General features: G+C 35.1%; 4 protein-coding genes across 7 annotated transcripts; 3 read left to right on the forward strand and 1 right to left on the reverse strand.

Moving 5' to 3' along the window:
* The first annotated feature begins 2,563 nt into the window (after positions 1-2,563).
* Positions 2,564-5,689, forward strand: LOC113391669 (esterase FE4-like). Its single transcript, XM_026627712.2, has 3 exons — positions 2,564-2,698; positions 2,884-4,169; positions 5,325-5,689. The coding sequence occupies exons 1-3, from the start codon at positions 2,570-2,572 to the stop codon at positions 5,482-5,484; spliced, it is 1,575 nt and encodes a 524-aa protein (XP_026483497.2). The 5' UTR covers positions 2,564-2,569; the 3' UTR covers positions 5,485-5,689.
* Positions 5,690-12,074: 6,385 nt separating this feature from the next.
* LOC113391665 (juvenile hormone esterase-like) lies at positions 12,075-46,243 on the reverse strand. 4 transcript variants are annotated; one of them, XM_026627704.2, is made up of 5 exons: positions 46,112-46,224; positions 25,706-25,757; positions 16,804-16,951; positions 13,491-14,755; positions 12,075-12,844 (listed from the first exon to the last, which is right to left on the reverse strand). In XM_026627704.2, the coding sequence occupies exons 2-5, from the start codon at positions 25,741-25,743 to the stop codon at positions 12,076-12,078; spliced, it is 2,220 nt and encodes a 739-aa protein (XP_026483489.2). In that variant the 5' UTR covers positions 25,744-25,757; positions 46,112-46,224; the 3' UTR covers position 12,075. The 4 variants fall into 4 exon arrangements, with proteins under 4 accessions (XP_026483489.2, XP_026483493.2, XP_026483491.2 ...); XM_026627708.2 differs by lacking the exon at positions 25,706-25,757 and having other exon boundaries at positions 46,112-46,243; XM_026627706.2 differs by lacking the exons at positions 25,706-25,757; positions 46,112-46,224 and adding an exon at positions 23,518-23,558.
* Positions 46,244-46,485: 242 nt separating this feature from the next.
* LOC113391667 (uncharacterized) lies at positions 46,486-54,672 on the forward strand. Its single transcript, XM_026627709.2, has 6 exons — positions 46,486-46,628; positions 47,478-47,559; positions 48,987-50,432; positions 50,760-50,930; positions 51,255-51,415; positions 54,245-54,672. Coding segments are annotated over exons 1-6 (2,031 nt in total). The 5' UTR covers positions 46,486-46,626; the 3' UTR covers positions 54,414-54,672.
* A 1,459-nt stretch (positions 54,673-56,131) lies between these two features.
* Positions 56,132-110,193, forward strand: LOC113391661 (probable multidrug resistance-associated protein lethal(2)03659). Its single transcript, XM_026627697.2, has 33 exons — positions 56,132-56,340; positions 83,456-83,586; positions 84,456-84,518; positions 85,682-85,758; positions 86,496-86,598; positions 87,687-87,791; positions 88,356-88,458; positions 89,538-89,769; positions 90,377-90,533; positions 91,639-91,995; positions 92,383-92,527; positions 93,979-94,140; positions 94,818-94,947; positions 95,605-95,714; positions 96,401-96,526; positions 96,958-97,083; positions 98,320-98,419; positions 99,085-99,235; positions 99,788-99,864; positions 100,954-101,122; positions 101,217-101,343; positions 101,904-102,054; positions 102,285-102,521; positions 102,907-103,016; positions 103,558-103,672; positions 104,709-104,907; positions 104,989-105,175; positions 105,268-105,440; positions 106,089-106,205; positions 106,950-107,055; positions 108,110-108,198; positions 108,391-108,493; positions 109,027-110,193. The coding sequence occupies exons 2-33, from the start codon at positions 83,507-83,509 to the stop codon at positions 109,060-109,062; spliced, it is 4,323 nt and encodes a 1,440-aa protein (XP_026483482.2). The 5' UTR covers positions 56,132-56,340; positions 83,456-83,506; the 3' UTR covers positions 109,063-110,193.
* Positions 110,194-122,708: the final 12,515 nt, after the last annotated feature.

The raw sequence follows: 122,708 nt of genomic DNA on the forward strand, positions 1-122,708 counted from the left end.
TTGAACACGGCACAATCGGTTCTCTGAACTGTTTGTTGGTGATTAAACCAGGTGAGCGTATCTTTGTACTAATTCTGTAATTAAACTCAATTATTCTATATATTATATCGAATTAATTGTAATTAGTGTTTAAGAATAAGTATAATTTATTGTTATCGTTTTAAATATACATTGTTTACTTATAAATTGGTTTTATTTTAGCTTTCGCCGACGGTTTTTCCGAACCGATACGACTTGGGAACCTTCAAGAAAAGAGCGTACTCTTTCCTGAAAGGCCGGCAACGCACCTGCAAGCCCCCCGGTGTTGCAGATGTCCATGGGCGGTGGTAGTCACTTTCCATCAGGTGAGCTCCTGCTCATTTGCCACCTATGACATAAAAAAAAAAAAAAACTATTTATTTTGTCACCCGTTCTCCGACATATAGATATTGATACAACATTATTTATAATTCTATAATAGGCATTAATATAAGTTAATAAAAACATCGCGATGGCCCCAGCGCGGCGATTTCACACGTATTCGTTGATTTTATGTCGATAATCGGTTAAAGCTGAAGGTTCCAATATCCTTCTATCTGTGGCCACCTTACTGTCTCTGGAGTTTGGACTTTGACTTTGACAATGTGTAAAAGACGAAAAATTCAAAACAGTCATATTAAAAATAAATATCGAAGAATATTGTCTGTTTTGATAAGTTATGGAAATAAGTGCACTATATTTCAAATATTTATTTATAAGCAATTCTTTCCCAGTTGTCTTTTAGTTAAAAATAATACTACATACTAATAAGTGTTGAAGCAGTTTTTTTAGTGGAACCTTTCTATTACGGTATGTAATAAGATAACGGGTCGTATAGACGGTTTTATTCTACATAATAAAAGTACATAGTTCTTAAGAGTGGCATATGACATAAGTTATAAAATGATATAAAAACAAGGAGGTTAAATAAACTTAATATGAGAACTTAAAAATACAATTTGTGCTTGCTTGGAAATATATCTTATCGTATATTTTTTTATCGTTGGTCTAGATATATAGCCGCAGGATCTCAGGTCATGAACTCAAACCCCGATCGGGCCGATAAAAAGTTATGGTTTTCTATCGAATAAATAGCAGACCGGAGTCTGGAAGTTTTGTATATTCCCGTGCTTCGTACGCACATAAATTCGTTGATCCTTTCCGAACTCGATCTGGTTGTGTCAGATTTGCCATTCCATCGAACTATAAGAGTGAGGGAATAGAGGGTATTTGTTTGCCCACTAAAATATGTCCTACGGATTGTCTTCATTTTGAGTGTCCTTTATATGTTGAGGAGACGTTCAGTGTGAATTTGTTATCAATCTAAATCCTTTTATCATTTAAAATATATATGTATGTTAATATTAATGAGAATTTCCAAAACCAACATTTTTCTATAAGTACCTTTTATGTCATTGAAACTGAGTTTAAACATACAGCATATTGATATACTTCTAGTGCCTGTATAATGTTTTCACCCAATATTGAACACAGAAAAAATTAAAGATTTCATTATATCCCATTTTTGCGTGTTAATATGGCGGTTTTAGGTATAACAAAAGTAGGATTGTGATTCAAGCTCGCTTCATTACAGAAATCATCAATATTGCTTCAGGGGTCTAGCCGTGACACAGACTGTAATATAAATATACTTTTGCATTTACAATATGTATAGTTTAGTACATATTACACTTATCAGAATAATTTTAACAGTATAATATTAATAAATTAGTTGAAAATATTTATGTATTCGTATGTTATTGTTACAGGGAAAAACTTGAATTGATTAATTTAGGGTCATTTTAATAAATACAATGACTGTGTTTAATTTGAATTTTTACCTAAAGTATAATACCTTATGAATCATTTAGCCCAGTATGATAGCCCAGTACGATAGCCCAGTATGATAGCCCAGTATGTAAAATTTAAATAAAAACTTTGTTTTATTGTTTATGTGGACGGTTCCCTAGGATTTTACGAGCAAATACAAGTTTTAATTTGTCCCAATAAAGTCCCAAGCATCACAATTTGACACATATTCAATTTCTCACTCAATAACCAATTTCCAATTCAGGAGGAGAAATTAATGTAGTTGAAAATGATGTAGTCATATAGTTATACTAGCTGGACTAGAGGGACTACCCGCGCGAATTAATAAAAAAAAAATAACACAAACCTTCACCGATTGTACCCCCTCGAGGGGCCAATTGAAAAAGTAACCTATGTCCTTCTCCGGCATGTTACCTAACTCCACACTAAACATCATCTAAATCGGTTCAAGGGTTTAAGCGTTAAGAGCTAATAGACAGACTATCACATTTATAATATTAGTTTAAGATGTAGATCTCTTCAGACATGTTGTTCGTTGTCTTGGGTCTTTTATATTGTATTTGTGTTTAAGTTATTTTTTATGTGCCTGTATGATTTATCTCCTGGTAACATAGCTTTTTGATTATTGCAGTTGGACTTTGAATTGATAGTACGATTTAATATTTGGCACTGCTTTTCATTATCTATTATATTTGGGCATATATTATTTTTTTGTTTTCAGATGCCTCAAGTCAAAATTCCTCAAGGTGTACTTAAAGGCAAGGTTTGCTCTACTTATAATGGCAAAAAGTTCTACAGTTTCGAAGGTATACCGTATGCGAAACCGCCTGTTGGTGATCTTCGCTTCAAGGTATAGTGCTGATAAATTGTATCCAAATATATAAATTAGTAATTTTTTAAAGCTTTTGAAATATTTTTTGTTAATTTTACCAAATTTTTGGGGTTTCGTTTCGTGTAATACTTGTAAAATCTTAGCAATAAGCTGTTCTTTGCAAATAAATAAAGAACTCATCAACAAAGCCTTCTAATTCCCAGGATCCACTAGAGCATGATGGCTGGTCAGGTATATGGGACGCTACTAAACCAGGCAATAAGTGCCCCCAAGTCAACCCCATGGGTAAGGGAACTATGGAGGGGTGTGAGGACTGTCTGTACTTAAACATTTACACTCCAATGATGCCAACTGAGGATATAAAAAAACTTCCGGTGTTATTTTTCATTCACGGTGGCAGGTTGACATTAGGCTACGGTGATTACTATAGACCGGATTATTTCATTCAAAACGACATTATATTAGTAACGATCAATTATAGATTAGGTATATTCGGTTTTTTGTGCCTCGAAACACCGGAAGTTCCGGGTAACGCTGGCTTAAAGGATACAGTCGTGGCTTTAAAATGGGTTAAGAGTAACATAAAAAACTTTAACGGCGATGACGATAACATTACTGTTTTCGGCGAAAGCGCGGGAGCGGCTATCGGTACGTCGTATTTGACGTGCAAAATGGCGGATGGGTTTTTTAATAAAGTGATCTCTCAATCTGGTTCGTCGATATCAGATTTGTATATTATAGGTGACGATCCGATACACAGAGCGAGTGTGGTTGCGTCGTTTTTAGGACAGAATACAAGAAATAAGAGTGAACTTTATGATCTCTTCTCAAAAGCATCGGCTGAGGATTTAGTTTACGCGACAATATCCGCAAAACTAACTGAACATCCCGCCGTTCTTAGTGCATTCCTCTTACCTGTGATAGAGAAGGAGTTCGACGAAGTTGTCAGATTTTTCGAAGAACCGCCAATAGTATCGATACGAGAAAATCGATTGAAAAAATTACCTGTCCTAGTATCGGTGCATTCGCACGAAGGTGCGTTATTTGTGGAGAAGGACGAACTCGGAAATGTGATTTACGTGGACAATTTCGAATATTTCATTCCGTCGTTTCTGTCTACAAAAATGAATACGCCGAACGCATCGACATTTGCGAGTAAATTGCGCCAATATTACATGGAAGGTAGAAATGCTGATGACACGACTAAAAATGAATATTTACATCTCATAAGCGATCATTACTTCCTTCGAGATATTATGTTAATGGTTGAGCTGTTCTCCAGTTCTCAAGAAATATATCTGTGTAGATTTGGTTACTTTGGTAATATGAATATTAGGACGATGAGAAGTTTAGGCGTTAAAGGTGCGACGCACGGGGATCTCATACAGTATATATTCTATCGAGAAACTAAAGTGAAATCGGCGTCGGAAAAGGATTTGTTTATTGCCCACAATCTCGTGGACGCTTGGTGTAGTTTTGCGAAAACTGGGTAAGTTTTTGATTTTATTTATAATAAGTAACAAGTTACCTCGTCTCGCTTCGTATTTCTGGAATAAGGGTCTTCATACACCATGTATATAGTTACACGTATAACTATTTTAGTTTAAGTTGTCCGCTCTAGCGAGCACCCGTTGGCATGATTTGTTCCGAAATCTTCATCAAATATCGTCATTTGCAAATTTCCCGTGAATCCCTCTCTCCAGATAAATATCGTATGAATATCCGTTTGGTAGTTGGATATTGTCTGTATGTCTGTTGGACTTTTGTAATATATGATATGCTGTGCTACAAACTGAATGTCCCGTGGCAATTTTATGACGCATCAACCCAACGCCCTCAAACTCAGTGGTTGGCCCAATTTTTTTTTTTTCAATAAAATAATTCTCACAAGAATTTTGCAAGCTTGGGACTTCATATTCTCTGTCTGATGAACTCAAATTTCTTTCCCATTAGATTATAATAGAGATTGTACTCTACGTCCTCTGCACTTGGTTAGATTCCTCTGAGAATGGCAACCGTGACCGAATTGTTCTGGAGAACATAATCACTCATAATTTTACTCTTGGTTATTGTTTGATTGAATTCTTTTTGACCACAATTCGTCACATAAGAACAGCCTGTTAATGACCCACTGCTGGACTAAAGCCTCCTCTCCCTTTTGAGAAGGGATTGGAGCTTATTCCACCTCATTGCTCTAATTTGACTAATTTGACACAAGCTGGATTCCTTAAGATGTTTTCCTTCATGTGTGTTTGCCTGGGTTTGAACCGTGTTATGGTGGTAGGGTGCCCGTTTGTATCGGTATCACTAACTCAAATTCATATATATTCTTCTGCCAATCAACTGTGCTCAGTATTGTCATGTTCCAGTTTAAAGGATGAGTGAACCAGTATAACTACAGGCACAAGGGGCATAACATCTTAGTTCCCAAGGTTGTCCGCGCATTGGCGATGTAAGGAGTGGTTAATATTTCTTATATCGCTATTGCCTATGGGCGATGGTGCCCACATACCATCAGGTGGCTCATTTGTACGCCTTACTATATCATTAATAAAAACTAGCCACTGGGCCATCTCCCATCACCAGTAGGTAGTTCACCATGAAAAATATTAAATAATAATAATATAATTCTATTTTTTTTCAGAAAACCAACATTCAAAAATCTGAGTTTAGACTGGCAACCCTACGATATAGATAAAAAAATATGTCTTAACATCGAAGATGATATAAAAGTCGAAACATTCCCTAAGTTTGATAGTGTGAAATTTTGGTTCGATTTAATAAAAGGAAGATCGAAACTGTGATTGTTTAACGCTTACTTATAGAGTAAAGATCATAGACAACTTTGACCTTGAATTGAGATGATATCATTGGTCGATATCTAAATTGTCTGTGGTATTCAATATTCGTAAAGAAAAGGTGTTTAAAACGTCGACAAAATTATTGGAACTTTTGGAAGTGGATATGAGTAGTTTATTCGAATAGTGTTGTGTTAGAAATAAAGGTATATTATTGGAACATATGATACAGGAAAGCTATTACCAAATCACATGTTTAATTCTAAAGTTGTTTATACTTACTCTTGACATTTAAAGTACCATATTACTTTAAAAATGTTGTATATGTTGTTATTAGTTGAATAATGCCAGAGTCGGATTAAAAGGTCTGGAGGCCCTGGGGCCACAATGGAGTGGAGGCTCTAGACCAACAGAGGCGTTGAAACTTAGTTAGAATATTTTAATTTCGATCAGTAAGCTATAGTTTATTTACTTGTATCGGTAACTTTTAAAACAGTTATTATAACCTGTACAAGAAATTTTTCTGATCGACATAACTTTGTAATGACGAACATATTATTTTCTTAATTTAATTATTTTGAAAATTGTAAAAATATTTTTAAAAATACATATAATACAATAGTTCCTAAAGATTCAAGCGTTATCCGAAAATGTAAAGACTTTTTCTATATATTATTGCTTCAAAGTAAAATTTAAATAAGAACACTGAAAATAATAGACGCTTGTACAATGTTACATCGGTCGGAATAGTTGGGACGCGAATAACAGGCAGTAACTGCTACAAATATCGATTACAAAAATCCTTATTAAAGATCATTGTTAAGTTATTGTTACAAACGGGGGTCCATTGGGCCTCTTTGGCTAGTGGTTGGGGTCTCTTTACCTGGTATAACTCTTTTTAGAAAAATAAGTTAATTTTTTTTAAATTCTAATTTGAATTACGCATTCCATCGTTCCATCGACTGTTATATATGTTATATGTCCTGTTTCTCATCACTAGCCCGTCTGTCAAAAAGATCAAGCTAACTTGAAAATTGTATAAAGTTATCATGTTATGCAAACATTTTTAATGTCTCAGATGGATCCTTAGTCAACAGAATAATTGCTTATATGCATTTTTTAAATGTTTAAGTTAGTTGTAGTAGTAGCAGAACAAACTATTTAATATTGAGGACGCTTTTTATACATACAGAAGAACCTCGATTATCCGAACGAATTGGGACCGAGACTAGTTCGGATAAGCGAAATAAAATACATTTTCTCATAAAACAGTGCAGTCTATAAATAATTGATATACATATTAAAATATAAACTATGTTAAACGTTGTAATATTAAACACGTACAAAAGTCAAATGATATTTTAATGTATTTTTTTTATAATATCGTCAGTGTTTAATTGACGAACGGGCGGAACGCGTCCGGATAATCGAGGTTCTACTGTAATACTAATATTATTTATAATCTGTTATAAAAAATAATTGTAGTAGAATAAGGAATATCACTTATTCGAACAATATAGTACATAATGCTTTTTATTTTATTATATGTTGGGAAGTTACAGCGTCATCATGATGTAATGGTAGCAGAAAAAACAGCATATTACTAATATCATCTTTTATTTAAGTATGTTAGAGTTATCGTAATTGTAATGGTAGCAGAAGCAATACAACACACTTGTGGACGTCCTGCGTAGTTGGTTGATCAGCAAGACATCATCATCAACATCAAAGAATAATTTTTATATAAACTGTATATAATATACATATCATATGGAGCTTTTACATAATATTGTTATGATTGTAATGGTAGCAGAACAAACAATGGAATTCTTACAAAGATTTTATGTTTTTTATATATTTATATTGTGTTCCAATATTATAAAGATATAAAAGCGAATTATAAATAAACTATAACAATATAAAATTTTAACGAACAATATAGTACAGTAGACGCTTTTTATTTCTTAATATTTTTCTGTGATTATTGATAATGTTAATGTTTATAAATACGAATAAATAACACTTTTATAGAAGTCGTTTAGTGGATGTTTAGTTTAACAGTGATTTATATTATGTCATCTTTTATTTGACGTTTGTTGAAGATAAAAACATTGCTTAACTAATTGCCTCTAAATAATATTTACAGGTATGGATTTCCACACATTAAGGATCCCTTTAGGTCAAATAAATATTTTTTTAATAAAATTTAATTCTTTATTCTTAGTGTAGTCGTCATCCTTTAATGCACGTCGGTATTAATTTCACCTGGGGGCTTTGGTGAGTGAATAGATCAATAAAGCCGAACAATATTTAATAATATTCCAAGCGCGGTCAACGGTAGGTGCACTTGGGAGGGAAAGGGAGAGTTAATAAAATACGAGTATAGTTTATTTACCTGAATTTATTCCAAAAATGTAACAAGTTAAGAGAACTATAATGTTGTTAGATAAATACTGTTTTTTTTTAAATTTTATGTAATAAAGTTTATTTTTAAATTATTATTTTAGTTTTTTTATCCCAATTATATAACAATAAACCAAGTATATATATATGTATATATATATGTATATATATATATATATATATATATATATATATATATATATATATATATATGTCGGAGGAAGATATAAGTTGGGTTGATTGATGTTTGCATGTATGTGTACAATATTATTTGTTTACATTTTAATATCTTTTAAAATTCTTGAGTTAATTATATTTGATTTGTTACATTGTTTTAAGAAGTTATAAACCATATTAATTTAATAAAAGTTATGAATATTGTATTTCTTGTAACGACAAATCAGAGCGAAGCATTTGCCTCCAGCGGGGTCGAGGCGCCACCTGGTTGACAGAGGTTGAGACAGTTTTGACGGATACATTTTGTTTGATTAAAAGGCAAAGGCAGAGACAACGCGCCCGTGTGTCAAAGAGAAACATTGCATAATGTCATTTTCTCTGGATAATTTCAAAACAAACCCGATAGATTTTTAAATCAAGGTATTTGATAGTTCCTAATTCACACTCAGGTTAGGTTACAAATTATGCAAGCGACAAATACGTCTATGGATTCTACAAAAAAAAAAACCCATAACAATCACTACTATAAAACTTACAAATTTAAACATTCGCAATTTTAAATTTTATAATAATAAAATAAGATGAGGCGTGAAGTTATCTATTTCGAGCGACCTTACACAAAATCGGCGGTTTAGCGAGCGACTTCAACATGTAACTTCATGTCATTCTGTGCGCGCCAAAAGAAGTATAACTTCAAAAACGAGATCATCTAAACTTTATTGAATTCCGGTAGTTCTTGATCACTTATCAATAGGCATGGGCGATATCTGAATTTTGTGACATCGGTTGTGTAACGGATATTTGGATTAAATATCGGTGTTGACATCAGATTTCAAATATCGCCCTGTCTTTGTTCAACTTAACATTATACGATATGTGAGAAAGAAATGAAACGGATGTGATATCGAAATCGGATTAACGTAGGTCCGGAATGAGTCCATACTTCGCCTCACGAGAATGTATCGATATATTCAAATAAAACAAATAACTCTGACAAGATTTATTTATTCATATTATATAAAAAAATACGCAATCTGTATTATGCGCAATAATAAAATGGAAATTATAACTAGAATCATTATTGGCACTGGTTATCTACATTAATTTTAATTTACAAATCGATAAATAATTTGACGAAAAAAATTCAAGTGACTACATTTTTATTTCTAGTGCGAATTTTCGTGCGTAATTATTACTTACAAAGGTATGATACAAACAAGTTCCGTCTTAATAGTTAAGGTAATAGGATTCATAATTCCATTTCTTTAAGCATTTAAGTTACTAATATTTATTTTACTAGTGCTTAGCTCCACTTGAGTTTTAGCGCGTAAATTAATGTCACTTTGACACTCTGTGTTGCCAGTTATAAAATAAACAGTGATAAATAATTTCAATGAAAATTATACTAAATAAATATTATAATTATGTAGTGAATTTAATATCCAATAATTTTCTTATCACATCATTGGCGCTATCACGCAATTGAAGCAGTAACGTTACATTAAAGATATATTTAAATGAAAGAAAATATTATTCAATAAAAAAAAAATGAAAATGCAATACAGCCTACGGAATGGCGAAGCAAAATCTATCTGACAAATAACTAAGAATACAAATGACATAATATCTTGTCGCACGTGTTGCTTTTTTATATTCGCATCTCGCTCACACATAATTACTAAAAGTTTATATAATTATCAGGGACTTCCTTATTTTTCCTTCCTTCAGTATAAACGAAGAATTTTCGGTTATTTCGATGAGATTATAGTTCCCATCGACGTGAGTTCTCAGAGCGATGTTGATAAGTCCGTAACTCAGCACTATTAAAATTTAATTTAAACCAGAATAAAACTATCAAATGACTGTATTTTTTTTTTTACTTTTCTGTTTCAATATTGAATTACTCTATAGGTAACATTTTTCAACCATCTAATAGGAAAAGGCCGGTTATACACATATTGACAACTGTTTATATTAATTTCATCACCATTAAATGGTACCACTAGCCAGACTGACTAGGCTACCACCTAGTATGTTCATGAATCGCTGAAGTCCCTGATAATTACAGACATAACCAACAATTATTTTTAATAAATATATATTTTTTAAAAGATATCGAATATAATGCCAAATTAAATTTAGCCTAAAAATAAGTACTAATAATATTATTATGTTTAAAGTAAACTCTCTTTTTAAATTGAATGTTACATCTTGATGCGATAATATCTTTTTTTACAATTGAAGAAATTGTCGCAAAATCATTTTTTTATTTTTGTTAATATATAATACAGTCAGATAAAATAAACTAAACGTTTAATATCTTAAAAATAACTCCTTAAAATATTTGACTAAGTTACTTTAATGTGCTTTTTTTAAATTACTATAAATGCAACGGAATGTAATCGGTCAAATGAATTAAAAAGTTTCCCGCCAAAAAAAACATACTATGCATTTTATAAACATAATGAAATATAATTAAAAAAAATAAAGAAAAAATAAAACGATTGTTTTTAAAGGCACTTGAAATCACACAATGAAATTAATATCACTTATGCAAAATGTAAATATTATGAAAAAAAATGTAAAATACTCTTTTATAGTAGACGCATGGATATGATTGATATTATAAAAAAATAATTATATATTTTTTTTATTACTTCGACACAAAGGAACATATGTTACAGCCAAAATTCTTAACCAGTAAAAATTCTATTTAACTGACTTTACGGTCAAAAGTACTTATAATAAATGACATGAGTTAAGTTACTTTTGCTTTTACTTCTGTTACAATAATCTTAGTGTGTCAGAATATATATATGTCCACATATTATTTGATAGCACACTTGCAGAAATAAAAATAAGTTTCTTGTCTTTACTCAATAGTACTTTTAAGCTAATTTTGTCAGTCCCAAGAATTTTTAACCAAGAGTTATGACAATAACATATATTTGATCAGTTTAACGATAATTGTACACACGTGGACCATAGAGCTGAATATGTAAACAAAACAATCAAAGTAAATAAAGATAATTTTTAAAATCTGCTGTACAGTGGCAAACAAGGGAAAACTGATCAGATTTATGAAGTCCAAATAATCATTTAAGATAAACTATTGTCCTATTTAAGTACATACAAAATATATCAAAGTATTACACATTCATATTTGAACAAATAAAAAATAATTTAGACTAAATTTTAGCTTCAAATCTGCCTCAGTGTTGCCAGTATTTCGAACATTATAAATTAGTTTTTTGAATGATCAATTGAATTAGAAATATTATGTTTAGCACTTAGGCCCACACGTGGGCATAATCAAAATGAATAAATAAATACATATATATCTATCTATATCTATACTTGTTAATTGGACTGTTTTGTGCAGAAATGTGCGAACCCACAGAAGTACTAAAGTTGTAAAGATTTAAATTGAAATAAACAAAAGTATCAAAGAAAAAAAAAGAATTACATTTTTAATTGAATAAATATATACTCGTAATGTATTGTCACTATAAGTATTTTTTTTCTTTCAAATCAAATAACTTTTATTATCTGTGGGTTCGGAGGTATCTGCAAAATGCGGCCCAATCATAAAATTCAATATTATTATGTATTTTTCCTTTTAAACAGTTTCAATTGACACTTATATCATAATAAATCGTTTTCCAATTAAAAAAAAATGCAAATTTAAATACAAACGCTGATTTTTTGGAATGTTCAATAATGACCAACTTATGTCACAGTTTCTATAAATTGTCAAGAAAACAAAAGATGCACGCTTTTAATTGAAAAGTTAAAATTGCAGCTAATATTTAAAATAGATGAATAAACATTATCCTTTCAGTAATAATGGACTTTAAAACAGTATATGTGAATATAAGAAAATCTATTTTAATAAAAATATAATAACTATTTCTTAAATATACGAATAAAACGTAGAAAATACGAAGGAATCAAGTAATACGATGTAAAAAATTGTGGCAAAATTAGACAAAATACAGAAACTAGTGAAGTTTAAGTTCACTTCTTCCCGCCCAGTGATTCGAAGAAGTTCACGAATTTGTTGACTCCGATGTTCTTGGGTAAATCGTCTTCCGGTGGATCGTTGGCTCTGATAACGTCTTTAGGATTCACGTTATTGCTTGGCACCATTTTAATTTCATTAGACGGCCTCGGTTTCTTTTCTGAGTTACCGTTGAATTTGATTTCTTCGACGCCATTCTGTGGCGTTTCGAATTTCTGTTGAATCTCAACGATATTTATGCCGAAGTCTTCTGAATGTTCAACAACTTGAACTTCAGTGGGTTCAACTTCTTCCTGTACAAGATTGTCGGGTGTGTGTGAATCAAGTACATTGTCTGGTACCGCGATTTCTTCAGTAGGAACATCGACTACATTATTTTGATGAACAGCTTCATTATCGTCGACTATTAAACCTTTTATTTCTTCGTTTAATTCGACAGTCTCTTGCACGTTAACTAAAACTTGTGTCTCTGTAGTTTCCACATTGTTAACGACTGTCGATGTCGTTATAATAGTTTCTTCGACGATTACTGGAGCCGTTGAAAATTCAATTCTTTCGCAAATTGGAACAATACTTTCGTTTGTTGCGGGATGATCCCAGATTTTGTAGTATTTTCCGTATAATTTATCCCAAAATTCCATTTTCTCTTGGTCTGGATTCGTAGCCAATGACAATTCATTGCCAATATTGAGATAACAAAGTTTGTCTTCGGTGACTGGCAACCATGTTACTGGAAGGTAGTGGTTTTCATCTGGCGTAGGGTTGCTGAAATTAAAAAAAAAAAATCATTAAGATTTACGACTAGATCTAGCCTTCTCCAATCACAGAAGGAGAAGAGACAAATAAAAAAACTTCGACACTGAATCAGAGTCGTATAATTGGATGTTGTCTTAACTAATTTATGGTATTGATTATCGAAACGTATCTTGTAAAAGTAATCAACACGACATGAACGTTCAAGACGTCGCTCAAAACAGTATTTTTTTTCACGTGCGTTTTATAATTATAATTGTTAATATTGTTGGGTGTTCTGAATTAATAAATAAACTCATAAGCATTTAAGTCTGTGTTTTTCCTGTATATAAATGAAAAAGTAAGGCTGTTAATATCCCACTCCTGGGCTTAATCCCCCACTTGTTCTCTACAAGTTTGGTGCTTATTTTACGACGCGCGCTCTAACGCAGGTACGTGAATATGTAGACGATACATGTAGTTTTTCTCACAATGTTACTTCACCACCGAGACATGAATTATACTCTCGAATTAAGCCCAAGAAAATTTAAAATTGAGTGATGCTTCCCAAGGTTTGAACCCGCAATCTTCGGCGTGGATTTACGTATTCTAACTACTGGACCGTATCGGCATTATATTTTAGCTAAAATGTATAAAATCTGAGATCGTATTAACTCACCCGCCCTTAGCGAAGTTCGTCCACAGCCTCAGCAAGCGTTCCCTCATCTTAACATCCTGCGGCTCAACTTCCTTCTCCAGGTCATTCTTGAATAGATACCCCACTTCATCCACATGTCCTGCGCGTTTCAGGTCCAAACTCTTCAAGAAATGGTTGCTCCAGTCCAATTCACCATTGTAATCAAATTTGTAGAAATAAATCGGCTTATTTGAGTTATTAACGAGGTACTTGATATAACGGTGCATATTAATATTGTATAGACAATCAGATACTAAATGAGCTCTATCGTTTAAGCTTTTATCGCTCGAAACATCACCTTTGAAGTATAATGCCTTTATTTTCTCAGCAATAGCTAAAGCTTCATCTGAATTCCTTTCAATGTTCAAGTCTTTTGGAATGTACGATTGTAAATCGTCTGTGTCGTGGACTAAAGCGACTTCTACGGCAGTCGAACCGATCATAACTGGTATATCAGCTACTCGACCAGATGTTAGAACATCTACGAATGGTTCAGTTAGGAAAGCTTCGACACCTGGAAATTCTTTTTCGACGACCGGTGCGAATGGATTCAATTTCTTATCCATTGTACCGACTAAAGGTGACATCCTCTCGTACGCCTCTACAATGTCTTTGACTGGTGTCGTCGATAGAAACTCATAGATTTCATCGATGGCTATCGATTCGCAGCCCAGCTCTTTAGCTAAAGCTGTTGCATTTTCTATTGGACTTCTTTGAATCGCCCAAGTATTCAACGCTGTGCCGGATTGAATAATAGCTTTGTTTATTAAATTCTTCGTCAATGGACTCGCTGTGAGGAGCGTGACCAAAGCACTACCACAACTTTTACCGAATACAGTTAGATTGCCGGAGTTACCTCCGAAATTCTTTATGTTCTCTTTTACCCATCGAAGAGCCTGTACGATGTCTTTAGCGCCTGCATTTCCTGGTACGTCGGGAGTGTTCAGACACAGGAAACCTAGAGGTCCGCATCTATAGTTAATAGTAACAATAACTACATCTTTTTCTACTAAATAATCTGCACCAAACAAGCTAGTACTGCTCGATCCCATACGAAAACCGCCACCATGAATGTAAACCATAACGGGCAGGAATTCCCCGTCCACACTTGGCGTGTAAACATTGAGGAAGAGACAATTTTCATCTCCCAAGTACTCTTTGTGGAAGAATGGTTCAATTTGAGCGCAGCTGTTCCCTTCTGAAGTGGCCTCGCGTACACCGTCCCATGGTTCTGGTGGCTGTGGGGCCTAGAAGTAAAAAATATTGCAAAATTAAATATCAAAATTAACTACAAGTATAATATAAATGTTACTACTTCTACCAAATTTTAATCATGTTAGAAGGCATTGAGGGTGTAATCCAGAAAATAATTTTATTATTACGTAAAATACCTACTAAAACAATAAATAAATCCAAACAGACATGGCTATGGCTATCTATCCTATGGCTTTGTACCCTGGTAAAAAGCTCGTGATACTACCTCTTTGAAGTAAGCCCGCGTTCATCTCTTGGCCAGCTCAGGCCAATGAAAAGTTATTCGGTTTTCTATAGAAAAATTCTCACTAAAACTCTGAATATTCGGAAAACACGCAAACCCGAACAGGATCAACGGCTTTCCTGAACTTTTTCGGTTGTGTCCGATTGGCCGTCTCATCGGATTATGAGAATGAGGAAATAGAGCATGCACCTGTGTTTACGTAGGTCCAAAATCAGTCAAAACATCATCATCGACCAAACGCAAGCTCTTAGGTCGTAGGAGTGTGAAAATATCCCTGATATTTGTTTAATTGTTTCGTGTCGAATTCCGAATTATTTTTGATATAAGTTATCAAAATATTATCACAGCTGAAGTGATAGCGAGATAAATAAGATCGATGACGGAATATAGTCTCAAGTGGTGTAAATTTAGTCACTTTAAGTCATGAACAGAGGTACTCTAACTCCAAGCTTTGTGTATCATACTTAAAGACGTATCACTTTGTATGTTACCCAAGTCAGATATTAACTTTAAGTGCTTAGTGATATGTTGATGGTGTAACTTTTCTAATAAATAATTAAAAAATTATGTATGTTATTGTATAATTTAATACTTTAAGTAATTAATTCCATTCTGGTAAAAAATATGAATATTAAATTAATTGAATATAAAGAAACTCGGTGGCCGTCTCGACTTCGGAGGAATTAAGAATGTTATTTGCTTATCAATCGCACCGCCCCCTACAGGATCCGATCTAAGGACCATGTAGGGAGCGCTGCGATCATAGACCCAATTACATATAAGAAATTTCATCGAAATCGGTCGAATCGTTTAGGAGGAGTCCGTTTTCATATACACGTCTAAAAGATTATATATATACATAACGGTAAATTCTTACAAATTCACAGACTTTTTACATGCGAAAACTTGTATTAGAAATAGCGAGTTATTCTTCAAATACTAGTTTAATTAGTAAATGTTCCACGGGTGGGCTAAGACTTCCTTTTCTTTTGAGGACATATTTATGGGCCCATTCCACAACTGCGTGTTCCTTCCTCAAGCTACTTTCCTTTAACGCTGAGCACGAAAAGAAATATAAACATGTATTAAGCATACAAAAATTCAGCGTTGCTTGTTAAAAGAAATAGCCTACAAAAGAAGTAAGTATATAGAACTAAAAAGTTATCAATTTTTTTTGGCAAATTTCTAAAATTACGTCTAAACTTATATAAGAGATGAGTTACGCCTTCACGGGAGATTTTATCGCTTATCACCGGCCGCGTTATCTTGTTTGTTGAGATCAATCCATATCTAGCATTTCACACACAGTTCTGCAGTTGTTTTTGAACTCTCTTTCAGATTAACTTTATCAAAATTAAATAAATTCTTACACTATCTCTTGGAGTAACTTTAAATGTTATAAAACTAAACAGCGAAATGTATGTTATGTACGTACAACTGAATCCACATTACGAACCGGTTTACGCTTTACGATTAATACAGTACTGTAAAGTGACGTTTCAAAAAAATAAAAGTCTACTTGAATAAAGTATACTTTGCCATCAAATAGTATAATTGAACCATGAAGACATGTTTCCCCACAGAAATATTTCGAACGCACAAATATCCTAGAATACCAAAACGAGCGTTGAAAACGCAGAAACAACTCCAACCCGTAAGAGACTTACGATTCTATTTCTTGGTAATTCTAGAGTCTAAATTGCAGAAGCCACCTGTTCCATTAACAGACACTTTCTATCAACTGAGCCAAATTTAAAATACGATGTATTACTAATAATTATTTATTTATGACCTCACCTTAAACCTCAAAGATCCAATGGGCGGTTTCGCGTATGGAATTCCTTGGAAACTGTAGAAGGCTTTGCCGCTGGGCGAGTTGACGAGCTTCCCTTGCAGTTCTCCCTCTTCCACCCTCACGATCGGTGACTCAGTCATTCTGCCGCCACTGTAATTTGAAATTGTAAAATTAATTAATATATAGCAACAATATAATCCATAAAAGCTGACAAAGTCAAAAAGTACACAGCTTACAAAATTTCCAAATGCCGGCAAAGAATTCCTCTAATGTTAAGGAATATATTTTGAGTTTATTCAAGCACACTGCTTCTGAGCGTGTTGGTTAGTTTAGTTGTCACCGAGCATGGCATGAATTAGGTTTAAACAATTAAGCAAGCAAAGCTTTAGCGTTGCCGAAATGTATGCACAGGATCAACTCGGCTGCATATATATAAACACCATAAGAGTTCATATTGGGAACATATACATCACACTGCAAACAATATCACTGTATGAAAAACTAACATTTCCAAAGTTTGAATTAAATGTGTAGCGATTCGTAAAGTAAATTCTACCGAGAAGAACCAGCAAGAAACTCAGTAGCTATTCTAGTCCACCATTTTAATTACAGAATACGTCAATACGTTAGTCTTTACTGACGAACTGTTTTATAAAGTCACTTAGTAACGAAAACAATTAAATTTAAAACACACAATTCATTACACGAACAGAACTCGAACAAATATTTGAGTCCACTTAACCGTTAGATAATAAATTATTTATTTATCTGTAAAGACAAACCAACAACTGACCGGCCAGTAATCTCTCAGGACTATTTAAATATTTGTCCAAGCCGAAATTACGGTAGTTAACGACCACGCCATTACCTATTTCTAGCAATACTATTAAAAGAGGATAAACTCTTCTTAGTAATACCTAACTGAATACACTACTAAAATCAAAATATATTTTATTCAAGTAGGCTTTTAAAGTACTTTTTATAAATATTACGAGAATCTACCAACGGTTCGGAATGTAGATTCTACCAAGAAGAACCGGCAACAACTCACTCAGTACATAGTTACCCTTTTTCAACATTTAAAATACAAAATTATTTTAGTTAAATACAATTATATATGTATATTATATATCCTGCCTGGAAGTCAAAAAGTATTAGCTCTACGTTTCTTTATCATCTTTTTTTAATCTTGTATCTTATATGTTTTTTTACGTGATGATTTCTGCCAATACACTCTACTGTAAGCCGCGTAAAAAAACTTCGTTCCAATTAGGCATCCGTGATTATATTGATGATAAAACAGCGTGGACTAAGTATTTGATGAATTCGTAAATATAACTGTTCTTTTCTTGTAGATATCTTAAAAATGTTTTTGGGATGTTAACCCCTTAACAGAACAACAAAACACTTTGCTCCGTTCTCTTCGTGTGCTTAAGAAGACGCCGCCAAAGTATCACACATTTAGAGGATGTCTGTACCCAGTAGTGGTATATTACCGAGCTCTTGTATTGTAGCTCGTTTATAAATAATTTTTGTGGCATTATGTTTTTATTGATAAAAAAAATTAACGATAATTCGCAACGAGACTTATCTAAAAAATTTAAACATAATTTCGTCTTATCTGTTCGATTAGAAGATATTAAAAATACATTACACTATATTAATTTGGTTTAATTTCATAAATATTGACTTCTATCGTTTGAAATAAAATACTGTCGTTATCTCTGTGCTATGTACGTTATTATTAACCAATTGTATTAAAATAAACACGTAGGTACGTGATATGTGGCCATCACGCGGTTACACATGGAACATCGAAATTAATACTTAGTAGAAGAATTTAAAAAAAAAAATCTTTATTCAAATGGGCTCATAAAAAATGACATAATTGTATTAAACGTTAAGCTACCACCGGTTTAGAATGTAGATTCTGACGAGACGAACCGGTATGAAACTCAGCAGTTACTCTTATCCAAAATATGTAACATATCCTGTCTGTGAGTCAACAGGTATTAGCTCCATGCATTTTTATCGTCTAAGTAGATTACTTTTACTTGGCATGACATCAATTTAGTTTGTTGAGATCATTTCAAGTATTCTATAACTTTGTACAGTATCCTAAAGATTGCCTGGAAGACATATCTTACTGAGATAAGTCTATGTACATTTTTAATGTTTTCATATTTATTTATTATTCGTCTGATCGTTTGTACACAATACAGCAATAAACAATAATAACAAACATACGTACAGATAAATACAACAGTTATTATAAACATATCTTTAAATCTCTTCAGTTTATAACATCAACAATTATTAACCTCCGCTTTCCGCTTGCATGCGGACTGCGGTACAGAGAACGTTTTTGGACAATGATAGATACATATTAAGATACCAAAAATGTTATCAATAAATTTTATTCATTAAAAGAACACTTTTTTGATAGAACCCTGGGTTATTTGGATCAGGCTCAGGTTTAAAACACAGGACTTATTAAGAACGATAATTGTGAATAACCATTGTAAATCTGGTTTATTTGAAAAGATAAACTATGCGAGTTTTTTGTAATGTTTTGTTGAAGTCTTTCCGATCCGATGGTAGAGTTGAAAGATTGACGATTCAAAAATGCTTCATTGTAATGTTTACTTGTCATACATTTGATTTGATTTAAATTACAAAACTAAACTGTTTTAACTAGTATCATTAAGGGAGTGTTTGTTATAGAAGCCAAGGGTCAATTCCACTAACGAATTATATTTAACGAAATCGAATCGAAATGTGTTCATTGCTGTCTAGTCGTTTTCCTATTTTATTAAAACAACGATCCATTTGCGATTCGGTTGAAGTTTGATCGGATTAAAATCGGGAACGTATTATGAATCAAGTGCAGTTCACTTTTGTGATGAATTAAATCAGTAATATATCGTGATCGTTATAAATTAGTAGAATTATCCTCAGCGTCGATTCTGTACTACCCACTCATCAGATATTCTACCACCAAACAACAATACTTACTATTGTTGTGTTCCGGTTTGAAGGGTGAGTGAGACAGTGTAAATAAAAAAAAATATACTTTAATCAAGTAGGCATAAAAACCCTATGTACTTTTCCTTGGAGTTCAAACTTGGTTTGTAACAAATTTCATAACTCGCAGAAGTTTGGCCGTGAAAGAGCAACAGATACACAGACAGACAGACCCTCAGAGCTTCATCAAATTCGGTTCAGAGCTTTAAGTCTAGAGGTGAAGGGCTGAGTTACTTTCGCATTTATAAGATTGGCATAGAATTAAAGTTATTGCTACTGTTACAACAGAGCCAAACTATTACCCCTTTAATTCTGTCGATGCGAATAGTAATCCTTGACTTTGACACTGGACCAGTCTATTGCCAGTGCTCTGCCAACCGTGAAAGCTGTTACGTAACTTATATCAAGTCTCAATCATCCAACGAGGCGTAACATAACATACTTACTCTGTATGTTATCTATACAAAATAGCTAAAATACGCTTCACTGATAAGAGTTCATACAAAGGAACGCACTCGAACTTAAGTCGTAATTTTCAAAAACCCGTACGGAGTAACTATACTAAATTACAAATAAATTGTTCCTATAGTTTCGAAGACCTCGTGACGAGTCAGTCAATGACATTTCGCTTATATTTAAACGATATATATAAATAAATTATATATTAGATATATATGAAGCAATATTATTTGTCGCGTCCGATAATTGTTCAAAGAGAATTTGAAGAGAAATTGCTAGAGGCATTGAAAAATGCTTAAACGAAGAAAGTACTAAACAAATATACTCTACGCCACGCCACTCAGGTCCCGGGTTTGATTCACGGCCGAGTCGATGAAGAAAAAGTTCATTAGTTTTCTATCTTGTCTCGGGTCTGGGTGTTTGTGGTACTGTCGTTACTTCTGATTTTCGATAACAAAAGTCCTTTAGGTACTTACATTGGGATCAGAGTAATGTAAGTGATGTTGTACAATATTAATTTAATTTATTTATTTTAATATACATAAAACTTACATCAGACGATGCAGCGTATTCTGGAGAAGGTTTAAGTATATAATATTATTATGTAAGTAGCTACATTTTTCAGTTTCACTCGCTTTCAATTGAGACTATTGACGTGAAGTTAATCTATATTGTTAACATGTCTGGAAATCGTAATTTCTTCAAAATGATTATTTTTCGAGATGTAGACTATATTCTAACACGTCTAACAGTTTTAAGGATAAATATGTTCTAGCATTATTATTGATAAATTGTCTATTTTATTTTTTCGTTGTTTCATTATATACGGACTTTTGTTACCTAAAATAAATATACATTACTAATATATATTGACTAAGTATTTTATATCTACATATGTATATATAAAAGCGAAATTTCACTCACTGACAAATCTCAGAAACTAGTAAACTGATCTGGTAAGAACAGATTTTACGAAACTTCACCCCTAAGGGGGAAAACGGGGGTTGGAAGATTGTGTTTTATAAATTTCGCGCGGATAAAGCCGAAGGTTCAGCTAGTATACTTTTAAGTCGTATATCCTGACGCACAGCTAAACCTACTGAGTGTAGAATTCTGAATTTTGTAACCTAGATTTATTAAACATAAGCATTCAGATATTGGAATCCGGATAATGGAAATATCAACTTTAAAAGTTGGGAAGCCTAACTTTAAAAGCAGTCAGTTTAAGACGAATAGTAACAATTCTGTTTCTTGCCGATTCTTCTCGGTAGAATCTACAATCCGAACCGGTGTTAGCTTTACATTTAATTCAATGCTGTAACGTGACGATTCTTCTTGAATTAAGTATATTTTTAATTGATTTATTTAAAATGGTGAGGAAAATATGTCTCACTATAACAAAGTACAGTGTACGGTTTGTTACACAATTACGCCGAAACAATGAACCGAGTTTGGCAAACGTCCTAAAAATAGAACCTTTTCATAATAAAACTCATTTAACTCGAACGCGAAAAGTTATTTTATATAACAAAAAAATATTCTCCGTGTATTGAAACGTGTCACGTAAACCACTAAACAGATTTCAACAAAACTCTACACAATTGTAATTATGAATGAAAAAAAAAACAAAAAGTCTTGGGATACTCCCAAGATTTTCGGGAAAACATTATCGATGACAAAATTTTTCTCATATGACTCACCAAATTTTAGGAGATACAACAAACACACAATTCGCAACAAGCACACACTCGACACTGAGTCGAATCACGAGTCGATACGGCGATAAGATTACCAAGTGTATAAAATTTCGTGGCGCAACCTCACATTGCTATCAAATTTAAGTAAATACTTGTACGTATTTTGGAAATTTCGTCTTTTATACTTGGACCGAACGTAATCCATTGAATCATTCATAAAAGGTAAAGTATCATTGCAGATTACATATCAATCCATACTTAAAAAATAACATATCCTGACTGACTGACTGATTCATCATCGCCGAGCGTAATCTACTGAAGTGAGGGTCATGAAATTTGGTGAGTAGGGTCGTTTTATTGAGAAGAAACCCACTAAGGAAGGAATTTAGGAAATTCTACCCCTAAGGGGTTGAAATAAGGGTCGAAAGTTTGTATGCAAGTCCGTCATTTTTCAGTTAGAAACATGAATCTTTAATTTTGGGATACTGATTAAAAATTAGTAGATACTTATTTAAACGATTCTGGATATTCTACCCCTAAGGGGTGAAATACACACCAATGTATAACACAAAAAGGGGTCTTCGATTAAAGTAATATTTTAAATTAATCTGTAAATATATTCAACTTCCACGCAAGCAAAGCCGCAGGCAATGGCTAGTTAGATACAAAATTCGACGGCATAACTTCTGTCAAAATCAATATATACTTTATTCAAGTCGACTTTTTAGACTCTTAAATCGTTTTACAGAATTATATTAATCGTAAGCTAATATCTTCTGAATGTAGATAGTACCGAGAAGAAACGGCAAGAAACTAAGTAGTTTATCTTTGATATACAAAGTAATTTCAATTAACTTATATATATATATAATATATCCTGCCTGAAAATCAACAAGTGTTGAATAATATGGCTCATTTTTTATTTTTTTAACAAACGATTTGAATTTATGAATCGGCAAAGTTAAAAATATCTGCGAAATTTGATTTGAATAATTACTCTTTACCAACAAAAAATAAAACAGAACACATAAACTGCATACCTTGTCAGCTATACTAATATCTATAATATTAGTAAAATTTGTTTGTATGTAGGGGGTAATATTCGAAAATAACGATACAATTGTAAAAAAAAAAACAATCGTGGAAAACATACATTGTTCCTGAATGCCTGAACCCGATAACCTCAAAACCCACCGACCAGGAACAGTGATCATGGGGAAGGTTTAGTTGTACAATCTATTAATAAGCCCAGGAAGTCGGATCTTGGGGGTGAAAGCACCAGAAACCGTTTTTTAATATTATCTATGCTTTCTTGCATTCATTTAGTATATTTTATGACACAAGAGACATAACTTCTTAGTTTCCAAGATTGGAAGCGCATTGACGATGTAACAAACGGCAGCCACTAACCATCAGATGACCCTTTTACTAGTGCGCCCACTTATTTAAAACTACTAAAAAAATGTTTCTTTTTTCCTGAATTGGTAAAAGAATTATATTATACAGCCAAAAAAATAAAAAAATATTTATTCTCACCAATATATCATTGTAAACCGCGCCATCGTGGCTGTAGAATCAGATCTTTGCTTTTATTATTATATAATAAATTTACCGCAATAATTACACAAAAGTTTTATTTTCCGTTACATAAAAAAAAACAGTTTTAATTATTTAAAATGAAACTTTCTTATCGCTTGAAAACTATACCTAATCACGTGTCTACAAGTAATGTAACTCTTATGTAATTTAAATACAACAACATATTATCCTTAAATCTTAGCTCAGACCACAAAACAATCGATTTAGAAAAAAAAAAAACGTCAAATCAAAAAAGCGCATACACTCAAATTCCAAAACGAGCTACACTTTTTGAAAATGGAACACAATTCGTAATGGCGTCTTACTTTTACGAGGTAAAAATCACACTGTCAACGTACTGAGATTATATCATGAAGATTCGAGTTTAATTATCACTGTAACAACCGTGACAAGATGGATGGTGTAAATTAGTTTAAAAATATTATATAGGCTCAATAAATAACAAACGTTTAATAAAAAAACGACCTTATCACGTACAAAATAGAAACGAAATTTGTGCAAAAATATTTGGGATGGTTTTTTTTCAGATATTACTAAGTAAGTGTTTTTATATATAATTATATTTAATACTAGAAGTTAAGTAAATAGACGCAATTGATAAATGACGGCACGTGGTCACTATAACTTGCTTCGATTGTAACGGTTCTGGGGTTTGATGATCACGTACGTCTAGTTTGTTGAAGAATAACCAATTTAATTATATATATTGATTAATAATAATGTCGGTTTGTATATATTGATTCAGATTGATAGACTTCGACTACGTTTGACAATTCACACCATACGTGTAGTAGTATGTATTTTCGCCGAAGATGTTCATGGGTTCCGGGTTATGATTATAGATTGTTTCATATTGCTCGTCACGTGCCGTTCTTCCCTTGAGACTTTTCGGAGCTCAATTCAGGGAGCATTAGAGATCTCTCCTCCCCGGACTCATCTCTAGTAGTGCATAGGCCATTACGAGATCATCCCGACTGCATGCCCTCAAAGCCCGCATAAAACAGGACATGCGAGACCTTAGAGTCACGGGCTCAAGGCTTAACCGTCATTCCCTTCGGGATCAGGATCCCGATGCCACTCCATCGTCTCGTTTTGGGATATGACAGTCTCACAGGAGACAACAGAGGCCCTATTCGCCGACATCTCGTTGAGCATCACGGACACGACTGCTCGCTGTGATCAGTCTCTCCTCTTCACATGAAATTATAACCACGCCAACCTAACCTAAATAATTATGATATACTAATGTCACAAAGAGCTATAACTTTGGCTTGTTTGAATGTACAGAGTAATGTCTGGAACTCAAGATCCAATTCTAAAAAAAAATTAATTGGAAGAAAGCTGCATTATTCTTGAGCGCTATAAATAAATAATACTTATATGAGATCGTTTTCTTTATTAAAAAATTGCATCCGTGCGAAGTCGGGGCGTGTTCGCGTTGTTAGTTTAATGCTACGTTCAAAATTTTCCGGCTAATTACATATTTTACTTGGTGGTAGGGCTTTGTGCAAGTGCGTCTGGGTATGTACCACCCACTGATCAGATATTCTACCGCCAAATAACATTACTCTGTATTGTTGTTTCGGTTAGAAGGGTGAGTGAGCCAGTGTGATCACAGGCACAAGGGACATAACATCTTAATTCCCAAGGTTGATGGCGCATAGGTGATGTAAGGAATGGTTAATATTTCTTACAGCGCCTTTGTCTATGGGCGGTGGTGACCACTTACCATCAGGTAGCTAATATGCTCGTCCGCCAACCTATGTCATAAAAAAACCTGTCTAGTTTTACTATATGCTTTCGCAATGGTCCATACAATTTAAGGAGACAAATATATTTTTGAAATCATTCTTTGTTTTGTCTCCTTTGCGTTGCTGAAACATTCATCCGTCAAGTTGAAACTATAAATAGTGATTCTGTAGAGAATAGCCCCATAGCGTTTCGGCATAGTACCATAAACGCACAATTAGAACAAAAGCCAGCGAAAGGCACGTCATTACGTTGTTAAAAAAAAAATAGCGCACTCAAAGCGTGGTTAGTAAAGTGCATCCAAACATTCCAATATGCAATATTAGTTCAAAATTATCATGGGTTAGATTACTATGTATCCAATATCCAAACTCACCGTAGGTCGTCTAAGAATTCGTTGACCACGCTTATCATTCTGATATTTCTTACTGAAAATAATAAATTAATTAACAAAATTTATATAACAACAATTTATCTTATCTATTTTATGATATGATGTCATTTTGTTTTCGCAAACCCGTCTGGGTAGGTACCACCCACTCATCGTAAATTCTACCGTCAAACAGGAATACTTAGTATTACTGTGATCCGGTTTGAAGAATAATTGGACCAGTGTAACCACAGGCACAAGGGATATAACATCTTAGCTCCCAAGGTCGTATTGGTGATGTAAGGAATGATGAATTTTTATGGCCCATATATCTATGAACTGTTGTGACTCGTCAGGTGGTCAACTTGCCTGTCCGTGTAACTACACTATAAAAATAAATATATATATGTACGTATTGATAAGAAATTAATTATTTATTTACAGATATTTCTTCAACTATTTTTGACTCAGCAAATCGAATCAGCTAATCGAAGTAAAGATGTGAATCATCATTAAAGTATTCCAATTCCATGACCTCATACTTGGCAATCTTTATATTTGCTTGTCAACAATTTAAGTATGTGCGACGGTGGAATACATGATCAGTGGGTGGTACATACCCAGGCGGACTTGCACAGCACCAAGTTACCCGTATACGTTATTCTGTCAATATATTTTAGGTATTTAAATCTGTAATATTAATAGCTGTACTACGCTATTTCATCTGCGATAAATTTTAATTAAACAAGCTGTAACCCGCGGCTTCGGTCATTTTAGGGGTCGGTCGACAGATATAATTCAAGTTTTCCATACCAAAATCCATAAATAAATTTTGATTGTGTGATTCGGCGGTGTGAAGCTCGGGTTTCATCACAGGACACTAATTATTGTAAAAAAACAGCATTATAAATCTGTTTATTTGAAAGGAGCAACTATGCGAGTTTCTTACCGTTTCTGCTCTCTGGATGCTGCTTTCCGAAACGGTGGTAGAAGTTAAATATTTACTATTCAAAAACGCTTCATTGTGAAGTTTACTTGAATAAAATAAAATAAAATTGATTTGATTTGATTTGATTATCGAGACTGTCTCAGTGAGAGTCCGTACCCTCCCTGGTCGTGTCAGATCGCCGTCCCATTGGATTCAGAGTGCTCATATATGCACTAGATCAATTCGCACCAAAAAGGATTTATTCTTTGAAGTAATTTGTAAAATTTAATTGAATATAAATGTTTCGACATCTACGTCCACCTACCTAATTAGTTTTATAAATGCGAAAGTATGTCCGTCGTCTGTTGCTCTTTTACGGACAAACTACTGAACCGAATTCGATGAAATTTGGTGTGAAGCAAGATTGAACTCCAACGATGAACATGGGCTACTGTTTTATACCTTACACCCATAAAACTCGAGCAAAACCGCGGGCGACAACTAGTATAATAATAAAAAACACTCGCAGTAAAGTCTATACAAAATAAAGCGATCACCAACTCACTGATCTCACTCGACGTCGCTACCGAGATAAAAAAATATAATTTCTCATTCTCACCATAAACGAAACGGTTAATTATTCCATTTCGTTCTCACTACTACAGTTTAAACGTCTCCGCGTCACTTCTCATAAACAGTGAAAGTAGGAAATTTCTCCAGCATTAATTCTACATCTCGATTTTATTACCTTATAAAGAATATACACAATTATATTTACGGCAATGCTATTTAATAAGACGATTTTTCTTTGTTATTCCAACTGAAAAAACGACTAAAGAAATATACATAAAAAATCGTGCGATTCGAAAATGATTATAATATGTACCTATATTAGATGAGCCGAGATGGCCCAGTGGTTAGAACGCGTGCATCTTAACCGATGATTTCGGGTTCAAACCCAGGCAGGCACCACTGATTTTTCATGCGCTTAATTTGTGTTTATAATTCATCTCGTGCTCAGCGGTGAAGGAAAACATCGTGAGGAAACCTGCATGTGTCTAATTTCAACGAAATTCTGCCACATGTGTATTCCACCAACCCGCATTGGAGCAGCGTTGTGGAATACGCTCAAACCTTCTCAAAGGGAGAGGAGGCCTTAGCCCAGCAGTGAGAAATTTACAGGCTGTTGATGATGATGATTGATGACATTAGATGAAGACCTAACTTCGCTCGGGTAAAATGATTACAACTAAACAAATATAAATATACCTAACTACCGTAACCCCGCACGTAATTATTATCTGGATCACACTATCCGAACGCACCCGTAAACGTCAAACATGGCCGCCCGTTGAACTGTCACGTCATTGAATAACATGGATTTAATATCGAAAAATCTCGATTATACGGATTTTGCTGAGATATGTTATCGTCAAAAAAAAATAAGGATGTTTAATTGTGGATAGGTTTCGATCGGGTCTATCGCAGACCTGATAATATTAATATAGATTTTAAGCTATTATTATTATATTATGTTAATTAATATATTTTAACTGAACAGGTTATATTGCTCGCAGCTATGTCATATTTAATCATAGAATTATACAAATACAATAGATACTTTTTGGTTTGAAGTCTCTATAAATAAATGTAAAAAGATGGATATCTTTGAAATTTACATTGAATAGGCTATTTGACTGGTTTTTAAAATCCATTTTATATTATTTAGTAGAGATTCAGGTGTTAAAGTTGTAATTTTTAATTCTAGTACGTATTTGCTGAAAAATATCAAATTAAAAATTACATATTTAAATAGCGCGCGAAAACGCTACTTTGACAATATGGCGCTGCAATGGGGTCGGTGACGTCACTTGCCTGTATTGTAATCTGTGGCACATATAATCCACATACAGTAGGCAAACCAGGTTAAAAAGCAAGTGACGTCATCATAAACCCGACCAATCAGGAGCGTTTCGTATCACGTAACAAACATTTAAAAAAATGTGTAGGTGAATTATTATTGTGTACATAATTAGTTTATTAATTTATGATATTTATTTATTACACTATTACAATATAATATTCTACTTAATATTTATTTACTATTTATGTTATAATATAATATACATACACAATACCCACCGACATTAAACTTCGTATATTTATTTTCATAGCAACGTTAACGCAAAATATTAATACACAAGCATACTCGGGCTAAACCCGTAATACGCGGCGGATCGGCCGAGCGACGCTTTTGTTCCGGGTCTACCCGCCGGCGCGTAATATCGTAAGTCGCCAAAGAGTGCAAAGCTAATTAGTTAGTCGATCTCCACGCTCGATGCGATTCGTCTACTAGCCTTTAATATCAAATTGTTTTCGTATTTAGTTTTAGTGATTTAAATGTGTTATCGATTCTATCAGAACTGTTGCTTTCTTCTTCCGTACTCTGTTACCTTCTGACTTTTTCTTTCTGCGTTCATTGTGTGCGTATTATACGAGTTACTATCAAGTCGTGGACATTGTTATTTCTTCCCGATTCACACACTACGCACACGCCTATAAATGCATTTTTATTTATGGATTTTTGAATAAATTAATTATTATTTTCAACTTTCGTTAATAAATAACCATTTTTAAACTCATAATATATACTGATTACAATAATTGACACTTTATTTATGTACTTGTTTACTAGAAGCTGTGTCTTTAATATATTACAGGGTTATTGGTAATTCGACGTATTCCCGTTAGGAGGTGGTAGGGGTGATTATTTGCAATAATTTTAACCCCCATATGCATGGTGCATGCAAAAGTGAACAATTTTTAAGTTATCACGTTTATTAGATTTTTTCAAAATAAGTCAAAAATGCAACTTCAAAAATTTATTTAAAAAAAGTATCAATTAAAATCTATTGTTTTTCTTCTGATTTATAAAAACCAACAAACACTGGTTATTTGTCAATATTAAAACAATAATTATCGGTCCAATTTTAAAAATTCGAGTCGGAAAAAGGTATTGTTTTAATGTTTTTTATTTTTTTTCCACAAAAATGTCTTAAAAACAAAAAAAAATCGTTATGAAATTTGTCCTGCAGATTATTTTAAAAGCAACCGTTTTATCAGCTGTCCAAAAATGTATAAAAACTAGGAACTTATTTCAAAACAACCGAAATAAAATGACCACAAAGGACGCTGGCAGAAAGTCGTAACGGGAATACGTCGAATTACCAATAACCCTGTATATAAACATACTCTATTCCAGGCATAAGAGGAGAAAAGTCAAAACAACATTTGACAGCCAATAGACGCGATATCATTGGTCGAGAGCTTGATTGATCTATGATATTCACTATGGATTGACGAAAAAATACGTTTCGAACGTCGACGAAACTGTTATCGGAATTTCGGAAGTAAAATTAAAGTAGAAATAAATAGTTAAGTGTAATAATATCGTATTATAAGTAAAGATATATTAATCGTAAACTCTTAGTAGTCCACAATATAGCCGAGTTTTCAGCAAATCGTATGATAACGTAAAAATAAGGTTTGTTTATCTTTATTCTACCCTTAAGTAGTTGTTATTAAATACATAACGTCATTATAATACGTTACGCAGAATTAGCATTAACAATAACCACTCCCCACCCATGGATCGTTACACGTCGACCCCCAAACGGAAACTAGGTCACGATCCTGACCGAACCCTCCTTTCATCCGTTCACTTATTAGTATAATATATCGCGAATTATAAAATTTGTATATTCACTTAAAATATGCCCAGCAGTGGGAACTTTAATTAATTTCAATCGTTCATTATGCTTACGAAAGATTTCACTTTGATATATATATATATATATTTTTTTTTTTATTTTATTCGGGAAACAAACAGTACAAATTAACATAATTAAAAAAAAAAAAATCTAATACATTAAATAAAAAGTAATATCAAATAAACAGAAAATAATTAATAATTATAGTAGAATTTACAAAAATATAATCTTATTAATAATAAAATGCAAATGTAACTTAATATGAATAACAATAATTACTAAGAATTTTTCTTAATTTGTTCAATTAACTATAATATAATATCTATAAATATAAGTTCCAATAGTCATCAGAATCGTGTCGCATGTTCTACGTTGTAATATAAACGGGTTTGATTCCTACTATTAATTAACAAAATGTTTATATTATACACGTCGTTGGTCAAGTGGCTAGACATAAGGCTTTAGATCTGGACCCGCTGGTCTCTGTAAGTTGGAAGTGTGCATACTCTCGTGACCCGTAAAACACGTAAAACCGTTGGTCCTGCGCCTGAACGCTACGGTCGTATCGGATTCGCCGTCCCATCGAATTATGAGACTTTAGATATATTATTTTAGTAATCATTCCAATTATATTTTATATCGAGTGCCGATGTCGTCCTAACCAATTTGTGTCACGGGTCAAAGCTGCCAGTCTTAAGGGAGACCAGAAAACTATACAGTACATTATATAGGAAACAAGTGTGTGCGCAAACACAGGTGTTCACTCTGTTTCCTCACTTATAAACCAACTAGCTGCGCCCGCGACTTCGTGCACGGATGGATTTAACAAAAAAAGTTATTTTTGTACCCTAAGTTATCCATTATTCCATCAAAATCGGTCCAGCCGTTCCAGAGATTAGCCGGAACAAACAGACGGACAAAAATCGAAAAATAAATGTTATTTTGGTTAAGTACCGTGTATACATACACATGAATTTAATAAAAAGCGGTTATTTTAATATTACAAACAGACACTTCAATTTTTTTATATGTATAGATTGGAGCGCAAATACCGACAGCCGAGCAGATCTCGATCAGTCCAGAGTTTGATACGCCAGGTTAAGGTGTGCACATTTCGAAGACTGAGTCTGAAATTTTCTGACGGGAAACCCCAATAGCTTCCGATCAAGATTTGAATCCGTCACCTCAAGATCAGCTAGACCAACGAGGCAGTTAATGAGTCTCAATTTGTTGACAGTGTTACAATTGTGTAAACAAACACATTAAATATAAATATAACATTAAACCAGACAATGCCTTTGATACATAAAATAACACTCGTTTGAATACAAATTGAATACATACTATAAAATTATTATTTTATAGTATCTATTGATATATATATATAATATATGATAATGATCTATTGATCATTGTTCCTTTGCCTAAAAATAAATAAAAAAAAAAACAACCAAAATATGACGAATCGTTACGTCATTATTTTGCGTGATATATATTTTTTTATTTCATTTCAAGCAAAGGAACAAATATGTCGTCTGATGACTAATCACCTTCTCAAAAGTGTTGTTTTAAGCAGATTATAAAAAAACTGGTGTCGTGGTACACCCGTTTGGAACGACGTTGCTTTTGCTATTATGTATTAAATAACATACACAATGAAATAAATAAGCAACGTTTGATAACAATAAAATGACAATGAAAAAAATCTTATTAAAAATCCCGCGTGAATTGAGCAATAACAAAATCATCCTCCTGCCCTTATCCCAATTTTATTTGGGGTCGGCGCAGCATGTCTTCTTCTTCCATACTTCTCGGTCGAACGTCGTCTCACAAGTAACATTCTTTCTAGACATATCGTCTTTCACACAATCCATCCACGTTTCTTTGGTCGTCCCCTACCTCTATATCCATCCTCGTCCATGGTCTAGACCTTCCTTACAACATGCTCCTCATTCCGCATAATATGCCCATACCGTGACAGCCGGTTTCCGGATAGCTTCTCGGTTACCGGAGTCACTTTCCAACTTCCTCTTATGTACAGATTCCTTACTCTATCCATTCGCGTAACACCACACAATCCTTTTAACATTCTCATCTCTTCGACATGCAGTTGTCTCTCAGTCATCCCTTTTGTAGCCCAATACTCTGACGCACTGTATAGACGTATAATAAATAATATATCTTACTAACAAATCGTCGTGTCTGCACATACGTGTATTTTTCGTATTTTTTTTGAATGCAAAGGCCAACTAACCGTCTGATAGCAAATTATCAACCATAGACTCGCATTGTCTTAACCACAGGTTCCAAAGATGTTATTGTGCTTGAAATTACCATCGAAATGTTCAAAGTGGAATAATTGTTAATGATACCAGAGTTCATCACTAATGAACCCTTTGGGGGCACGTTTTGGTATTGAATAAATTTTCAAAATCACAGGTGTCGTAAGGGTTTTTCGGATCTAAAAATGATTACATACGTGTAGCACAGCCCAGTTAAACTAACCATAAATAATACAATGAATTAAAAAATCGAATGTTCAGTATTGTAAATTAAAAATATGTCATCATTCAAACAAACGACGCTGGCCATTGTTTTTGTTTATGGTGTGACTACCACCCATTGTGATACACAAACAGATATGTTGAATTTTATATTAGATACTAACTATCTGTTTCGGGGTTCCACGAACAAATACGGCACGTATATAAATTATGTTCCAGACGACCGATTAAAAAATGTCCAGGCATTACGAGTAATATATAAATCATAATATTCTTTATTCCAGTAGGCTCATAAAACACTTTTGCATCACGTTACAAAGTTGAATTAAACGTAAAATATCACCGGTTCGGAAAGTCGATTCTACCGAGGAGAACCGTTACGAAAATCAGTAGTTACTCTTATCCGACATTTAACTTACATTACTATATATTATTTAATAATAACAATAGAATCTTATTATAGAAACGAAATGAAGACCGAGCCCCAGGAAGGACGTATTAACATTACGAAGTCGGAAACTAGGTGCTATTAGTTTACCTTGCCTCCTCGTGTTTATACAATGATTGTCACCGTTTCTTTCGAAAAGATTTATATTATTGTGTATTCAAAATATAAAAAAAAAGAATATTACGTTATGTAGTAGTAATTATATATCACAACCTACTAGTGTCTCACTGCCGGGCTAAGGCCTCCTCTCCATTTGAGGTGAGGGTTTTGGAGCTTATTATAAATAAATAAAAAATAATATTTATTTCAAGTATCATGGACTCATTTTGTTAGTAATACAAAAACTTAAAATGTCTATGTTAGTACTTAACCTAAGGCTATCTAAAAAATATGAATCTTTAGATATGTGAGTCACCTCTGCGCCATTCCATTAGAAATAGCGTAGCAGTGACCCACATATGTGCAGTCCAGCAGTTCCGACACGCTGCTCCAAAACACGTCGATGTATACAGATGTGGCAGAATTTCATTGAAATTAGACACATGATGTTTACCGTCACCGCCGAGCACGAGATGAATTATAAACACAAATTAAGCACATGAAAATTGGTGTTTGCAATTAGTTAAGATGCACGCGTTCTAATCACTGGACCATCTCAGCACAAACCACTACGAAGCCAAACTTGTATAATATTACTAATATACCAAAATCTTCTCCGAAACCTGCTGCATTTTCTCATATGAATTTCATTTATATTGATTCAGTAGATTATTCGGTACAAAACAAAACGTCTCCTCGTTTAAAAGCATAGATCTGTTGTATATATATATATATGTATGTAGGTACTAAAGTAAATGTATTTATAATCTGTGTCTGGCTTTACGCTACAGTCTCCTTGCTTCAGTTCCTTATCATCAGAGCGTGACAAACTCATGCATTAAGAATATGTAACAATTTTCAAGGTCACGGATAATCTCACGTTCTTATAAGAACAGACACTTATGTCTTCATTTTTTTTTTTATATTTTTAAAATGTTTAAATGCAATCAAAAATTAAAAACTTTCTACGAATGCACTGATTGGTTGAAATTAAAAATTAGCTTCAGTTTAATGACTATTGTCCAATTAAAAGTTATTTGGTGTTTTAACATCGTGGTGTCATTGACTAGTAGTCGACTACGGTTTCACTCGTGTTGAGGTTAGTGGACATGATTTAGGAATAAAAAGTAGCCTAAGTCGTGCCTTGGGATTCAAGCATATTTCATAACAAATTTCATCAAATTCTAAATATTGGACAACATCACATACATTACTCTGAACCCAATGTAAGTAGGTAAAGCACTTGTGTTATGGAAAATCAGAAGTAACGACGGCACCACAAACACCCAAACCCAATATAGAAAACTAATGAACTTTTTCTACATCGACTCGGCCGGGAATCGAACCCGGGGCCTCGGAGTGGCGTACCCATGAAAACCGGTGTACACACTACTCGACCACGGGGGTCGTCAAATTCGGTTCAGTTGGTTGGCAGTGATAGAGCAACAGACAGACAGATATATTTAATTTCCCATTTATAATATTAGTATAGATATAGATATTTATAAAGTAATGACAACTTCAACCCCGGGTATACGGTACGACGTTAACACCTAAAAAGAGACCTTTAAAGAGAGCGATTACAAATATATTCAAAGTATATTATGAATTTCTTGTCGAAAATACGCTATAAAAACGGTACATTGGTGGTTCAACTGGGGTGTCCAACCGTTAAATACAACAGCCGGACTCGGAATTAAAGTATTTCCAACATTTTGTCCTTAAAACCGGAATTACATTTATAATTCATACATTTTATTATATTCACTCTACAAGCGCTGTATGCGACGTTACAGTCGGTTTAATACAAAGGGCCAACAAACGCCGGACAAAACGGATACGCAAATATTTATCCGGACACGATTAATAATAATACCCGTGTCATGTCTATCCTCATATATTAATTAATAAAAAATATGAATAAAATGGAGCCGAGATGGCCCAGTGGTTAGAACGCGTGCATCTTAACCGATGATTTCGGGTTCAAGCCCAGGCAAGCACCACTGATTTTTCATGCGCTTAATTTGTGTTTTTATAATTCATCTCGCGCTCGGCGGAGAAGGAAACATCCAGAGGAAACCTGCATGTGTCTAATTTCAAAGAAATTCTGCCACATGTATATTCCATCAACCCGCATTGGAGCGGCGAGGTGGAATATGCTCCAAACCTTCTACTCAAAGAGAGAGGAGACCTTAGCCCAGCAGTGGGAAATTTACAGGCTGCTAATGTAAAATATATGTAAATCAATATAATAATGAGACTAGTATCCGGTATATTTAAATAATCTTCAGCTATTTATGTTATAGTATCTTTGAGACGGTCAAATAGATATTGGCGCTAAGAAACATTAACCATTCTTTACATCAAATGTTCCACCAACCTTGGGAGCTAAGATTTGATGTCTCTTATGCCTGTAGGTATACTATTCACCCTTCAAATCAGAACTTAACAATACTAAATGTTCCTAATCGGCGATAGAATATCTGATAAGTGGGCAGTACCTACGTAGATGGGCTTCAACAAGGCCCTACCGCCAACCTGTAACTATTTATGGTGTTTTATAAAGTAATTCCACAGATGTTGGACACACGTATCCAATATTAACAACGTCATTAACACGACGCATGAGTTTGTTCTTATGTCGTGAATCAGCAACCCAGTTCCGGTTTCACCCGAAACGAACAAGGATCCAAATAAAACATTTACATTGATAGACGAACGAAGTAAGTAAAATCTTACATTTTTTTGGACCAGAAATCATTGCAGGTACATTGGACAACTAGCCGTATTTTTATATTTTAAACAGACAAGGCTATGCAACACTAACCTCCTGCTTATTGATCGTAAATAATTCGCTTGGAAAACACTTTAATATAGCCAAGAACCCTCTCAAATCCGTATAAGTGTACGATATTAATGCAACGGACATACGGCTTCTTGTCTAATGTCTTGAATTTGTTGTTAATCAATACTTCTTACATAGAAAGTAAAGAACCGACATATCGAACGTGACGTCATAGAAATGGCATTCGAATCAGACTTTGACTACACCATTTTATTTACTTACATAGCACTTACTTTTCGAGTTTTTACTTGTTTATATATGTTATAGTTTATCTGTAAAATATTACATAACACATAATGCCACAATTGTACCCCAATTTGGCTAAATTAATGTGTATTTAATTTACTTTTATGTTTTTGTGTGCAATAAAGACTTTAATATTTCTTTCTTGATTTTATCAATGTTTACAGGTATAACATATATATTTTATATCTGATATTTGTAAAGAAAAAGTTTGTAAATGTCTCGCTGCTCGTTAGGAACCGTGATATGGTAGTCTGGAGATTTTTGGTACTTGGTGCAAAACTTGCAGAACATCATCAAGATACATATACGTTAATGAACACAAAATTAGTCACATGAAAATTAAGTGGTACTAATCCGGCTAACTGAACTCCCAATATGTAAAAGTAAACAAAAACGAGGACTCCGGGTCAAAACAATAAAATAGACGAAAAATAAAATTAAAGACTGGATGATATTAAGTATTATTGTTTACATTTTAGAATAATTTAGAGCACAAAGTCGAGTCTGAATTAAATGAGTCAACAGGCACCATAAAAACCTTGAAGCATAAATCCTCTGTTAAGGACTAGGCCATCTTCCCACATTGGAGCAGCATGGTAGAAGTACTAAACCTTTTCCTCAAGAAGTGGTTTGCTCAGCAGTGGACTATTTAACGGCTCGCATTACATCTACAACTACAAGCTATTCCAAATATGATTCATCGTCATTTGCAATAATAATAACACATCAATTTCAACATCTAGAAAATTCTAAATTAAAGTCATAAAATTTTAGGTACCAATAAAGTTCTCTACATAAATCCGTCCGTGTTAACGAAATGGCGCAGAATATTAAAATTCCAACGAGAATTAGACATCCGTTGCATTCGTGCCTCGAACTTGAGAGCGTTGGAATAAATCTCCATATTCTCACCATCTGTTTGACACTAATACGTAAAGGACGTCCGACGCAGACGGTGACTCATAAGAATTTACGCAAGCAATCGGTTAAAAATCATGCGTGTGTAGGGTCACCATTGTCAGGATTATACACGAGGACATAGGGACCAAAGACATGTTATATGTAAACGGGAAAATTGACCACTTGATGGTAAGTGTTCACCCCCGTCAATACACATAGGCGCCGTAAGAAATTTGAATAATTCCTTTCATCTCCAATGCACCACCAATGATGGAAACTAAATGATTATATCTCGTGTAACTGCAGTTACACTGGCTCATTCACTGTTCAAACCGAAACACAACAATACAAAGTATTGCTGCTTGTCGGTAGAATACATGATGTGTGGGTGGTACCTATCAATAAATAAAATGATACAAAAAATAAAATAAAAGGCACGGATCGTGCATCAGTGGATAAATATTCGTGAAAAAGAAGAGGAAGAGGTTTACCGTAAAAATATCATATATGTCAAAAAAATCAAAGACTCCACATGTATATACCATAAATTAAAAAAAAAATACTGGTACCAATTCTAGCCATATTTCTCGCAAATAAAGTTTATTACTATAAAATTCAAGTAACAATAATAATAATAAATAATCCCTCAAAAAGATGGATACGATGCACTCGCATTGATCACAACGACTTGATCCATGCAATTGAGACTAAGACTAACTATTATCCTATTATACTAGATTCAGCTCCTGGAAATGGACGTCTTGCCGTTCAAGATTTGCCAACAAGACCTCGGACTAGTCCTGTAATCGCAGGTCACCTGGCAACCCTACAAGTCTGAATCATGTTGCGAACAAATTTATTTCGTTGTCATTTCCTTTGTCTACTATAGTTCTTACCCTTGGATCCGTGGCTTGAATTAATTAGTGGTTTTTGATACAGGTCGCGGTTTATTCTTCTGGTCGAGTCAGATGACTGTTTGTATTATAAGAAAGGAATTAGTTACCGTAAGGAGGACCTTACTCATCGCTTTGAAAGATACATTAAGAATTCCTTGTAGGGACGCAATTGGCATTGGAATCCAAATTAGTGTGTCCCGTTGTTGATTTGTTAAAGCCTAAAATTTTTTTTAAGTTGATTTTTCCAAGCCGGACATCTTGGAAATGGGACTACTATTGGAACCTGTTATATTAAAATCAATTGACATTATCTTAACAGATTTGTCTTTATTTTTATATTCCATTCTTTGGTTCTGGTGCTGTGTCTTTGGGTTATCTAACTATCAACAGTTTGATATCAAAATATAGTTTATTCAATTAGGTTTTTACAAGCCCTTTTGAATCGTCATTTAACATACTATATTAAGTGAAGCAATCACCGGTTCCAAAAACGGCAATAAGCTCAGTAGTTACTCTTTTACAACATTTAAAAATACAAAGTCACATAGAGATGTGCCTGGATATTTCGAATTCCAGACAGCATCACAATCAAAATTACAGGATTCGATTTTTTTTGTATAGATTTCTTTATTTAAAATTGTAGTAAAATTTTCAATACATAATAATATTTGTTATTAGACAATATAATCCGGTTCATCAATCTTATGCCCTGTATTCGAAGGTTGTCTGGAGGAGAACGCTTTTATCGACAAGACGGCGTTCTGTACATCATTTTCATTTGTTTTCTATTATATACGTAGGCGCAAACCAACATTGGCACCGTAAAAAAAAAATTTGCCTTTATGCCTGTAGTTATACTAGTCATCCTTCAAACCGACAACACCAACTATTCCTGTTGAGCGATAGAATATCTGATGAGTGGGTGGGACCTGTCCAGACGGGCGTGCACTTGGTGGTCACCAAGTAAAACAGCATAGCATTCAATTAATTTTATTTTTAATCATTCTTTGTACAATTCGAACTATATAGAAAATTTATTATAAATCTGAAGGTTAGCTATAAATTATTTAAACGATTATTATAAAATCTTGCATACATTGTCATGATAACAGAGAAGAATCTAAACAAATTGTTAAGGAACGCTTGCGAAGTGCGAAAGGCTATTATACAATTAGTGAATTTATGATTGATACCACACCTTGGGAATGAAACGATCGCCTTCTTGCTATTTCTATTCAATTGTGTAAATAATAAAATAGGCAAAAAAAAAAACGCCCCGGCAAGTTTCTTTTGCCGGTTCTTCTCAGGTCAGGGTGTTTTCTTTCACGAACCGGTGGTAGTGTTTCATTTGACTATCAATAAATAAGTGTATGTAATATAACCTATATTAAATAAAGGAATTTGAGTTTGGAGGACATTGGGTACTTAACATCCCCCCCCCCCCTACTTAAAAGCATGCTCGCGGACAGACTCTAGTAGAGAATTTTCCATTACATTGTCTAATTATAAACAATAAAAATAGATTAATGTATTTGGCGGTTCTAACAACTCCGCGTCATGCCTTCACGCCGACTTAAGATAAAGCACTAAACACGGTCCACTTGCGATCGCTAGTAACTACACTGGCATTCATTTTGCAGAACACAACTTTACAACAAAAATATTTGTTTCGAGTAGAAGACATAGAAATACTGGCGAAAAATTGAAGTAACAAAGACATCCTCCGTGCTGTCAGCTAGGATATCTTGAACCGATTTTATGTATTTAATTGTATTGACTTTGAAGTCTTCTCGACACTTGAGGGAGACTTGCCTACCGATCTCTATTCCTCTTACGCTGGATAAGTATGACGTGCATTCCTATGTAAGAATAAACACTTTAGGAACCAACCAGGTTCTAGTACGTTTTATTCAAAATATAAAAAAATATTCCAAGTCTTTTTCTGAGTTTCTGTATTATAAAGTAACATAATAATTTAATAGCCATAAAATAGTATCAAAATTAGCCCAATCAGATAGATATATTCACTCACGAAGGCGTCTCCTCTCCACTCTTAAATTATCGCAGTTTACTAACAAATATAATTTTTTTTTTTGGGTGTCTTTAATTGTAGTCATCATACGCACACTAAGACAAGCTTCATTCATAATAATGCACGCCGTTAAGTAAACAGGAGGGGCGCGCCTTCATCAATTAACAGATATATAATATTATAAGGAGTTAGTGTAACTATCCGAACGTCATTACGTCAATATGTCAAATTTATTTTCATTCTCACTTTTGGCGGGAAGTAGCGCGAAATACGGTCAGGCATATAATTATTATACTGTTTTGTAACAATATTCGCAATCCAGAAATTGATAAAAATATTTTGTTATTAATTAAAATATTCTTGTAATAAATTTATTAAAAATATATATTTTTTTATATTTATGACGTTTCATGTACACTTCATATACAGCAAAGAAATCAAGGCAATCCTGTATCTCACGTTGCATTGTAACATTTTTTGATAATATGAATTTTGAAACAAATATTATCATTTAAAAGGTTTTTAAAGGATTAAATAATTTTTTTGCCGTAAACTGGTTGAACGTTTTCGTTGCACAAACAAACCGTTTATGAGCGATACAGCTTAAACCAGCCTGTGTGGACACAGACAGACAGACATATGTGAAGTTAAAAACTAGGTACAAAATTAATCAATAACTAGCTGTGCCCGCGACTTCGTGCGTGTTGGAATTTAACATAAAAGTTACTGTTCAGTTCGCAGATTTTACTATAACTTATTAACTCTGCATTAGGCAGCTTTTGTGATATTACGTCGTTGGTGGGAGGAACCCGTCGAGACGGTGACCCGAGGCCTGCGCGGGGTACTTAGTATTTGGACATTGCAGCGTGACTTTATTATTATTTTATATATAATCCAAAAATAAAAGTAGTAGTTACTCCTTATTACATCAGCTATCTGCCAGTAAAAGTCCCGTCCATATCGGTCCGGCCGTTCTATAGATTAGTCAGAACAAAGAGACAGACATACAGACAAAAAATATTTTGGTATATGTACCGTGTATACATACATAATATTACAAACAGACACTCCAATTTTATTATATATATATATATATATATATATATAAACTAGGTTTATACCGGATTGTACCACATTTTAAATTTATTGTACTTAACCCCTTGAGTCAGAGATATGGGGATGCAACAAAAGGTAAATAAATAATTATTATTCTTTACACTGTACTCTATTCGATTGTACTAGTATTATACTGGATATACCGGTGAGTCCAACATACCCCTCTCACCCCTCTCGGGAAACGCGTAATGCGTTTTTACAACGCCAAAAAAAAGGTTTATACGGGGTTATGCTTATTATTCATCTAATTACCTAACTTTAATGACTGATATTGAAGATAATATTGACAATTGTTAAACATGGCGAAAACACATATGCCCCAGAGCTGCGTCGCGTAAACCACTAGAATCATATACATTACGATACAAACGCTTTACGTAAACCCACACACTATCCCCGGGAAACCGGAACGTTTGGCTTGTAATTGAATAAAAATACGCCAGACAGTCAACGAGAGAGAAAAAAAAAAAACAGCAAAACAGGTTACAAAAACAATACTTATCGGTATAAAATAAGCATAATTATAGCCGCTTTTAATTGTGCCGTGTGATAACTTATCAGAGAAAAGTTGACGCAGAGTTTGCATTTAATTCTCAAGGTTTCACTTTTATTGTTGATTGTGCATTTGGTGATTTGTGCTTAATTTGATCTCTTCTCATGATGTCACCTTCGCTTTGAACATGGGATTGAAAAAAATAGAATAATTGGTGGTAAAGTTTCGTACCTACCCGTCTGGACAGGTATAACCCCCAAAGACGACGACGACGTACGATTAAACAGCAATGGCAAGGGGAGTAGTGCAACTACAGGCACTTAGCAACATGGTTCCCAGGGTTGGTGTTCTAGATGTACCGTATGATTTATATAGTTTCTTGCCGGTTCTTCTCGGTAGAATCTGATTTCCGAACCGGTGGTGGCTTTACTTAATATAGTTTGTTAAATGACGATTCAAAAGTGCTCGTAAAACACGCTCTTAAGCTCGCCTTCTTGAATAAAGTATTATTTTGATTTAGATTTTTTTTGATTTTATTATTACGGACCAATGTCTGTGGGCAGTGGTGCCCACTTACCATCAGGTGGTAAAATTGCCAGACTACCAACCAAGTAAAAAAAAAATTGTATCATTTTTAGAGGAAATATTTGAAGTAGGTTCATTTTCGTTATTTTTTATATTATTATTGAAGTATTCATAAAACAAATAACAATGATTTTAGAGAAGAAAGCTTGTGTCATAATTAAAAAAAACACTTGTTCTAGATACAAAGATGCCAAGTGGACTCCCCTATGACGCAACATCTAATGTGTTCAAATTTACCATTTTAAGTCTAACCTACTTATCTCAAATGACATAATATATTGCGCTTTACCAAACGCTGGCATGTATCCAGGTGCAAGGGTATTACACGTTGATAGTATTAAACTTCGGCCATTCCTTTGCAGGGCAATTTCATTTGTCAAGTTATGCAATGCATTGGTGCAGTGGGAGGAAACCTACGACCTTGATGGTTGTGTTCGATATTCGCTTGAAGTTTATATGTTGATCTAGCTTTCAATATTAAGACATTAAACTGGCTTTTACGTCGTATGTCGAAGACGTATGCCGATTGAACTTGGCGAACATGTATCAGCCCAAACAAGAGTCTCTGGACAAATGGTATAGAATTGGTATAACGATGGAATATTATCAGAGGACTTTATGCGCAAAATGGGATAAATTAAGAGTTTATTTTGATATACAGAGATTGTCAACGATATAAACAAAATGAGTCGAGATGACCCAGCGTTAACTGAAGATTGAGTGTCAAAACCGGAGCCATTTAAGAACCACTTCATTTTCATGTGCTTAATTTGTGTTATAATTCATCTCAAAATCCTCAAATTTCAATTTTACGCCCTGGAATATCAATAACATTGAAACAGTCGACTGTTTACTGGAGTTGTTTTCGGTTGTCACATTGTGAAATGTCGTATAAAAGTTGATCTTGCTCGATCGAGTATTTAATATATTAACTGAACTTCCAATTACAAGGACGATGGTTTAAAAAAAAAGTTGTTTTACTACACTGTGTATTGAATGCAAGTTTTATTGGACAGTTGTTCAACATATTAACATGACCCGGTTTTATGTGGTTTAGTACAGACCAAGTTAAAAACAAATATTGGACTAAGTGTTCTCAAAACCAAAAAACGGTGGCAAAACGCGACTGAATGTGGAAACCTAGACTATTCTAGTTGATAAGTCAGAAGAAATTCAAAAATCATCAATAGTATACCTAAAAAAGATGATAATACATAGTTAAGTCTGTTTAAGGGCATTAAAATAGTCTTTTTAATAAGTTCGTTTGTTGAAGGATATTAATTATTTTCCGGATTTTAAAAGAACTTGGAAATGAAAGAATCGCCATCAGGTCGATTAAAAAAAAGAACGCATGTAAGCTAAACGTTTTGCTACCGTAGTGGACTGATTGTTCCCTTCGTGACAATATTACTTGTCAATAAATTTTACCCTACAGTCTACCAGATTGATATCTCTGTTGGCGTAACACAAGGAAGGTTTCTGTCACCTTTCTTTTTACTGATCTTTGTGAATGAAACACCTAAAATAGTTACTTCTAACTACACCCTTACCCAGACGCTCTGTATATTCTCTCGACGTTCATCTCTCACCAATATGAGAAGCTACTGCGGTTAAGGGTCGAACTGATTTATATAATATCCTAACCTAATTAAACCAATTAACTACCCTCGACTATTAATGACGTCATAGCTATAAAATTACATATAACAAAATTAAACACATTTCTCAGGGTTGATGATCGTACCATGAATATAATTTTGCATCATTATCAACATTTATAAGTTAATTCGTTTTCTCTTTCATTAAATACTTTGACGAAATGTCAAACAGATTTATAATCTCCCTCTCCCTCTCTCACTCTCACTCTCCAACTTTTATAGCTTTTATAACAATATTTACAAGAGTTACACGTCATAAAACAAATCGATGAAGATATTTATTATAAATATGAAAGTGAGTTTCTTTTATCTTCCCACGCCTCAATGCGTCAATTGATCGTCATGAAATACATGCATACTTTAAAAAACGGAGACGGACATACGCTACTCATAGAACACGATAGAATAATATTATTACAGATTACACACTAGTCATTCATTTGATCATGATCCAATTCTAAACTGCCTAATAAAATAAAAATTACCGCTCTCTTGATTATGCATAAAGTTATTAGGTTTTTTTTTAATTAGAAAACTGTATACACTATCAAACTCGAAGACAAAAGCGTCGTGTACATATTTAATTTCATCATAATCCGTCCTGTCGTTTGACATACGACAAACTTTCGTATTTATAATCAAGTGAGATACCAGGTGAAAGAAATCGTGAGAAATGATTTGAACAAAAGTATTAAATTAAAAAAGAAAAACACAATTTGGATTGAACATATTTGATTCATTTACATCGAAAGTAAAATAAAGTGAAAGTAAAAGTCGACTTAAACACGACCGCATTTATAAACATAAAATATTTAATACATTCAATATAATTTAAAGATCCGTTACTAGTAACTTAACGGACATTCGTATAATACATGTTATATCTTCAAGACATAAACTCAAATAATTTTTATTCAAAAGCATTGTTAAAATCGTTAATGGCGTCAGAGAATTACGTCATTATATTTATTAGGATTTGATGTAGGCTGTATTTTTTTTAATAATCATTATGTTATATAGCTACTACCTAACTGCATAAGGTTTTTAAGAAACAGTAAAAATAAACGTGTCTTTTAATCATGACAAAATTACGGTAAACATTGTATATATTACATATTTAATTTTTTTTTTCAATATAACGTATACGACGAAAATTTAATTTTAATTAAAAAAGTAATAATAAACATACCTTATTATTTTATAATTTAATTTATGATCTTATAAATATTTTACGACCGAAATTACAATTTTATTAAAGAATTATAATTAAATGTAGTTAATTATTAAATATATCTGAATGTGTAATTGTTCCAATAGGAAAATAAGCGGAAATGTATGTTATTATTTGGATATTGAAAGACAATAAATAAGGATAATGAGTAATGTATCTTTCGTGTCCTGTTAATTATAGCAAAATAGATATTTTCTTAAATGTAAAAACAATGACGGCCAAAAATATTTTTTTATGTCAAAAAAATACGTAAATACCCACCCACTTTACTTACTTAATTCATAAATAATATCTAGTACATATTTATGTTTATATTATTTATCGTGAAATATAATATTAGAAATGAAAAACCATTCCTTTAAAATATTATTGACTTGACTGGATCAAAGCTTTTATAAATTTTTATAAAATGCTTTGTCAGCAAGAAATTTCAGATTTATAGGTAAATATCTACTATGAATGCGAAACATGGTGAACTACATTAAAAAGTTAAAAAACAAAAGCCATAGCAAACCTGTTTGCAAAAATCTCACGATTTCGCGGCCGGCTCCGGCGAAGCAACTTTTTTATTTTTTTTTCACAACACACAAATAACGACACAAGTAACGCAATTTAGGAACTAAAAATTTATTACATTGGCGTAATATAATACTGCACTCACCTGGTTGCTATTCAATGACACAATTAAGCCGTAATTTAATTCACAGAGGTTTGAAAATGCAATTCTGTAGCGCACTCGTGACCCAGCGGGCATTAGCACTCGCAATGCAGCCAACGTGACGTAGTGACGTAACCGATTTTATTTATTCCATTGGTACATTGTCCCAGTGTTGCTAAGCTAAAAATATTATTAAACGTTTAACAAAATTAATTAATTTGCTTTACAATTAAAACAGTATCAAAAAACTATAATTGAAAATGTGTATAGAAAATGAATACTAACAATTTTCTAAAAAAATTAAAATAGGTTGTCATTTGTTTTCGAAGTCATATTTATGAACGCATCTTAAACAAATTAAACTGTTTAAAATTGAATTAGAGGAGCTTTCAACCGTCAACCGTTTTACTTTTAAATTAAAAAATAAACGAAAGCGTCCTGTCTGTTATCATTTATTATTGAGTTTAACTAATTGTGTTCATATTTGAATAAGTGTTTTCTTCAGATATTCGTATTTTATGTAAGTATATTTTATGTTCAACGACTGTTTTATCATTTTTTAATTTATTATCGTTTGAAAACTAAGTAATTGAATACATTGATGTTTACATTTCTCAATTTGTGATATTGTGCTTTAGTTTTTAATTAATACAAGTAATTTTAATATAAGCTGTTGGCCGTGGACTAATGATAATGAAAATTATTCTAACTAGATTTATGAAGATTCATTCACAAACAGTGTCTGTTAGCCTTATATAATGTGTTTATTAATCTACACATACTTTAGCTTAGCTTAAATATACTTTAAAATATTTAATAATCTCTTAGACTTATTTCATAATATATTTAATATAGCCTATGAAAATAAAATAAAGAAGTATTATTTCAGATTGGTATATTATAATAATAAAATGTATATTATTATTATGCCAACCCCAAGTAAAATTGGCATAAGGGCAGGAGGATGTACGATATTATTATGTTATACACGTAAGCTTAACTGAAAATAAATTTTAAAAGTAATGTACCAAACATTTTTCATTGAATCATAGACTCAACGGACTCAGTAATTAGAACTCGATGACCAAAAGATTCAGTAAATTTTTATCCTTGGATGATGAAATCTTTACTCAGGCTCCAAAGCTTCTTCTGATGAATAGATTTCCATATATGAAAGTTGAGGCAGTTAATACATTTTTGCTTAACATGTTCTAAGACAGATAATTATTACTTAACTAATGTGTCTAGTATATTGTCTCTGCAAGTCTTGAAGTTCTCTTTAACATACTAGTTGTTAAAGGTGGAGTTTTAATATAATTCAACTTGATATAAGATTTACTTAACTCACAATTAATTTATTATTTTTCAGGATAAAAATGGCTTCAGTAGAGGAACGTCTCAATAAGCTCAGGGAAGACCGGCTTGTCAGAGAAAAAGCTAGGATTGAAAAGGTATCTTTATTTTATTGTATAGCTAGATGGATGGTAAGTGGTTACCGTAAAATAGACATTGTGGCTGTAAGAAATATAAATCATTTCTTACATTGCAAAGCATCGCCAATGTTGGCAACTAAGATGTTATGTTCCTTGAGCCTGTAATTACACTGACTCACTCACTCATCAAACTGGAACACAACTATACTAAGTATAGCTATTTTGTGGTAGAATATCTGATGAGTGGGTGATACCTACCCAGATGGGTTTGCTTAAGCCTAAATATTTATGTAATTTACTATTTACAGCAACATATAACCATTATCAGAATTTTTAGTTCTACCTGAATTGTCAGCACCCAGAATACATTAATAATTTTTTATTTTTGCACAAATGTTACAGAAAAATCTTTTGTATATAAATCAAAAAGTAATAGCATCATATCTTTGTGAATATCACTCTACTTTACAGTCTCTCCAAGCAAGTCAATACACTCGGCATTAGTATTTTTCTATCATAAGTAGAAACTAAAAATGATTAATGTAATTATAATTCATTTTTGTGCATGAAAACTATTATATGGTTATACAGAGATTCTAAAAGTAAATTAATAAATCTCTTCAAGATTCCTAGAATATATGGTGAATTTTGTTAAGATTGCTTGTTGATTTAAAGAATACATATAATTGTACCAGTATTAAAGCTTTGTGTGAGACTAGAAGGTCACAAAGCTTTTGTCTATAGTCAAATAGTATTATTCTGGTTTGAAGTTTGAGTGAGCTAGTAGAATTACAGGTATAACGGACATAACATCTTAGATCCTATGATTGTCTTGGTTCTGACTGTTTAAAAAGTGCTTTATACAACTTACAACCAAAGGCTGAAGGTGTCTTGCCATTAGTCGAACCGCTTACATAACATAATTAAACATTACATTAACAACCTGTTAATTTCCCACTGCTGGGCTAAGGCCTCCTCTCCTTTTTGAGGATATTCCAATATTCCACCACGCTGCTCCAATGCGGTTAGGTGGAATACATATGTGGCAGAATTTCGTTGAAATTAGACACATGTAGGTTTCCTCACGAAGTTTTCCTTCACCGCTAAGCACGAAATTAATTATAAACACAAATTAAGCACATGAATATTCAGTTTGCCTGGGTTTGAACCCGAAATCATCGGTTAAGATGTACGCGTTCTAACCACTGGGCCTCGGCTCTTTAGATAACATCATCCTTGCAAAAATAAAAGTACATATTTATGTACCCCGTTATGGTACCCTAACTACGTTTTTTTATAGCTAATATTGTTGCTTAGGCTGGAGTATACTATGACTACTTTATTTTATATATACTTATTTTGTAAATTTACTAAGAGTGTTCTTTTACTTTTAATAAATTTCACACAAATTAATACAAAATTGTAAATTTGTATTTTTTTTTCAGTTGCGGGAACTCAACTTAAAGAAATATGGAAAAAATGATATTCAACTGCCGAAAAACTCTTCGACTGTTTCTCTTCCCGTCAAGTCTAAATCGGACGCAAGTTGCGTTGCGAAAAATAATGTAAATTATGTTAAAAATAATATACAATCTAGTGGCCTGAAAAGGCCAACTTCAATACCAACTTTAAAAAAGATTCCACCGAAAGAATCTAACAATAATGGTAAAAATGTCCAGAGCAACAATACCAAACTATATAATAAAATTTCTAATCAAGTAAATACTAACATTAGAAGAGATAAAATGACAAATGTATCAAAAGTTGATACTAAATGTCCAAAAGCAGTAAACATGAATGGCAAAGATGTAAATGCTGGAAAACCATTGAAGGAAATAACTCCGGAAGTAAATATTAAACGCTTTAACGAAATTTGTGATAAAAACCCAAAAATAACAATTACAGAACCCAAAGACACTAACAAAAGTGTTAACAATAAAGTTAATCTAAAAAACGATTTGAAATCTCGCAAAAGTTTAGCGGCTGTGTCGAAAATCGACAATAAATCTAGGAACTTCGATAAAAGAAAAAGTATACAGCCAAATCAGACGGCAAATAGCAATGGTAGGAGGGAATCAGTTTTTGATAGACTTTACAAACCAAAAATGGTCGCACCAAAGGAAACTATAGACAATGCTCTTAAACTACGTACAGATCCGAATTATTTGAAGAAAGTTATAAATGATTCTAGATTAATCATGAACAAGAGGCATACTGTCTTCAAAGTTGAACCCACTATGCCAGTACGTAGATCGATATCAGCGGTACATTTGAAGAAAATAAGCAGGAAGGAACTGGGCAACTGCTTTCACAAATGGGCATCGATTGGAGAAAAGATAGATAAAGTACACCTCAAGGATGTTAATGAAGACGATTGTATAAAAGGTGAAAAAGTTGTATCGGCCGTTAAAAGCGAACGGAAAAAAGTTAAATTTCAAACGCCTATTCCTTACAACTTTAATACACCAAAAACGGATGAACTACAGTCTAAACTGCGAAATTGGTTGAAGAAACGAGGGAAAGCCATCGATTCATACCACCATTTGCAATGTTTTGGCTTACACAATCTTTCGAGGGACATTAGACCTTTGAATATAGACGCACCGAGGTTTGAAGAATTTGATGACGACGACAAAGAGAATGTCGCGCTGGATCATGACAGTGATAATGAATCGTATTTAGAAAACATGAACAATAAAAATGGTGACCTGAACGAGGAGAAGAGTGAGATTGGATTTCCGACTGAGAACTGGCGTAGAGCGAGCTACGTCAGTGATAGCATTGACTGTAACGAAAGCTATGAAACTACATTGACGTCCGGGGATGTGATGCATCACGTCGATGAACTGCTATTGGGTGCTTTGAATGACTTGACTGAATTATTGAGAGAGGTGAGTTGATTTGAAAAAATGTTAATTATGAAATGGCTGTCAGTGATCTAAGTAATTTCCCCCGTAAATTCATGGAATATACACTTATATTATTGATACAACCTTTTCTTAGTGAGTTGTAGGCAACTGTGCATTGCCTAGAAGCGGACACGGTAATTCCGGCATAGTAACTAGTTATGGATACAATGTATATTAATATTCATAATATCTCTTAAAAATCACTAATAAAATTGGAGATGTGAACACATTTCTGTGCTATATTCTAGTGGTGTACAATAAAAGTTTATTTATTTGTATGAATACACAATAAGTAATAACGGCGCCCAGGGTTTCGACTGGGAGCAGTGCGCGCGCTGGCTGCGCGCCCTCCGCGACCGCTTCCCGTCGGCGCCCGACAGCGCGCCCTACTGGGAGTGCCGCGCCGCGCTGGAGGAGCGCCACGGGGACCTGCCCGCCTCCGTGCAGTGCTGGGAGCAGGCCATCGCCAAAGGCACCGAGGTGAGGCGCTCGAGGTGGTTACTTCGCATACTCGTGCATAGATTGCAATATTTCTTTTTCCACAATTAAGCTAGATTTTTTAAATAACATGAATATCCCTCCTCTATAAAAAAGTAAACAGATCAGGAGAAGCAGTCTAGGCATCAGGACGAAGCAGTGATATGCTCAAGTGATTTCGTGATGTACTACAATTACTTTGAAATCACCACTGGCTTTTACTTGGTAGTATGACCTCCACATCAATCATCAAATCCATATGTTATCCATATTCCATAAGTTTTGTATTCCAAACCAAATTATAATTTTCTTAATTCTTTCTTACAGCAATCCGTGGTTGAAGCGAACTTAGACCAGCTGCTGGACAAGTTCATGCAGCTCAAGATAAGTCCGAGTTCAGGGCGACGTCAGGTCGATCCTAAGCTGGTGGATGTGAAGAATATCTTTAAGAGTACGATCATACGTTTCGCTGTTCAGCAGGCTAAGTTGTGAGTATTATTTTTTAATTTACAATTGAGATGAGAAAATCTAAGTATTCGTTTGGTAGAATTTTAAGCATTTTTCCAATTATTACGCTGAGCAAGTGCTGTGTAAATTTGTGTTATAATACAATAACCTCTAATGTAAGCATAACGGATCTGTATCACCAGAATGCCAGACATGTCTAGCCTGATCATAAGCATGGCGTTGTAGTTGAGGTTTCCTATCATTTTGAAAGATCTTTCATTTAGTAATGATGTTATTTCTTTCTTTTATCTCGTTATTACTCTCATTGATAAATTGTGACGTCATCGTTGACGTCACTCAAGTTGTAACGGTCGGTTGTGGTAGGTGGTATGTCCTTCTTTCGGTTGAAAGTTGCTTCATACAAAATTTCATCAATTTCGGTTTAGTAGTTTGACCATGAAAGCCTAATATCGCTCCCCCGGTGCGAGACCGTCACTTTTGCGAAAATACAATTTTGCACGTGAAGCATTTATAACTTTGTCATTCTCCGTCGCCGTGAAACGATAATGACACACACGTCATCTTATGGAAACTATGTGTTACGGTTTTTGCACCAAAGGGTTGCTTCAGGATACTTATTACGCATTTAACGTATTTTTTAATTTTTTGCAAATGTGACGGTCTCGCACTGAGCCAGCGATATTAGTATTGAGTATACTCTTCCCTACTAATACAGAAAATAGATATGATATCATTATGAATAAATTTATTTAAATAATAACCAAACTTACATCTAACTTATACTTTGTGCACTTTAATATGTCCTGCTTAGTTAGTTGGCTGGTTTCTGTTGAAATTAGCCTCCGTGAAAGAAATCGGTCAGGATGATGTCGACAAACATCGTCATCAAATTATTTTTTTCTAAGATTTCGTATATTTATTGAACAAATCTATTTCAGATGTGTAAAAATATTATATAAAATAATTCAGTGCCTCGGCGAGAAATTTAGCAAACTCATCTGTGCATGTGAGAGTATCATATTTAATAATAATTATTAGTTTTATTTGTTTGAAAGTATTTGGTTTGTTGTTATGGTAGTTAGTACATTTTTCGACTGAATGGGGGGAATACGTTTTTAAATTCAATTTAGTTATTGCGTGATTATTGTTAGGCAGTATGTGATGAGCTCTGAGTATGTCAGACATTAAAAATTAATCACATGCATACATGTTCTACGGGATGATCTTGCGTCTGTGGAACAGAATGAAAACTATAAATTTCTCTAAATACGTATCAAAATTTAAACTACATATTTGTGTTTCAAAAATCCGAACGAACGGTCAAAAACTTTTTCGATCGAAATAGTCCAGTGGAATGCATGTATCCTAACCGCCATTCGCAGGTTGAAATTAATTTATGTAGTTATACAAGAGTAACTCTAAAAAATTGGCCAAATATCTTCAAGCCGAAATTAAATCGATCATAGATATTTACCAATACATAAATGGATCTTTCAATTTGCTTCCCAATTATTATTATTTTTTATATTTTAACACGTGTGCTGGTCAAGAGTTCCATTGTTCGGCGGTGCGACGAAGAAAAGAGTTGCCAAATCTCTTTGCGCGCGAAGGGATCGATGTCTCAGTTATGCGGTGAAATCGCGAGCCAGCACGCGTAGATCTGTGAAGGGAAGGGGTAGCAGGAATTAGAGATAATAATTATAATAATATTAATATATTCTTATATTAATTATGGACTTTAGAAGAATAATAAGGAAGCTAAGCGTAGTGAGTGACGTGTGTTTGTGTAAAATTTAAAAGGCGCTACTGCTAGACGATGAAATCTTGAAGGAATGCGATAATATTCGATTAATTCGATACAGAAAGATAGATAAATATTTTTAAATTATTCTATACCACTAGTATTGCACTTTATTGAAATCTTATTCCGTAGATTTCGGTACACACTTCTTCGGATATAGAACTCTATGATAAAATTATCCAGAACGTAGGGCAGAGCCGGATCTACCATATGGCTTTTTGGGCTTCATCCCAGGGCCCCGTGGATTCAAGGGGACCCCAGCTAAGTCAAGTCAAAAATAGACGATAATTCGAAAGAATCCATAACTTTATTAAATTAAAAAGATCGTATGGTTTGCAGCCCTCCAAGTCCTGCAATGAATCAAACATATTCAATTAATTTAATTCAAGTCTACGTTCAGATATGTCCTAGGTGGGCCCTAAGTAGTGTTAGCCCAGGGCCCCCCTAAACTTACGGTCCGGCCCTGACGTAGGGTTCTGGTTACCCGTCACTTATACCTGTCTTAATGTCATGTGATCCTAGTACATTAAAAAATATATATACTATCATGTAATATGCACTGCTTTCTATTATACTATCCGACAAACAGATTTTTTTTTAAATATTGTGTTGCTAACCGATCGAATGATTATATATTATAGATACTTCAAAATAGGCAATTCCAACGGCAGGACGAGTGAAAATAAATAACCATTGAAAATCTCGACCAGCGATGTCGCGTTAATTAAATGTCGAAGTTGTTTATTTAGGCTCACTAACCTGGTTGGAATGGACTATTACCATTTCTCCCGATAATAACTTTGCCGACATTCAAAACGTCATTTCCTCACCAATTCATAATAAAAATCAAAGATCTCGATCGACCAATGATGTTACGTCAATTCAAGGTCACGGTAGTTTGTATATACTTACTCATCTTGCCATTGGAATGCGCTATACGTATAAGTACGGTTGATTGATTCTCTTTTGAGTATTAATTTTGAGATTTTAATACTAAATAAATGAACTAAAGTTTACGAAGATTTTAATGCTCTTATTATTTTTCCAGGCGCCAATCTAATGAGCCGCCGAAATACACCGTGACGCCGGTACGACGTAGTTCCAGGCTAAGTTCGCATTGGCGCCAGACACCGTTACGAGTGTGTACGACGATACAGCAAGCTTCAGAACTTGGAGCTGACTTCAAACCGAATAAGGCTTTGACGAAGACCCCTTAGTAGATTACTCAAGGTACAACGGACGGTCGATGGTTCTATCTTGACTCCTAGGGCTCTTGTTGTCTCAACGCCAAATACAAGTTTATAGGATAATAGAAATATTGTTGTCTGGTTCGCCTGACTGCCAAAAAAGTAGTGTAATATTTTCAAGGTTCATATCTATATACATGTGTGAGTTACATTATTTCACAAAAACTTAAATTCCTGTAAAATTTGGCTGCCTGGACTAGTGTTGAATATCGATAGTATTGCAAAAACCACTACATTTAACCTATACTATCGATAGTCCAAAACTATCGATACTATCAATAGTATTGCTTACAGAGAGCTAGCAATACTATCGATAGTATTGCCGTAATCAATAGTATTGCTCGCGGAGAGCTATCGATAGTTTTGCAACGCTGGCTTGGACATCCCAAGTGCCAATGGCTATAAAATCATTCACACATTATTGAAGTTTTAAATTTTTTAAATATAAATTGTATTATTTATTTTGAAAAAAGAAATAATCTTATAGAAAGAGCAAATCGTTCTTATGTTGTATTTTTTTCGAATAATACTCTTTTAATAGTCTTTTTTTTCTCAGCACTGTCTCTATTGGTTTATTGTATTTTTCTGTCGAGGCTTGAAAGATTTGTTTTAATAAAATCATGTATTAATATCGATATATGTACATATTATGTATAATCGTAACGTTTATATAATAGTATTACAATGCATTGTATTTTCTTGTTAACGTGTTCATTGACCGCGTGGTTCTATTTGACCTCTTTACCCTCCCCCTCTTCGAATAATTGAACTAGGTTTTATTGGTCATCTGCCATCTCTAGGTTAGAACGTATTTTTTTCCATTAAACTCAGAATACTTTTATCCTCTTGCTAGTACACACTAAAAGAGTATGGGTGTTAATTGTATGTTCTGAATACTTCTTTGATATCGAAAATCATTCCAGATTAACTCGAAGTTTGGTTGTCGTGTCAGTTGCTTTTAGACTTTAATTTTGTGACGAAATTGAATGATACCATTTTTGTAAAAAAAAAACTACCATCCACTATTACTTTTTCATGGTTTAAATGTTTTATTGATAAGGGCTTTTTTATTTTATAATATATTTAAACCATTATCAAAGTTCCTGTTTTATGTCTTAAATGGTGAAGAAAACTCATGTAAATAAAAATTTTAATGTTATTTTATTATTAGTTGGTAATATTTGGCTGGGACAATTTTTACGACTGGTATTATTCGTAATACCAAATTGTACATCTATTATTAACGTATGGTTGACTTTTATTATACTGATAATGTTAATTGTAAAAATCTAATGATATTTCTTTATATTGTAATTCTTAATATATACTTTGTAAAAATATTGTGTGTTTTTATTAAAATTTATCTTTTTTAATTATATTTTTGTAAAGTATAGTAGTGGTACTGCATGTTCGCTGTTACAAAAATAACAATATGCATTTAACTTGAACGGAATCAAGATAGTTTTTATACCGTTGTAAAGACAATTTAATGAATTCTATAAAATAATTTAATGCGGTATAATCATAAAAAAACATCAAAATCAGCCCAAAAACTTTTTACCCAGCCTAATGGCGTTTGGGACAAATAATATGTATATTTTATTACTACTATAATAGTACCATGTTCTTTCTGGCAACACTGAGATCAAATCATAGTGACGTTCATTCATGAATGACAGCTATTATTATAGGTTCCAGTTTAAAAAATATCAATCGACGGACGTGCTGTCGCCTGTCATTGTTCAAATAATTCGGATTTTTTACGATTATTTCGTAAAACATTTTCGAGTGTTTTTACGCGAGTTATAAAACAAAAGTTATTGTTGAGTGTTTGTTTTTAAGTGGTTTTAAACTTATATTCTCCTGCAAACACCTGATATTATAATTACACTTAATGGTGAGTCCTTATTTGTTAAAATTTGTTGAATACTTTCACTATAAAAATATCGTATCGTGTTGAATGCAAAATATTTTAAAACATTTAAAAAGTAAAAAAATACATTTTGGTTTAAAAAATAGCAACCTTATAGAGAAAAAACCAAACTTTCAAAGAAATAACCAACTGTTTGTAGTAAGGTCGTTTTATTTAATTAAAAAATCAACAGGTTTTAAGCTTGCGGTATGCACTTTTGATATGTATTACAACATTGTGCAATATCGTAAGTTTGAAACAATTTAAATAAAGTCGGCTTTCGTTTTATAATATTTATGATTTAAAATATATAAATGAAATGTATTTGTTATTTGTGTTTCTATCGTCTAGAGTTCCGAGCGGAAACGAATGAGTGACTGACTCATGACTATTTTTCCATGCAGGAAAAAACTTTTAAAAACTATAAGCATAGTATAAAAAATGTTCAACAGTATCAATTAAAAATGATGATAAATTATTTGTTTTTATTTTTGCATTACGATACAAGTTTACATTATTATTCGGAATATATTAAATAATTTAGTCGTAATAAATACGTTAAAATTGCATCGTTACAAAAAAGGTGATTCATATAAAAACAGTTTAATTGTATTTTAAATAAAGTATCAAACTGTAAATCAACTGCTGGGGTAAGGCCTTTTGAGAAGGTTTGGAGCCTACCCCACCATTTTTATACAAAAGCAATGAAATTACTATTAATCTATCGTTATTTAAACTTTAAATAAGTGATCGAATAGATCCTTCATTTCACCTTCCCATTGTTTGTTTAATAATGTACTCTAAACGCACGCAAAAAATAGAATGGAGTAATTGTGTTTCATTGTAACGATGTGTTGAAAAAATCCAGGTAAACCGATCTGATGGCCGCAGTTTTTTCTCTGTAACGTGATATATTGAAATTCGATTGATATAGTTGAGTCTCGCGTATTATACTAGCTACCGGCTTCGTTCGGGTAAAATAAGGGTCTACATTAAAGTTATTATTATATCTTAATACCTCTATTAGCGTGATTTTTTAACGTTCTGATATTCTGTAAGAAATATTAACCAACCCGTATATTGCTAATGCGCCATTTTGGGAACTAAGATATAGTCTATTCCAATCGAAGATAAATAAACTTTAAATTTACGAATTCCACTTTGTTAATAGTAAAACAGTTCTTAACTAATGTATGTTTATTTATTATAATACAGTACTTATCTTACTGAACTACTTAATATATTCCACTTTCATTTTACCAAAGTTCCGATAACAGTTTTGTAGACGTTCAAAACGCCAGTTATTCGCAAATCTTCTATACATATAATACTGTGTTAGTTTTACTGAATGCATATGTACGTATACACGGTACATATACTTAAATAACATTTTTTACAATTCTTGTCTGTCTGTCTGTTTTATTTTAGATTTATATGTAAAATAATAATAAAGTCACGGTTTTTTAAAAAATTCAAACGCGCACGAAGTCGCGGGCACAACCAGCGTAAGTCGATCTTTGTCCCAGTGATTATGGGACGATAGCTGCACATAAAAAAATTGTTATGGTCTCATTTTGAAGAGCTCCAGCCATAGATGTGCAGAAAATTAAAGAGGATTCTTGATTGCAATTTACTAAATTGTTACAATTTAACAAAGAATTAATTTTAGAGAGAGGAAAAACGTTACGAAAGGCTAAATCGTAATGAATGTCATAGATTATATTGTTTAATGTGTAGACCCTGACCTAAAGGTGTTTTTTTTTAAATCGGACTGATGGTTCTTTTAGAAAGATAAGCGCGTTTAAACAAACCGTTCAGTGGTATATATTATTATATAGATAAGCGGTCGTGACTAACGCTATCGTGGTCATGGATTTTAGCAAATTTTTCATGTCACTTCTAACGCAAATCAATTGCAGTGTATTTTATTCGAGTAGATTTTTACAATATTTCAACTCCACTCAATAAAACCTCCAGCGTGAACGGTAGGAAACTTTCATTGTTATTCTTCATTAAATAGTATAAAACAAAGTAGCTTACCGCTGTCTGTCCTGTATATGCTTTGATCTTTAACATTACACAACGGATTTTGATGGGTTTTTTTTTAATAGATAGATTGATTCAAGAGTAAGGTTTGAATGTATAATTCATGCACAATATAGTCTACAAACAATAAACACTGATTATATTAGAGGTTTCTAAAGTGATGTCGTAAATAAACACATTGTTTTGAGCTTACATTGCAAACACTGGCTGAACCCTACGAGATAGATCAAAATAATGCACTACAGTATTGTACACCTTAAAAAGTTCTTCAAAAAATCCCGCGCTAGTATAAGTCTATCCCTTAGGGATAGCCACAATAACCATTTTTATCCTTTACTTTTTACGATAAATAATGGCTTATTTTCAAAGCGATTTTAAGCAATACAGCATTAATCCTTTTCCAATTAAGTATCTTAAATACATAGTGCAGTTAATATAGATCAATATGGCCCTTTACAGCATGTAACTTAAATGAATATTTTCGAAGATATTACAGATTTAAAATGAGGTACGGTTTGTATTGTCTCATGACAAAAAAGGTGTGAACATTGTAAGACATTCTTATATTTAGATATTATTTATATATTTAGTGTCAGCATTGCACTCGTGCGAAGCCGGGTCGGGTCGCTAGTTTCAAATAAACACGATTTACAATGATGTTAATATTCACAATCGGTCCTCGTTGAAACCCGAGCGTCAATCCGAGCATATTTATGGATTTACTGATTAATTTGGTCTATATAATTTTTTTTTTAATTTGTTACGTCTTAAATTGATTATATTTTCCGGTATCTTATTATATATGCGTGTATCATTGCCCGAAAACATTCTCTAAATAGGGGTTACAAGTTTGTTTTTATTTCTAGTATTAATAGTATGTTGATTAAGACATTACTAATATTCCTATTTACCTTTTAAGCGTATCACTTGAGGTTAGGAGTGAGGGCCACAATAGCCCAAGGGGTCAGGATCCATAAAGCATTGCGCTATAGACGCTTCTTTATATATTCTTCCATATAAACATTATATCATCATAAATATATTGTACAGTAGCCGTGTATACGCGAATTTATTTAAATTTTTCACGTTATGATGTCCTTGAAATATTGTATTGTTCGCGTTGACATTTGTCACGGTAGGTAATGAAAGTAATCGTTTTATCTTTTTAAAATTGTTAATGAACATCCCACTACTGGACAAAGGCGTTAACATATCTGCCCAAGGCGTTGTTTTCAAATTACACATACTGTCAATGTTATGAGGTCTTTGTTAAACTTAGTGTTTCGGTTTAATTAATTTTTTTTTTCTTATCTTTACTTTGTATAATCTGTTATTGTTCTCGCATAGCCGTTGGAATATCCTTTATTTTTTTGTTCTTGCAGTTGTGTTCTACTAATTATGAACATCAAGTAGGCAATTTATACCCTTCCTCTTCTAATCACTGTGAAATATCCTTCTTAATGCATTTAATATTATTATTAATAATAAAGCTTTTCTATTTCATTAACATACATTATCAGATGTTCTGCCGCCAAACAACAGTACTCAGTATTGTTGTGTTCCGGTTTGAAGGAGAATGAGCCAGTGTGACTACAGGCACAAGGGACGTAACATCTTAGTTCCCAAGGTTGGTGGCGCATTGGCGATGTAAGGAATGGTTAATATTTCTTGCAGCGTCATAGACAATGGTCTATGGGCGGTGGTGACCACTTACCATCGGGTGGCCCATATGCCCGTCCGCAAACCTGCAAACCTATACCATAAAAAAAAGATTTAACAAACTTTAATCTCCCATTTAACCTCCTTAGGAAATGAAGTTTGAAAAAAATCATTTTGTTAGACCCTCTTGTTAATGCAGTGTGTTGTCATTCGGTTATTTTATTTTTTTATCAAGTACAAATTTGGGAATATTTGATAAAAGGCGAGCGACAAAAGCAGGCACCTACTAAGTTGTTTTTTATTTGCTCGTTCGTGCGATGTCAACGACCGGTAGGGTGACAATACTCGAGGATATTTAGAGGACAGTCCGTAAAAGGTTATTGTCCAAAAATTAGACACAGTTGTTAAACTGTAACCATGAATCACCTGATGTACAGACAAAATTAACAAAACTGATAACCTTTAGATATAGCTACTCCTAACACAACATACAGTTGACATCGAGGGCTCGATAAATATCAAGACTAACCAATAAAACTGAAGCGTCAGTGGCGTGCAGACTGTTCCGTTTTCATAGTCATCTTGTTAACTGGGATCGTACCTAAAAAGCTACAACGTAGTGTTGATATATTACAGCTCATCACTGTTCATTTACTCCGAAAGGCAATTATCCTCAACACGTACCGCGTTACCTGCAAGTTTCTTATGTCATCTCATCTGATTGGCTAAGGCCAGTGTTTAGGATATCGTTACATCATAAGAGAGAAAAGTAAAAAGACAGTATAATAATATTAATAATGTATTAATTTGCCAATTTGTAGGTAACAAGATTACAGTATGAATTGTTTGCGTCCCTTACATAACTGATTATCACAATGTGCAATTGTAGTACGTATTTTTAAAATTAATGTCATGCTTTATCAAATAAGTAATAAAATATAACGTAAAATTGTGTAGTTATTTCAAAATGTGAACTGAACGCCTGAAGGAATTCTGACTGGTAGAATTAGGAATAGTCTTATCACCAGTAGAATATTCAAACAGGGGTTTATACAAATTTTTAGATCTAACTTGATTGTGGTTTCCGTAATAACCCTGCTCATTTTTTATAGGACGGCAACGCACCTGTAAGCCTCCGGTTTTGCAATCCATTAGGTGAGCCTCCTGCTCGTTCGCCCCAACCTTCATAAAAAATAAATAAAATCCCGTCCCTAATTCTCTTATTAACTCATTATATACAACGTACATTATTTGTCAATGATCCGCCATTTCTTGACTCGGTTGATCTGAAGATAACAAGCTCAAATACATCGTGTCAGACTCACTATATTGCGGTAACAAATCGAATATAAAAGCGAAAGTTTGTATCTATGGATGTGTTACTCTTTCACGCAAAAAATACTGAATGGATTTTAATGAAACTACAATAATATAGGTCATACATCAGAAGAGTACATGGGCTATCATTTGTAATGAATTTGTGTGAATAATACCCCTGAATCGCGAGTGAAGCAGCTCGCGAAAACTAGTAATATAATAAGGCAATTATAATCAGAGCTCATGGTTTCCAGTGCGTCGTGTGGTGACACTAGAGACAGTATGGCAACCGGTACTCGATCTAAATTAATGTCTCCATTAATTTTTATCCGCTATGAATAATCAATTGTCAAACGAAATAGAACTAAATGTACCTACCATAATCAATTGAAATGGCGTTGATATACAAAAAACTTAATTATACAAAAACTAGACAGACGGTTATTAAATAATAAATTTAGTTTTAATTGTCTGAGTTAATTATGAGATAGAGAATGGTAGGTTCAGCGAGGGTCACGTGGGCTGAAAGGCCGTTGGTATACGAATATAATTTTAGTAGTATCTTTATTTAAGTACTTATATTATAAAGATGTATAATTTGTTTGTTTGTATGGTGGGGGGGGGGGGGTGTTATATGTTGGTATGTCCAGAACTAATGATCAAATTCCAAAAATGTTTTCATTGGTTCAGCTATTAGTATTATCCCTGAGTGCTATAGCACCCTATCGTTGCATCACATTAACAGCCTGTATGTATATTTCCCACTGCTGGGCTAAGGCCTCTTGTCCCTTTGAGAAGAAAGTTTGGAGCATATTCCAATACGCTGCTTCAAAGCGGGTTGGTGGATTCACATGTGGCAGAATTTCGTTGAAATTAGACACATGCAGGTTTCCACGCGATATGCATGAGCATGAGATGAATTATAAACACAAATTAAGCACATGAAAATTCAATGGTGCTTGCCTTGGTTTGAACCCGAAATCATCGGTTAAGATGCAAGCGTTCTAACCACAGGGCCATCTCGGCTCTCTATCTTTATCTTTGCATATATTTAATTAATTAAAGGAACGGATTCGATATCCCTGGAGATCAGCTAGATTCTAAATACACTTGACCATTAAGATTCTTCAGTAATTAAAAAATAAACTCCTGCGATAAAAGAGGTATATACTGATTACATATTAATAAAAATGGCTAAAGGATATACTTTAATAAAGTCAACATGTACATTCTCGAGGTCATTAATCCAGAGAAAAATTCTATCAGATCTGAATAACGGTTAATCACAGAATAATGACACAGTATATAATAATTGCAAAGTATACATATTTTAACTCACAAAGGCGTACTCATGAATAGATCTCTAAACTGTACTAATATTATAAATGCGGAAGTAACTCTGTCTGCCTGTCTGTTGCTCTTTCACAGACCACTGAACCGAATTGATGGCATTTGGTATGAAGTAAATTTGAACTCCAAGAATGTACATACTTGTAGAAACTTTTTATGCCTAACACTTAAATAATAAATACACTATAATTGTTATGTTTTGTTAACATTCGCCATTAAAAGATTGAAATACTTTTGGATAAAGATTTAACATGGACAGTTCTTGTGATGGCATCACATCAAAAAATCTAAATAATTTCTATTAGTTTCCGACTGCAATTTCGCCTGCTTGTATGGAGGGAGTGCAAGTGTTTATTAAATCCCATGAAATATGAAAATCTAAGATATGTTTATTCGTGTGTCTGTTTCGATCGTAATAGGCTGTACAAAAATTTGACCATGAATATATTAATCACTTATATTCAACGAGACGTTTCAGGTAACTCGAATGTTAAAGCAATGATTCGTACCAAGGTCATAGCTAAGTATAATTTCGAGGTTAACCTCTATTTCACCTTTTTTTGACATTAATAAAATGTATAAAGAATTTCATTGGACGTTCCTAAAATGTTAATTTTTGTGGAGACCCTATGTGGTTATTACGTTTTGGCGCTCGTTTTATGTTATAAATAAAAACCAACATAACCAGACTGACGTCTGTATTTTTTGTATGATATTCGTACGGAAGGGTAAATGGGTCACTTGATGGTGACCTCTCGTACACATTGGCGCCGTAAGTAATATTAACCATCCCTTATAACAGTAGAGATGACCCAGTGATTAGAACGCGTATGTAATCAACGAAGTACCACCGAAGTGTTTAATCCGTTTATAATTCATCACGTGAGGAAACCTGCATGTGTTTAATTTTAATTCAATTCTGCCACATGTGTATCTATCGACTCATTGGAGTAGCGTGGTGGAATTCGCGAATTTCCAAGTGCGTAATCTGTTTATAATTCATCATGTGAGGAAACCTGCATGTGTTTCATTTCAATTAAATTCTTCAACATGTGTTCAACATCTATCATTGGACCAGCGTGGTGGAATTTGCTCCGAACCTTCTCCACAATAGAAGATACCTTAGCCCAGTATTGGGCGTTTTACAGACCGCTTTACTTATAACACCCATTCCCTGCTGACCTTGGGATCTAAGATATTATGTCCCTCGTGCATAGTTATACAAGATCAAATAATTCCTTAAAATAACATTGATAAATTAAGCATATTACTCAATATAAGATTAAATATATGATAGAAAAACTGCGGTAGCACTACGTTTAATACAATTCTGTAAAATGAAGGTTCGCAAAACGAAAAGTGCTCGTAAAACTCTACTCGAATAAAGTATATTTAGATCAATCCATGAGGAGGAAGTTCTCGTAAAAGCAACTTGATAGTATATTTAAGAAAATATATCCCGTGGTTTCTAGGTCGATCGTTACGGGCTTGGTATTCGATTTTAACGCGCGTGACCTTTTTTTGGGATTCTACGAACTTATCTATTTATATAATAGAGGTGTGTCTGTGTTGGGTTATATTTATGTTAACTTGGTGGTAGGGCTTTGTGTTAGCCCGTCTGGGTACCGCACAACATATATTCTACTGCTAAGCAGCGATACTTGGTACTGTTGGGATATAACATCTTAGTTCCCAAGGTTGGCGGCGCTTTGGTGCCATTGATGTAAGGAATGTTTAAAATTTCTTACGTTGCTAATTTATATGGTGAACACTTACCATCATGCGGGCCATTAGCCCGCCCTACATATGTTATAAATATTCTTTTTACTCTATGTGATAGCCCATGAAAAAGATTATATAGGAACCCCAACTACGTTGCCTAGAGACCAATTTCTGTATTCAGAATTTCATGGCTAACGTCTCTACACAATTAATTCAATCCTAATAATAGTCCTTGAGCGTCCATCAGACTGACTGTATCAAGCGAAAGATCATCCTTAAATTACCAAAATGTAATTAATATCTATGAAGTATAATTTGATACCAAAAAATTGATGACCTAATTTGCTTGCTGCAGTTTGAACTAGGAATTATTTTGGACACCAACAATTTTGATGTTTAAATCGGCCGGACGTCCAGTTACGGCTACGCTCTTTTTAACATGTTCTAAATCCAATTTAAGAAAATTACTTTCAGTGGAATAAAGGGTTAGTTGTGCTTTCATTTCGTTTACAAAGATGACGTCACCGGCGCATCCAACATCCAATTGAATGGGGATTCAAGTATCTGTTTATTCACATGTATTTTGATTGACTTTAATCAATGTTGATTTAAAACTTAACAAGTGTAACGAGCGATGTTGACAAAGACGAATATTTCTCGTGGAATTTTTCGTATTATACTTGTTTTTATATTATCTCAGAAAGAAAAAAAATATCGTATACAAGAATATGAAATTCACGCTTGTCGTGTAAATAGTCTAAATTTAAAGCGTTTCTAATTATATATTAATATTATATGCTAAAAACATCTTTCGGTATAAGATTTATGTATATTGGTTTAGTTGTGTTTTTAGTTAGGCATTACAATAAAAATTAACAATATCTTATTAGTACAGAAGATTAATCATATTTTTGTATAAATTTAGATGTCAGGGCAAAGATATCCTGTCCTCTCAAAAAAGAGTAAAAGTGCATATTGGTGAATATTGAATACTCATGTAGTAGGGTTTCATCTAAATCAGGAGGTTACCTGAACGAAATAAATTAATGTTCTATCGATCACGGCCACTGTTCAGAACTCGTACATCGCCGATGATTGCGGGCTTAAACGCAAGCAACACTGAACCTTCACGTGCTTAATTTGCGGTTATGATTAATCTCGTGCTCAATGATAAAGGTTATCATCGTGAACTGCAGGTCAATGAAATTCTGTCACATTTGTAACCAGCATTGGAGCAGCTTTAAAGCTTCTTCAAAGGAAGACCAGAGGTGGTACAGTTATTTATTTTTTCTCTTTTATCTAAGGACGATTTCGCCTCGATTGGTTCTAGTTCCATAATATGGCCGATACGTTCAGTAGTTCCCACACGATTGACGCATACGCAAAAAATGACGCATAAAGAGATAAACAGAGCAATATACATACAACCATACATTTTTCTACTCGTCTAATCCAAACTGACAATAATACCCAAAAGTTAGTTCTAAACACTAGTTAGCCTCGTCGTGCGTTTTCACGACGTTACATAGAAAACATTTTTTTTTTAAATTATCTAACGTGTTTATTTATGGCCAATCTGATCTGTCACGTTTACCGTCTGTTTCCACGTTCGGATATAGTCGCCACGTTGCCGATAAAAGGCGATGACTCTGAAAGATACGAAGTATTACGCAAGACTAATTTTCATCTAACGTGATTTGTTGTATGTATGTAACTTATATTTAAATTAGAATGTTTTGTAGAAAGTTAATTTGATGGTAGATACCACCCACTCATCAGATATTCTACCGCCAAACTTGCTTAGTAATGTTATTATGTGGGGTGATTGAACAAGTGTAACTACAGGCACAGCATCTTAGTTTCCAAGGTTGGTGGCACATTTACATCGCCGATTTAAGGAATCGTGACTATTTCTTACAAAGAGTAAATTAAAAGCGTAAATATCACACTGCTCGCCTCAAGTCTCCTTTCTTGAACAGAAATTTAAGAGCTTTTTCTACCGTTTTAAATGCGAGTTGGTAGAAACCTATGTGACAGAGTTTCAAATGTTACATGCAGGTTTCCTGACGATGTTTTACTTCACCGCCGAGCACGAGATGAATTCAAAACATAAATTACAAATATGTAATCTCAGGTGACTCAGATTTTATGTATTGCGCCATGTCGTATTTACAGCTAGCAAACTCTCACTGTTGGGAAAATATCTCGTTAAGGAAAATGCTTAGAGCTAATTGTGGATAAAGACAATTGTTCTAGTATTTCATTTGGACATAAAATACAAATCATTTACGTGTCAATTCAGAACTTGAACCAGTTATAACCGGTTTTTATAAAGTTAAATCACCATGTTCGTGTATAAATACTAGCAATTATAAATTTACTAGTAGAAGATAAACACTAGATCGTAAATATATTAGTGAATTAAGATGACCTGACATGATTAGACTGACATTTTTTTTTTGTAATTTTACAAAATAAAATCGTCTGATAGCTGGCAAAATTTAATACACTTAACAATTACACAGATGCAACAGATGTCCGTTGACCTGGTTGATACAACAGCTTCATAGCAACTAGTCCAAGCGTCGGAGTCAGGTGTTAGGTACACTGTGTCTTTCCACGTAGCACTGACGAATATGTATATTTTCATGAAACAAACTAACTTTTTTTTTTATAAATATTGGACAACATCACATACATTACTCTGATCCCAATGTAAGTAGCTAAAGCACTTGTGTTATGGAAATCAGAAGTAACGACGGTACCACAAACACCCAGACACAAGACAACATAGAAAATTAATGAACTTTTTCTACATCGACTCGGCCGGGAATCGAACCCGGGACCTCTGAGTGGCGTACCCATGAAAACCGGTGTACACATAACTCGACCACGGAGGTCAAGTTTTGCTAACTTTCATTCATAATACTAGTTAAGATTGATCAATCGGTAATAACAAAAAAAAAACAATTCTAACATAATTTTTTTGTACTGTGTTTCATTATTTTGCTTTTTCAAAGCCAATTGATAGGTGTTTTGTATTCGCAGAACTACATATTATGAGATGCTATGTCTTGTTATGGAAACGCTTCCTTCGACCGCTTAAGTTTCACAAATAAAGTTCAGTCACACGTTACGACAATACGTGTGTTCAGAAATAATGTTATTTGAAAAAAAAAAAAGGAGAATAATGATCATTTTAATTGTTCAAGAATTGATTTGCATAAATGGTATATGAGTTTCTTTGTAATATTTTGATTTATTCTTGGAAGACGGATGGTGAAAGGGGTCATCTGATCTTAAATGGTGTTCTTGTACAGATCTTGATACAACGAGAAGAGTTAATTGCACCTTAAACCGTCGTGCAATAAACCTTTACGTCTAAAATGTTCTATCTCGTGTGAGACGTGTCTTAATTCGTAAAACATAAATATACCAAGTATCCATTTTTATTGGTAAATATTTATAACTATAACATTTAAACATTAATTAAGTACTAATTAGTAAAAAATAAAAGAAGGTCATTTATAGATACTAAAAATAAAATAGTACTTAAAATTGAACCTTTAGGAACACTATGGATTTTAAAGACTATAAATGAAGTTTAAGTTCTTTAACTCGAGTATAAAGCAAAGATATCAAGAACTTAAACTTAACCTTTAACAGAATATTTTTTAGCTTAAGTGAAAGCGTTTTAATTAGCGAATAAACCACTACTAACGATTAAAATATGAAATTCGTAAAAAGCGAAGAATATTGATTTGAATCGGCATTGATCTGCGCGTCCAAGGCTTTCAGATTAAGCTGTGAATCGAATTTTATTTCATTACGAAATCCCAAGCTTTAACAAACGGTTGTTCGACAATTTCCGAGACCTAATGTTATTATTTTCGTACTGGTAATCTTCAGATATTATCCAGGTTCAGCTCCCCTCCGGAACTGGGGTATTATTTGGGTAAGAAAACCAGTGTTTAATTTATTATGTACGAACTTTTAAAACGTGAAGGGTTCGAGAGATTTTGGTGTTTTAAGATTTCCTCATAAATTCCAATGCGTTTGGTAGAAATTTACAGCAAGATTAATTTTTTAGTCATTTTCGGCAACTATTCATGTGCATGAGCCTATATATATATATATATTGGTTCGGATAGCAATTAAAATAATAAAAAAAAATGATTTTGTTTACTTTTTGCTGGTCATACTTTCAAACCTCCCATATCTTTTAGCGCCTTAAGGTACAAACGATTCTAAATGGGTTACAATCCAGTATAAACCTAGTTCAATTGAATGGAAGTCATTAAAATTAATTATTGTGTACCTAGATTTCAACTACACACAGTTCTTAATTTGTGTTTAAAATCTCGTGTTCGGTTATGAAGGAATATTGCAAGGAAACTTCCTCATGTGTATCTAACAAACCCCATTGGAGGATTTAGCTAAAATAAGCTTCATTGCACTTCAAAAGCAGACCCTAGCTCTGCATTGTCCATCTGATAGCAAGTCGTCGCCAACTTTTAAATAATCTTTACATCGCCACGAAGTAAAATTATATGTCTCTGGATACGCGCACACTTGCCGGTGGAATATTTTTTTGCTGGTACTTGCCAAGAGGGTCTTAGTGATACGTAGACACTTTGATTAGTTTTGCCTCCTTTGTCAGTAAATTGTGTAAGATTTATGTAATGTTTATTCGATAATAAAACAACGAGATGAAACTCTCGTGTAAATAATAATTTTAGTCGATATGACGTTATCAAACCTTATCAATATGGGACGTTGTGAAATAATAATAATAATAATAACTCTTTATTGTACATACACGAGAAAAAAAAATCTTACATTCAATAACACAATATTAAAAAAAAAAGAAATGTACAACTTAATACATTATGTCAGGATATTTTAAGAATAATTTATATTTCCTTATTATTTTATTATATTTTAAGGTTATAAGACAATAAAAGATTATATATGTGTTACATTATTGCTATTTTTGTGGGAATTTCAAGTTTTTGTTTAAAATAAACATGGTATTTTTTTTAAATCGTTAGTAGTTTTTAAGTTAATTTCAAACAAATCTGTTGAAACATTTGGACCTTGAAGTAGAGCAAAAAGCTTCATTAAAAGTATAACGCCTCGCCTTATGACCTCCACTGGTGACAGGAAGGCTGGTTCGTTTTTTGCCCAGAGGATCGGAATTGCGATTAACCAGGGAAACGTTGCTAGCAATCTTGCCGCCATTCCACGCAGTCATGATTTGTACAGTTTTTAATTCATATTTGTATATATTCAAGGATTATTTTCAATGTTTCCTATTTACATTATAAGTGTATGCGTTCGTAGGTTCGATTTGTATTTTTTAAATAAGCTTCACCTCTTGTTACCCCGAACAATTATAGATTTCGATAGCGGAAATATCTCATAAAATCGGTTGTGTTTTTGGGTTTATCTGTAACAAACAATCTTACAAACAAATCTGTAGTCTGTATTTCCCGATAGGTACAACGTTGGTTTTCAAATCTAGAGTTAACAGGTATCTTCTAGGCAAGCGTTGTACATCGTAGACCGTGTCGATGTTTAACATCAGGCAAGACAGCAAATCAAATCTGCTTATAATATAACTTTATACTTGGTGGTAGGACTTTGTGCAAGCCTGTCTGGGTAGGTACCACCCACTCATCAGATATTCTATCGCAAATAACAGTACTCTGTATTGTTGTGTTCCGGTTAGAATGGTGAGTGAGTCAGTGTAATCACAGGCACAAGGGACATAATATCTTAGTTCCCAAGGTTGGTGGCGCATAGGTGATGTAAGGAATGGTTAATATTTCTTACAGCGCCTTCGTCTATGGGCGGTGGTTACCACTTACCATCGGGTGGCCCATAAGCTCGTCCGCCAACTAATGCCATAAAAAAACGGGGTTCTCTTTCATCTAACAGGCGTCTCGTGCTCACCTCTTTTATATCAAGGTGAACTCAGTGCAATCCTGACTCTACCTTATCGTTTCTTATCAAAAGCACACATCGTGATTACAAATGGAACAGGTAAATATTTAATTTTCAGAAGTCACAACAGTGATAACACCTGTGGCTTTGTTTTGACGATTCGTGCTACTTAACGCGTGCAACGGACCAGTAGGTAAATATATTTTAATTTAGATCGTATATGCTGTTTGGAAATCCCCCGATTGCCCCCGATTTTATTGTCCAAAGAAATAAATATTGCCTTTAGTTATTATTTTTGTTATGTTACATTTTATACATAACCAGCCTGTATATTTCCCACTGCTGGGCTAAGACCTTCTCTCCCTATGAAGAGAAGGTTTGGAGCATGTTCCACGATTATGGAGCATACTCCAATGCGGGTTGGTGGATACAAATGTAGCAGAATATTGTTGAAAGACACATGCAGATTTCCTCACGATGTTTTCCTTCACCGAGCACGAGATGAATTATAAACACAAATTAAGCAAATGAAAATTCAGTGGTGCTTGCCTGGGTTTGAACTCGAAGCATCGGTTAAGATGCACGCGTTCTAACCACTGGGCCATCTCGGCTGATGTTTACTGTGTGTGTAAACATATATATTAAATATTAGCTTAGATTTTCACAGCCCGTCATAACTACATAGGGTACCATTGTAAACCAGCGTTGGGTTTTTGGAACCCCACTTGGAAGCTGAATGGTGCACCTGTATTCACCTAACATGACTGTATTTTTAAATGTTGAAAAAGAGTCGCTACTGTCGGTTCTTCTGGGTAGAATCTACATTTCGAACCGGTGGTAACTTCACTTAATATAGTTTGATTTTTGCTTGTTTTACAGCTAAGAAAATTGAAATGTTCGGCTTATCTCTGCTATAATAAGCATGTTTTATATGTGAAAAGAGCCGACGTGGCCCAGTGGTTAGGGCGCGTGCGCCTTAACCGATGATTGCGGGTTCAAATCCAGGCAAGCGTCGCTGAATTTGTTAAGTCCTTTGAAGACCTTTTTAAGGTGTACATTGTACAATACTGTAGTAAATTATTTTGGTCTATCTCGTAGGGTTCAGTCAGCGTTTGCAAAGTAAGCGCAAAAAATGTGTTTATTTACGACATCACTTTATAAACCTCTAAAATTATCAGTGCTTGTGCATGTGTTATACACCTCTTGAATCAATCTATCTATTAAAAAAAATCCGCATCAAAATCCGTTGTGTAATTTTAAAGATCTAAGCATACATATGGACAGACAGCGGTGAGCGACTTTGTTTTATGTAGTGATGATATGGACGAAGACAAAACACTTCAGTTCCTTTGTTTCTCTATTGTTTGTTTCATGGTAATGAAACGATCGCCCCCAGGCCAATCAAATTGCTAGAAAATATTTCCAGCAGAGTATTCATTCAAAGTTTAAACTTTTCAAAACGGCGCTAATTTTATACAATCAATATAAAAAGCCAGTATATTTAATAAAGATTTTATCTTTTGATGTTAACTTAATATTATAGATCCACGAGCAAGGTTGCCGGCAGACGTTTTCTGATAAATAACCGTCCTTCGCAGCTGGCTGCGAACAATAGTTGCCATGGCGGCAGAGAGGTATATACTGAAACATTTAAAACGTTCTCAGTATTTTTAAATCAAAGCAACCATTGCCGATCGCATTTGCTGTTTTGGTATATGTTTGGTATTTGGAGGAGGCCCCTCATAAAGTCTCCGCAAAGTCAATAAATCATTCTTGGGGCAAGGTATCCGTTTCTATTACAAAATTCAGCAGACATTTTTAACTTTGCCGTTTCATAGATTCAAGTCGTTTGTAAAAAATACATTGGTAAAGAAGGCATATTATTCGATACAAGATTACATTGATGATAAAAAAGCGTGGAGTTAATGCTTGTTGACCTCCAGGCAGGAGACGTAACATACATATATAATTGTATTTAACTAACATGACTGTATTTTTAGATGTTGCAAAAGATTAACTACTGAGTTTCTTGCCGGTTCTTCTCGGTAGAATCTACATTCCGAACCGGTGGTAGCTTTACTTTAAATAGTTTGTTAAATGACGATTCAAATGTGCTTGTAAAAACCTCCTTGAATAAAGTATATTTTGATTTGATTTGATAAAAGTAAAAAAAAAAACGGCAATTTCTGCACATGTGATACAACCCAGATTTCATGTGTTAACTGTTATCCGTTTTTTTGCATTCGGGCCCAAAGAGGCTAGATACGCCACGCCACAGATACCATGTTTTCGAAATCATTTTTACTTTTTCTTATGATATAGGTAGGTAGGGAACTCAACCATAATAAGTTATGTTACTTGCTTACTAAACTAACAAAGAAACCAAAACTAAAAACTTGACAAATGAATTCATATCGAACTATTCCAGAGGTCCAATATGCAAGTCCATTGGCTGAGACGCCTTGTCAGCGAAGGACTTCTCCTTAAGAATATTAGTTGATTTAATTTGGTATATGAATAAATTAATATTATATCTGTACTATTATTGCTATTCAAAATTGATCTTTATGTATATCATAGTAAGTATGCTTTTGACTATTCGGTTCAATATTCATTCTTTACGAACGACTGACCTTAAATAATTTTAGACAGTTTAATTAAGACATTGTTACTAAGATGAAAGCGGTAGACCGACGAACCAATATATCAATAGGGGGGGTTTCCCGTGACGCACTCTTTTGGACGTGATGCTAATTAAGTGTATTCCAAAGACTTCTAGAAGCTATTGTTAAATTGTTTTCTACATTACACATATTACAATAACAGCCTAAAATTTTCCCACTGCTGGGCTAAGGCCTTCTCTCCCCATGAGGAGAAGGTTTGGAGCATGTTTCACGATTATGGAGCATACTCCAATGCGGTTCGGTGGATACAAATGTGGCAGAATTTCGTTGAAATTAGACACATGCAGGTTTCCTCGCGATGTGTTCCTTCACAGCCGAGCACGAGATGAATTATAGACACAAATTAAGCGCATGATAATTCAGTGGTGCCTGCCCGGGTTTGAACCCGCAATCATCGGTTACGTTTAATGGATACCTACATTATACATGTATTTAAATAATATAACTTTGTATTTTAAATGTTGGAAAAGAATAATGTACTGTGTTTCTTGCCGGTTCTTCTCGGTAGAATCTACATTTCGAACCGGTGGTAGCTTTATCTAATATAGTTCTGTAATATGAAAATTCTATAGTGCTTTTAGAGTAATGGCCTACTTGAATAAAGTATATTTTGATTCTGGTAAATCCAAATGCTGTCTGTCTGTTACGCTTTTACGGCTTTACCTTTTAACTAGTCGTCGCCCGCGGTTATACATGCTTATTGATTGTCAATTATCTACTACCAAAACTATCATTGGTTTACAAAAAAAAAAAAAGACCAACTGAGTCTCTTTCGCCGGTTCTTCTCAGGTCAGGGTGTTTCCTTTTCCGAACCGGTGGTAGTGTTTAATTTGACCATCAATAAGTAAGTGTAATGCTTCTATATTGAACAAAGGAATTTGAGTTGGTAATCTATACATACATATAATATAATTGGAGTGTCTGTTTGTAATATTAAAATAACAGATTTTTACTAAATGCATAATATGTAGTAAATAAATGAATTAATTAAAATAGGACGCGGCGGATATGATTTGTGAGGATACGAAATAGTTGTTAGCGTGTATGTGTACAGCTGACTGACGGTCGGCCGGTGAGTCGGCGCACGCGCCGATCGGTGACGCGGACGTAGCTACGAATGGACTGTGGGTACGGGCTGCGGCCGATCTATCAATTCTCTACTAACAATCGATGTTTGCGTGTCCGCTTTACATATAAGTTTAATCGTATATATTTTTATATATTTTTTTTTAAATATTTATTTTTTATTTTGATATAAATATATAATTATGCAACGTATACCAAAAAAAAAAGGTTTATTTAATTTTGTATGTCTGTCTGTTTGTTCCGGCTAATCTCTGGAACGGTTTGGCCGAGTTTGAAGGGACTTTCACTGGCAGATAGCTGATGTTATAAGGAGTAACTTAGGCTACATATAAAATAATAATAAAGTCACGCTGCAATGTCCAAATACTGTCCAGTACGGCGCGTAACCCTCGTGCATATCACCACTCAGCCGTCACGTCGGGTGCCTCTCACCCTAATGTCACATAAGCTGCCTAATACAGAATTAATAAGATATACTAAAATCTGCGAACTGAACAATAACTTTGTTGTTAAATTCAAACGCGCGCGAAGTCGCGTATGAATTTAACAAAAAAGTTTGAAATTAAAAATCACCAGTACCTTCGAAATTGTTACAAGTGACCCATTCGTGTGAAAGCCAATATGCGTAAACGTACCGAACTCTGTATCACGCGAGAAGAACCTCACTGTGAACATTTGTTTAAGTTAGTGTAGTTATGTAGGTAAATAGGTAGTTTAAAGTTTGTCAGTCGTTGTAAATAAATATGATTCCATTTTTAATTACGAAATTCCATGACAGGTAAATTGTTCTTATTATTTTTTGTCCCAAGTTCACATTTACTTAGACAACAAATTGGTTGTTTAAACGAGTCGAATATCGTGGTATTTTTGCCTGTCCTAAGCGAGGATTAAAGGATAACTAAACGTACCTACCTACATACCTGTTTTGAATCGACAGCGCAACTAGGGTGTCCACATGACGCGTAATTAATTACATCGCTTTTGGTTAACATTACTTAGAAGTTTATTAATATTTATGTTATATGTATTTTTGTTTTGTCACATATGATCGTCAAAGTCAAAGTCAAAAATCTTTATTCAATATATATATATATATGTGTTTACACTTGCTTATTGATTGTCAAAAATCTACCACCGGTTCGGAATTTAGCACCTCGGACCTGAGAAGAACCGGCGAAAGGGACTTCAGTGGGATATATATATATTTTTTTTTTTAACCATTTTCCATGTACAATGATAATTATATTTTAGTTAATTGAAACACCACGTCCTTAAATACTGATAGTATCCAAACAGTCATGCTGTATACATATCTCCGTAAAACAAATGCTAAATAAAATATTGTATTGTGAATCGTTAACGATGTAGTACATGTTTACTGTATATGTTGAAAGACAAAGATATGTCAGCTGTTTAAATAAGTCTTTTACTCATAGTATTGGTATATAGCGAATGTTATTTGTATATATGTTGTAGACTGTAAACGTTTAGAAAGCGTTATAGAATATAGTGACCACTGAGCAAACGTACTAGTAAAGTAGTATTCGTTTTGGTTAGTAGAGTTGCTGCGAGTCAAGTATTCGACGACCTCCGTGGTCGAGTAGTGTGTACACCGGTTTTCATGGGTACGCCACTCCGAGGTCCCGGGTTCGATCCCCGGCCGAGTCGATGTAGAAAAAGTTCATTAGTTTTCTATGTTGGCTCGGGTGGGCGTTTGTGGTACCGTCGTTACTTCTGATTTTCCATAACACAAGTGCTTTAGCTACTTACATTGGGATCAGAGTAATGTATGTGATGTTGTCCAATATTTATAAAAAAAAAAAAAGTTTTTGTGTTACGCACATCGAGATAATAAGGTTTTATTTTTATTTTTATATGGATTTGTGTATTGCTGTTGGCCCTACTGGCCTTTACAGCGTCACCGAACGTTGCGGCGAGTGCTAAGACTCTGCCTTAAGGTGAACCCTTTTGGGCTCGAGAGTGACGTTCGTCCTGAGGGTGTCTCCTATGAGATCGCACCTCGGCTCAGAACGTAGTCGGCCTTTTATAACAAACTCCGGTGGGGGAACTGTTCACTCAATATAACACCTATTTGTGGACGTTAAAATATTTCAGACTAATTTAACATATCAGAATTCACTATTATTAATTTAATAATCGAACAGTTTTCAATCATTAAAATAATTGAGTCGATATGACCCAGTGGTTAGAACGCGTGCATCTTAATAGATGATTTCGGGTTCAAAACCAGGCAAGCACCACTGAGTTTTCATATGCTTAATTTGTGTTTATAATGCTCGGCGGTGAAGGAAAACATCGTGATGAAACCTGCATGTGGCTAATTTCAACGACATTCTGCCACAGGTGTATTCCACCAACCTGCATTGGAGCAGCATGGTGTAATACGCTCCATACCTTCTCCTCAAAGGGAGAGGAGGCCTTAGCCCAGCTGTAATTTACAGGCTGTTAATGTAAAAAAAAAAGAAAGTTGGCTCGTTAACTTTAGTTCTTTTGTACTTCAACTCTTATCAAGATGTAAATAATCTAAGGTCCTGACTTCTCACGTTTAAAAAAAATAACGACGAGTATCTTGCGTATATATATTACGGTGAATTCACAAATTGATAAAATATAACCAAAACTTACTTACTTCAAATTATTTTTTATAATCTGTCGTCCAAGTTTGCCGGATTTTGCTAATTTTCTATACATAAAAGTTAAATACCATTCAATGATTGATTAATCGCGAAATCTCAGAAACTCCTAACACCTACAAACTTGAATTTTGGCAGGTAGGTTTATTATAGGGTGTAGACATCGGCTAAAAATTTTACGAAACTCCACCCCTAAGGGAGTAAAATGGTGGTTGAAAGTTTGTGTTTTATAAATTTCGCGTGGATAAAGTCGCAGGTTCAGCTAGTATGTTATAAAAAAATAGCACGGATTATTTTATACTAATTTTCAAATTCATACGTTTTATTTTACTAATTTCGAGTAAATTTTTTAGGTTCATAAACTTAACTTTACATATATATTTATTTCAAATTGAATCTAATGAGTTTTATAAACAGACGATTAAACTTGACACAGTTACGTGTCTTTATGAGACAAGCACGAAATGCTCTTAATCAACCTCTGAAAATATTTTGAAAATATCGTCTAAATAAGAAGAAGTCCATATTATTGCGATACAAAAAGCTGCGTGGGATTCTATTGTAAAAAATATTTACAACATAATATATCCACATTGATACGAGTGATTCCATCTGAACGGCCGCTATATTTACTGACGACGTTTTGGCTTTAATTGATAAATTTTGAAAAGTTTGATCGTCATCGTGCTTTAGAAATGGGAGTACCCTATAATTCACGGAGGCATTATGATGTTGATTTATCCCTATACGTCTAATCCCCCTCAGGCTGTCGTTCAGATTTTAGTCAGATTCCCTCTGAAGTATCACAGGGTTCCTATTTGCGTCCAATGATTTGAATTATCTGACGACTGCGTGAGAAAATCAGTAGTTAGCGAGCGAAGCGACGAGCCACTACTAGAATTTTCATATATTTCAATAGACATACGTTTCATCTAAGGGAAGTCCCGCTATTGTTTAATGCAGCTGACATTAATACTATTTTTGTACTGCAGAAGAGGGCTATTCGTGCAATTTATAACCTGGGCCCAAAAGATTCGTTAAGAGATAAATTTAAAGAAATTAAAATAATGACTGTCGCTTCTCAATTTGTTTTTGATAATGTTATGTATGTACGCAAAAACATAAACGATTTTCCCAGAAATTGTGACGTACATTCTATTAACACTAGGAACAAGAATAAACTTGTTACTCCAAGTACCCGATTACACAGGGTTAGTAACTCTTTTTTGGGGCAATGTATACGTTTTTACAACAGGATCCCAGAAAACGTTCAAAATTATTCAATTATAAAATTCAAAATAATCCTTAAAGAGCGTTTGTGTGCTAAAGGATATTACAACACTAATGACTTTTTAGTTGACTGCACACCTTGGGAATGAAATGATCGCCTCCAGGCTGCTTCAAATAACTAAAATATAATTATCATTGTATATAATAATGGTTAAAAAAATATATATATATATATATATATATCCCGCTGAGTTTCTTTCGCCGGTTCTTCTCAGGTCCGAGGTGCTAAATTCCGAACCGGTGGTAGATTTTTGACAATCAATAAGCAAGTGTAAACACTTCTATATTGAATAAAGATTTTTGACTTTGACTTTGACTTTGTTACTTTTTTATGTAACGACAGCTAAACAGATTTTTTATTAAATTTTTTGTTCATGAGATTTTCAATTAATTAATATGAATGGTGTAAGGTCACGATTCTTCACTCGTATACGGTCTGCTAGTATCCATGCATAACCGTTATCAGCTGCAAATAATAAAAGGTCATTCATATTTGTCTAGATAGAGAAAATATAGAATTATCTTATGGAATGATTCATATTTCTATAGTACCAATGTCTATTAGCAGTGGTAATCAATTATTAGCAAGTTCGCTATAATTATTAACCCTGTGTAGTCAGGCAATATTCGGATAAAGCCGTTTTTGGTTTAAATGTATGTATGTTTTTGGTGACCTTCGTTTTGTTTTTTCAAATCTGATAACGCTGATAACATATAAATATATATATATTTTGTACAATTTCCTGTTTCACGATTCGTTGAATATCTCTCGAATGTTATGCAAATCATGATTGCGTATAATTATTTATTTACGGAACGTCTTTTAGTACTTTGTTTTATATGGTATTAAAAGTTTTTTTTTTCTGTACTTTAGTTATATTGTTATGTATGATATTATGTTATGTAGTGATATATTTTTAGTAAGAAGATATAACGAGATGACGTGTATTTTTTATCTGAATTCAGAAATAGACGAGGTTCTTAGTATTGTATATTTTATGATTGTTTCGGCATAACTTTATAATTTCTAGGATTAGCTAGAAAGGTGATTGTTCCAAAATGGTCCCATTTAGATTTCGTAAAGATCTGACGATGAGTTTAGAGAGAGGCTATGGAAGTCTACAAAATGCCTGAAAATCAATCGGGACTGCTGCGATATCCCAGCTATTGAAGCCTATTTTTTTGTTGTGATTTTTTTTTGTTTATGACAAATCAGTCATAATTGACGACGATGTAATTTTTTTTTTCCACTATCATCTTTGTCTCGTAGATTTGTCAGCGTTATAGAAACGCCATTTTTTCCTATGTTGATATGATATTACAAATATACTGTTACCAACTGAGTGGTCCGGTTTCGTACGGATAAAATTCACCTTCTTAAAGTTGGTATTTCTAAAAATATTTTTAAAAGCCGAGATGGCCCAGTGGTTAGAACGCGTGCATCTTAACCGATGATTTCGGGTTCAAACCCAGGCAGGCACCACTGAATTGACATGTGCTTAATTTGTTTATAATTCATCTCGTGCTCGGCGGTGAAGGAAAACATCGTGAGGAAACCTGCATGTGTCTAATTTCAACGAAATTCTGCCACATGTGTATTCCACCAACCCGCATTGGAGCAGCGTGGTGGAGAGGAGGCCTTAGCCCAGCAGTGGGAAATTTTCAGGCTGATTATGTTGTATATGTATATTATGTAAAAATATTTTCGTTAGTGAACGTTTATGTCGCAAAAGGAGGTCGCTAGTAGATGCTAGGCTTCAACTCAATTGAGCTCTATACTTTCGGAGATCTCGTGATGATTCTAATATATATCGTATACTATAACAAACATGAGAGTGTGTTAATATATAAATCTCACGATTATACGATTTATATATTGAGTAAGGCAAAAGACTATATAAAATATATTGTATTGCTTTTTGCGTTCCGTACCCACAAGGGAAAAACGGTGCCCTATTACTAAGACTTCGCTGTCTGTCCGTCTGTCTGTCTGTCACCAGACTGTATCTCAAGGGCTCCCGCACAACAAACGCGATTTATTTGCAGCTTTTTGCTTGATATCGATAATAATGGCAACAGGGAGGCACTTGAAATATTCACAAACTACTTAATTGTATATTTATTTTAATAATAAAATTAAAATAAAACAATACAATAAACAATTATAATAAAGATACGGAAACCTTCATGCGCGAGTCCGACTCGCACTTGGCCGTTTTTTTTTCTCTTATCATATTATCTTCTATTCTATAGAAAATTAATTCGACGTAAAATACTTTACGTTTGATAGGACTTACGAAACTGTATGTTTAGTTTATTTCGTTTATATGTATTGTTGTCTGTCAACGTCGGTGGCGCTTCTGCACGACGTACCGCGACGGCAACAGTTTGTTTCGTCTCGGCTTCATGTCAGAAACATTCATCTTCACTTCACGTCGAATCATTCAAATCAAATCAAATCGAAATATACTTTATTCAGGTAGGCTTTTACAGGCACTTTTGAATCGTCATTTAACAAACTGTTTAAAGTAAAGCTACCACCGGTTCGGAATGTAGATTCTACCGAGAAGAACCGGCAAGAAACTAGTATAATAGCAGTAGTTACTCTTTTTCAACATCTAAAAATACAGTCATGTTAGTTAAATACAATTATATATGTATGTTATGTCTCCTGCCTGGAAGTCAACAAGGATTAACTCCACGCTTTTTTATCGTCAATACAATCTTTTATCGAATAATATGCCTTCATTACCAATGTATTTTTTACAATTGAATGACTTTAATCTATGAAACGGCAAAGTTAAAAATATCTGCGGAATTTTATTATAGAAGCGGATACCTTGCCCCAAGAATGATTTATTGACTTTGCGGAGTCGGAAACTTGGCGTTATAAGCTTATCCTTACTTATATACTTCTTGTGCACATACAATGATTATCACTGATTTTATCAAAGTGATCAATTCCACTGTGAATATACATAATATTGTTGTAAATATATTGTGACGCAACAGTCAATATTTCTACTTTGTTAAAAACATCCCGAAGAGAGTCTCTAGCTCCAAGACTATAAATAGACCGGATTGCTCTCTTTTGTAAAATAAAAACAGATTCAATATCTGCAGCATTACCCCACAGTAATATGCCATATGACATAATACTGTGAAAATAACCAACATTCAATGTTTTGATGCTCTAATACTATGGTCATCTATGTCAGAAATTCATGGTTCGTAATCTAATCGAATCAAAATATTCTTTATTCAAGCAAGCTCTTAAAAGTAATTGAATATTAATGTTCCATTTTGTTAATTCGTTTGATTTCGATATTCGATGTCGGAAAACTTCAAAGGAATCTTTCGTGCAATCAGATTTCCGCTCTAAATTTATCTTATTAAGAAAAAACGATACCGCGACGTTCCCACTTTAGATCAAGGACGGTCTCTGACGGCCGAATTGTGGAGCGTAGAGGATCTACTCCATGTCAAGAGTCCTATGACATTAATTCGTTATCTTCCAGGAGTTTGTTTAGTGAGGATATACCGCAGGTTGATAAGACATACTAATATATATAATAAATGTACTATATGAGTCTCTTTTTTAAATCAGAATATTCTGTATACAGGTAGGCTCATAAAAGCACTTTTGGATCGTAGTGTTACAGAGTTGAATTAAGAGCGATAATTCCAATGGCAGCTTATCAGTAGTGTCATTTTTTAAGGTCGTGTGTGTGTGTGTGTAACTACAATATGTATATAAGCACACTGCTATAGTCCAGCCAATCGATATAGCGTCGTGATACTATTGCAAGTTTTATTTTCAATTGTATAGAAAATTAAATGGCATACGTATAATAAAACAAATCACATTACCTCAACTTCCATTATATTAAAACCACTTGATACATATATTACTTATAACTTTAACTTTGTCAACAAATATCCGTCCTTCCTAGTTTGTCCTCCATCTTTTTCTCCCGTTAAAAATCGCGCGCTTCTCCGTGCCAGGCAGTACCAGGTCGCCTCACCGCGCCACGAGACGGAAGAGACGGGAGTGCCACAACACGGTGTCGATAACCGTATCAATAATCATGCTTCATACATGTTATTTCAATTTAAAAAAAAACGTATTTAAAAGTCAAAGCAGTATTAAATATTATTATTTCGATTAAAATTATATAAGTATATTTAAAAAATCATGACATACGAATCATAATAAATTACTGAAATATTTGTAATATATTGGATGTGCACAGTTCATATATAAAATATTAAAACTGAGTAAAACATCAAAATCGATTGTCAGTCATAGTAACCGTAAATTTTATGTTTCTTACGATTTCTTGAGTAATTTTATTATAAACACTTGCCGTCATAACTTGTAGTCTAACTGTTGTATGATAAGAACACTGATAGTCCAGTTGTAAAAGGAAACTAAATGATGACTTCATAAATGAATACAATAAAGTAAAGACAATAATGTTTTTTTTTTTAATTAAAGTAGGTGGTAAGTTAGTAAGTAGTAAAGTACCTAATAACTGCCTGGTTTTGAACAAATTATAAAACAAAATACAATTGAATTGTGAACTCTTTCTTTGAAGTCGTTAAGATGTATTGTCATTGTTATATATGTTAAGGAGTAGGATTGCGTCAGTTAAACCACGAGGCTAGTTACACACTGTTTAATCGAGGTGTTGCACCGGCGGGGACGCAGCCACACGCACACACGTAAACGCTTCACTTAACTACATATATTACAGTCATTAAAAAATTTAATTTTCTTATTGTTGAAAAAGTTTAAATGACGCGTATGCGTGAGTGTTCCACGTGACGACAGTCGAAACGTCCTCCCTGTGGGATAAATATTTGGCACACAATACCTTTCAAAAATGTCGTGAAAATGGTTAACCTAATGACAAGGCATAAGCGCTTTAAAGCTAACACCGATTTGGAAAGATACTATCGAGAAGAACCGGCAAGAAAGTGTTACTATTTTATTTTTACGAGAGGAAGATAATTAATAAAAACAGGGTTATTTTTTTTCTTTATTTAAAGAGCTTGGTCACACAAACGACTATGACGCTCTATACATCTTCTTTAACCAGAAAAGTGGACTTGAAACATCTGGATCATTTTAACCAGTCTTACGAAAAAAACCAGGGGTTTTAGTTTCTGAAAAACCGATGTAACGGCTACTATTACAGATCCTCGCAGAGCGATCCAGACTAGTCATAAGCTAAATAGGCTCATAAAATTGAATTGTCACTTGTGTTGAATTAAATTTAAAGCTACCTCTGGTTCGGAAAGTAGATTATGCCGAGATCATTAATTTAAAATGTCCTTTTTCAGGTAGTCGAATTATGTGAACAATAAAGAGGGAAATCAAGAGCATCAGTAACGATGGATCCCGGCTATTTCGACACGGAGAGGAAGCAGAACCCGCGCGAGAGGGCTAACATATTATCGAAAATATGCTTTTGGTAAGATTTATAAACATTTTATCAATTTTATACTTATTTCTTGTGTAGCTTTACCCGGTGGAATGGCTTTGTGCCATTCTAGGTAGTACCATGACATATTTTACCGCTAAACAGGAATTTATCGTATTCTTGTGTTCCGGTTTGAAGGGTGAGCAAGTGTGACTACTGGCACAAGGGATATAACATTTATACTCCTAAGGTTCGTTGCGCATTGGCGATGCAAGGAATTGTTAATATTTCTTCCAGCGTCAATGTCTTTGGACGATGGTGATCTTAGCATCGGGTGGTTTATTTGCCTGTACGCCAAACAATACTATAAAAATGTATCTTATATTATCATCTGAATAATCAATAATAATGTATGTATGATTTTGCAAAAGAACATGATTTTTGTATGTTTGTCCATCAATATTAACGTTTTATGAACTAGTTTTCTAACCGTGAGTCGGAATGAATAACTGATACAATATGTGCCGAGACGTCCCAGTGGTTAGAACACGTGACCCAAGATTGTAGGTTCAGACAGAGCAAGCACCATAGAATTTTCATGTGTAATGTGTTTCTAATCTCAAGCTCGGCTGTCAAGGGAAACAAAGAATGTCAGTCTTTTGAACGTGTATGTGCCCATACTGTCTTCTTAGGGTACTCGACAGGCTGGAGTAGTGGTTGGTGTAGTAGGCATCATATGCGCGCAACTTCGGCTTAAGACCATAGCGACAAGGAAACCATGTGAATTGTTTGCACTTGGCCGCCAAGACCAATCATGCTGGTCTGGTTTCTTTACTAGTTGCGAAGTTCTTTTAGAAACAAATTGGGTTTTTGCTCATCTGGACATTTACTGGCTATCATTAACATATTTTTGTTTCCAGGTACACTCGTCCAATTTTCATGAAAGGACGAAAAGGTCAGCTCAGCATATCAGACATGTACAGGTGAGGATTTAATGACTATTCTTACTAAATTTTAATCAAGAACTGCTCATTGTGAACGCCCTGACGGTGTAGATACAGGAGGAGGCACCCTGGTGTATGCTTTTTGCTGACGACATTGTTCAGATTGGTGAGGATGGACCTGAGATCCAGAGCAGATTGGAGGACTGGCACCAGAAACTGGAGAATTTTGGCTTAAAAATTAGCAGAATGAAGACTGAATATATGTTCTTCGATTTCGCTGGTCTCTCTGGTCCTAAAACTATAGCGCTTGATGGCGCGGCCCTTCCAGTCTGCTCCGACTTTCGGTATCTCGGTTCACTCATTCAAGGCGATGGCGAAATAGATCGAACAGTGAATCACAGGATTAACATAGGGTGGATGAATTGGCGGTAGGTTACGGGAACAATTTGTGACCCCCGTTTTTCCCTTAACTTTAAGGGGAAAATTTATAAGATCATGGTCAGACCTGCTGTCCTATACGGATAAGAGTGTTGGGCCACAAAAGGGATTAATGAAAGACAACTGCATGTAGCGGAAATGAGAATGTTGAGAGGAATGTGTGGTGTTACGCGAATGGATAGAGTAAAGAATGAGTACATAAGAAAAAGTTTGAAAGTGGCATCGATAACCGAGAAGTTAAAGTGGAGGGCGGCTATCATGGTACGGTCATGTTATGCGGGGGAATGAGGAACATATTGTGAGGAAGGTCTTGAACATGATCGTGGATAGATATAGAAGAAGGGGACGACCAATGAAAAGATGGATGGATTGTGTGAAAGATGATATGGCTGGAAAGAATGTTACTACTGAGATGAAGTCAGATATAGAAGTATGGAAGAAGGAGACATGCTGCGCCGACCCCAAGTAAATTGGGATAAGGGCAGGGGGATGATGATGAACTAGCTATAATAATGTGGCCTGCGTTACTTTTGATAATACTGAGTATTGTTGTGCTCCGTTTTGAAGTGTAAGTGAGCGTAATATCTTACTTTCCGAGGTCGGTGTAGCATTGATGGCGACCACTTACCATCAGGTGGACCAGTTGTTCGATCACTAAAATATTTGATAAATAATGACGGACTAAGGTGAATCGTTGCGCTTGTCAGAGAGGACACAGGTGTATTTTATGACCATTATTATACAAAGTCAATGTTTAATTGCAGATGTACGCCCGGCCATCGGGCAGCACCTCGGGGCGACGTTATGGGTGAGCAATGGAAGCAGGAATTGGGGAAACAAAGTGAGTATAAATATTCAGCTAATTTTCTTATAATCTGCAGGTGTCAATTATTATTTATGGGGCAAATAGATGACAGACTCTGATATCTCTTTATAATCTTAGAGGTCGAGACTCTTAGGGACGTTTTTAATATATTGGGTATACTTACATTTGCTTCACAATATGTTTACAACAATATTATGTAAATTCACGATAATATCGATCTTTTTGAAAGTCGTTGTATGGACACATTTAATTCAACACTGTTATATGACGATTAAAAGCTTTTATTAGCCTACTTGGATACATTTATTTTTTATTTTTTCAATTTATCGAAAAAATCGAACCAACGGTACGAAAAAATGGTATCCGTTTTAAAATTCGAACTTAGTAAAGACATTTTACAACATTTTTCACTTGGTAGTGAGTGGTTACATGCTTTACCAAGCCTTGTTCACAAATTTCATTTCAACTCCAAAAAAATATGTATATTGAGCCTGTAGTTACACTATCTCAATCACCCTTCTAACCGTAACACAGCAATATCACGTATTTCTATATGGCGTATATGTGACGATTGGTCGCTACGTACCGACAAAGCACGACCAAGTAAACGTAAAAGCTATAACTTATTCTGAATGTAGATTCTAACCACTCGGAATCGACAAGAAACTTACTAATTACTCTTTTTGATGCTCGTATATTCTGGATCTAATTGCCGCTTTTTTCTCGTAACTTCTAATGATTTTTTTTTCCAGGTAAAGGAGAAGTGCCTTCACTACTTACTGCCATATACAAGATATACGGACTTAAGTTCTTCGTGTTTAATTTAATATTTGCTGTTATTGATTGTTGTATAAGGTAAGATAGGTCCGGAAAAATGGCGTTTTGACAGCATTCTGTATGTATGGGTATAAGTCGCCCTATATTGTTTATACTATACGATTTAGATGGCAAATGGGCTGCCTGATAGTAAGGGGTTACCGCCCTTAGACATTGGCGTCGTAAGAAATATTAACCATTCCTTACTTACGATTAATTTAGGAATTAAATGGTTCTGTTCCTTGTGCCTGTTGCTACACTGCCTCACTCACCCAAACCAGAACGCAACACTAAATATTGTAGTTTGGCGGTAGAATATGTGATGAGTAGGTGGTACCCAGATGGGCATGCACAAAGTCCCGCCACCACTAAAACTATTGACTACTTACTCTAAGAATGGGAGATGCTGAATTAAATATATGCTGAGCAAAATTATATATTTTTCTTAACAGACTAGCTGAGTGCGCAGGAAATATCAAAGTATACAAACTTTTATTATCCGATGGGACGGCTAATCCGTCACGAAGGTAAAAAGAACCAATAGCTTTTATTGCACCTTCCGTGGAATTGAACCCAGGATTTGCAGCTCAACAGATTAGCTTCTGTACTTACGTGATAATAAACTCCAACATCGCAAGCACCAAGTGTCTACCAATATTCTAAGAGTTGTCTAGTGTATAAGTCGCCTTGAACGACATGTTTCGTACACAAATACCATTTTCAAGATTAAATGCGTATTGAACCTTTTCTCACGTATTGCAAACTTTCTTTTATGTGATATATAATGTACGCGCGAGAGATAAGTGGACTGTTTTAAGATGCGTAAAAAGGGGGAGTTGTTACCTCAAAATTCGGGTTCTTACTTCCGAAGATACTTTCTTCTTGGGAGCGCTCCCTTGGTCTTCACACACTTGGAGAACACAAGCCTAGGGATGGATGTTGTTAGGAAAGGAGAAGCATAATAGTTCGTTACACTGGCTAACTTTTAAACGATACGCACGTTGCCGGGGCCCACACGAGAAGGGCATACGTCAAAATCATACCATGGACAATTATTGACGTTTCAATTTATGCATTATTCCTAAATATGCTGAATTTAACAATGTACCTACGTCTGTCTATTTCAGACTATCGATACCGATGTGCCTCGAGGGTTTGATCAATTATTTTTCTCCCTCACACTCTGGAGTTAAGGATTACGAGGCTTATTTATACGCTGTGGGTCTAGTCGGGTGAGTATTTTCTTTATTTACAAAGTTTTTATATAAAAAAGTCGCCTCTACGATTTTTATCATTGAGGAGTTCTTTACATTTGGAGTCGGTTCTAGTGTAGAATTAGGTCATGTTAACTATAAATAATTGATAACTTTTGTTGGTCCGAAATGTGGACTCTCAAGTGTGGGACTAGTTTACAAATTTAGGGTCACTCACGGAGCAAGCTATGCTCTCAAGATCTTTTACGGATAAAATCAGGAATGACGTTATCCGTAAAAATCCAGTTACCAACATAGTTTGAATGATTAGGCGACTGAAGTGGTAATGTGCTGGTCACGTACGTCGAACAACTGATGACCGTTGGAGCAGACGAGCCGAGACGAGCGAGACGTTGGAGCCTTGGTGATATGACCACTCATCACAAAGTAGTTTATTTGTCAGTCCGCTCACTTATATCTTCTTGGCTAACAAGCTTGTAATTGTATAGTGCTAGTTGGGGGGATATTTTTGTAAGTTATGGAAACTGTCCCCACTCTGACGTCATTGTATTCCGAGAGTATGTCTGATGTAATTCGTTTCAGCTTCATGGCGATAAATGCGAGTATGATGCATCCGATGTTATTGTTCCTACTGGACATGGCTATGAAGATCAGGGTGGCGTGTTGCTCGCTCATATACAGAAAGGTATGACTTGATATAATTGACCAATTGACCAAGTTTTTGTTATGATCCATAATTTGGTTTACGAATTTCATGAACACTTGATGAACACACATGAACTAGGCTTTAGGTGAAAAATACTCGGTAGCTCAAGCGCAAGGGACATAACATCTTAGTTCCCAAAATTGGTGGCGCATGGACAATAAGGGTGGTTAATTTTGTAAGGTGCCGTATTCAATGGTATGTATTTCAATGGGTGAAACCACTTATCATCGTTTTTTCGTGCCCCTTTGCCTTCGTATATTAATAAAAAACTTGCGCAGGAAGGGTTCTGTACCATTTACTAGGTAAAAAACAGTTGGTTTAGTGATATCGAGCAGAAATATGCAAATAATGGCGTTTTTTTATACGGGAGCCCCCTTAAATATTTATTTTATTTTGTTTTTAGTATTTGTTGTTGTAGCGGCAACAGAAATACATAATTTCAACTGTCTAGCTATCACGGTTCTTGAGATATAGCCTGGTGACGGCAGAACGGACAGCGAAGTCTTAGTAATAGGGTCCCGTTTTTACCCTTTGGGTACGGAACCCTAAAAAGCATGTCTTTGTTTGATTGTTGGTATCACCCACATATCCTAACTGATTATTATTTTGTCTTGGCCTGAAGTGTGACCTAGACAGACATTATATATATACAAATGATATAACATTTTAGATTTGATGCTTGGTGGTGAATCTTTTGATATTCGTTATACTAATGTCCAAATCCAATTCCAAGTGAAGAAGGAAAGATAAACAAACCTTAGATTTACGAATTCCATGCGATTTGCTAATAGCTCAGCTATATTGTGCACTGCAAACAGTTCTTGATTCATATATTTGTGTTTATAAAACAACAGTATTCCACTTAACTGCTTATATCCACTTTAATTTTGCTTAAAAAATTAACGCCATTATTATATGTATCCATAAATAATACCATAGATTATTCAAAATCTTGACCAATTATATCGCGTCAAAGTTGTTAATTTGTGAGGCAAGACTTGCATATATAGTCTATCTCTGTCAGTTTGTTATTAACAGATAAATAATTAAAATTCCAGCTCCTTCGTCTGGATCTATCCTCAGGAGGTAAAGCGACTGAGGGTCTGGCTGGACACGTAATCAACTTACTAACTACGGACGCGCAGAGGTTCGACATGGCGAGCTTGTTCATGGTCGACCTGGTCCGGACTCCGATCGAGAGTGTTATTATCGTGTACCTGATGTACAGACAGATAGGGGTAGCCACTCTAATTGGGGTGGCTTTCCTTCTGATGTTCATACCTCTACAGGGTGAGTTGTTGTTGGAGAATTGTATTTGTAATTATTTATTTATTGGTTGATCTAGTGGTCTCGTTGGTCTAGTGGTTAGGTCATAATAAAATTCCGCAGATATTTTTAAGTTTGCCGATTCATAAATTCAAATCGTTTGTTAAAACACATTAATAAATAAGGTTCTTGTTATTCGACAAAAGAACATATAGATGATAACAAAGCGTGTAGTAGGTACATGTTGTTTTTTAAATGTCGGAAAAGAGACTGAGAAAATGAGTTTTCTGCCATTTCTTCTCGGTAGGATCTAAGTTTCGAATCGGTGGTACCTTAACTTAATAAAGTTCTGTAAAATAAAAATTCAAAAGTGCTCGTAAAGGCCTACTTGAATAAAGTGTATTTTGATTTTGATACAAAAGTTCTTGAGTTTTTCATAAGCTCCATTGTAGCCTGAGGAGGGTTGGAAGTTCGTCCCTTGGAAATCGCGTAAAACCACTGTGCAGAAACTCTCTATCTCATGACTCGTCGAATTATGAGTGTTTGATGTTGCGCCCATTTGGAGACTTTCTTTCAAAAATAGCTACCATTATCATAAACAATAATTAACATTCGAAAATAATTTCATCAGGTTATCTCGGCAAAGTTTCGTCAAGATTCCGTCATCAGACCGCGATCAGGACGGACAACCGCATCAGGTTGATGAACGAAGTTATCCAAAGCATAGAAGCCATCAAAATGTCCGCGTGGGAGAACGCCTTCGCTGGAATCATCGGCGAAGCGAGGAGGTGAGGATACTTCACTTATGGCTTGTAATTTCAAAAGAGGATTTGTCTTGCAGTTGGAACATGTTAATCTAAATTGCAGGTCATACAGAAAGTACCCCAGAATTTTCATGTTGTTTTAAATTCTGGACCTTGGAATTGAATGGGCCAGTATAGATACCGATACTTTTGGCTAGCCAGTATAGGATCAGTCTCGTTGGTATTAGTACTGTTAAGCTTATGCAGATTTGGAACAAATTGTTTATATTTTTCAATGGTAACGGTTTGGCAAATGGTAAACTGTGACTCCTTGTGACTTGGCCTCAGAATTCCTCTCATGCTCGGCGGTCAAGGAAGACATCTTGAGGACATCACAAATTTGATTACACGGAGATATTTCAGCTCTACCAAGAAAATCTTCTAATCGTTGTATTTTACGGAAACGATTTAATTTAATCTCAGTATGTCCGAAGAGAAAGGAAGGAAGAGATGCATTCTATGATATCACTCGAGTGAATTGTTAAATACAGAGTGACACTCATTAATTTCTCTGATATAAAACCGCTATCGTATAAGATCAAGTTAGTTAAGTCACGTTATAAACATTGACCCTCCTGGATTAGATTACAATTTATTATGAGACCATAAGTTAAGGATTGTTATAAACATAATTATAAGTATAAGTTAAGTAACAGCCACAAAAAATGCCCCCTAAAATGTTCCAAATGAAAGTCCTTTTTACGACTATTTACGTTTTAATAATAAATTTACTTATTTAAAATATAGATGTTTGAAATGAGCAATAATGATATTAAAAAATGTCATTTTATAGCGCCTTTTGTCTTATTAAGTTTTTGTCTTAAGTTTGGTCTTATCCTTGCTAGATAACAAGAATAACGTTTGTTTAAGATTGCCAAGCAACCTCCCAAACTGCGAATATATGTTGATAGCACAAGTAAATTTTGTATTATTTCTTTATATATAATAAGCAATATGACAATGTTTACAACGAATATACGTATGTGTGTTAGTGTGCGTGCGTGTTTGCATATATATGCGTGTGTGTGTAAGGGAGATAGAAAGAATTGATTAATAAAAATAAAACACAGTTTTATTTTCCTTTTTTCAGGAAAGAAATGAATGTTATAAAGAAAATGTCGTGGCTGCGGGCCGTGATGATATCGTGCGTCAAATTGAACACAAAAGTCGCCATATTTTTAAGTATAATATCATTCATATCGTTTAAAAACGACCTCACAGCCGCCAAAGTGTTCGTTATATTTTCGTACTACGATATGTTGAAGTATTCGCTCGTGGACTTCCTCCCCCTCGCGATAACCTTCACGCTCGAGGCGTACGTGAGCGTCAAGAGGATACAAGAGTTCCTGTTGCTGCCGGAAGTGAATAACCAAGATGGCGTCGATTTGGTGAAAATCGATGAGAAGAGTCAACCCGTAAACGGGGTGTTCGAGAAAATTGGCAACGGGTGTGTTGCTTTGTTATATTGATAGGTCTTGGGGTTCAGTGGGGTCATTACGGTTAGAGCATAGCAACTGTTGCTATCGAATATTTTTTGCGGTGGACCGAACAGAACTAAAAATGCATTTTTAAAAATAATAGACTGATAACTATCAGACTTTATAATAACAATTACAATAATTACTTTAAATTCATAATGATTGATAATAAAGAACAACTGAAACGATAAATATTCTATGACTCGGAAATAAAACCAAACCAATAAACCAAAAATTTAACCCAAACCTCTGTGACAGGCGATCGCGCGCTCTTTTTAAGTTTTAAGTCCGCTTCAAGGCATTGACGCACGAGGCTGTACGAATACATTAATAATATTTTATTTGTCATTCATCAGCCAACAAACGTATATAAAATCAGACTCGAACCTGGATCAAACGAAGCCAGCTGTTCTGATCAGTCTGAAGAACTACTCGGCCCATTGGAAGAACAGTGAAAAGGAAGGCGACATGGCCCTTGCCCTGGGCGACATCAACTTGAATGTAAGTATACAGTATACAGTACATTGCAGCCGGTCATGGATTATATACATGATAGAAAGACCTGGAGCTGATACTTGTTGACTTCCAGACAGGATATATTATATACATACATAGACATTTTATTGGTAATATCAGGTTTATTCAAGATAAGTGGCCGTATATTCAAACGATTTTATATACGAACGATCCACAAATTCAGTAAGTTCTTAATTAAACAAACCAATTACACAAACACACATGAATCACTGAATCTATTGTAAAGAATAAAGATAATGTCGGAAATTATTAAAGTGCGCGGGAAATGTTGAATGTAACCGTCGATCCAAGATGGCCGCCGCGCTGCCATCGACGCGACGCGTCACTAGAGCGCCGTTCAACTCCCATTGACACTTTCAACCAGTATGAATAAACAAGATGGCGCACCGTGCGTCATATACATATATAATTGTATTTGGCTAACATAAATATGTATTTTAAAAGTTGAAAAAGAGTAGCTACTGAGTTTCTTGCCGGTTCTTCTCGGTAGAATCTACATTCCGATCTGGTGGTAGCTTAACTTAATATATTTTGTAAAATGACGATTCAAAAGTGCTCGTAAAAGCCTACTCGAATAAAGAATATTTTGATTTGATTTGAAGGTCTTGTAAACTCATCAAGTCAAGACGTGAAACTCATCAAACACCATAAAATGTTCAGGAACTTACTGGTAATTAATATTTACAGGAGCTTCTACACAGTATATCTTGTCTGGGGCAAGATATTAATTTCTATAATAAACATTTATGTACTAAAATAGTTATTTGGTAGTAGGGCTTTATACAAACCCGTTCGAGTAGGCTGTGGGTACCACCCACTCATCAGTTATCTTACCTTCAAACAGCAATACTTGCTATTGTTATGTTCCGGTTGGAAGGGTGAGTGAGCCAGTGTAAATACAGGTACAAGGGACATGACATCTTAGTTCCCAAGGTTGGTGGCGCATGGCGATGTAAGAGGTGGTTTATATTTCTTACAAAGATAATGTCCATGGGCGGTGGTGACCACTTATCACTAGATGGCCCATTTACTAATCTGCTTAACCATTTGAGAGAAGATCGAAGGTATATTATTCGTCCCTTGATCATAACATGGGCAACCGTTTGGATACTAGAAAAATGGTAAAAAATATATGATTGCCTTTAAAAATTAAAGTGTTATTTCATAATAATTGTCTTTTTTAAGTTAACATAACTGTTTACAAGTTCCCAAAACCAAACATTCTTGTTAATCTGTTTATTCGTGGTAATATTCAAAATAAAAGTGAAAATGGATGAATAATTGGATTATTATACGGAGAATACAAACTAAACGCGGGTAAAACCGTAGGACACAATTTGTAATGTTATATAAATACATTTTTCATATAAGATCCTCTATATAGATATAATATTAGTATTTATTTTTATATGCAGATAAAACCAGAATCTCTGACGACGGTAGTCGGAACTGTAGGTTCGGGGAAGAGCACATTGCTTTCAGCGATACTCCGTGAAATCACCCCCACCAGTGGTCACCTCGCCATTAACGGCGTGGTGGCGTACGCGGCACAGGATCCATGGCTATTCGATGCATCGGTGAGTTTCTCTCAGTAAGACTACAACAGATATATCCGGGTCAAGGGCAGAATGATCGAATACCATCCAGGCTAGTCTAGGAATCCAAGAACAACCCCTCAGACCTACTGACTACTTTCTAAACGACGCACCCACTGAATACTTACTAAACGGCTGGGCCGATTTTGATGATTTTTTGAGTTAATCCAAGTTTTAGATTAGACCCGTTAGGTGGCGCTACGATAAGATAAAAATATATCTTACGAAGGGAACGTGAGGGAATGTGGGCGATCTTCGTCTCTCAGCACTTCGTCCATCGTATTTTCAGGAAATAAGACTAGGAATACAATCGATAGGTTTTAATTAAAATAATGCACGTCCGGTTATATTAACATTGACGACATTGACCGCCGTCAGCTGTCAAATCCAGTGTTGCCCACCATCGTATCCGAATACGCCCAAATCGATAAGGATTTGACGTTCCGCTTGCCAAGCACCGTCATATCGATAAAACTAAAGTTCCAATTTTGCTAGGCCTCCCTACTCGCTAAGCCCGGACTGGCTGTTAGTGTATGCGTATGAATATTGAAAGTTGCGTATGATATGTAGTTAGTTGGGGTTGAAGAATGTGATGACGTCACAAATGTGATGGCGTCAAAGATGAGTCCAAGAAAAAATATTTCGTTTATTGATTGCAGGTTCGGCAAAACATACTCTTCGGTCAAGAGTTGGATCTTCGGAGGTACAAGCAAGTTATCAAATGCTGCCAGCTGAAGAGCGACCTGGATATTCTACCGCACGGGGACAAGACCGTCGTCGGGGAGAGGGGTGAGTTATGTATATATTTATATTTTATATAGATGGGCTTATCTGTTAAGTGATATCTTATACCCCTTAATTGTCTCTTGTTGGACTATCCGTTCTCTTTATTTACACGACCGTCAATAATTAGTGTGATGATGGTAAGTGTGATCATTCCTCATATCACCAATACACCATCAACCTCGCGAATTAAGAAGTCAATCAAATCTCCCTTCCTCCCTTCAAATCGAAACACATCATAAAGTATTGCTGTTTGTTGGTAGAGTATGTGATAGGTAGGTGGTTCTCACCAACACAGGCTTGCTCAAAGACCTACCACCGATTAATAAAATGTGAGTTTCTTTGATAGAGTAATTTTCTTCACCGCTGACAGGAGATGGTCACAGATTAAGCATAAGAAAACTTAGAGATGCTCAACAAAATAGGCGTGCAGTTAATATTTGTTGGTAGGAGGAACTTGAATTATATTTTCTTAACATATATATGTATGTTATTTATATGAATTAGACCTGGTAGTAACTACTAAATTTCGTGTCGGCTCTCGGTAGAATTTGCATTCGAAACTGTAGGTAGCTTGATATTTAATATAATCTTGTAAAATTAAGTGCTTGACTCTATCTGAGTAAAGTATATGTTGATTTTAAAGTGACGATATGATTTCAGGAGCGTCTCTGTCTGGTGGGCAACGTGCCAGGATCTCACTGGCGCGCTGCGTGTACCAGCAGGCTGATGTGTATCTGCTAGACGATCCTCTAGCTGCTGTCGATGCCAAGGTAACTTTCCCATCCAGGAGACTGTTAGAATCTGAGGTCTGAAGTCTGATTTCTGGGTCAGGTCAGTGAAAAATTATCGGGGTTTTTCTGATAAGGAATTTTTAATAGATCTTTTTGAAAGAAATGGCGACAATCATTGCAAATATACGAGGAGGAAAGGTAAACTAATAACACCTAGTTGCCGACTTCGCAAAGTTAAAACATCCTTCCTGGATAAGAAGGCACGTTACTCAATACAAGATTATGTTCATGATAGAAAAGCGTGGACTTGGTATTTATTGATATCTAGGATATATAAATATATGTAAATTTTTCATTGTTGTTTACTGCCATACTCTGTAATTAAAACGGTGGAAAAGATGGTGGTACGTGTACATTTAATTCAACACTGAACATGACGATTCAAAAGTGATTTTACGACGTTCCCCGAACCTGAGAAGGCATACACTGAACTGAGGCATATGTAATTTCCTACAGGTTCTCTTACTTGGCACGAATACTCGTAGTACATTTATTATGTATAAAACATTTGACTTGTCTGCATTTTGTGTCAAATAATTTAGAGTCGAACATGACTAGACATCATAGATGTCGCAGGTTCCAAGTCTGCCGTGTAGGGCTAGTGCCAAATCTCCGGCACACGAGAGGGCCAATATTCTTGGGTGTAAACACCGCCGTGCGTGCAGGTGGCGCAGGCGATCTACGAGGACTGCATCCGCGGCTTCCTGCGCGAGAAGGGCTCGCTGCTGGTGACGCACCACGTGCAGTACGCGCAGCGCGCCGACAACGTGTGCGTCATGCGCGCCGGACGGGTACGCCCGCCCCGCCGCGGCGCCGCTAGCGCGAGCTTGGCCGGTTGCACGTTGTTCCGAGCTCGATGCTTTGTTGAGAAAACTCATTGCCTCCCTTCAAATTAAAATTTACAGAAATCCTTTCTTAGCGGATGCCTACCTTATAAAATGTAATGGTAATAGTCGGTCGTGATGAGTAAAGAGTTTACGTCACGTTGCGACCCTCGGCGGTCTGCGTTGGTGCCTCGATATGAGGCCGGAGATCCCGAAGTCCTGGGCTTCGAATACCAGGGAGTCGGGCCCTTACAAATTTATTGGGTTTATTACCAAAAGACTATTTTCTTAAAAACAATCAAATATTTTTTTCCCCATTTAAATATTTCTTAAGGGTCGATTGACTCAACTGAACTCAACTCGACTCAAAATTTTAATATTTGCATGATTCATAACAGATAGTCGCCCAAGGGACGTACCACGAGCTGAAGAACGGAGTCGCGGAGTTTGAAAAGCTGATTGAGATGACGGAGAAGGTCGAGGAAGAAAAGCAGAAGAAGAAATATGAGAAACAGGAGAGTTTGGTACGTAATTCACGTCCACAATCCTCCTCGGTCGTTTTGCGAGCCCGTCTGGGTATCATCCACTGATCACTCATCACCCCCAAACAGCAATGTTGGGCCAGTGCAACGGGCACGAGGGACTTAACATCTTAGTTCCCAAGTTTGGTGGCGCATTGGCGATGTAAGGATTGTTAATATTTCTTACATTGCCAATATCTGTGCGGTATGGCGACCACTTACCACCAGCCTACTTACAATGAGAAATAAACTTATTTTTAAATGGCTTCGTACAAGTTTGTTTAGGTGGTTATCACCAGTCAAGCAATTTATGTTTGGGTATATATATTACGTTTGGCTGCCTCATTTCTGTAGCAAATATTAACGATAATTATTAACTATTAAAATAATCTATTCAAGGTATACAATATTACGACGATGGCGGACTTAAAAGCTGTCGAAAAGAGAAGCGTTAGTTTACTAATGTACTAAGTATTGTACGGTAGTTGTTTGTGGTGTTGTATTGTAGCTGTACGCGTTAGAGTGGGAGGGGGAGAGTCGTAGTCATTATTATTGTCATTAACGCCCCCATCACCATCGTCTAGAATCATCGTCGTTGTTTTATAGTCATCAGTATCGTAACCTGTTATTTATGTCTATATGGGCAGTCTAAGATGAGACCGCATCGGAAAAAGTCATTGCCAACCGTTGGTTAATCTTGGTTAGTCTTAGAGTAGTATCTTTTAGTATCTTTATTTAATAAAGGAATTTGAATTGTTAAATACGTTATTGGTAGTTTTGTACCAAAGAAATGTCCCTTCTGAGTCTGAGATTGATCAAATCTGAAGTCAATGATTTTTATGATTACGCTAGTCACCACGCCCAAGAGATTGTTCAGAGGGGGTCCGTATTGGTCGTTCGTAGGTTTTAGGTATAAAATAATAACCTTTCTTGGGGTTCAAGCTTGCTTTACACAAAATTTTATCAAATTCAGTTCATTGTTTTAGCCATAACAGACAGACTGGCTGACAGGTCGAGTTGTTTTCGCACTTGTAATATTAGTATAGATAATCTTAAAAGTCTTTCATTGTCTTTTATTTTCCCTATTACCTCTTTCTACCTGCTATCGTGTTATCTTGTTCCTTTTAATTATTATTAAAACTTCTTAAACTATTTATTGTAATAATGCAGTTTGTTTCAAGGATATATAAAATTAATTTATTCCACGTAATTATTAAAGTTTCATCAATTTTGTTACAGGAACACAACCAGAAGCTACGTTCACAACGATCAATGTCGGAGGCCTCGCAATTGTCATTCAATATGGATCTCGATAACAATTTGGACCCAAAATATGAAGGTACGATTCGATTTCTTATGCTTAATCACGTCAAAATATTTGTAAAATACGTTTTGATGTATTTTAAGAGAATTAGAGGAGGAGGGGGAGAGCTTTGGTATACTTTATATACCCCTGAAACATAATCATTTCCCCGTTTATAATGTAGTTTAGGAAAACTAAATATTAGTTAGGAAGTTTGTTATAAAAATTTAATTGCAATTGATTCACATAGTCCGTAATTGAAATGTTAGAAAAGAGTAACTACTCAATTCGTTGACGGTTCTTCTCGGTAGAATCTACTTTCCGAACCGGTGGTAGCTTTACATTTACGTGAACTCTGTAAAATGACGTTTTAAAACGACGTTTGCTTTCATGAGCCTGAATAAAGAATATTTTGATTTGATATCATCTATGATTGTATATTTTTTGTTGAACGTTATTAATACACACGTGGCAGAATTTCATTGATTTGACACGTGCAGGTTTCCTCACGATGTTTTCCTTCATCGCCGCGTACGAGTTTAATTTTAAACAAAAATTAAGCACAAGAAAATCGTCATCGGTTTAGATGCGCACGTTCTAACCGCTTGACCGTCTCGGCTCTCGTTAAACTGAAATGCACAAAATAACAGCTGCTGTGTTTTCATTCTACTCCAACTGACTGATTATTATATTTGTTCCAGGTGAAAGTCAAAAGAAGGGTTCCGTGGACTTCAGCGTTTATTTGGGATACATAAAGAGCGGTCACGGATCTCTAACGCTGTTCCTGCTCTGTGCGCTCTTTATCCTGGCGCAAGTGTTCTATTCTTCCACGGATATATGGCTCAAGGAGTGGTGAGTGATTTGAGTAACCAATAGATGGCGTTAGTTGTAGTTTAAATCGCGCTATCGCTTGTAATATTTTTATACGGCTTATTGTGGCTGGTCATTGATGGTGCACAGACCGATTTCGGTCTTGTCTAGCCAACTCGGCAAACGCAAGACATAGATGCACTCGCACAATTCGAACAACTCGCGCGCAGGCGCAGGATCAACGGCTTTACGTGCTCACCGATGCATGGAAGACATTGCCTAACTAACTTATTTGATTGAATCGAGGACTTGGAGTTCTGAAGCCATACTGGCTAGCACACACCAGTGGGGCAAATAAGTGACCATTGGATGGCAATGTTAATTGTAATTTGGCGCTCCTTAGTCGGATTATTTTTATCTGTGTAAAGATATTTGGGATTGAAAAAGATCTCGTTGAGTCCCGTACACCGATTCTCAGATCTGAGTAATTTCAAAGACGATCAATAAGCAAATTTAACGCTTCTATATCGAATAAAGGTTTTTATTAAATGTATACCCGACACCGACTATTCTAATGTCTCGATATAATTTCAGGGTGAATATGGAGGAGGCGAACAGCGCTTACAACATCGCCAGCCGGAACGCGACGGCGAATGAGACCGCTCCGCCCCGTGAGTGCATATTTATCACTTCGTATATTAGAAACAGTTTAATAATAATAATTTTAAGTTTTAAAAAGAACATCAATTAATGTTTATTTTTTTTTAATTGATTTTTGTTTTTGTAAATTTTTTTTTTATATCTTTATATAACTATTCTAGTCCTTATTACTTCCTGCTTCTAATTTGTAATAGATGTCAGTGGAAACTTGATCGGTTTATGTATTATTTTATTGTTTTTTCATATTGCTGTTCTATTGTACTGTTTGTTTCCCGAAAATAAATAGTAATGATTAAACAGATCACGCCAATCAATTGTTTAGGATATATTACATGCATTTGTAGTCTAATTATCTGACGAGACGTCAATCAAAATTAAAAATCAAAATCAATTTATTCAAGCAAACTTAACAATGAAGCGTTTTTGAATCGTCGATATTTAAACACTACCACCGTTTCGGAAAGCAGCCTCCAGCGACAAGAGACGGCAAGAAACTCGCGTAATTACTGTCCTGTGATGGACCCCGAGTCTAAACCCAGGCGTTTTTTTTTCTAAATAGTATTATTTTAATGAATAATAAGATTTATTTATTAATTTAGTATATGGTAAAATCTGACACGATTAAAAGAATTGCTTTGTTTACCGCTATTACTCGAGCTCTGGGCTGATACTAGAGCACCTAGGGAACCTCAGAAACAGTAGCCTTGTAATCTAGCCCCAAAACCAACAAGACATTCAACATTATAAATATACTGTAGTCTTTGGTGCGATTACAATTTCAAGGTCACCGGTAACTTTGGTATAGAATGTTTCTCACGTGTAAATGTTTTAATTCTTTTCCGTGTACAGTGTTTTTTTTTTTATTTACAATGTAAAGGTGGACTGGCAAATGTGCCATATGAAGTGGTCACCACCGCCCATACATTTTACTCGCTATAAGGAATATTAAACATTACTTACATCGCCAAATTGTTTCAGATGAGAACTAAGATGTTGATCCTCTTGTGTCCGTAGTTACGATGGCTCACTGACTCTTTAAACCGCATACAACGACCAAAGATGTATTACAATAGTATTAACCTTGTGTTCTCTTGTTTCAGTGAACTTCGAAGACCTGCCCTCGAACCAGTTCCACCTGACGCGTGCCCAGTGCGTGTACATATACGCTGGGTTGATTGGGATATGTATGTTCTTCACATGGAACAAATTGCTGGTCTTCTACAACACATGCATAAAAGCCTCGGTGGCGCTGCACGACAATATGTTCAGGTACAGATTCTGCCGTTCAATATATGAAGTCTATTCGGCGGGCTTGTCTGTCCTTGTGTAAGTAAAAATGTCGCAACGTTTTCGTCATATACAGGGGTGTAACGAACGCGCCGATGTGGTTCTTCCACCACAACCCTTCCGGTCGTATCCTGAACCGTTTCTCCAAGGACATGGGTCAGGTCGACACCTTGTTGCCCGTGGCCTTGGTCGACTGCGTCGGAGTAAGTATAGATAAAAAATATAAAATACCATAAATACCTCAGTGCTGGGCAAAGAGCGTGTTTCCTTTTAAAGGGAATTAAGAAGAACTGATAACATCTGCTTACCACGGCTTATTGATGGATATTTATGATAAATTTACTTGGTGGTAGGGCTTTGTGCAAGCCCGTCTGGGTAGGTTCCACCCACTCATCAGATATTCTGCCGCCAAACAGCAGTACTCAGTATTGTTGTGTTCCGGTTTGAAGGGTGAGTGAGCCAGTGTAGCTACAGGCACAAGGGACGTAACATCTTGGTTCCCAAGGTGATGTAAGGAATGGTTAATATTTCTTACAATGCCATTGTCTATGGGCGACGGTGACCACTTACCATCAGGTGGCCCATTTGCTCGTCCGCCTACCGATATCATAAAAAAAAAGTCACGCGACTCCCTTTTCCCCGCACCGTACTATTTTCTTTATCGTTGACTACGAGATAAATTATCACCACAATTTTAAATGGTCATGAAAACCTTAATGACAATTAAATTTTTTCCTGAAAGTAACTTAATCCAAATTTCCAGTTCTTTCTAGAAGTGATCGCGATCCTGGTAGTCGTTTGCCTCGTCAACTGGTGGCTGCTGCTGCCGACTGCCGTGGTCGCGCTGCTCCTGCATCTTCTACGTCTGCTGTTCCTCAACACCAGTCGCGAGTTGAAGAGGATCGAAGCTATCGGTGAGTCTTATGGCGGCCCAGAATATTTTATTCGGACGTTATTTCACCTCATGTGGTTATCCTCACGATGTTTTCCTTCCCCGCTGGTCATCAATTGAATTATAAATAGAAATTGAATAAATTAAAAACTCATGTTTTTCGGTTAACATCGACGACACTTATGTCATCATGACCCACTCTGCCTGCACCACACACAAAAACTTGGCAATGACTGCCCCCCCTCCCCCCAGCGCGCAGCCAGAGCCTGAACCACGCGGCGGCGACGGTGACGGGGCTGCCCACCATCCGCTCCACGCGCGAGCAGCAGCGCACGCTGGCGCAGGAGTTCGACAAGCTGCAGGACCTGCACAGCTCGTCCTGGTCGCTCGTGCTGAGCACCAACCGCGCCTTCGGCTTCTGGATGGACATGGTCTGCTGCTTGTACCTCGCCACCGTTACGTTCAGCTTCTTCCTCTTCGTCGGCGAAGGTGCGAAATTATATCATTATTTGCTGTAATGCATTTACTTATTTAGTTATTAACAAAAAAAAAAACAAATTGATTCATAATTTTAGCAGGTTTGGGTAAAAAAATGTTGAGGTTATTTGTCAAAAGATTTCCAGCCGCAGCCGGAAGTTCAAACTTTAGTACAAAAAAACACTAATGTTCCTACACGTGTGTTCCGGTTGCGTGAGTGAGCCAGTGTAACTACAGGCACGAAGGACTTAACATCTTGAGGAGGAGGCCCATTCGCCGGTCCGTCGACCTACATGCTATAATAAAAAAACCCAGACAGCTGAGCAATTCTCAGTAACATTCTGCGCAGATCCAGCTATATTAAATGCATTTTGTTCAATATGTGTGTGATTTTCAGAAACGTTGGGGGGGAACGTCGGTCTGGCGATCACTCAAGTGATCGGTCTGGTCGGCATGTGTCAGTACGGGATGAGGCAGACTGCTGAAGTCGAGAACCAGATGACGTCAGTGAGTATCTCCTAGTGACGTTTGGGTTTTGAAGTTTCTATTGATGCAACGTAAATATCTTATCGTGACGATGCACGTAGAAGATCGATCATGGTTTTATTTTGAAGAGCTCCAGCCGTAGATGTGCAGAAAATTAAGAGGATTCTTGATTGCAACTTACTAAATTATTACGATTTAACAAAGAATTAATTTTAGAGCGCGGAAAAAAGTAATTCGTCGAGGGGGTGGCGCTATGGCTGTATACGAAATAAAACAAACGTTAAACGTGCGAACAGACGTTGTCAGCGTACAATGTAATTAAATCAAAACAGAACCTAATCTTTTGGACAAAACGCGAATTAGAGAATCGATACTATAACGTAGTGATATTCTTAAGAATATTTAAGAAACCATTCGTTTTGCTTACGGTTACTTGGTAGTGAAATCTTCGTTCATCAGATATTACCATTGGTCTGTTACTTATGCATCAGAACGTTACGGATAACGGATGGTAGGGTTACTTACTTACGTACTGCGAGATGATTATGTAATTGTCCCTTAGGTGGAAAGAATATTGGAATACACGAACCTGCCACCAGAGAAGCCAGTGGAACCGGACGTAAAGGCGCTGAAGACGGAACACCCGAATTTGGACTTCGAAACTTGGCCAAACACAGGTGATTAGATTAGATTCTGTGAAATAAAGTTATTTGTTATTTAATTGTACGATCTAGTTGTTGTTTACAGGTTGTGTGTACCACTCTCGAAATGAATAAAGTTTTTCCTTTATCGGTTAAGTTAAGCAATTAATGTTTTCGTTTTTTTTATAATGTTGCCCGCTTCAAAAATCGCAGCGACAACATCTGGATCGGAATAATTTAGTTGCGTATATTCCAATGGCAGGTAGAGTACAGAAAAACAAAAACAAATCTTAGAAATCTCAGATTAATATTGTATGTGATTTGCTAATAGTCTTGCGGAAAAACCGCCGGCGAAAATGTCTTAAAAATCGCGCTGTTGTGGATTTTCGAACATATAGGTGGTGCGGGAGAATTTTGACGAGATGTCCGAAGGTGAAATTCAGATGCCGGGATTAATCCCAGCAATCCCTCGGAACATTCCCCGTGGAATAATCGTAGAAGATGCAGAGCGATCCAACATCTCTACGCAGAGCCAAAGGCTCGAGCAGATCAGAAAGGGCTTGATCGTCGATAATTCGAGCCGCTCTACGTTGGATATGGTCAAATGGAAGGAGCTGGTACTGGGGAGCACCCGCCCAGAGGTGAGAGCAGTATTCCATGTGAGGCCGAATTTGCGCCTTGTATAGTCTTAGACGATGGGCCGACGTGAAATACTGTCTTGTCTTGCTGAGCACACCGAGCTTTTTTGATGCCAATTTGGCTTTGCCTTCCAATTGACTGCGGAACTGAACGAGGCTCGAAATATCGACGCCGATATTCCGATACTAGTGTCAATACCGATACTGTGACGGCTAACGGAATGTTCTCGAATCGTGGAGATACGACAAATGGTGTTTTTTTAGCAGTTAACGCGCAAACTTGCGTCTTTTTGGGGTTGAAATGAATTTGTATTATGTTTCCTGAGACATCCGACGTCCATTATATTAATTCTATACAGTATATTTACATGAAGGTACAGTGAATTCCACAGATTCTTCGATCTCGTCAATTCACGGTCATTATTGGTTCACAGGCGAAATAGTGTTCGAAAATGTGTCGTTGGAATACGAGAAAACGCCCAAGAAGGAGCAGCCGATAGAATTCGGGGTGAAGCTCGAGGAGCCGGCGTATGCGATACGTGATGTCAGCTTCCGCATCCGTCCCGGGGAGAAGGTGGCGGTGGTGGGGAGGACGGGAGCAGGAAAGAGTTCGCTCATCGCCGCTCTGTTCAGGTGCTCGATACGATACTTTTACAGGTTCAGATAGAAGGTGGCAATTGGAGAAAATCACTCAATATCAGCTCCCCCCTCTAGACTGAGCAAGACGTCGGGCCGCGTGCTGGTGGACGGCGTGAGCGCCCAGCAGGCGGGGCTGCGCCACTGGCGCTCCCGGCTGTGCGCGCTGCCGCAGAGACCCGCGCTGTTCGCGGCCTCGCTGCGGGACAACCTGGACCCCGAGCGCCTGCACCCCGACGCGCAGCTGTACGCCGCGCTGGACGAGGTACGCCACGGGCCGACGTCTCACAATAATGTATTCTTGGGGCGTGTACCTTCCTCGTTCATACGCATGGCTCGCCTTATGCTCGGGGGCAGGTGGAGCTGCGCGCGTGGTGCGGCGCGCAGGCGGGCGGGCTGGCGGCGCGGCTGGGCGACGGCGGCGGCGCGCTGTCGGCGGGGCAGCGCCAGCTGCTGTGCCTGGCGCGGGCGCTGCTGGCGCGCCGCGCCGTGCTCGTGCTGGACGAGGCCACCGCCAACGTCGACGCCGAGTGAGTGCCCCGCTCATCCGCAGAGTTGGCCGCGCCCATCCTTACCATTGTTTTCAACAAAAATAAATTATTGATTGTTCACGATTACTTCAAACTAATAATAAACTGGCATGGCTAGTGTATTTCGTTGATAAAATTTCTTCTGCAGTGAACTCACGCAAACATGTCAAGCATTTGACAAAGTGCCTCACAATATACTTATTAAAAAAATATCTCAGCATGACATCTTTGGTTGATTGCTAGAATTGTTTTCATCTTACATTAAACATGAAGTCAGTGGTAGTCTTCAACGTGTGTGAACCTCTCCCATTGAAATCTTTGTCCGGTGTTCCACAGGGGTCACACCTGGAGCCTATTCTATTTAACTTTTTTATAAATGACATTCGCCAATGATTTCTGTGTTCTAACTTTTATTTATCTACTACTGATTTAAAATTATTACTTTGTATCACAACTACTAATGTTATAACCCCGCTTCAAATCAATTCGTATGCAAATTATACTTTATATCATACACATACAATGTATAATTTGCGTATAGATATTGATAAACTATTATACAAAGATATAATCAATTTTATATCTAACCTCGGAGTAAATAGTACGTAATAAATAAAACATTAACATGTTATCTATATCATATAACAGGACAGACAAACACATCCAGACGACGATCAGGACGAAGTTCGCGGACTCGACCGTGCTCACGATCGCGCACAGACTGAACACCGTGATGGACTACGATCGAGTCATCGTTATGGACAAGTTAATATTTGTGTTATTGCCTTCGAACACGCTAAATTCCAAATAAACAAACGTACCTCAATATTTGGCTCTGTATTTGTGTTGTGTAATGTTCATGACTTGGTGGTAGAACTCTGTGCAAGCCCGTCTGGGTAGGTTCATCATACATTCTAACGCCAAACATCAGTACTACAGTACACGGGGCATATCCCAAGTTTGAGAGCCGAGATGGCCCAGTGGTTAGAACGCGTGCATCTTAACCGATGAATTCGGGTTCAAACCCAGGCAGGCACCACTGAATTTACATGTGCTTAATTTGTTTATAATTCATCTCGTGCTCGGCGGTGAAGGAAAACATCGTGAGGAAACCTGCATGTGTCTAATTTCAAAGAAATTCTGCTACATGTGTATTCCACCAACCCGCATTGGAGCACCGTGGTGGAATATGCTCCATACCTTCTCCTCAACGCGAGAGGAGGCCTTAGCCCAGCAGTGGGAAATTTACAGGCTGATTATATCCCAAGTTTGGTGACGCATTGACGAATGGCTAATATTTCTTACAGCGTGTAATGTCCAATCAGGTCGCCCATTCGTCTTCGATAGAAACAAATGAACCCTCTGTTTTTATTTTCCCGTACTTCTCAGTTTTATTTTATTTACTCCTACAACCCGGTTATAGTTTTTACTTTGAGTATCAGTGAGTAGGTTTAATGGTTCTACGTCGATTGAATGGAGTCGAGTATTTAATTGAATGTTTCGTTACAGAGGCCGAATCGTTGAATCCGGTCATCCGTTCGAGTTGTTGACTCAGTCGAGTCAGCAAGCGAAGCCGGAGGCGCAGCCGAGACGAGCCATACTCACCAAGAGTCAGGTATTGAGAACAGTCTTAACTTACTAATATCTCTTCTTAAAAAGATTACTCGTTGACCTTGTTCGTTACCGAAAAATACCTTCACATCCAGTATATCCAGTAATTGCATAGGAAAGGAAGCAGATCCCTCTCCTTTGTCCTTTGTCCCGAGTAGGACATTAATGGGCTGTTATTTACTAATGTCGATGCGATGGGAACGTCGCCGATTCGATCCCTGTAGATTGTCGTCCCCGCTCCTCATGCTTTAATACATAATTATATAACACATACATACATACTCACACTGACGAAGTACTTAAACAAACCTTATATATATATATATATATATATATATATATATATACTCCATGCGATTCGCTAATAGCTCAGCTATATCGTGCATTACTAACAGTTCTCCATTAATATATCTTTATTTATAACGTTGTGTTATAAATAAATATTCTAAGATTCTATTCCGCTGAACTACTTATAGACACTTTAATTTTACTTCTATATATAATAGACTAGCTGAACCCGCGTGTTTACCCACACGACATTTATATATCACGTAAACTGTCACCCCCAATTTTACCCACTCGAGGGGTGAATTAAAAAAAAGTAAACGATGTCCTTCCCCGTTACTCAAACTATCAGCATACGCAATTTTATCTAAATCGGTACAGCGATTTAAGTGTGGAGAGGTAACAGACAGACTTTCGAATTTATAATATTAATATCGATGATTTGGTTTTGTTCCTTTAAAGTAAGAATGTGACGACCTCCGTGGTCGAGTAGTGCGTACACCGGTTTTCATGGGTCACGCCACTCCGAGGTCCCGGATCCGATTCCCGGCCGAGTCGATGTAGAAAAAGTTCATTAGTTTTCTATGTTGTCTCGGGTCTGGGTGTTTGTGGTACCGTCGTTACTTCTGATTTTCCACAACACTGTGCTTTAGCTACTTACATTGGGATCGGAGTAATGTATGTGATGTTGTCCAATATTCTTAATGGGCTTCATTCGATAAGTGTTAAGGAATCTATATTTTAATATTAATTACCGTCTATAACCCGTTCAGGCTCCGCTCGCGATACCGGAGAACTTCCGGCACGACGAGACCGAGTCGCTCGCACTCGGCAGGGACCGGGTGCGCACGTACTCCAACAGGTGACTCACATAACCTCCACTAGACACTATTATTTTTGAATATACATATACTTCTAATTACACATTTATAAACTAAAATAGGTCACAGATTGAATTAAGATTATATTTGAATTATAACACGTGAGACTTTTTTTTGTTAATCACTTGTGTAAGGTAATTTGAATCATTATTGATTTATTTATGAATGTCCAGGTCTGAGATGAGCGAGCAGGACGGCGCTGGGGGTGTATTCAAGTCGCTCGTGGAGCAAACGGGACAGGAGACCGCCGCCATGTTGTACAAAATGGCGGAAGAGGTAAGTCATAGAGTTGTAAGGTATCTCTGATGGGGATAGGCCTCCTACCCCTTTTGAATGTACCGTTCGAAGCTCCACCACGCTGCACCAATACGCGTTGGATATTCTCATCCGACACGTAAAGGTTTCCTCACGACGCTTTCCTTCAGCGCCGAGCACAAAATGATGTTTAGACAAATAAACGAATGTATTTATATTTTGCTGACCGTACTTACATATGTACGACATCACTATCGGCAAGATGTATAATAGCTGCTATATTTCATTACATGTGTTCACTAATAGAAAGTTAAATTCTTACCGAATGATACGGGGTATTTATTACATTGATATCACAGCATTTTCTTTATTAATAAAGCTCATCCGTGCGCAGCCGGGGCGGATCACTAGCTCCAAATAATACTTAAAAAAAAAGTTATTTTAAAGACATATTTTATATATGCATATTGCAATTTTCTAAAAAGCAATTAAACCTACATCTATATATATTTAATATAAATCACAAAATCATAACATGTTTGTTATCATTTCAGAGCTACAATGAATTCCTAAAGAAGAAACAGTCATAAAACGCAACACTATCGAAATATGTCCAGGCGGTCGGCAGCTACGATTGAATATATATACATATATTACCAAACGGTAATTCAACATAATCTTTGATTATGCATTTATATTGTTTTAATATTATAGATATATATTGTCTATTTCAACGGCAGGACGACTAACTATAAATAAACTTTAACCTTGAATTGAGGTTACATCATTGGTCGAGATGGAAATAATGGCGTTTTCAGTCTGTGAATTTGTTATCGGAACTTTGGCAGTAAAATTGAAATGGAAATAAGTAGTTAAGCGCAATAGTGTTGTTTTATAAATAGAGATATATTCATCAAGACCTGTTTGTAGTGTGCAATATAGCTGAGCTATTAGTGAATTACTTGGAATATTTAAATCTAATGTTAGTTTATTCCAACTCCTCCTGCCATTGGAACGTACTTAAGAAATATTTGTATTTGAAAACAAATATAAACTTAATCGTACTTAAATAAACATTCGACTGAATTTAACACGAAAATGTGCGGAATATGCACGAACAAACTTAAATTGTCATAAAATGGCGTTAATATCTGCCATATCGCTTAGGAAAATATATTAAAACTAACATATATAGTTAGTATATGTTCAACTACCTCATAGTTGGATGAAATACGTTATATATTAGTATGATTCCAAATGTTTTATAAAATAATACGTACTGACGGGTTCGGTCCCACGTGATGTACTTGCCTTAATATAGCAATTATTACTATTATTGCAATTATGTTAATTTTGCCTTAACTATAAAACATATATTTATATACAGCATTTATAATATATATACCTATATAATGTATAAAAGGATTGAATTATAATCTGTGCAAAGTGTAAACAAATTCATGTTATGTAATGATGGAGTTATTCATCCAATATTATATTGAATCATTGTAATGTGTGCAATGGGGGGGGGGGGCTAATCCAGTGATGTCATCTTACCCCGGCTAACTGTTACTAGACTATTAGTATATATTACCATGAAAAAATATGTCAAGGTAGTTTAACTACCACCTTACCACTTATAAAGCCAGCGTAGAGTGAGCCAGTGTAATCACAGGCACAAGGGACATAACATCTTGGTTCCCAAGGTTGGTGGCGCATAGGTGATGACGCCATTGTCTATGAGCGGTGGGGACCACTTACCATCAGGTGGCCCATATGTCCGCCAACCAATGCCATAAAAAAAAAACATTTCCGTCCCTTAACCCCGTACGTGCGGTCCCGGTGAGCGCTCACGGCTTGGTGCTTTATTTCGCAATCAGTATAAATTATATATTAAAATGTATACAATAATATTTGATATGTCTGAACTTTAGATGTGTTTTTAAGAGTTACTCGTAGCTCGATAACGATTCGTTGAATAGGAACCGAGCGTTTGTTGACATTTTGTACGAATTTTCAATAATTAGGTACCAATTTATAACAATTGTGCCTTTTGATGTAAGAGTTTTGGTCACAATTAACAGTTCTTAGCGATGTCAGGTGCTGTGATATATTCGTCATTGAAAATATTGCGATTACTACCAGGGTCGGATCTACCATATGACTTTGGGCTTCAACCCAAGGCCCCGTGGATTCAAGGGGGCCCAGCTAAGTCGAGTCAAAGTGAAAAATAGACGATAATGCGAAAGAATCCATAACTTTATTAAATTAAACAGATCGTATGGTTTGCAGCCCAGCGAGTCCTGCAAATAATCAAACCCATTCAATTATTTCAATTCTACGTTCAGATATGTCTTAGGTGGGCCCCTAAGTAGTATTAGCCCTGGGCTGTTTACTTATAAAGTCGAGCCGAGATTATTCAGGAAAAATGTTAATATTATCCAAAGATTGCTGGTTCAAACAAACGAGCACCTCTGAAGAGTTTATAATACATCTCGTGCTCGGCGAGACAACCTACATGTGTGGGTTGAGAATCTGCTGCTTGTGGAATATTCTCCTAACACTTTCCTCAAATAGAGTCGATTTTAACCCAACGGTGGGACTTTTACTTTGCTAAAGTCCACTCGCAAGTAAATAGTTTGTCTGAAATTTCATTAACACTAAAATCCCGATGCTCTGCTAGCTTTAAAATTAATTACATGAGTGTCCTTAATACAATTTAAAAGAAAAATTAATGTCGGGACAAAATTGAAACGATTCTCCGTCGATGTCGTTACGTAAATTAACGTTGTAGTTGAATTTTATATTGGAAAATTATTTTCAAGCTATTTTTCTTAAAAGGAAACCATTTTTCATATAAACGAAGAACTAATTTTATTTATAATATGTTGAATAATGCTAAATATTATATATATATATATATATATATATATATATATATATATATATATAATAGCTCTAGTTGGAGAAGGTTCAATCAGCATGGCTGACATTAAATTAAACTTTGAATTTGAGAAAGTCCTTGTGGCAAAGTTGGTAGAATTAGTGAAATTCTCGATTGGGTAGAAACGTACACAATTATGAAAATACAATTTTTCCTAAAGTTTCTTACAAATACTACGGATCGTCTTCAAACAATATCAATTTAATTCAAGCCACAACCGGGTTTTTTGTGGCGCATAGCGATGTAAGGAATTGTTAATGTTTCTTACATCTTAATATGTATGTCTTAGGCGGTGATATAAAAATAATATTTACATATGCGTGTTCGTGATTCGCCTCGCGACTCGAGCGAATGTTTAAATGCGGTATTAATAAATTAGGATTGTTAAGTGAGCACGCGAAACCAAGTGAAGTGTCCCAGTGAGAAGCCGTATGCAGGTAGCTAAGTGTCTTATCAATGTATTAATATAACAGGACGAACTCAAGATTAAGGACAGCCTTGTCCATTTTAACTTTTGCTCTGACGCCTTTCGATAAACTTTTACAGATTTTGAAAAATTCAAAATACGTTTGTTTGTGACAGTTTTGACTTTAAATTCTTATCAAAACTGGTATAGTCAATTATAATGTTACGTAGATGCACAAAATCAATGTATCCTTATAAAGTTGGCAACATTTAGTCATTTTAGATTTCTAGTAGGTATATACGAGTAGCTTTGTCCATTAGTAGACGTCAAATCTATTATATAGGCTTTAACTGTTTGGCTCACAGCAAATCTAGGTACTTCGCCTCGAGGTCGTTTAACTCGGGCGCCGGAGTAAAGGTATCATTTAAAATGTATCAGCGTCATCTATCGGTCGATACCGATACCCGGTGGGAAAACACAAAATTGTATCGATAAAAACATTCTAGGGTGCTTATTTAGATGTTATATACAAACTTATAGGAAGATATTTACTAAGTATTTAATCCGGCCGCTAAGGGAATGAGTTATTAATGTCCGTCAGTTGGTCACAAGTCACAACTGACACACATAAACAGATGACGTAAATAAAATTTATAACATTTATAGTAATATGACATCACTCATCATAGTAAATTCTTCGCCGTCTAAAGTCGATTCCTCCGTTGGGTCACGGATCTGCCAGGACACATTCTCTCAGCGTCCGAAAATACCGAACATCCATTTCCACTATTAAATAAAGTAAATAGTTAATTATTATTTTCGATTATAATTTTAATATACATTAAATTAAACTTACTATAATTACGTAATTAAGTAATATTTTGTATTTTAAACAGTATTTTTCCAATCGGATGTTTTAGCGAATTTATTATTGAAATACATAATTTACGAATATGTTTTTTAGTTAACAATACAGATATATTTGTTAGGGATACGAATTTTATTGATGTTTTGTAAAGATATCGTATAATGTTTCTAATTATTAAACTTGATGAATAATTGATTTTATCCACGACTGCCGAAATAATATTTTAATTTTAATCTCCATGTAAACTTCAATTAATATTATATAAGTAATAATGTTAAACAGTATTTAAATATAAATATTTGGTGCCATTTTATACTCCATAGCTTTTCTGTTCTTGCTCAGTGGCGTAACAAAGCTTACAGTTCATATAACCTACGTGTTATGTAAACTAAATTTAAAGAATCGAATCAGAGGAGATGTATGCACAATATAACTTAGATTTTTTGATCCAACTTCGACTTGAAATTATATTACATATAGTTGATATTGAGTATACACCCTTAAGGGAGTCGAATGTTGCTTGGCGTTGTGCCATTTTGGTAACAATTGTTACGTCACTGCTCTTGAAACACTATTTACATTTATTTCTTACAGATAATAAATTCTCTCAATTTTTCTTACAGATAAATAATTCGAAAAAAAAACAAAAACAATTTTTCTAGTAAATTTTACTGTTTTTTCATGTATTCCATTGTTATTGTACTAAGTAATGTCAATTTTGTAGAAATAATTATGTAAATGCTAGACATGTGCCGAAGGAAGTTGAACAAAAAATATTTTGGGAATTTTTTTTTTTCGTTTCAAATATCCGAACGTTTGTGCCGTCAGGTGTTTAAATGATTACAAAAAATGTATTTTTTTATTTCAAGAATTACGAATGTATTTTTTTGTTCTGTGGCATTTCTGGGCTGTACTTATTTTAAAAACTTAAATGTAGCACATTGTGATACGTTACAGGTAATGTTAGTAGGTTAATAAATATTTATGTTTTAATAAAGCTTTTTTTATTTCTAATTACCTTACTTGAACTACAAGACAACGAAGCTACGTTTTCCTTTCTCATCAGTACAGTCTGCAGTGGCGACTTTCGTAACCGCATATTCGGTCTGTGTTGCTATCGTTAAAGAATTCTTGAACACCAAATAAATTGATTTAGTTATTTTAATAAAGTATAATCTAGCGGGAATTGTTGCTATTGAGTAGACGAGCGACTAGTCAAAACTTTTTACATAGTTTGAGTAAGTCATAGAATCTGACCTTTTTTATGACTTGTTTGACAAAGTAGCCACAGACCCGATAGAAAGTAACCACTGCCCATGGACCATTTGCAACACCGGAATGCTTGCAGGTGCGTTGCCGGCCTTTACTTTTTTTACTATAAATGCAAATTTCATTTTTCTTTCAGTAGACGGTAAAAAACGGCCGATCTATCCAGGGTTCATTTACATCTAGAACACCTTGGAAGACAAGATTGTAAATTCAATACATGATGTAATTGCAACTTCTCTCGTAGTTAATATATAATAATTGTATTCTCAGCTCTGCAGTGAATTAATTAAATTAAATATAAGTAAATGGTAAATAAACTCCCGGAGCTTGGGTAAAATATTTTTTCTGTTTTATGATGATTTGATGGCAATGGAAAATTAAAATCCATCAGTAGAATATTTATTTAAAGTAAAAAAAAACTTAAAAATGTCATTGAATTTATGAAAAATGATATATATATATAATTAATACACGCAGGTGGCTTACTTCCTAAAATATCAGCTAAATATAATAACGCTTTGTTTCTTTCCAAATAAATAAAAAAATAATTTCTTATAAAAACAAAAAACTCGATGTAAACGAGGGTCTGGTTAAATGGTTCCCTCCCCGTATTGCGAGATGGTGGCTATTAATCCAGGAACATGATATCAGCGTAGAATATGGACCCGGCGAAAGCTTGAAACATGTAGACGCCTTAAGCAGAATTCCAATTGAAGCTGTAAAAATTAATCGCTTCGAAGTTACTGATTGGTCTTATACCGTTCAATATCAGGATGATAAATTGAAGAATATTATGGACCAACTGAAAACCGGGTCATTAGGCCCGGTATCGTTAATAATTATGTGCTGCTAGACGATAGGTTAATTGTACCGGAAGAGGCACACTGGTGGACGCGTATTGTCTGGACCAGCTAGGTGGAAAATTATGCAATTGCATCCTGATGAGATAGGACACGTAGGGTTAAAACGTTGCACTCATTTGATTAACTCATTCGATTTTCGGTTTCCGAAAATGTCACGGTTTATTCGAAGGAACATTACATCTTGTTTAAATTGAGATTATGGGAAGGAGGAGCTTGGCAAAACTGAAGGAAAGCTACATCTAATTCCTAAACTAAATGAACCATTTCGAATGATACATGTCAACGACCATTTAAGGCCGTTCTGTAAAATAAAAAAAGGCTATGAATATATGTTATATAAATTAGACACATGCAGGTTTCCTCACGATGTTTTCCTTCACCTCAGAGCACGAGATGAATTATAAACACAAATTAAGCACATGAAAATTCAGTGGTGCCTGCCTGGGTTTGAACCCCAAAATCATCGGTTAAGATGCACGCGTTCTAACCACTGGGCCATCTCGGCTACTTATTACTGACGCATTCTCGAAATGTTTAATCGCGGAGTCAATTCGGACATTAAATTTGGTATAAGCCATTAGAATGCTTAAAATATTTTTTGCATTGTATCATTTCCCAGATGGAGTAGGAACTGATCATGGTAAAGCTTTTGAAGGATTTACATTATAATTACAAACAACCGTCGACGTCCAGAGATGCGCTCCGAGTAAGTCAAACTAAATACTGCATTTCGTGTAGATCGCGCGAGAACGGGCAAGCGTATATAGCGCTCATCCGTCTCGCTCCTACAAATCGTTGATAGAAAAACCCAACATTTAATTAGTAATTTAATTTCTAAAAATTTTTCAACATTAATTGTATAACCTTGAATTGGTTTAATGATGACATTTATCATTTTCAAATCGTATTCGTTTTTATTGGTAGGAATGTTAGCGTTTTCTTTGGACAAACAAATTGTGAATATGCTATGTATCTATATATATCTTCTTGGTTAATTCTATTTTAAGTTTTTGTGTATATGCTGACACATTTTTAAATAAATTCATTCCGATCCGACAAGTAAGCGTTATTTTATTATCAAGAAGAACTACAAGTAAGATAGGGACCAGCGCCTCTAGACTTTTACTAGTAGATATTGTTTAAAATATTGTTACTGCCAAACAATTTAAATGCAATTACGTGACCGCGTGCCGACGGACAAGTAACTAACTAATAAACGCACTAATCGCGTGATACTGAATGCCCTACGCGTCATTGACCCTAGTGGAACAGCTAATAACTGGTCTAACAGACTATTTTGGGATATAAATGATACTACTGGTTTTAAGCCGTATGATTTGATGTTTGCACGTTATGGAAGGCCAGTATGCGATGTTACCACCCTGAACCACGTAACGGAACCAACAGACTCTAAACGTAATAAGGCGTTTTAATAAAGTCGATGGCAAGGTGAAAAATATTTATAAAAAAAAAGAGATTGAGTTAGTTATGTGGAGGCAGGCTAAGAATAACATAAAACTAGAAGACTTATATTCGGGGCCCTATATAGTAATAAAGCAGTTGGCAACGAGACACAGGCACAGGAGCACGTAAGCATTCTACAATTTCGTTTGACTCTACGGACTATTAATGTTCCTTTTAATAATATGAACATCGTATTGCAATTTAAATTTCATGTATTTTGCGGGACACTGTTTCTATACAAGATACTTCTTACTTTCACGCTCCAGATAATAAACCAAAGCACATGAAAAAGCGTCCATGCGGAATAGCTATCTGGAGTTCCGTCACGCTGGAACCCGCTTTAGGTAACTCGACTTTGTGGAATTAGTTCTAATACGAATTCTTATAATATTCAGTGAGTTGAGCAGTATTTGTTTATTTCTACGGTGATGTCGATACCAATAGGAATGTTTATAAAAAGTTTTTCCTAAAGCGGGTTCCAGCGTGCTGGAGCTACTATTTGGGCGTTTGTCATAACAGTCGCTTTTCCTTACATGGAGACTCTTATATGACTTGCATTCTTTCTCTGGGTGGGTATGTGTTAAGGTCACCCTGACAAATTCATAATGGTCAGGCGTTAGAAAAATAAATGACAACAGTAATTTTATTGTTTCAAAAATCTTCTCTTCTTTTGATAATCGAATATTCCTTATTCTTCTTGATGTCTATAAAATACGTGCAACTCAGTATAACATAGATATTTAAAATGAGCCGATTATTTCGAATTTTAGAAGCTCATTTTGTATTTTTATTACGAGTGGCAACATTTGATTCAAGATTCCTTGTAAGATCTTGTTCAAGCTTTCTCCGTGCCAAATTCCATTGATATCGTTTCAGCGGTTGGGCCGAGAAAGAATCACAGAGAGACAGACAGAGTTACTTTCGCATATATAATATTAGTAAAGATTGGATATGAATCAAGAATCATTTGATGTAGGAACCAATTTCAATTTAAACTTTTATCCACTCAAAAATATTAGAAGCTTTATATATTATATATAGCTATGTATAATGTATTTTATAGACTTGGCGAATTCTTCCAGAACAATCTTCAATCCCTCCTAGAACCCTCGAAACCTGTAAAAACAGCCGAAGCTGCGAGTGACGTCTCATCGAGAAACTTGGAAACGATTTATTTTGGCGGTCACGTTTTTTTTTTAAACGGCCATTTTTTTACAAAAGAAAACAAACTAAACCACAAGCCTCTCTTTTCTTGTGTTACAACATCTTTCAAACGAGCAACCGCCTTCAAAAACATATGCACTGACTTTATCGAAAAATATTTTTTTTAACCGCCGTCAATCATTTTTTTTACGGTCAATGGTATATTTTTTTCTCAGCAATATTCTTTACAAATGATACCTAAGTCAGTAACGCGTGGAGCTAATACATTCTACTTGTTACAATATACAAATTCTATAACTAGAAAAAAAAAAAATTTAAAACAACAAACTTTGTACAAATGAGACACAGCAACTGCGACCGTTTCTTCCGCTTCAAGCGACTCTCCATTTCGTACCCAACTCGCACGACTCGCGGCGCAGTCGATATGTACTCATCGTTTACATAAAATATTTCATTTACAAATATATTTATAAAAGGAAATTAATCTAATTACTAGCTTAAAGATCACACGAATTTAACGAACGTTTCAAAATTATAAAATTTTAATCAACAGACATACTAAAATTACACAAACACGACATACGTGGGAAAATGAAAAAAAAAAAATGAAAAAACAAAAGATCCTTTTTATGTAACGTAAGCTGGAGTATATAAGTTTAATTTGTCTGTTATTTGATATAAATATATTACAAACTATATAAAGACTCGTACAGTCGTACGAGTGAACCTTCCGCCCATTCGACGATGCGATATCGCTGACGTGATCATAAATCTACGATTCCTAAATTCTTTTCAGCCATATTTACTTTTAAGACATACGCCAAGTTAGTGTTAGAATCGTTTTATAATGACGCCGACGATATGGCAGACTGCTATATTTCGTTTTCGTCCTCGATACAAGCAAACAAAGCAAAAGCTCTTATTTTAGTACAAAACAGTACATTCCCCTTAACATTTAAACTTTAAATATTATTCCAAGTAAACAATCCACTAATCGAAAAAAACAAACTCAAAATTTAATTTCGAGTTAAAATTTTACGGTCACAGAAGATTGGTTTTCGTCAACAACATAAAAAAAGAAGTATTTTTTTTATCGTCTTAATATTATTCATCCGTTTCAGACAGTCAACGGAATTAAGGTCAAACATTTTTTATAAGTTTCAATTAAATCATTTCTCTAAATTTACTCTACTCTATAGTATAATTTTATTAAAAAAATCAACAGATTAAAAATAATCAACGAAACTAATAAAAAAAAAAAAAATAATCAAATGCACAAAATAATAATCGTTACCTAGATCTTAGAGACTATTTGAATCAACTTTTAATAATATTAATAGCCCAAGTATAGTCGACATTCTGTTTGATAGTGTACACTTCGATAGATAAATTTATTCATAGATGTTTTGTGTGTGTGTGTTAGAATAATGATTTTTCAAAGGCGTCATAGAGACTAGGTTTACCGGGATCCGTATTTAGGGTACCGTGAAACGATGTAGCCTACATGACATCATTTGGACAGAATTACGCATTAAATTCCACTCTTATCTTAATTACGATATTAATTTAAAGCGATTTTTAAGTTATCGATTACGGTTAATTTATTATGATAATTTATCACTGTAAAAATTTTATATAATTTTTATATAGGTTATTTAGTAGCAGTACGGGTTGAATAGCACTTCAGTTAGACTAGGCAGGCAGGCTGACTGTTCATTAGTTACGCATTTCAGACGTTACCTTCTGATACGAAAGAGCTCTGGGTACAATATTTTACAGCCTTTACAGACAGAAGGATCTGTGATATTCACTTTGAAAAAAAAAGGCATTTTTGTATGTTGACGAACAGGAGCTTTGGAAGCAAATAGTTGCTGTATTATAAATAAAGATATAATCGAGACTGTCTGTTGTGTACAATATAGCAGAGCTATTAGCTAACCGCACGGAATATGTAAATCTAAGGTTCGTTTATCTTCTCCCCTTCTGCCAATGGAATAAAGTTAAACATGTGTACTGACAACAAATGTTAAATATTCAAACTTTAATAGAATTTTTTGAGGAATCTACTCAACAAACAATGAATCGATCGATGTCAACTTGTTACCAGACCGGGGGTCGAATAAACTGGGGACGTCCAGCTCGAGGGGGCTCGCAGCTTGTCTCTACGTAACTAACAAACGTCCGCTGCCTTCGATCTCTACATCTCATCAAAGAGCGATACATCTAAACTCGATATTATAACTTTGTAAGTATTCTTAACGATATATTTTAAAAAATCTTAAAGATTTCAGATTCGACACGAACTCTAGTTAGTATAGCACGACATACAATACATTAAATCACTATTTATTCACCTTATGAAACGGAAATCAATTCATAAACGCTAAATCTAGCTTGCTACACATAACGAAACGAATAATGCTAATCCCTACGTCCGTCCGTCCGTCTCGTAGCTTATATAAATTTACGATATCATTTCTTGTAGTACTAGTATTGCTTTAATGAGGTATTAGGTAGTATTATATCGACACCTGCATGGAAAACGAATATTAACTGTTAATTACGAGAGCCCTGATGTTAGGGTGCGTTATAATGTTACGTGAGATTTTTTGGTGACTTTCGAGACGACACCTGCCCCCTCCATGTTTAGAGAATAATAAAAAATCATTGATTCCTTTCACAGATACATTTAAAGTTGAGACCACTCCTATCAGAAGGCCTGCACCTCCAACAGGGAGAGTGAAACTGCTTTAATATCAGCACAGATTAAAAATTGCGGTTTTTTTTTCAAAAATAGAATTACTTATAAATTCAATCCCCCCAGAACAGTCGATTTTTTTGTTAAAACTTATAACAGACATATCTAATTTCGTCATTTTAAAGAGAATTATTTAGACGATCCTCTTTCTTTATCAGTAACAGTGAAACCAATATCAGCTCACGCAATACTTTAACGCACTCTCTAAACATCTTCGTGTTTTACATGAGAAAATTATAATTTTGATGATTTCCACTAGCTCACTTTTCATTACTACTAATTAAATGGACACTTATGAATCAATTCCTTTAGATTGACGACTGATAGATTGATCAATCAGCTCTCGTCAAGCAACGAACATGATATGTATATCGAATAGCCGACAGTAATATTAATTTGTACCTAATTTAATGCCACAAGTTTAAGTTTGAGAAAAAATGTTTCCGATGCTAACATTAAATGCTATGTATTAATGAGCGCTTACTTAACAAGCTTTCATTTATCTCTAGTGCGTATAAATTACACACAAATTTAAATAAAAGTTCGAAATTTCGTACACGTTTTGTTGCTGACGGTACAATCTAGCATGCAATACGAGTATATATTATTTCAAATATATTGTTTTACAAATGACATACAAAACTTGCTTTTAAACTCGATTATTATTGTGATTTCTTCTAATTGTAATATTAATTTACTTCATGTTTTATAATGAAATTTTATGCAACGGTTTTGATGACAGTACAAATACAACTAAGATCGAATCGAAGTGGATAATAAATTGCTGCCATTATTCTTGCACGATTCCATTTCTCTGTTATCAGTACTCGGTGCAGTAATTACGTGCACACGCTTGTGTGGATCTAAGTTCGCGTGGCGAACTTAGATCCACACAAGCGATAAACGATTACATTATATAAGTTAGTTATTCGAGTGAGTCCTCAAGTCCCACTTCAACTCACTAAACTCACTATAACGTTAAACACGCTTCAATCGATTCGTAGATATCTGGACTAAATGAAGACGTTTCATCGAGTCAAATATTGTAATGTCTGTAAGTTCAAGTGATAAGTTATAATTTTGTTAACATAATTATTTAAATAAACAAAAAGGTAATAACGTCTCATGCAAGTGTCGAATTCCGATCGTTTAGCCTAATTAGTGAAAAAATATTAATATAATTGTTTAATATTTTAGAATTATTTAAGCTACGTCCGTTGATACGAATGTTTACACGTGCTAATCTATATATAAATATACATAAACCAGCTGATGCCGGGTGCGCGTTGCGATGCGTGTAAAAATGTTGTGTAAACCATCATCTGGTCCAACGTGCACGAACGCTAAAAATAGCTATTTAAAGTTTCGAGTACATGCAGACACGTCATATACGCGGACTACTGGCTGGCACGCGACGCATCACAATACGAATGGGATGGCGAATCCGATACAAGCGGACAGAGTTCACTGTGAACTTAGACTCCGAGCCGATACTGAGAATTTTTCCACCAATGGGAAGGGCGAGTCGTATCGGATTAATCGTTTACGAAACAAATTAACGCACAGGCATTACTCAGTTGCGAAACCCTTTACAGACGGACCGGTTCTCGTCCGCCATATTGGACTTCGTGTGGCGTCAGCTCTGAACGCATTCTCGAATCTAATACCATTTACGAATTCCACAGTATATTGGCCAGCGCTCGGTTTGTGAAACATAACGACGATGGCGTGCGCGAAAGCGTTCCCGGAACGAAACGACGTACGACGTACGTCTGTCTTTTTGTTACTTCGTCAAAAGTGCCGACACTTTCTGTTCATATTCGCTTTTATCGCTTCACTATAACGTTCCGAGCGCTCCCGACCTTTTGTTTCATAATCTGAAAGCAAACGTAAGCCATCCCCGATTGTGACGTGACGGTCTCCGTTATTCTGAACGCTTTTACGAGTTTAATAATATTACAGCTTCTTACTAATTTATGTGTATAAGTACACGCCATATTGTTTTGTTATGACGTCACAGCCTAAATACTTACGACATTCGCATAGATTGTAGAAAAATTAAAAAATGTGCGATAAGGCGAACTACAACATTATCGGTAGTCGATGGCGCCGTGGTCGGTGTGTCCACGAGGACCTGTGTACGAGCCTAACGTGCTACCGCTGCAGACGTTTCGGTGGTGACGGTGTTCTACGCGGGCTGCAAGCCAATTTGACATGATCAAAGCTCGGTTATTGTGTTCCTAACGATTCGTTTAGCTTACGGATAGTACGGGACCTCAGAATAGATATTACGCATCGGCTGTCATCGTATTTACGAACACGACCGATCGCATCGAGGCGGTAACAGTATGTAGTCGCCCTTACCAAATTCTACATACATATTCATCCGACATTAAAAATCTTTCTCTTAAGATACTAAATACGATGAGGGGTTCTGATTGAAATAGGAGCCAGTTTTATAAATAAAGGTCTGTCTGATCATGTATACCGTCTCCTCTAA

Source organism: Vanessa tameamea, chromosome 30, assembly GCF_037043105.1.
Source record: "Vanessa tameamea isolate UH-Manoa-2023 chromosome 30, ilVanTame1 primary haplotype, whole genome shotgun sequence".
NCBI lineage: Eukaryota > Metazoa > Arthropoda > Insecta > Lepidoptera > Nymphalidae > Vanessa > Vanessa tameamea.

Excerpts from the sequence above, each read along its gene's own strand:
- LOC113391669 (XM_026627712.2), top strand. The coding sequence starts at position 2,570 with ATGCCTCAAGTCAAAATTCCTCAAGGTGTACTTAAAGGCAAGGTTTGC. Across the intron at positions 2,699-2,883 it reads TTGGTGATCTTCGCTTCAAG|GATCCACTAGAGCATGATGG; the intron begins GTATAGTGCTGA and ends TCTAATTCCCAG. Across the intron at positions 4,170-5,324 it reads TGTAGTTTTGCGAAAACTGG|AAAACCAACATTCAAAAATC; the intron begins GTAAGTTTTTGA and ends ATTTTTTTTCAG.
- LOC113391665 (XM_026627704.2), bottom strand. The coding sequence starts at position 25,743 with ATGATAAGCGTGGTCAACGAATTCTTAGACGACCTACG. Across the intron at positions 14,756-16,803 it reads TTGGATCTTTGAGGTTTAAG|GCCCCACAGCCACCAGAACC; the intron begins GTGAGGTCATAA and ends TTTTACTTCTAG. Across the intron at positions 12,845-13,490 it reads ACGAACTTCGCTAAGGGCGG|CAACCCTACGCCAGATGAAA; the intron begins GTGAGTTAATAC and ends TTTTAATTTCAG.
- LOC113391667 (XM_026627709.2), top strand. Across the intron at positions 50,931-51,254 it reads CCATCGCCAAAGGCACCGAG|CAATCCGTGGTTGAAGCGAA; the intron begins GTGAGGCGCTCG and ends TCTTTCTTACAG. Across the intron at positions 51,416-54,244 it reads GCTGTTCAGCAGGCTAAGTT|GCGCCAATCTAATGAGCCGC; the intron begins GTGAGTATTATT and ends TTATTTTTCCAG.
- LOC113391661 (XM_026627697.2), top strand. The coding sequence starts at position 83,507 with ATGGATCCCGGCTATTTCGACACGGAGAGGAAGCAGAACCCGCGCGAG. Across the intron at positions 91,996-92,382 it reads TTCGAGAAAATTGGCAACGG|CCAACAAACGTATATAAAAT; the intron begins GTGTGTTGCTTT and ends GTCATTCATCAG. Across the intron at positions 99,865-100,953 it reads GAATGAGACCGCTCCGCCCC|TGAACTTCGAAGACCTGCCC; the intron begins GTGAGTGCATAT and ends CTCTTGTTTCAG.